The 108422-nt window shown below is 37.1% G+C and overlaps 4 protein-coding genes, 1 long non-coding RNA gene and 1 pseudogene across 10 annotated transcripts in view; 1 reads left to right on the top strand and 5 right to left on the bottom strand.

Moving 5' to 3' along the window:
* Positions 1–9292, bottom strand: part of LOC104605638 (uncharacterized) — a 12251-nt gene extending 2959 nt beyond the window's left edge. Inside the window, exons 1-2 of one of the 2 annotated variants that reach the window (XM_010270491.3) lie at positions 9085–9292; positions 6176–8220 (exon numbers count right to left, since the gene is read on the bottom strand). In XM_010270491.3, coding sequence (XP_010268793.1) covers positions 6176–7942 — 1767 coding nt within the window. In that variant the 5' untranslated portion in view covers positions 7943–8220; positions 9085–9292. The remainder of the gene's footprint in view (positions 1–6175; positions 8221–9084) is intronic. The other variant, XM_010270485.3, reaches the window with a different exon arrangement.
* Positions 9293–43162: 33870 nt separating this feature from the next.
* Positions 43163–45100, top strand: LOC104605660 (uncharacterized). The gene is made up of 2 exons (XR_016075926.1): positions 43163–44239; positions 44337–45100. It is a non-coding gene; the product is annotated as an uncharacterized LOC104605660 (long non-coding RNA).
* LOC104605653 (wax ester synthase/diacylglycerol acyltransferase 4-like) lies at positions 44769–48570 on the bottom strand. 2 transcript variants are annotated; one of them, XM_010270501.3, is made up of 4 exons: positions 47597–48570; positions 47028–47372; positions 46760–46897; positions 44769–45173 (listed from the first exon to the last, which is right to left on the bottom strand). In XM_010270501.3, exons 1-4 carry the CDS (start codon positions 48383–48385, stop codon positions 44994–44996), a joined length of 1452 nt encoding a protein of 483 aa, XP_010268803.1. In that variant the 5' UTR covers positions 48386–48570; the 3' UTR covers positions 44769–44993. The 2 variants fall into 2 exon arrangements, with proteins under 2 accessions (XP_010268803.1, XP_088743186.1); XM_088887060.1 differs by lacking the exon at positions 44769–45173 and adding an exon at positions 45606–46005.
* A 12517-nt stretch (positions 48571–61087) lies between these two features.
* On the bottom strand, positions 61088–81925 carry HEMD (uroporphyrinogen-III synthase family protein). Of its 3 annotated transcripts, XR_016076186.1 has the most exons (11): positions 81646–81925; positions 80769–80856; positions 80280–80346; positions 77285–77403; positions 75158–75253; positions 68910–68965; positions 67060–67145; positions 66616–66750; positions 62209–62260; positions 61849–62105; positions 61088–61408 (listed from the first exon to the last, which is right to left on the bottom strand). XR_016076186.1 is itself a non-coding variant. In XM_010270518.3 (10 exons), the coding sequence occupies exons 1-10, from the start codon at positions 81814–81816 to the stop codon at positions 62091–62093; spliced, it is 885 nt and encodes a 294-aa protein (XP_010268820.1). In that variant the 5' UTR covers positions 81817–81925; the 3' UTR covers positions 61572–62090. The 3 variants fall into 3 exon arrangements, 1 of the variants encoding a protein (XP_010268820.1); XR_736673.3 differs by lacking the exon at positions 61088–61408 and having other exon boundaries at positions 61572–61999; positions 62133–62260; positions 81646–81924; XM_010270518.3 differs by lacking the exon at positions 61088–61408 and having other exon boundaries at positions 61572–62105.
* A 2116-nt stretch (positions 81926–84041) lies between these two features.
* LOC104605678 (presenilin-like protein At1g08700) lies at positions 84042–85859 on the bottom strand (annotated as a pseudogene).
* A 670-nt stretch (positions 85860–86529) lies between these two features.
* On the bottom strand, positions 86530–95897 carry LOC104605688 (polyadenylate-binding protein RBP47). 2 transcript variants are annotated; one of them, XM_010270551.3, is made up of 6 exons: positions 95187–95897; positions 92317–92797; positions 87566–87633; positions 87358–87488; positions 87183–87276; positions 86530–86914 (listed from the first exon to the last, which is right to left on the bottom strand). In XM_010270551.3, exons 1-6 carry the CDS (start codon positions 95469–95471, stop codon positions 86747–86749), a joined length of 1227 nt encoding a protein of 408 aa, XP_010268853.1. In that variant the 5' UTR covers positions 95472–95897; the 3' UTR covers positions 86530–86746. The 2 variants fall into 2 exon arrangements, with proteins under 2 accessions (XP_010268853.1, XP_010268845.1); XM_010270543.3 differs by having other exon boundaries at positions 87566–87648; positions 95187–95724.
* Between the last annotated feature and the right edge of the window lie 12525 nt (positions 95898–108422).

Below are 108422 nucleotides of genomic sequence, written 5' to 3'. Positions count from 1 at the left end.
CTCTCTTTTCTCTCTTCTTCTTTCCTCTCCTACTTCTTGCTGTTTACTTTACTTTACAGTCAACGAACAAGACAGAATTCTAGGGCAGGTCAAACTTCAACACTACTAATGGAAAAGCATCCCCCTAAAATTTAAGTAGTTGAACCATTTTACTTTTATAAATCCTCTCATTCTGTTTGCAAGTTATACCTCTCTGTTACCCATCCTCTAGAATCAGCATCTCAATTTCCCTTTTTTTCTATCAGCAAGAAAATCTTATTAATTGTATTAATATGTGAAAACAAAAATTACACCTGAGTGGTTATCCAGCCAATCGAAGATACAACAGAGTGGTTATCCAAATTAAAAGTCAATTTCGAGAAGAGTTGCATTGCAGGTGTAAACATTGAGGATAGAGAGTTAGAAGTTTGTGCTGAAATCTTGGGTTGCAATGTCTCTCAATGGCCTTTAAGTTACCTAGGTTTACCCTTAGGAGCCAACTCGAAGGACTCAAGCTTTTGGAATCCAATTGTAGAAAAGGTGACGAAGAAACTGGCGTGTTGGAAAAATGGCTACATTTCCCTATGAGGTAGGATAACCCTAATAAAGTCGAACCTAGCAAACCTCCCTGTGTACTATATGTCAGTCTTCAAAATGCCGGCAGGAGTAAGCAAGAGCATTGAGAAATTAATAAGGGACTTCTTATGGGAGCCAGGAGAAGAGAAAAGAGATCACAAGGTGTGCTGGGAGTTAGTCAGTAGAGATAAAAAGTATGGAGGTCTTGGAATAGAAAATATCCAAAAAAGAAATTTATCTCTACTAGGGAAGTGGCTATGGAGAATGCCAAAAGAAAGAGAGAAACTATTGGCAAGGGTGGTGGTGAGCACACAGGCTATTGGACAACGGACGGGACGCTGGATTACTGCAACGGGCTACCAAAGCTTCACCTTGGAAGGCCATACAAGTAATTCTTCCTTGTTTCTTGCCTCTTGTAAGGTATGAACTCAATTCTGGCAACTTAATCAAATTTTGGGATCAAACCCGGTATGAGAACTCCCCTTTGAAAGACTTATACCCCTCTTTGTATTCCTTATCATGTTTCAAGAGTGAGCCCATTTCAACCTTCTTAGTCCCTTCAAACTCAATCAATGGTTTTGATTAGAACTTTGGCTTTAGAAGGGGATTAAGGGATTCAGAAATTGATTGTGTACTCTCTTTAATCCAAAACCTTGAAGGAACTTTCCTTGATCCTGATAAGTCTGATGAAAGAATTTGGACACCTTCCTCTTCGGGCTTGTTTTCCTGTAACTCCTTCAAAGTGTTAACCCAACCTCCCCTTAGTCCCCCTCAATCTTTTCCTATTAAGAAGGTATGGTGCAAGCCTATCCCACCTAGGATTGCGGCTTTTTGTTGGGAAGTTGTACATGAAAGAATAAATACTTTTGACTAGCTACAAGGGAAGAGGAAAAAGTGGTGCCTTTCCCCACACTGGTGTCTTCTTTGTAAGGCTAATAGTGAGACTTGTTTTCATTTGTTTATTACTTGTTCGTTTGCTGCTGGTATTTGGGAATGGCTTTTTTCCTTATTTGAATGCAAGTGGACACCTCCAGCTGACATCAAAAGTCTCTTTGATCCAACTTCCTGTCTATGGCCAAAGAAGATAGGTAACATCATGTGGAAGCGTGCTAGGGCGGCAATAATCTGGGTAGTGTGGGAAGAAAGAAATGCAAGAATTTTTAGAGAAAAGGAGAGAACAAAAGAGGCCATGATTGAATCAATACTGATTAGAGTGGCTCATTGGCTGAAATCCTTAGGAAACTTCTCACATATATCCATTGATGATATCATTACAAACTGGAAGATAGTGGCAGACTCAAATGTCAATAAACAGCCTGTTATTCCTATCTGGACCCCTCCTGAAAGAGGATTTATAAAGCTTAACTTTGACGGAAGTAGCATGGGAAACCCAGGAAGGTCAGGAATTGGAGGTGTATTCAGGGATGAGGAGGGTAAAGTGTGTGCATTATTCTCAGGCCCAGCAGGTGAAGGAGACTCACTAAGAGCGGAAGTAATGGCAGTTATGGAAGGGGTGCAAAGGGCTACAACCATGAATGCTAGAAAGCTAATCATTGAAGGGGATTCCAAACTAGCAGTGGCTTGGCTACTGGATGAGGAAAGTAGGATGTGGAAGTACAATAATGATAAGAAAAAATTCAGATGGATCACAAAGGACATGGAATTGAGAATACAGTGGGTGAAAAGAATAGCTAATTCAATGGTGGATGCGCTAGCCAAGCAAGGGGTTGGAAGAATTCAAACATTTTGGGCACAAATGTAATTGTAATTATAACTAAAGTTAAAGGGGAGAGATAAGAGAGCTTGTCTCTCTCTCACTTTCCTTTAAATGCAATGAAGTAATCAGTTATTCATCAAAAAAAAAAAAGATACAGTAGACAATGGTTCGCATCTCACTTTCCCAATTAATTTTTGGAAAATAAAATATATAGAAGTACCACCGTACAAGACAACATTACAACAAAAGGGGTATTAGAACCTTTCTGAAAGAGAAGAGCTAGCCCTCAGTTACTTTTCCCTCACATACAACAGTGTCAGTATTAAACACACACACACACGACAGTATCCAGGATATTACCTCAGGGGATACACACCCTAATACACAGTGTCTATGTCATTGAGGTTATTTGCTGATCTAGGAACCAAGCAAATACTGCCCTCCAGACTTGAAACCAAAGATTTAGATCCCTGATCTGGTGCCAGTAGACCAAGAGCCAGCATCTCCACTATTAAGGGGTGCATAGGCAGCTAATGGGATAGCTGACTACTTAGCTAAGCAAGGGGTGCATGGGCAGCATATGTTCTGGGTTCAATTGTAATCTGATTAGAAACTAAGGTCGCAAACTCGCATCTTGCACCTATCATCAGGAAGACTCATTCTATTATTTTATCATTTGACTATTAATAAATTTCTCTTCATCTATCCCAAAAAAAAAAAAAAAAAAAAACAGTTAGTGACTATCTGCAAGTCTCCTTCCACTGTAATTTTCACACAACTCAAGGACCTGCTTAGTCTTAGACATGAAAGATGGGTAACATTCCTGCCTACATTGAATCTTCAACCCAAATGGAGCCTGAATACACCATCAGTACAACCACCCCCTTTGCAATCTCGCAATGAACCACTAATGCCTAAATTGCCTGCTTTTACAAGACTGGAACCATCAAAATTTGGCTTCATTTGATTCAAAGGTGGAGTGACAATTCATTAAACAATACAGCCCCATCTGGTTGATGACAACCCCACTACTTGTCACCACCTAAGAATATCATCCGTGGAGAGCTTACCTAATGGCTAATTCTCAATGAGATAAGCTTTTCAATAGAAAGCTCACACAGAGATAAGCTCAATCAAGGCCTCAGCAGTTTGGAACTTGGAATCTTGTCAGAAAAGATCCTGGCAGCCAAAACCAACCAAAGAATGGCTGCCCACATACATTTCTATAATATCTTTTCTCTTGTTCTTGGGGAGAAGAGAAATGATTGGAATAAGATCTCAACCTCTTGCAGGAGAGTCCACCCGACACCAAATAGAGAAAAGATATTCCAAATCACAGTCACAAATGAGCAGGATATTAACAAGTGGTGAGTGGTTCCAAAACTTGCCTTGCACAAAAAGCAAGTATGGGTGTGACACTTTCCAAGCAGGCCCTTCTCCTTTGAAGGACCTCACAATTATTTATCTTTAGGGGTATCACTCCCAAGTCCCAACAGAAATACCTTTAAGGAGTAGGATCCAACCATACTGCTTCTACCAAAAACACCACAGAGGATGAGGTGTGAAAAATACCATTGAAAAAAAAAAGCGTGACAGAACTTGGCATGAAATTTTGCACCTCAAATTTTGCAGTCAACCCTAATGGGTCTAAGAAAACACCCTCAAGAATCTCTGTACAAGGACCAAAATGGCAACAGCTTCATGGTCCCTCAAGCCCTCCTAGAACCCAAGTCCCAAAACAAACCACTGAAACCAGCCACGGAAAGAGAAACACAACAATATAGGAAGTTTTGCAGAAGGAAACCGCATGCCTACTTCCCTTTTTTATGAGTTGCATGACTACGATACCTCACTTCTAAATGGTTCAAAACCATACAACAATTTCTTGCTGAAAAAAGTTTAGTTCACAATTGAGAATTGATAGGTAATATGGAGGATACGTTAGTCAATAAATTACCTTTCTTTTTAATTATAGTTTGTACACCAGTAGCAAGACTAGAAATTTAAAACGTAGGGAGGTTTTCTTTTCCTTGTTTATTAGCATTCAAAAGATGTAGCATGTAGAAGCACCAAGCATCTACAATGGAGTTATATTTGTCCCCGATCAAAAGGCCAAGGTGCCAAAATGAACTCAACCATTTTGCATGGATAACGAGTACAAAAAGAAGTCAGAGGTCTGTCCGTTATGAAGCTGCTTATTCTCCTTTGGTGTTCTTTTTTTTTTTTCTTTTTACATGTGACTCCAAGCTAGAAATTCCTATAGCTGCATCTGCCAAGAGTCAATAAAAGCCTAAAAGGAGTCCTGTATAATTCAGGTGGAAATATGTCAAGGCATATGGTGCTACATAGTTACTCAACAGGAACAACAAAACAAACCACAAAGTTCAAGCAAGTAACTTCAAGACGTACAAGGACCAATAAGCAAAGAAGACCCTACAAGGGCTAAATTGCATGCTGTCCTCCAGGGGATAAAGGATATGAAAAAGGCTAAACCTGCACAACATAGTGGTAGGAAACTCTAGAACAGTGGTGGGATGGCTTAAGAATGATACTAAAGGAACCTGGCAGCATTGTCATACTCTGGAACAAGCTACACAACCTGCTAGGAGCTATGAGTAACATGGCTATGAACTCACAGAGAAGCAAATGGCATGGCTAATTCAATAGTTAGGCAAAGGGTCAATATGCACCAGTTGTACTGGGGGGGGGGGGGGTACTACCCTACCTAGCATTCACTCGTTAATAAAAGGAGTTAGGTAGCAGCTGCTAGCATAACAATACAGTCCTTTCACCATTGCAAACAATACTCTTCCCATAACAAAACTTTCAACATTGCCAATCTTTTTAATGCAATTCTTGCAGAACTTATCAATTCTTAGAGTTGTTTGAATGGTGTGGGTACTACCCTACCTAGCATTCACTCGTTAATAAAAGGGGTTAGGTAGCAGCTGCTAGCATAACAATACAGTCCTTTCACCATTGCAAATAATACTCTTCCCATAACAAAACTCTCAAAATTGCCAATCTTTTTAATGCAATTCTTGCAGAACTTATCAATTCTTAGAGTTGTTTGAATGGTGTGGGTACTACCCTACCTAGCATTCACTCGTTAATAAAAGGGGTTAGGTAGCAGCTGCTAGCATAACAATACAGTCCTTTCACCATTGCAAATAATACTCTTCCCATAATAAAACTCTCAACATTGCCAATCTTTTTAATGCAATTCTTGCAGAACTCATCAATTCTTAGAGTTGTTTGAATGGTGTAGAAAAAGAATTTGCACAGGATAGTCATTTTGCACATAAAGTTTCAGCCTTTTGAGTACTGCTGTTTGTCTGGGACATGTTAAATTGTTACTGAAATTCATCGTGGCATCTAAAATAAGGCCTTAAACATCAAGTGGAGCATTAAAATGCCTTCCATTTGTCACTCAACAACTACCCTTGAACTTTGGTCGTGTCCTTCAATGTGAAAAGTTTTTCTTATTGTGAGTTCTGAAAAAATAAATAAATATAACCATCTGGTTTGGAAACAAATTGTTTCTTAAAACAAAAACATGGAAAACATGTTCTTGGTTGTTAATGTGTCTGTTTCTAAAGATGAACTCAAAGACATGTTCTTGAATTTCTAGTTTGACAAACATAATATATCCCATCATCTTTCATAAATCATACAATAACTGTACTCCAATATTCTTTTTGTTTTAAAAACACCATTTTGATGGTTTCAAAAACATGAATTGTTCTTTGAAACAAAACCAACTTGTTTTTGCTTCTTCAAACAAAAACACAGTTCAAGAACATGTTTTCTTTTTTCCTTTTTTTCACTGATGTAGCAATTTCAAAACTAAATGGAAACAAAAACATTTATGTTGCAGAATTCAATCAAATCCGCATAATCTACCTGTGATGGAGATGGAATGCTGCCTCCTAAATCCCCCGCTCTTTCATAGGCAGGTTGTTCCTTCTCGGGATAAAGTTCACACTCAGTGTATGAAACTGACTGATGTCTCAAACATGTGTGAACTACATCTTGGCAGGGAATCTCAATCTGTGGACTAACTGAACTGTTTGTAACTATAAGTAATTTACAATCCAAATACATATTGGATATATCAGGAGGAGGATCAGTAGGTGGATTATAAGTGACCACTGCAATTTTTGTAACAGTGCCAGGGAAGAGTATTAATCCCTCCATGTATTTGATCTTAAAAAGATTCACACTTTCTGAAACCTCACTAATACCGACAATCCTTAACATATCTGGAGCCCCATTTCTGAAAGAGAGAGCAACATCAATTGCTTCTGAGGAATCACATGGCACAAGAGCCTCAAGAAACATTGAAACCAAACCTGTAAGTCCACTATATGCAGCTTTCCCATGCACTTCGGATTCAATAGGAACAATCAGTGTATCAATCCTATCCATTGAAGAACCCTGCAGCTGCAAACAAAGAGCACCAAAAATTTTTCCTTCTATGGTGGATGAGAAATCTATCTCCATGATAGCTTCAGTGCTTTGAGGATCAATCTCCCATTTGTCACGAGGCCTAATTCCCACCTGTAGCAGACCAGCTTGACCATTCTTAATCTCCAACAATTCCTTAACATTCAGAAAAGAATTCAACTCATCAGAAGCCCCAGAACTCTCCAGTTTACAAGAAGCCTCTGCAGAGTAGGATGTATTCCCTGATGAGACTGAAATCCATGCAACCACTTCCTCCACATTTAGGGTATTATCAAAAGGATTATACAAAGACAAGTTCTGTCTATATTTTTCACCAGAAGAAATATCTAGGCCTACCAGATGTTGTATGTTGTAGGGAGACTCAACAGCAAAACCTTTAGCATGAACCAAGAAACCCCCAAAGCTTGTCTGTATTACTAAGTGAGCTGAAGTCAAACCCAACCATCTTGGTAAGAAAACAAAACAAATTGTAGCAGCTTCTCCAGGTCCAAGCAACAATTCATCAAAATCACAAGGATAGAATTGTGTGTCAGTACTGAATGGTTCGTAGACATGTAAGACACCGTCGTTGAATGTATTGGCAACTGTCAAAAAAGCTAATGAAGGAAAATATAAATACTTTTGTCCCCAATCTAGTGAAGGAGGATTTATTTCCACTCGAGGTGATGAAGAACGAACAAAAGCATCCGATCTTTTAATTGCCTCCAAGCTCTTGTCTGTGCTAGAGATTAACCTATGGCCCTTACAGGAAGCAAGATGGTTCCGATCAACATTATTATTTTGAGGGTATGATATGTCAGAATGTTCCTTTCCAGAGTTCAAAGAACAGGAAACAATTCTACCATTTAATAACTTAAATCTTCCATTGTCTAAATTATGGCTTGCGCTACTGTCCAACATTCCACTTGAAAATGTTCTGCCATGTAATGAAACATCACCCTGGATCTTTGAGAATTCCAAGTTGTCTTCTTCAGACAAAAAACCAGGCAATGTAGAAGGAAAACAAAAGAACTCAGCATTGGCACAAGCGGTCTTAAGACCCATGTAGGTTGGTGTAATTCTCTGAGCATGGGTTGAGCTAACATCAGTAATAAATATATCTTGTAGACGGACATCATGATCATCTTCACAAGGTTCACATGATTTGTACTCCAAAGCCACACTCACTGGTGACATTATATGGTCCCTTGTAGGACATGGCATACAAATGACCAGGTCAAAAATGATACAAGAAAGAATCAGAATAAGATGGAATCCTCTGAATGGACGAAGTAACCTCCTGGATTAACAAAAAAAGGACAAGAATCGCATTAGTGAAATCATTTCTAAGAGAAGTGGATAAGTTTCAAATAACTTGTTCCTTCTACCAAGGGACAAATAGAAATGCTAATAACTGCAAAGAACCTCCCTGAAATGACAAAAGATGATCTAGAAGAATGTAGGTGATCCTAACAAGCCTGAGTCGTCAGTGCATCTACATGCTACACATTAGAGTAATATTAGAAAATTGCAATAGATGGGAAAATAAACAGTGTATAAAAACTAACAAGTGATGGTAGGAAATGTCAAGAAAAGAAAAAGTAAACCCCCTCGTTGCATTGAATGACTATGTCCAAGCCTTTTTTTTTTCATTTTCTTTGAAAAAACTATTCTCCTGTGCCCGAAAAGAGGTGGGGGGAGAACTCTATGCGTAAATCATCTTAAATTTCCCCATCACCAACACAGTAATCCCAATCTCTAATTAGTAATTTAAGTTGCGTTAATTATAACGTCCATTCCGCTTTCATAATATAAGATGAAATTTATGGAAATTGAGAAAATAAACGAGATAACGCCCGCTGGTCCTAAAAATGGATGCTTTTAATGCCCTTATTAACTACTAATGTGCAGTCTCAAGTTACTGGAGCCAGAACACAAATGATCAAGTTCCCCCAGCAATAACTGAAAAAAAAAATAATACTAGGCATTTCTTCAAGTGAGACGAGTAGAGCTACTCGATAAAATCCCGGTACGAAGTCCAAATATGCTCAAGGCAAAGCATTTCATCAGCAGTTAGTCATAAATGCTCATTAATATCCAAAAAGCTAGAATCCCCAATCAGAACTACAAACCAAGACAAACGAAGTTAAAAAGAGAGAGAGAGAGAGAGAGAGAGAGAACCAACACAGCATGTACAGTAACAGACATGAATAAAACATGGGAAAAGAAACCACCGACGATTGTAAAATAGAGGCAAAAGTGATAACCAAAAATGGCAACATGCAACTAGAATCGGGAGAGACTGAGCTGGAAAAAAAGAACGAATAAAAAGAGAAGATTGCAAATAAAGGAAAGTGGAGGTTTACCGATAGAACAAGGACAGCTGTTCTTCAGCTGTGGAGGTCGTTAGGGTTTCATTTTCCATCTCCATCCACTCCAAAACCAACCATCTGGTTTGTCGATTAGGGTTTTTTCCGTTTTCGGCCCAAAGCAAAGCGGGCCAAAAAGTTTCTATCAGAAATCACACGAGGTACCTAGGAAAACGGAAGGCTGTGGAGAGAGAACACAGAGAGCGAGAGACCGAAGACAGTATGCTCTTTTATGCTCTCTCTCTCTCTATCTCTCTCTCTCTGTCCTTGCCATTTAACTTCTACGTTGACCAAACTGCCCACCCCGTTTTCTTCTAATGAATACCAACTCCCCTACTCGTTTATTTAAAAGGAAATTTTTTTCCCGAAAAACAACATGGATGACGATTGACGAAGAATATATAAGTAGAAGAAAAAGAAGAAAAAGAACCATGACCGGCATCTCGCGTCCAACGGTTCGACCATTCACTTCCAACTTCCAATGGCATATCCTAAAATTAAAATAAAAATATAATTTTAAATTATCTTATACATTTATTTTACATTAAAAAACTTGAAATAATAATTAATATTGCATTTAGTGTTAAAGCCATTACTAAAATAATTGATGAAATAGATCCACAGTAACGACCATTCTCCTGCTGTTTATCTAAATTGACAATTTTACCATTTCACTCTTGTGCATACACCCCGGTTCCTATCTGGCACTAAGTTGTGGGGGGTTTGATGGGGTTTTAACCAAGGTTCAAAGTATCGATATGTATCGGTCGATATATCATTCCGGGACTCCTCTGATATGCTTCTATAATAGGTGTATCGGGGGTCTGAATGATTCAGGGTGTAGAGGAGACTTAAACCAGTTCCTCTGAACTAATTACAAAAAATAAAAATAAAAAAACCACTTAAAAACTGTACCGATTCACTCGATGATTGAACGTATCAATATTTTGAACCTTTTTTCTAACTTCTACGTATTTCATCATTTCAAAATAACTTTATCCTATAATAGACAAATTCATGATAATATCGTAATTACAAAAGAATCGTTGCACTTTATTAAAAATAAATGATTTGGTGGGGGCTATATGATACCTAAACTATATATTTTAATTTTTAAAAGCCCATAACACTTCAAAATGGGATTGTTTATTTTGGGCGTTGAAGGAATTAGGTTTTAGCCAAAACTGATGTGAAATGATTAAAAGTTGTATTAGGTCAATGAATTTTTCGGTATTTTTTAACGGGGCTCTTAAAGGTCAGTTTGGAGACTCTAAGGATGGGATTCTTTTTTTCTGTATCTCTTTGTAATTGCAATGAAATGTTTAATAAAATTAATCCAAATGTGCTTGTCACATGTGCGTCTTTTATGCTTATCATTGGGAGATATTCCTAATACACAGTTGAGATGTGAATTAGGAATATCTCCTGCTAAAGGACAATAACCGTTAAGGCATCAAATGAAGATGTCCCCTCCTCACCTGGATTGTAAATATCTCTGGGAGTCCCGCTCTTATAAAGGAAAAGAAAGCATGAATCTTTAGAGTTTGTCATATGAAAGTTGAAGGGTAGATTAGCTTAGTGGAAGGCTTCCTACCTAGAATTTTGGGTGGAGGGGATCATGTAATAAGTTAGGAATGAGGTGGGCCAGTTGAGACAAATTAACTACTCCAGGATTAGAAAAACTGGGAATCAGTTATGTGATCGGTTTCATCTTCTTCTAAAATTGGATATTTGCAGAAAAAACATTGATTTGGTCAGTAAACCATTGACTCGGGCGATTGAACCGTTTAATGGTTTTGACCATTTTTCTTTTTTTTTTTTTTGTCAAAACGGGCCAACCGTTTGACCCAGGAACTGGACCCCTGATCGGTTCATTCTCCAATCGGTTTTAAAAACCTTGATTAAGAGCTGTTACTATCAACTTTGGATGAATTCTAGTTTGAGGTTTGAGGAGAGAAAGTTACAGCTCATCAAGAAAAAAAAAAGGAATTTGAAGGTCCCCCCTACCCCAAGTACAAACTATTACTTTGGGTCAGAAATTTTGCCTATACTACGGTCAGATTGGCAAATTTTGGTTTTGATGTGGGCCGTTCTCGTTGTTGTTTAATATGCAAGAGGAAACATTACTTCATCTCTTATGCTTTTGTTCTTTTTTTTTTTTCTTCTTTTCTATGGGGCATCAGAATTCATGATTCTAACTTTTTCTTTTGTTGATTTTTTGTTGTTCTATTTTGAGTGTTACTCGTTTGTATAGAGAGTGTGATGCTGAAAGGAATTGTGCAAGTCTGTTCATTGGGTTGTAGAATCTATTAAGAGAATCTTTTGTTGAGATTAATATATTAAATTATGATTTACAATATTGGCAAATGACAGAGGATTTGATGAACATTTCTAACTGTTGCAATTTGCCTTCAAAAACTTGTTTTACGTTATTATAAAATGTGATGGAAGGGTTATTACTTATTAGTGGAGGTGCACTATCTTATGGTATTTGTATCTATAATACCTCCAAGTCCTATTTTGCTGTTTTTGGGTAGGTAGTAGACAGTTTTTTTGGTTAGAAATGATGTGAATGTTGAATTGTTGGCGGTGCTCAAAGCTCTAGAATCAGCATAGATGAAAGAGTTAGAAGAAAGTTTTAATTTTGTTTGATGCTAAGAACATTATGGACTTTTTGGATTTTGTTGTTAATTTTGTTTGAATTAAGTTAAAATTTAGGGTCCGTTTGGTTTATAGTTAGAATCGGAATCAAAATTGGAATGGTTCATTCTCATAATCTGTTTGTTTCAGACAAGAATGGGAATGAGAATTAAAATCAGTAGGAATGGGATTTCATTCCCAAGGAAGGGGTAGAGAATGACCATTCCCTCAAATGGGAGAGTGTCATTCCAGTAGGAATGGGAATGGAATTCCGATTCCGCCCAACCAAACAGATGGAATCAAAATAACCCATTCCAATTCCGATTCTAGACCCCTTTTCCCATTAACCAAACGGGGCCTTAATTTAATTAACAAAGTCCTGTGATGTGGACATGGTTAAGTGGGACAACCTCTTGCTTGTATTCAATTCTTTGGCTCATCTTTTTGTTAAGGGGATCCACCTATAATTTCAAGTGAGACTCATCTATTATTTTTCTCTTAAAAAATAAAATTTTAAGTGAAACTTATATATTATTTTTCTTTTAAAAGAGGAAATTTCAAGTGTCTCACATATAATTTTAAGTAGAATCCACCTATTATTTTCTCTTAAAAGATTATTTTTTAAGTGGGACCTACCTATATGTTATTTTCAACATTTATTGATTTATACATTAAATAGTTTTTATTTTATTCAATGGGACCCACTTGTAATTTTTCAATTTCTTGAATTTAACAGTGTCACCAACACCATGTGTTTTTGGATAATGTAGGCATTTTTAAGTGAGTTTGAGATCTAAAATGGCCTTTTAAATTCTTTAGGCTATGTTTGGTTGTAGTAGAAATTTATTTGCACTAGTACAAATGCATAGGAGTGGAAATGAAAAAATGTAAATTCTCATTTAATTTTATTCTGGGTTTTACTTTATTCTACTCTATGTGTTAATTTACTTCATTTGTACTGTAATCAAACAAAAATAAATTAAATTTTGAAACAAAAATAGGTCAAGATTTACACTCAAATCATTTGCATTGCAACCGAACACAGCCTTAGAGTCGAAATTGACCTATTCGCAAAGTTCAAGGGTTGTTAGACCCAAAAATCCCTTTTGTTAGTAGATTCTTATCGGATTATGCAAAAAAAAAAACTAATGCAAACAGGATTTGACCCAAATCTCCGCTATAACCAACAAAAAACCTTACCAACTAACCATTTAGCACTTTTCATACCCTTACCTCTTATCCAAATTAAGCAACTTCTATTAGATTTTGGTGAACAAAAATTGAATTTAGTGTGTGACATACATTTGGTTGTATGAATAATAATTAATTTATTCAGAAGGCAATGACATTCTTTTTGTTTTCCTAAGTCAACTTTTAAATAGACACCTCTTTTGCCACACACACATGGGGATGGCAATTTTTGCATTTCCCCGACTCTTGTGGGGACTCACCCCGAATGGGGCAGGGGATGGGAATGGGGAGAGTATTCCTCAACCCATAGGGCCCCCAATCCCTCCCTTGTGGAAATTTCCACTTATGTATGTATGTATTTGAATATATTTGGATAATTTTTAATAGGATTATAAATTTTAACTATTTTATTTTTATTTTTTAAATGAAATATAAAACAAAAATAAAATGATTGACATTATAAAAAAATCACGAAGAACAGGAATCCTCACAAAGATGGTCCTCGGAATGGGAATGGGGATAGGGATTTTTGCGGGGACGAGGATGGGGAATGGCTCTCCATCCCTACCCCACCCCATTTCCATTTAAAATACTGATATGATATGTTCAATATATAATCACAGTTTCAAATGGGAATGGTGGAATGGGATTGGTGTCAACCCATTATATACACATACCGAGTCCATATCTCTTGCACTCGAAATGTCACGGGTGGGGGTGCATTTCTAGTCAGAAATGAATATGTCATGTGTTCACATGGGCACCATATTCACATGTGTGGAAGAGAACAAATGGTAAGTTATAGTATTTTTATTTTTTAAACTTAGGCTCAGTTTGAAAAAAGTACAAATACAAATATGTACATGAAAATACATACAAAATATAAGGTTTTCCACTCTATAAATTTGTATTTGTACTCTTTCCAAACTGAGCCTTAATGTCACAAGTGTTCTCTTCATCGTGCCACCAAGTATCATCCATCGTGCCTATAGCCGCTACTCCAGTGTCCAAGTATATGTTATGGGTGGGCTATGCATGTACTTTTGTATGGAAGAATTGCTAATAGCATTCTTGTAATTATTGAGTATCATTTTTCATCATTTTGACGTATCTTTATGTCAGTTTCTCAAAAGCTTAATGTACTATTTGAGGGGATTTACACTCAAATCTGGGTTCATACTTAACCATTATTATCTTCCATGTCACATTGTGTTCAAACTATTACTAAGATTATTCATTTTTGCTAACATTTGATTTTTTTAATAAATTTCCTCATATCCAAAAGTTTCATTTTCATCCTAGGTGCGTAGTAAGATTATTTTTGTATAAAAAAAGATATTTTAGTCATTGCATTAAGGGGAACAAAGAAGGTGGGATGAGGAAGAAAAAGTATCTTTTTATTTAGTGCTTCAATATCCATTAGGTCTACATATTGATGTTTGAAGTGCATTGATATATGGATCGTCGTTGGATATGATACTTTTGTTTGCATTCGTAGAAATAATCTATCAAATTCATTGACCCGCATAAAAATAATGAATTATAAAATTTCCAATAACCCGTGTAAATAAAAATAATAAAATGGATTAGTGATTTTAGAAATTAAAATATATGAATTGCACATGACATCTAACTTAGAAATTTTAAATTAAAAAATTATTGGCAAATTTACTTAATTCATATTAGTAATTTTCAAAAAAGTTATGCAGTCATTAGCTACTATATTAAGATTTTAGCAAGGTTTTTAAAACTGAATTGGACAACAAACCAGTCATAGGTTCGGTTCTTGGGTTGAACGGTCTAACTACTCGAACCGAATGAACAACCCATTCTGACAAAAGTTTTAAAAAATAAAAAACAACCAAACTGTTGGATGGTTCGAACGGTTTGAATGGTTCGACCGCCTGGATCAACGGTTTACCAAATCAACAGTTTTTGACAAAATAACAGTTCTAGAGTAAAACAGAATCGATCACCTAATCGGTTCCTGATTTTTCTGGTCCAATCCAGTTTTGAAAACCATGGATTTTAGTACGTATTTTACCTATCCATTATTAAGTTTACTTGTTTTTTAATAAAACAAAAAGTAAAATTAATAAAATATAGAATAATTGATTTGGAAACTAAAATATAATAGTTGTATATGATTTATGTATTAGACTAACGGATTTATGGATCTTCTACATTCTTGTTGATGGTACATGTCTTAGACTCTTGGTTGATGCATTATCAATGAAGTTATTGTATTATACTTACATGTCTTGTATGGTGATTGCAATGAATCATTCATATAAACTATTTAGTATCTTTATTTATTTTTTACCTTTTTCCGTAATTATTTTAACTTTAATTTCGGTGACATTCATGGTTTAAAGTAGAAGTAAGCAAATAAGTAGGTTCTACCTAAATCAAATAGAAATGACCTTGAATCAGCCTTGAATTGACCCTACATAATCTGTTAATGGGTAGGGTCTAGTTCCAAATTATTGGAATCCACCCCACCCATACTGGTTCTAGTGTCTAGAGGTTTACTTTACCCCAACTGACCCGGAGAATTAGCCTTGGTGGAACTGGCCTTAAAACCAAACTTGCCTTCAAATAAAAAAAAAAAAGATCAAGACATAAATATTTGAACCCAAACATTCATAGTTACAAATACCATGGCCTCACTTGACCAATGAGTCACTATTTAAGTGATATAGTCTTTTTTTTTTCAAGTTAATATTTGAATGTGTATAATAAGTAATGTAAAAGATTATTTACAAAATTTAAATTATAATGATAAGTTTCAAATTATATTACTATTAAAAATTAAGTTTTTAATTTTTTTTTTCGGGGGAGGGGGAAGGGGAGGGGGCAAACAAAGAACAACTTCTACGAATAGCTTGGAACCGCTAAGGCCAAAACCATCTTTAGAACCAATCTTGATAAGATAGCTAGGTTTGGCTTCCAAAACCCTAGAACCAGACTCCTATAGGTTAATCAACCAATGCTCAACAGTCAAACCTACTTTAAAGTATCGGTATATTAACCAATAAGTATCAGTTTTGGAAGCTATTGATGTGTGGAATGACATAAACTTTGCTCCATTCCCCTCATGCATATCCATCGTATCAGTCAATACACTCTTGGTTCTCTGTGACTTTCCAAATTCAAAATTTGTCTCATAAGTCTCTCATTAGCTTCTATATTTAATTCAACAATTCAAATTCAAATTTACTTCTTTAATTATCTATCATCATTATCAACTCCTCGAGTCATTAATTTAAATTCAAGTTAATTTGTTTCTTACCTCTCCTCATTAACTCATGTCATTGTTTATTTCCTCTCAATAGCACATGCCACTAATTCGTTCCCTCATCAATAATTCCTTTAAATTGCCTCTAATTAACTTAAAAAGTGTTAAACAAAGAAATTTAGATCTAGGTGTCTAAGTTCAGAGTAGGAGTGCAAGTCAAGTTGGCTTGAATTAGCATTTTACACTGCTTCATGTTTGGGCTTTTGGGTTGGGTCCATTCAAAAATTGTCAAAAGCTGAACTTGAGCTGGCCTACGTTGCACCCTTAATTGAGACACAATAATTTTACCACCATTGTTTCAACAGCTACTTCTAACTTTCTAAGTTATCTATATCTATATACTAAATTGCAATGCGTTGACATGACACATTGCTGCAATTTACTAAATCTGGGAGGGCACCTTCATGCGCTCACGTTGCTCTCATTACAACAGAATCGGTCCATAGCAGCCGAAATATTTGCCACCATGATTTTTAAAATCGACCCAGTGACTGAACTAGTCAGAGGTTCGGTTATCAATTTGAATGGTTCATTATTTGATTCAAACGGTCAGTCCATTTTGACAAAAAATAAAAAAATGGTTAAAACTATTTGAATGGTTTGAACGATTAACCGGCTGATTCAGCATCAATGGTTTTAAAGAAAAAACATAACCAATCAAATGACCGATTCCTGGTTTTTCCGATCCAACCGTCCGGCCAGTCCGGTTTTGAAAACATGTTTACTACTATAGAATTACAAAACCAACGATATAAACCTATAGTGGCGTACTGCCTCTTAAGTCGCGTCAATACAGATTTTAGGTTTTTAGCGGCAACGCAATAGCATAATCAAGCATAATGAATAACGGTAGTCATATCTGCCACTAAAGACTATTTGTGAGACATAGTGGCAGATATTTCCGATGCAATAAATAATTTCTAATGGTTATTTTCAATTATGGTTACACATATAGCGGCAAATATATACGCCACCATATGTCCAAAAGTTAAGGCACAGAACTTTCTCACTCACAACGTTCAACTCTCACACCCTCTCAGTTTCAGACCAGAACACCTTTATGACCTTCAGGAGACCGCTAACACCTTCTCAGACTCAGACGTACACCCTTTCAATCTCAGACCGTGAACATCTTCAAGATACCAAAAGGTTGAATCGTCTCAGCCTCTGTTTTTCACGCATGTTTCCTTTCCTTCCATTCGTATGCAACCTCTCACTTATTTTTTTACGCAGGTTTTCTTCCAACCTCCTTTTGCATTGAGTAGAAGTCTCAGTTCCCGGATTGCAGAAGTTTCAGCTATACCAAGTGAGGTTTCATTTGTTGCACACGTTGCAGGCGTTTCAACCTTTTTTTTATCAAGTAGACGTTTTAGCTATTTTTTTGGGTTGAGTAGACAGTTCAGAGGTTGCATACGTTTCAACTCTTTACAACGTTTCCAAAACAGTAGGTAGGAGGTCTAACCTATACTTATTTGAGAAACGATGCATAAATTATTGGAAGAACGAAGATTTAACAAAAAAACAAGTAAAATACACCAAAAAATTACCTAGAAACCAATCGGGTCGATGCATGACACGTATAACAATTCGGGCGAAGAAGACGATAAAAACGGGTCTGCGGCTTTTTAAAAAATTCCGAATTTGAAAAGATGGGTCCAGTTGATCTGGATCGTACAGAGTACGGGTCAACTGGACGCATGCACAATACAACTAAACCCATACATTTTACGGGTCTAATTAAATTTCTTAAACTATTCTTATGATTTAACTAATTGATTTCGTGTATCCTTACTATTAGAAAATTGACTTAACACTACCTCTATTGATTTTCGCAATTTACATCACATAACTGATATATTTATTAAAATTTACTAAAACACCCTTTTCACCATCTTTGGGTCTCCTCTCAGTCTCGTCTGAAGGTTTTCTTCATTATTCCGACATTCTAAAACTCAAAGGCTTCCGATGTAGCTAGTGTGCGGAATAGATCTCAGTTCTAGTGAAGAGATCTCAGTTCCAACATCCCTCAAAGGCTTTCTTCTTCATTACTTCTTTATCTATTTCAAACAAAAACCTTGGAGCAGAGATTTCGATATCAATTCCGGCGATCATAACCAGCATGCTGGTTATGTAGTACCCCCTCCCTCGTTTTAAAAGATTTACTGGGTTCCGGTGAATTGTTGAGAGGTACAGTCTGCCCAATATTAAATCTTTTAATGGGTTTTAAAAGATCTAATGGGTTATGAGGAAAATGTACTACATAACCAGCACTCTTTATTATTTCTTTATCTGTGCTCTCTCTGGTTTCGGTTGCAAAGGAATCAAATCAGATTCCTTTTACCACCAAATATTGTCTAACAAGCGCCAGAGGGAAGAGAACGAGAGGAGAGGGAAAAATCTATAGAGATGTCCATCTCAGTTTCTGATGAAGCACAATCTGGCCGGCCCTAGCTGTCGATGATCTTGCCTCTGAACTGAGTAACAGGGACCTGAAACGGAAGGAGAAGAGAAGCTCCGGGGAGAACCCGGCGTAAGGGCTCCGAAGCTCAAGTTAGAATCCTTCAAAGGCAAGATAAACCAGATAGCGCGAAAGTTAGTATACCTCGTTCCTGGGGGGTAGAAGCCTTTTATAACCACCTCGCGCACTCACTTCCAGGCCTCCGTCAAGTCGGGCATGATTACTTCTGAACTCCTACTAGTTCGGGTGTCATTTCCTCTGGCCGGACAGAACCGCCACTGTTCCTTTTGTCGGAGCCGTCTCTGCGGCTAGTGACGACGGTTGCAGGTGGCGGTGGCAGGAAGCCGTTTGAAATGCGGCTGTTAAGCGTCAGATCCCAAATCAGTCAGGTGTGTCACCCTTGGATACGGACGTCCTTGGTGTCGGGTACGTTTGGCTGGCCTGGTGCTTTAGAAGTGAAGTGTTGGAGTGGCGAGCGAGGTGTCTTGAGTTCGGTTTGGAGTGTTCCGAGCTGCCATGGGCCAGCTCGGGTCAGCTTCGTGAGGCATGGGGCCCAGTATAGTTCGGGCTCCTTGCAGGGAGCTCGGGTTCTCAGTAGGGAGCTCGCTCTTAATAGGGAGCTCGGGCTCCCAGTAGGGAGCTTGTTCTTAATAGGGAGCTCGGATTTTAGGGAGCTCGGGTTCTTAGGGAGCTCGCTCTTAACAGGGAGCTCGGGCTCCTAGTAGGGAGCTCGGACTTAGGGAGCTCGGGTTCTTACTTAGGGAGCTCGGATCCTTAACAGGGAGCTCGCTCTTAACAGGGAGCTCGGGCTCCCAGTAGGGAGCTCGGACTTAGGGAGCTCGGGTTCTTAGGGAGCTCGGACCTTTAACAGGGAGCTCGCTCTTAACAAGGAGCTCGGACTAAGTACAGCGGTCTGGAGTTCGGGCTCGGTAGTGAGCTTGGACTTGCTTCTGATGTTCGCTTTGGGCGCTCTATTGTCCCGAGCTGCTTGCCTCTGCCACGTGTCGGGCGATCGCGAGGTCGGGCCAAATTTCCCTTCATCAGTTTCATTGAACAAAACGAGAGTGTAGATCTTAGTTCAGGCGGGTTCTAAAGAAGATAACGAGAGGGAGAAGGAGAGATCAATAGAGATGTCAATCTCAGTTCCAACGAAGAGAACGAGTGTAGATCTCAATTCCGATGGGTTCCAGAGAAGAGAACGAGAGGGAGAGGGAGAAATCTATAGTTCTAGCCGTAACTAGAGTCTTATTGTTTCCTAATCTACAGTTCCGACAATTCTAGTGATTCTGAGAAGAAAACGAGAGGGAGAGGGAGAAATCTGAGAGATCTACAGTTCTAGCAGTTCCGGCGGTTCTAGAGAAAAGAACGGGAGGGAAAGATTTGAGAGATCTATAGTTCTGGTGGTTCTAGAGAAGAGAATGAGAGGGAGAGGGAGAGGAAGAGAGCTAGGAGATCTATAGATTTGGCAATTCCTATGGTTCCAAGGCGAGAACGATAGGGAGATGGAGAGATTTGAAAAATCTATATTTCTGGCGGTTCTAACGGTTCCAGAGAAGAAAACGAGAGGGAGAGGGAGAGATCTATAGTTCTGGTGCTTTTGGTGGTTTCGAAGAAGAGAATAGACGGGAAAGGGAGAGATACAATTTTTGAAAATTTAAAGAAAAGTGGAGGGTAAAATAGTCTTTTTATAATTTCCATTGACAAACATTAATTTTCAAACAGAAAGGGTACACTTAGTCAATTAACTAAACCATAAGGGTAGTTTAAGAAATTAATAATAATAATAATAATAATAATAATTATTATTATTATTATTATTATTATTATTATTATTAAATGATAGTAATAAATATATTAATAATAAAAATATTAATTTAAGTAATAATAAATGATTTTAAATAATAAATTGGCTTTGTTTTGGCCATTCTTATTATAGTTTATTTTAGTTTTTGGCAAAGTGATTAGACCATTCTTTTGATTCTTTCAATTTGTTTATAAGTCTTGATTTTTTCTTTTGTGATTAACAAAACCCATGCATCGACGGGTCCCCGCTGGTAACCAAAAAGTTCAAAAGTTTAACTTCCATTTTCCATTCTTAGTGCAAACCTATTAATAAATTTTAAGAAAACAATTGATTATTAGAATTTATATGATTTATAAAAATTAACATACATATGCATATATTGGCTATTCTATCATTTTCAACATTTCCCAACTATTTCCTTGCAAGTCCATACTTGACATAAACTATTAAAGTTTGTGCTTATTTTTAATTATATATATAACTCATTTTCATGTAGCAATTGTTTTTGTTTTCACGAACCATCCATGTTGTTGAAAACTTGAACATCCCCCTAGTATATTTTTTTTTCCTTACAAAGAAAGGAACCACTAAAAACATTAGCATGCTTTTGGAAATGATGCAAATAATTGTGAATGCAAATATGTAGAGTGCAAAACAATCCATATAATGTGCAAAGTTGGGTTAGTTTTGCATTGACAAATTTACCTTCTTACCAAATAGAATTTTTTTTGTAATGGATGCAAATACGAATTCTAATAAAGCATATGCCTTTTTTTTATCAGAATCCCACTTGGATGCATATTTACTTCTTTTATATTGATGTACGTTTACATCTTATTATCAATGTAAATATGCATTAGAAAATGTGTTTTTTGTCATTTATCAATGCATAAATGTAATATTGCCAAACACATGCAAAAGTGAACCAGAGTACAAATTTACCTTGAACCAGGATTTACACTCCATTTGCACTATTTCCAAATGCAGCCTTAAGGATGTAAAATAATCGAGTCCGGCTTCATTCAGGGCAAATCCCATTCCAACAACCTTTACAGCCTTACATTGGGAATATTTCTGTAATTATGTGATTTATTTCATGGGAGATATTCCCATTGCAAGGTTCCTTTTTCTCTAGGGCAAAAGAGTAAGCATGAAAACAAAGCAAAAACAATTTGAGTAAGAAAGCGCGTGAACATGAATCCTCAACCGTCTGACCAGAATCCACGTAAAGAATCCCCAGATTCTTATCTGACGACTGTGAACTCCTGTATACGTAACCAAGTGCTTTCAGATTCAGAGTCTAGAAAAGATATGCTGCCGTGTGAAACTTTCTAACTCTAAGCGCAACAGGGTGTTGCAGTCGTCACACTCATCAGTCGCGATTCAACAAAGCTTGTAGACTTTTTTTGAAATTTGAGTTCTGACAATACCGAGAAAAAGGGTTCCGGATGAGCTGAAGACAACAATTTACAACGCGGGCTGGTCATCCAACCGCGTTGTAACACGTAAGCGCCCCATTTTAATGCATTGAAGTTAACGGAAGAGAAGCTCCCCTCTCCGTTACTTTTAGTATCTATTTTAAATTAATTAAAAATAAATAATTAAGTAACCCCACTTCCTCTTCTTCCCTGTTCCCCGTTATTTTTTTAAAGAAACAAAACCTAATGTGAGAAATGAAGAGTTGAAGCTGGTGCCGACGATTGACGATTGACGATTGACGACTGACGATTGATTTCCAACAACCGACATCCAACATTGAACATAAAGCAACACCGACGACTGAATCCAACCCGGTTTGTTAACACCAAACCCTCTCATTTTTTTTGCCATAAATCTTTCTAAGGGGGAACTTAAAAACGAAGAGTTGAAGCCAGCACCGGCGGTTGATATGATAATTAAAAATTGAGATTTCAAGTTGGCACCATCACCCGGACTACATGCCAAAAGAAGGTCCTTTTAGGGACTTTTTTGAAATTAAAATGGAGAAAATCCTGATAAATGCTTAAGTGGTAATCATAAAAAAAAAAAATAATAATAATAACATTAGGTGACTGACATAACTTAGATATGATTAACTTTTATATACATCGAATGGAATGTTAAGATGCAACTTGCAATGAAATGATCTTATTGTGCATTTTCTATTGAATATAAGGATAAATTGAAACGAGATCATTTTAGATTTTAAGAAGAAAAGTCTGCATTTTTCAGATTCTAAAATGATGTAATTTTTTCTGTAACTCAACTTATATCAATTAAGTCCTCTTTGTATTCAAATTCTACATAGCTATGTCTGAAAAGGTTTTAGAAATTCAATGGCCAATAACTCTATCAAAAATGAGGTGATTTGTTTTTGTTTTTGTTTTTGTACTTTTATATAAAGCCAAATTTTCAAAGTACATTTCTGTTTTCTAGCCTAGACTAGACTAACAAAAAAACATGTGCATAATTTATTAAATATTTATAGATATGAGAAATATATAATAATAATATTTCAATAAACAGAATACCAATACAAAGAAACTTTGAAATTTTTATTTGTAAAGCATAACAAATTTGTATATTAAATAAAATCTGTTCATATATCATATATGTATATATTATTTTAATCAACAATAAAAAAATCAAAGAGGGTTTATTTGTTGGCTTTAATCTTGACCCTACCTATGAGTAAAAAAAAAGAATATTATCGATCAGCCTTTTCTCTATGTCCATGATAGGAAAAAATGATGTTTACAATAAAAGATAAAAAACCAAATTCCTTATAACTTTTACAGAAAATCAATCCTAAACTTTTATTCATTTCTTGCATCAACAAGAACATTCATGTGGCTATAAAATAGTAGAAAATCCATCGTATAAAATCAAATATTGCAAATTCTTATTACAGCTATGAAGTGTGAACAGCAACAAAAAAATGAAAGAAAAAAGAGAAGGCAGGGAGAGAGTGAAAAGGGAATTAGGGATCAATAACTAGATATGACTCGGTTTCTAATTTTTTGAGCATGGTTTTCTATTTAGGTTGGACCTCTCTAAGACAATAGTTACATTGTTCTCTCTGTAGCGACTTGCTCTTGGAATCAGAATTAGTTTTTAGGTCTCTTGTAATGGTTTGCTCAACCAGATTTTATTTTCTAAGACAATAGTTGGATTTGTTGTTTCCAGGCCTATGTTTTTGCAAAAACGCTGTACTAGAAGAACTGTGAATAACTTAGCTTCAGAAAGATTTGTGACAAAATGAGAGGGCTTGGTGTGCATGTTGACAAATCCGGTTGGATTCAGACGTTTGTGCTGCTTTTTGTTTGATGTTGGATATCGATCATCGGTTGTTGGAAATTGATAGTCAACCATCGGTGCCGACTTCAATTCTTCGTTTTTAAGCTCCCCTCATAAAGATTTACAGCCAAAAAAATGAGAGGGTTGGTGTTGGCAAACCATGTTCGATTCAGTCGTTGGTGTTGTTGCTTTACATCCGATGTCAGATGTCGGTTGTCGGAAATCTATCGTCGGTCGTCAGCACCAGCTTCAACTCTTAGTTTGTCACATTAAGTTTAAAAAGGGTTTTGTCTCTTTAGAAAAATAACGAGGAATAAGGAAGAAGAGGAAGTTGGGTTATTTATTTTAATTAATTTAAAACAGATACTAAAAGTAGTAACGGAGGGGGGAGCTTCTCTTCCGTTAACTTCAAACATTAAAGTGGGGTGCTTACTTGTTACAACGCGGTCGGACGATCGGCCCCTGTTGTAAATTGTTATCTTCAGCTCATCCGGACCCGAGAAAAAGGGGAGTGGCCGAATGGGTGTAATTTAAATTCCAATCTGACGACTTTTCCAATCTTCTTACGTAGGGTAGCTTGTTGTCTTGATCACCTGTCCATTTCCTGCCGGCTTAACATTCTTTAAATAGAATTTCCTGGTCAGAGCGAGGATCCACTGTCCAGGTACGTAGGGAGTGAGATTCCGCCGTTCCAGTCATAGTCACAAAAGCGACGAGAAGAAAGAGAGTAGATTCAGATGCAGACCGGACCACGTCTACGCTAACGGTAACGGAAGATCTACCGAGAGAACGACTCAACGACCATCTTAATGGAACTGAGGAGTTAACACTAGGGAGCAAGCCCATGTCTATGCTTATGGTTAAAAAGTAAAAGGGAGCAATTACTATTTTGGTCCACTCTACGGTGATGTGGCATTCCAAAAAAAGCTCTATACCATTTAGAAAAAAAAGAAAAAAAAAAAGGAATTTCCTGGGATGATACTGTTAAACACTTATTGGTGTTTGGAATTTATTTTTAAAATAAAGGCTTATTTTTTCTTCCAAATTTATCCATAGTTGAATAAAATATTACTTATAAAATTATCCCTAGTTGAATTTTATAAAAGTACTTTTGTAAAATTACTTTTATAAAAACGCTTTCATAAAAGTGCATTCGTGTAAAAGTACTTTTCATAAAATTACTTTTATATAAGTACTTTTGAAAAAGTGATTTCATCAAAAATACTTTCATAAAAGTGTTTTTATAAAAGAAATTTAATAAAAGTACTTTCATAAGGATATATTTTGAAAATTTGAAAGCAAATGAAGGACAAAATAGTCACAAATGCTTATTTAAATGCTTATTGGAGAAAAAGACTACCAAACACCCAATATGAAATAAGTGCTTATTTGTTTAAAATAATCACTTAAAAAGTCGTTGCCGAATGAAAATAAGTGCTTATTGGAATAAGCACTTTTTTAAGCATATATTCAAGAACCACTTATTTTTAACATTAGCACTCCCAAACATGGCCTAAGTCGGGCTGGTCGGCAGGCACATCTCTCTTTGCTTTTCTATTTGGAAAATTACTAAAAAACATCATGTTAATTCCCTATGGCAATTAAGGATAGTTCAAAATTTTTTACATTATAATTATCATTTTAATTTCTAATGTTTTGTCCACAGAGTCCTAAATTTAGCATACACCCAATTTTATGTTATTTAAATGTTTTATTAGTTAATAATAAATATAAAGGTTGTTTTAATTTTTTTATATTATCACTATCTATCACTACAAATTAAACTCAATTTTAAAACCATATTGTTTAAAATCCAAAATAATAAATAAATTGATTAAATGCAACACAAATAAAAATTGAAAATAAAGAAAAATAGAAAATGTATTTTGGTTTTATAAAAAATGCAAAAAAAAAGCAAAAACCCACTTTATATTCGGTTTTATATTTGGTAGATTTCAATTGGTTGGGTCCATCATGGTTTTCAAAACCAGACCGAACTGGACGGTCAGACTGGAAAAACCAGGAATCGATCACCTGACCAGTTCCGTTTTCCCCAAAACCGTTGATTTTGGTCAGCAAATTGCTGAATCGGCTGATTAATCATTCGAACGGTTTTAACCATTTTTCAATTTTTTTTATTTTTTAATTTTTGTCAGAACGGGCCGATCGTTCGAGTTGAACGATCGAACCACTCAAACCGATAACCGGACCCCTAACCGGTTCAATTTTAAAAACCATAGGGTCCAGTTAATCATATTTTGGGTGAATGGTGGCACTATTTCATGAGATGGGTAAATTTGGTTTATTTTGTTATACGTTTTGTGTGTTTTGATTTTTTTAATTATTATTATTATTTAATAAAAAAAGTTGAATTGTTGACTCACCACTAAATAGAAAAACAACTACATTTTTTCAAGTTGGTTTTAAAGTTGTATTTTATTTCTTTTGACGATAAAAATAATTATTTTTTTGTCACATTTATCTTTTCTTTAATATAGTTAATCAATATTGGATTTAATGAAATAATGAATTGTTACCCTAAATATAAGACTTAATGAGAGGGAATTAAATGAGGATAACTATAGTAGTTCAAATTACATTTTGTGACCTCATAATTAGAGATTGACCAAATTCATAAATAGGGTATTTAAGTCAAGAATTTGATTCAATGAATATTAGGGGAATTAATACTTTAAATATAAAATTTAATGAGGGGATTTGAATGAAGAAAAAAGTGGTTGTTAAAATTACATTTTTACTCCAATATTTAGAAAGACCAAATTCAAAAATTGGGATGTTTTAATCAAACAAAAGTTTCACATTTTCAATCACACTTTTAATAGTAGTATAGATTACTAATAATGGTTCATTGACTACCCTTAGTCATTTCAAGAAAACAAGGAACATCTCTCTCTCTGTCTCTCCCCTTTTCCAACTCTCCGTTTTTGCAACTAACCCAATCAAACCCCCACTAAACATTGAAATAGGGCAGAGTTGAGACATCATTTCCTTCCTCCATATGAAAAGCAATGGAGAAAGTCATTCCAATTTTTGATATTGCACCGCACATTAATCATCATTAAATAATCAATAAGACCAACATGATATGAAACTTATCCAATAATTTAATTAGCTACAGTCAAAGATGGAGGGTTGGATTTTATAGCAAAACAAAAATGTAGAAATGATAAACAGGAATAGGGAGAAAAACAAGGTCATGTTTGGCAACGTTCCACGAGAGTGTTTCTTTCATTCCCGGTGATCTCTTGAAACAAAAACATGTTTGACAAAAAAAAAATGTAAGAAACAAGCCATTCCTGAGTGACAACAATAACTAAAAAATGTGTTCTTTGAGAGTGAAAAATCGACATTCCCAAAGAATACGTTCTCATGGAATGCGTGGTTTCAACAATGTCCTATACATTTTACAAACACGTGTGCAATGCTCCCACGTGAGAAAATGGGCAATTTTGTCATTCGCACAAACTCATAACCTCTAGCTCCAAGCCCTAATCCCAAACTTCATTTGGTCGAACTTCTACTAGGGAGCCATGAGTTGAAGCTGCGCAAGTAGACGGTTGTCTCCGACGATTCTAATCTCTGGCAAGAATCACGTACTCAGGTAAGGTACAACTATGTTGCTTCCATTTCTGGCAAGAAAAACTGTTTCTGTTAATGGTTTGGCGATCTGTTAGTGTTTCCGAACCATGTTTCTAGAATAACCATGTTCATTTCTTTGTAAAATGGAATGGAATCAGATTTTACAACAACTTTGTAATTTCTCGTCTAATTTTTTTGAAGAACCATGTCTATGGCTGGTTTGGCGATCTGGTAGTATTTCCAAACCATATTTTCTAGAATAACCATGTTCATTTCTATGTAAAATGAGAGGCATCAGATTTGACCTCTCTATAATTTCTCTTGTATAATTTTTTAGAAGAACCATGTTCATTTCTCTATAAAACAAGAGGGATCAAATTTGACATCGTTATGACATGACACTTGTTTAATTTTAGACTTAGTGGGACGGATTTGCAGAATTGATGTTAAGAAATAACTTTTGTATCCAAACATCATTTCTATTTTTGTAGAACAAAAATCTGTTCTCGAAGGACAATTTGCGAACCGCCTATGTTATTCCTGGAGAGAAAGAAATAAAATTCTTGTTCTATCATAGGAATTTCTAAAAGAACGAAAACAAGTGGGAACGTTGCCAAAAAGGGCCCAAATGACTCGAGAAAAAGAGAATAGTTGAGGTTGTGATTAATTTCTTGTTTGTATAAAAATTAATGGCATATAGGCCTATAATCGGATCAGACTCGGATCGGATTCATCTAAATCCAAGTTCGATTTGACATGCTGTTGGTTGCATCCAACTCTGATCCAGAATTTGATCGGATTATGTGTAGGGAATCCGAGTTCGAACCCGATTGGATTTTTTAGATTTTGGATTTTAATCTGACTCCGGCTGAAGCTACCTGCTATTTCAGCAGTTGAATGGTCACAATTGCTGAATATAATACTATTAAAACAAAATCTATAATCAGTAATTTTTACTCAAAAGTTTTGAAACAATTTTGTAATCAATAAAATTTAAAATTTTATTTTAAAAAATTTAAAATAATCTATAATTTATTTAGAACAAGTAAAAACCTATGGTCAAGAAGAAAATGGTACACAAGAACTCTATGGTCAAGAATAAAATCTAGGCGAGAAAAGAACGACTACGGGAAAAGAATGATGATGACAACTTGGTTGTTGCAGAGAGTGAGAGTTGAAAGAGGAGAGAATGACAAAAACTTGGCAAATGACAAGGTGAGTTAGGCAACGACAAGGTAGGAGAAGTGAGAAGAAAATGTTGATTGTTGAAGTGTCGAGTGAGGGTTTAGGATTTTAGGCTGGCCAACTAGGTGTTTGAGGAACAGATTTCCTCATTTACCCCTAATAAAATTTATCTATCCCATTAATATAGAAAAGTATATAATATAAAATATATTGGACTCAAATTATTATCTGATTGGATGGGATGAATCCGAGTTCGATCCGATTTTAATCGGGTTCTACTTCTGCCATCCGAACCTGATCCAATATGACATTTACCTTATCTGAATATGAAATTATTAGATTGGATATCGGATCGGGTCACAGATTTATGGGTATCGTTGATAAGCATAACGGCATAGTCAGAGTCTTGTAAGGAAGATAAAGAGCAATTGCTTCATCTTCCGAATTCCTAATTACTAATTCCAGTCTCTATTAACCTTTGCATTAGGAGAACTTCTCATAGAAGAGTCTTTGACATCTTGATCGATTGTACGCTGGAGGTTTGAAGAAGCAAAGCTCCATGTTGTTTATTTTTTAACAAATTATTTGAACAAGGTAAATTAAAATTAAAATTTCTTCATTCAAACCCCCAAGTTCTAAAAATAATAGTTATGAAACCAAGATACAAATATGCACAAGATGGGCAATGGGCAGCTTTTGACGAGTTCACATCTGTGCCCCACAATGTCCCACAACACATCTTCGCCGTGTATTGTGAACATCTCCCAATGATATACTAGAAATGATGATATCATCATCGGGAGATGTTCCTAATACACAACGGGAATGTAATGTGGGACGTTGTGGGGCACCCCATTGTGGGGCACACATCTGAACTCGCTCTTGACTGCCCATGTGTTCATTATTTGATTATTTCATTCATCTCAGCTTTCTCATGTCTATTTAGATTTTTCGTCTTAGTTGGTATAAAGCATATTTTTGGCATGAAAATGTTGTATTTGCTCCATCAAGGTTTGTAAGTGGCCAATGTCATCGTGATAAAAATCTGGTGAATGTATTATAAAGGATGGAAATAGAAACTAGCTCACTAAGTCAAAGATGCGCGTTCAGGAAGGAGCCCATGTGGTGGAAGTTATTCAAAGATATGAAAAGGCCCCTGATCAACAGGTGAATTTCACCAAGTCTGAAATCTTTTTTAGTTCCAGAACTCATCCCAGATTCATGACCATCATTGCTAAGAGTCTCAAAGTTAAGTTGGTAAGGAGTCCATCTAAATATTTTGGACTACCTACTTCCTTTAGCAGAACCAAAGCCAATATTTTTTCTCAGCTGATAGAGAGAGCTCAATGCAAAATGAATGCTTGGAATGAGAAGCACCTAAGCCAAGCAGGGAAGGCAACTCTGTTGAAACCCGTGGTAGTAGCTATCCCAATTTATGCTATGTCATGCTTTCTAATCCAAAAAATAAAAATAAAATAAAAAAAAATAGTGGAGAGTTAAGTAAACTTCAAATAACCTTTTAGTGGGGAAAGAATGAAAGAAATAGAAACAAAATTCATTGGGTGGATTGGGACACAATTACAAGAAACAAACATGATAGGGGTTTAGGATTTAGGGATCCCTACTGTTTTAACCTTGCTCTCCTAGCAAATTTTGCATGGAGAATTGCGTCAAGTGAAAATAGCTTGTGGGCCCAAATAATAAGAGGGAAATACATCAAAAATAAAAAAAAATCCTAAGGGATGGTCTACCCTCATTTGGCTCCTGGGGTTGGAAAAGCATTCTAGTGGAAAGGAAGATTATACAAAAAGGAGCTATATGGTTAGTCAACAAAGGCAGTAACCTCTCAATTTGGAGTGATAGTTGGCTTCCATAGGTAGATTGGCTTCAAATCAATGGGCCCTAACCCAAGGCCAAGACTCTCCTACCTTGGTAAGTGAACTAATTGACAATAATACCAGAGCATGGAAAGAAGATTTAGTAAAGGAGTTGGTGGGGGATTTTTATGCAAGCAAAATTTTGAATCTGAATTTGGCGAGAGGGGAGTAGGAGGATGTGCTAGCCTGGACTCCAGACTCAAAAAGAAGGTTTACAGTTAGGTCAGCCTACTATGTAGCAAAACATCTTATTGAGTTTGAGAATGCTGGGAGTGATCAGCCCTCCAATTGTACCCTTTGGAAAATCCCCGTGGAGCCCAAAGTCAAAACTTTCCTATGGAAATGTAGTAGAGGTGCAATTCCTATTAGAGCCTTCCTAGCAAAGAAGAAGATAGTAAATAATGACACTTTTGAAATTTGTGGTGCAACATTAGAAACTATTTTCCATGCCCTTTGTTGGCTAAGAGAACATGGTTAGGTAGTATTTTCAATGCTCGAATGGACTTCTACCCTCTTAATATAACTTTTAAAGAATGACTCCAAAGTTGGCTTTAATCCTGTGCCCAAGTGAAGGAGGATGCTCTCTCTCTCCTTCAAAATACATCATATATATTGTGGTTCTTATGGAAAGCATGAAACTCTTATCTGTTTGATAACACTAACAACTCTCCACATGTGGTTTTGATGAATGTACATAGGCAATTGCAGCCCATGATAGGGACTTCGAAGAACTACTCAGAAGGTACAAATGTATCTAAAGATATAGAAGCACTAGTACTATTTTGGCAACATCCTCCAATAGGACAAGTAAAGTAAATGTTGATGGAGGTTTCAAGCACAACAATAAGGGGAGTTTTGGAGCGTTGATTAATGATTCAAATGGTTTTGTTTTGGCAACATGTTTTGGCCCTACTATTGTAGCTTCAACCATCTAAGTAGAAGCAATCGCAATGAGACAAGGCTTGGATCTAGTTAGACTTGCAGGTTTCAACAACTGTATGGTGGAATCAGACTGTAAAGAACTTATATCAGCAGTCAGTAAAAAAGTTCTCCCCAGACCAGCAGAGATTTCTTCTCTCCTAAAAGAAATTGATAGTGCTATGGTTTTCTTGATTGTTTTCTTTTTCCTCTATTAGTAGGAATAGCAATGGGTTGGTTCATATCCTAGCACAGAGAAACATGCAGGATCATTGTTTATTTCTGTTTGACTGCTCGGAATGGCTCTCAATTTTGGTTGGATCTAAACCTGCTTAGTCCTTTGTTTCTTTTTCTTTCTTTTTCTTTTTTTTTCTGTTGGTTGTGTTTTTTTCCGTTCTATTTGTTTGCTTATTGCTCCTTGTTTCTGCTTCCTGATAGGTATCTGAACTTTAAAATGCGACAATCTAGTACCCGAACTTTCATTTTTGCAACAATCTAGTACCTGGCGCTAACTCACCATTAGGTGTCATGGAAAAAGACACAAATGCCCCTTAAGTTTCATCCAATTTTTTATTGTTCATCGTCTCTTTGGTTGAACACCGCAATTCCGTTCCAAATTCTTGATGGTAGCCGTCAGAGTTGCATTCTTGTGGGAGGTATGGTTGGATGTGGCGGGGCAACTTAGCGAGGTAATCTAATGGAGCCGAATGCCAAAGAAATAGAGAATGGCGTTGCATCTGGAGTTGGGCTGTGGAATGTTTATGTTACGACTCTGCAGTGAGCTCTGAAGTGAGTTGGGCACAGCTGACGGTACTTGCAGTGCTGACCTAGCATGCACATCGAAGAACCAGGTGGCGAGCACCGGACAGTAGCGATTACGGTTGAGGTTGCGACCGCATGCCTCACTGACGGCGGGGTTCCCCTACTTCCAGTTCACCGGGGTCGCCACCTTATGCTTCGCTGCCTTCTGTAGGGAGTCCACCACCCTCACTATCTCCTCGATGTTACGCCCAGTGCTGGCTGGGTATAGGAAGCTTAGCTTTACTTTCTTATCTCCACCCACAATGTGCAGCGTTCGGGATGGCACAGGGTTTCCTGTGGATTTGTGGGGTGTTTGATGGGCATGAAAAGACTGGCCACGTAATAAGCAAACTAGTCAAGAATCGACTATCATCGCTTGTACTAGATCAGAAGAATGCTCTCTTAGCGCTGAAAATGCCTGGACTGACGATCGACAACATTGTTCTAAACTTGGAAGTCGAAACCACAAAAGGAAAATTCAAGCTTCATGACTATGTAGGAGATGGCTAGGCCATTATCTTCTCTCACCCAGGGGACTTCACTCCGGTATGCACGGCGGAGTTGGGTAAGATGGCAACCAACGAAGAGGAATTTAGCAAGCGAGGAGTGAAGCTACTGGGCCTCTCTTGGGATGACATTCAGTCCCACAATGACTGGATCAAGGACATTGAAGCCTACACTGTGAGCTACAGCTTTTTTACTTTATAATAAAGAGAGGGGAGGGAGAAGCTATAGCGCCTAAAAGTCTCGCATTCTTCGAAGAACCACAACAAGGCGAGGGAGTTTACGACACCATTTAGACCAGGCAGAATGGTGGTGGAGGTGGAGCAGAGTGAGAGCGATCTCGAAATTGCGACAACACACCACTTCCTGTAAGGGGTTCCATCCAGAGGCATTTTGAAGGGAGACATCGGCGCTGACAGTAGCAAGGGTACGAGTAGTGAAAGAGTCGTTGAGACAGACGTTGAGGTGGAGAGGGGTTTCAAGATGAGGAACGTCGTGGCGGTCAAGGATGGAAGAGATATGGTCGGCTACTCTTTCCTGGGCAAGCAAGTCCAACTCGGTGTGAATTTGGGAGGGATTGGCCAGTGATGGAAGGGAAGAGAGGAGTCGGGAGAGGGTGGTATGGTCTCCAAGTGCAACAACATAGTGGACGGGACTGTGCTTGTAGTCTTCTATTCTAATTGCCACCAACGATGATGACAACATCGAAGAGTGTATTTTAAAGTTATAGTCTCCATGATGAATAGAATAGTGTATTTTGTAAGGGTAATTTTGACATTTTCAAAATTTTTAAATCACATGTGAGGTCACGTGATGTACATAATTGGCAATAGGTATTAGATTGTCACAAAATAAAATTTCGGGTACTAAATTGTCGCATTTTAAAATTCGGGTACTAAATTAGCTCTCGGCCTAAAGTACAAGGTACCTATCGGGAATTTTCCCTTTTTTTATGTTTCTCAGATTTTTTTTTTTCTGTATTGATTGGAATGAATTATTTCTATTTTCCTAGAAAAAAAAAAGTAAGTCAAAGACCACTTAAACTAAAGGCAAACTATCCAACCAAAATACCCTTTTACTTGTGATATTTTCTTTCTTTGATTAAGTTTTAGGTTTTGACTTTTATATTGGCATAAATTATCTTTCACAACATTGTTAAATCCATTTTCCAAATTCAGCCTTCTCCGCTGATTTATATATTTTATCTATACATGCAAAGCACGTGCCCTTCCGTTTGTGATATTGAAATTAATTAGATTGGTTTGGGTTGTGAAAAGCATGTACATAACCTGATCTTTTTGTAAGGCTTAAAAAAGGCAAATTTCTGTCCAAAGAATGTAATACCAAACAAGCTGCAACGTGTAAATACATATTAAATACAAGGCCTTGTACTCTAAATTTGTATTTGTATTCCTTCAAACTGAGCCTTAAGCTGTGTTTGATTGCAGTGCAATTTTAATTTTATTTGCACTAGTATAAATGCATGGAAGTGCAAGTGAAAAAAAAATACAAATTGTGGTTTAACTTTGTTTTGGGTTTTACTTTATTCTGATTCATGTTTTTATTTACTTCATTTGTACTATAATCAAACAAAATAAATTAAAATTTGAAACAAAAATAAATCCAAATTTACACTCAAATCATAATTTGCACTGCCATAATTTTACATCAGTACAAATTTATTTTCATTGCAACCAAACACAGTCTTAATAAAAAAGGTTAAGACAAAATGACAAGTAAACAGAGAGAAAACCCATCACAATCAATGGATGAAGCAAAAATGACTGCAAAAGCAAAACATAAGCTACTCCAAGATAGAAAAAGGCAAAACGCTCAACGAGAGAATCTCCCATTCTCCCTCAACAACTGAACCCGACCATCATAAGCTACTCCCAAGAGAATACAAAGTTTGACCGTGAATTCTGGCCTTCCGTAGTAACTGGTCACAGACTCACAGTGACATTGCTGAAAACCCAAAACATGCGCTTGCGCAGCCATCCTGAGCAGTGCTGTGATGCCCAACACTTCCCGCCATTCTATAACAATCTTACTAAGAATTTCTATCCACAAACTCTTTCCACATCTCTAATCACACGACACTACAGGCATATATTAGGAATATCTCTCTTGTTGTCATTCATAAGAAGATGTTTCTAATACACAGTGATAATGTTTTGTGGGTAGGGTAAAGATGTGAGGAAGTTTTGTAGGTAAGAGTCTAGAGTGGTGAATAAAAAACAAACCCTCAGTCAAGGTTAGAGCGGGAAATAAGATTAGGTTGGACTCCAAATTTGAGAGGTACCTTGCTACCTTTGGAGAGTTTGGATCTAATCCCAACAACTGGTCCCAACATCTATTGCAGCCATGCATTGAAAACATCTCTCTTGTCTTTCATGGCGAGATGTTCTTGATGTGCAGCTATAGTGGATGTTGGAACAGACTAAACTTATTCATGAATTGGGCATGGGCTTTGATTTAGCCAAAATTTAAATGAATCCGATCCAAAGTCTGAATCCAAAACAGTGTAAAGTTAGGTCCGAAGCCCGGCCCGTGACCAGGTCTAAGATTAATTGGGACCAGATCTGGACTCACCTTTGGACTCATTCAGCACCAAGAATGCTATTTGGGCTGGGCTGCGGCCATCCGTAGCCCAACTCAAAGTTTTAAACTAGTGCAAATCGGGCTTGGACTAGGATTTGGACCCATTCAAAATTTAACTTCCAAAACTCATCATACACTCAGCCGAACCCAACTATCTTGGTATTAGATAACAACCCTAACCTCACTAGATATTCAACGCAAAATTACCAACCTTGACCCAACCCGGTCTTCTTTTGTTACTATTCCAACCATGACAATCCGATTTGTAAAATATATATTCACATTTTTTTTTTGTGAAAGTAATTTCATTTGTAAATTTTATTCTACGTTTTCTATTAAAATGAACATTTAATCTTGGTAAATAAAAGTCACAATTGTCTGTTGTGAAGAAAAGGTGAAGAGTAGAAGAAACCACGCGGGAATTTTATAAAAGAATAACCCACTTAATAACATCCATGGATAGGTAAATTGCTCTAAGTTTTTAGTTTAAGAAAATCGACCACTAAAATGCTGTTTTTGTGAAATTACATCGGCAAAGTAGGTGAGAGCAACCTGCATATTTTGCCACGTTTATGTCAGTGTCTTACAACCCAGCCTGAAGATTGAATCGCTTTTTCAACTGGGTTAATGGGTTCACGGTTCAACCATTCGGGTTAGTGGTCATTATTGTAAAAATAAAAAAAAAATACATTAACAAAAATAAAACAAAACATTAACCTATTCAGCGGGTCAGATGGGTCAATGGTTCAGCCGTGAAGAAAGGAGACCAGCTTCAGTCAGAGGAAGGCCCGTTCGAACAGCCTTTACAGCCTTGCATCGGGATATCTCTGTACTTCTGTGCTTTATTTTATGAAGAGATATCTCCAATACAAGGCTATGATGGCTGTTCGGATGGACTTTGCTCTGACTGAATTCGGTCTCTTAAACAAAATCAATGTTTTTAATGTAACAGGTTAGAGGTTGACCCGATGATAGAATGTCATTGAGCTGCAGATTGGGGGATTGGATTTGAGTATTTGTTAAAATTTGAATGGGCCGAGGCCCAATACTATTTATGAATTATGATTCTCAAGTCGGACACTCCACTTGGATCATTATGGTTGCACCCATGACCCATACGCTTACGTACGACAACCACAGCCTGCCAATGTTGAAGCTATCACACTAAAGCAGAGAAACAATGCAGATTGAACCAGTTCCATCTTCCAGCAATGGAAATGTGAAGCCTCCTCCACGAGAGACAATCGTGGAGGAAGTACAAGTTTGGCACTAAGGGCTTTCTAGGAGGCTCGTTTGAGAGGGCTGAAGCTGAAGCTTTGGTTGAACTGCTTCCACTGAGCTGTTTTGGAGAAGCCACTTAAAATAAACTAACATTTAGCCTTTTAGAAACATCAAAACAAACCATTCGACCTAGCTCATAAAACTTTCTATTGATTGCCTATACGAGGGGGAGACAGTTAGATGAGTGGCTATGGGCTTGCGAAGAACTTTGCCATCCATCATGGAAAGTACTCAATTTCTCCTTCCACATCCTGTAAATCACAGCAAGGCAAACTCTTGGGTTTGGATTAGAATTTTCAAACAATTTCTTATTTCTACTTTTCCAAATATTCCATAGAGTTCAAAAGTAAAAATCCAATAACTGATTCAGACCGATTGGGGAGGATCACACTAGAACATGCAATGCATCACTGATTCAGACTCTGTTGCAGATTGGACAGAGAACATCAGTATCTAAACCTCTTCTACACAAGTTTTCTTTAACCATGACTGAAGTAAAATGACATTTCTAGACAAAATTTTTAGGGTCATTTACTAGAACACCCCTATAGTTTCACAGATTTACTTAAACTTACCTTATAGCTTGCAATCTATTTACTTAATCAACCTTTTATCAAGACCTATTTCTTTTGCCATATAAAATAGTAACATGATCACCTAAATTAAGTGGAAAATGTTTAATGGCATGAACCCATGGTTGTTTATTCCAAAGGTACCCCTAAACTGAGTGGAAAATGTTCAAGGGTATGAATCTATGGTTATTTATTCCAAAAGAACCCATAACACTTTTTTGTATAGTAAACAAAATTGATCAAATAGAGAAAAACATAGTGGTTGTCCATGTTTTACTAGGGGCAAAAATGACATTTTTGTTTTTAGTTTGTTTTAATTAAATTTATTTGAATAGATGTCAGCATTAATACTGTCATTTTCAACTTTCATCTAATGGAAGGTCGATTAAGTCAATCGATTGTAAACTATAGGGGATGTTTTAGTAAAACACAAACTATAAGGTAGGGTTTAATAAATTCATGAAACTATAGGAGGTATTTTAATAAATGACCCAATTTTTTATTTTAGAGTTATTTTTACCTTCCAAATCTCATCCCAATGGGACTTTCTCAACATGTGTGAATTCATACCATTCAAGTTATTACTTGGCCAAACATTGTACAAATTGGTGGCCACAATTAGTCTAAGCTTATCCTCCCACTGGTCATTTGCGAGATTTATTTTTTTGCTTGAAAAAGTTTCCCCAAAAATTTTCTCAATGAATCAGTTATTTCACCTTCTTTCCCCTTCCACCATGAGATCCTTTACCCAAGTTAGGTGTGGGTTATTTGGCTCCGACTCCAAAATCCTAAAATTTGGGAGTAGTTGAGGGAGCCAAGGTCTTCCCACCTATTTTAAGCTTAGTGCCTGAGTTAATTGCCCAGCAAGCTCCCTTCTATAAGATCTCTCTAGCAGCCAAGAGGCTTTGCCAGTTCCATGAACCATGTTTTGGGAGGTTTGAGATCAAGAAACTGCAGACTTTTAAAGTATCTGCTTCAATGATTTTAACCCATAGGTTATCCTTATCCATGCAAAGCCTCCAAGCTTGCTTGGCTAACAGAGCCAAATTAAAATAATAAGGATCCCTAAAACTCAAACCCCTTGCTAATTGATCTTTACTCAAACATTACTTCCAATAAATGTAATGAATTTTCTAGGGCTGCAAACATATTGGATTGAATCGGATCAAGGCATAAACAAATTTGATTTGTTTACTTAGAACCGGATCGTATTCATCGAATATCTAGTGGATTCTAATCGAATTTTGATTATAATTGGATATTAAATAGTATAAGTAAATTAGATGAAAAATGATCAGAATATTATATATTATTAATAAACTGAGCTAAAAATGACTTTAATATTATATTTTATGAAAAAATGAATTAAAAATTACTTCTTGAACATATGGCATTTTAGTGAAAATACAACATTTGGACCAACATCAATAATAGATATGGTATACCTTTTAAGTACACATAAGCATATATGTTTAAATCGAATCGAATCGGATTATATCGGGTTGGATAGAGGTAGATCCATGATCCGATTATAACCGGATTGAATTCGGACCACCCTTAATGGGATCGAATTCAAATTTAAATTTGGTAATCAGATATCGCTTGTACCACTAGAGTTTTCCTAGTGCTACTTGTGTCACCCCACCAAAACCTTGATTGAAGCTTCTCTTCAATTCATTAAAAACACTCTTAGGGAGAAAAAGAAAAAAAAGAAACACAACATGGTATATGTTAGAATGGTACTAACAATTGGTTTTAGCAACACTTCTTTTGATAACAACAAATCATGCCATTTAGAGAGTAGTTTCTCTACTCTTTCAATTATAAGGGGTTTTTTGATCTCTCAATGTTAGTACGAAGCCCCAAATAAATAGATGGTTGGTCAAAATTTTTTTCATTTTAAAGAACCTGACCAACAACATTTGAAGTTTAGGATGTTTTAATAAGGCTTAGTTTGGAAAAAGTACAAGTACAAATGTTTAGTGTAAAACCTTATACTTTGTATTAATTTGTATGTATTTGTATTGTACATATTTGTATTTGTATTCTTTCCAAATTAAGCCTAAAGAAAATCTTTGATTTTGAGAAGAAGTTTACCTATTTTACGAAGGCCCTTTTATAGAGCTTGAGAGCATCCAATAGGACTTGCCCTTTCCCAAGGTCACATATAAAAATATAACTATAACCTACAAAAACAAATGAGAGACAATTAGGCAGTTTCTGGTAATTTTTAAGCTAAATATATAACCCAATTATCTCCAAACCCCAACTTTTGTAGCACCTTTTCAAGAAAACTCCATTTGATCTTATCATAGGCTTGCTCATGTCCAATTTTAGAATCATCCATTGATTTATTTTGTTTTTCTCTTTCATAAAATCAATGATTTCGTCAACCACTAATATATTATCTTGGACTTGGAGTGAAAGCACTCTAACTTTGACAGACTATTTTTCCTAGCACAAGCGTATGCATAACTCTACTAATAATGGTTTTACAATTATTTTATAAACAATAACACAAAGGCTTATGAATTTGTAGTGAATAGTTGATTTAAGATTTTTAACCTTAGGAATTAAAGCAATGTAAATTACATTAAATTCGTTAGCTATATTTTTAATTGATTGAGCACAACGTTGGGTCATGGGTGTATCTTTTTTAGTGCACCTCATACATCTATTTTTTTTAATGAATTCATCCATTAAGTGGAATTAAGGTTCCTGTTTCTCTTTTCGTTAGTCTCGTTCAGAATTAATCATGTCATGTGGTACACCTTTCAATTTGTTTAGAATTTATACTTTATTATAAAATGCAGTTGTCCTCGTTAGACTTCTTATATTGCTTCCCAACTTTTTTAAATTTTGTGTTTTTCTTTTGAATTTTAAAAATAAAAAACAAAGTATAAAGACTTTCTAAGTTCACCCACGACCAATTCAATTAAAAACATGGCCATGTTTTTAACAGCAACGCATGAAATACATGTTTCTTGGTAGCCTATGCAGTCGGACTGGTTGACCCAAGAACCTGTCATGGCTTCAGGCCCGGTTTTGGACCCCAAAATCACCTGACCAGTTGGATCAGATCAGACCGTTTGACCTAGAAACTGGTGGCAAAACCTCTTCTCTCTCTTGTGTTCCACAATGCCCACTTTCATGTAATATTTGTATTATTCACTTATATGGTCAAAATCTCAAAAACTTATAAATTCACATCAACGCCCCACAGTACATCCCAATTGTGTATTGGGATTTGGGAATATCTCCCAATGATAAGTACGGAAAATGTTTTCAATGCATGCTAAGATGTATATCTAAGACATTTTTGAGGTGCTTTTTGTGGGGCGCAGATGTATTGAATTCAAAATTTATGGTAATTTTAGTCCGAGAAAATATGTTTTTAAATTAGGAAATTAGAGCAAACCTTATTATTTTATTAATATATTTATATTTATATCAATTATATTGATATAAATATAATTGATATTTATATTTATATGATTTTCTTTTGGAAATAGAATTATAATACAAAATTTAATGAGGAAAATAATAGAAAATGATACTAGTAAGAAGAATCAAATATTAAATGGGATGGGGCCAAAAAGTAAAACCAACAAGAAACATACATACACACAATTTGATTTAACATAAAAAAGAAAACATACATACACACAATGCGCACACGATCGAGCATATACTTTTCCTATAAATGGGTAGAAAGCGAGAAGGCAAGCCAATTTAATGTGACAAACCTCTTCTCCTACCTGAAATATTTCAACAAAAATATAATGTTCTTTTCATCAGAAACGTGGTGGAAAGCTAATAGCCAATTTAGCATGAAAAAAGCTCTTTTTCATTAGAGACGTGCCTAAATGATGGCAATTTCTTTTGTAAAACTGGGGCCCTGCCCCACCCCATCCCGAACAGGGTGGGTTTTTTCCGATCCTAAATAAGGATGGAGCGGGGATGGGGAAAATAATTTTTCTTCGAACCGGATATGGGGTGGGGGCGGGTTTTGTATATAATTCCCCGAATCCGCCCTGAACTTGAAGGTAAATTAGTAAAATATATCCAGGTTTAATATTGATATTTAAAATATCTCTAAGTTTTTCCTAAAATTTTTAAAATCTTAAGATCCCATAATTTTATTTTTGAATTATTCCTAAAGTATTATAATTCAATTCTACAATACCCTCAAATTCCTATATCTTATGTATAAATTGTCCATAAAATAAATATTTTTTAAGTAATTGCGTTAAAACAGAGAAAATTCAGGAATTCCCATCCCCGATGGTTGATGAAGAAATGAATGCCCCGCCCCACCACCGGGAACGGGGCAAGGTATCGTGACTTCAGGGCGGGGCCCCGTTGCCATTCCTAACATGCATAATCTGCGGATGCAAAGTGTTTGGTCATTTCAAGTAAATCTTAATTATATGCTAGTACAAATGTTTGTCCATTGCGACTTTAGATATTTACACACTCTCTCTCTTCACAGTTGAATTAGTTGCAGTTGAGAAACACAAATTATCCAGAATTGTAGTAGAGAGGTGAGAATTGCAATAGATTTGTATTTGTAGGTTGTTCGGACTTGCTGCTGGACTCGAGGTCCAGGCTTGCAAGTCATCTGGACTTGTAGTAGGTGAAACTCACAAATCCCAGAATCAGAATCACAGCACTTTGGACTTGCAAAATCCATTACTTATCAGTTTTGTGGGTCTGTCACAGTTTAGGGGTTTCTCAAGAGAAAAGAGAAGGGGAACTTTTCAGCCTTCAGGTATATTGGATTATTGGGAGATAGGGTTTTGGTGAAAATGTGAACACTATAACTTAGATCTCTATTGCTCGATACTCGATTTATCTTCTTTCTTGTTCTTGGGTTTGTTAACTGAAACCTCTATTTTAGATCATTAACCTACAACTTTTTATTGCCCAATAACTAGCTGAGATGATCATTTGACGTCACTTTGAATATAGAGAGAGGCATGGGATCAAACCCGTGTAACTGTGGATCCATTTGTGGTGTGGTAAGGTCGGTGAACGTTAATTACAATCATCCTATTGAGCCCCCGACCCTTAATACCCCAATAACATGTAATATGCACCGTTTTTCAACTGTTGTTAACCGTCCTAGGGACCATTTATTGATTCCGTTTTACCCCTAAGGCTGCAAATATGTAGAGTGTAAAATGGTTTATATAAATTATAAAGTTGGGTTAGTTTTGCGCGACAAATTTACTTTCTTATCAAATAGATTTTTAGCTGTAATGGATGCAAATAAGAATTCCAATAAAACATATGCCTTTTTTTTTATCAAAAATTCACTTGAATATAAATTTACTTCTTTTTTATTGATGTACTTTTACATCTTATTATCAATGTAAATATGCATCAAAAAACATGTTTTTTTTGTCATTTATCAATGCATAAATGTAATTAATGTTGCCAAACACAGACAAAAGTGAACCAGAGTGTAAATTTACCCTAACCGGGAATTATACTCCATTTGCATCGTTTCCAAACACAGCCTAAGGTCCTTTGTAAAAAAACTGTTGACTTAATCAATGATCCATTGACTCAAACTGTCGATCTATTTGACCTAGACAATGGTTTTGTCCATTTTTATTTATTTATTTTTTAAGTTGAAACAGACCATCCATTTGAACCGGTCAAACTATTAACCCGAAAATCGGTGGAAAAAAGCCTACTAACTTTATCCACCTATATACATGTTAAGGATTTTGGTTAAGAAAAACATAGAAATAAGATACACCATATCCGGCTTTGTGATGTATTCATTTGTGACATACTGTATCAGCAAGTGCAACACATCTTGTTTCCAAGCAGATCCCAACTCTGAATTGGGCCTGCTGCATTGGTTCCGTCCTTGAGGAGAGCTGTACTTGACAGCTGTTTTGTGGGCTGTGGGACGGTTCATTACATTCCACGCCAGCCATAAATTGCTCATGACCCACAAGACCACAACCACTCAATCTCTCACTTGCTTTTGTGCCCATTTGGAAGGGTTGAAGCTTCGCACCTTGAGACCTATATGTTGTAAACTTGTGAGTTGTCTATTTTATATCATGGTTTTTAAAACTGGATCGAATCAGACGGTCAGACCGAAAAAATTGGGAATTGATTATCTAATTGGTTTCGTTTTTCTTTAAACCCGTTTTTTCTTTCAAAACCGTTGATTTTGGTCAGTTAATCATTGAACCGACTGGTTAACCATTTGAACGGTTTTTACCGTTTTTCAAATTTTTTAATTTTATTTTTATTTTTTGTCAAAACGGACCAGCTTTTCAGATTGAACGGTCAAACTGTTCGAACCGGTAACCAGACCCTTGACCAATTCAATTTTAAAAATCATGCTTTATATTGCTTATCCGGAGCGCCTCAACAACTTTCGTCAAACCAAGTTAACCGAATGTTCAGCTAAAACCACCCAAACGCCTTTTGCTGAACCACTTTCAAGAAATTAAAACAAACTTCAAAATAAACCCAATTTTTTAGCTGAATGACAATCAGATTGGGCTTTGGTTGTTCACCAAACTTATTAACTTAAAGGTTTGAATTATCCTTCATCTTAAAGGAGGAGTAAGTTATCTTGTTGATTTGCCTTCACCATTTTGTTGAAGTTGAACTAAAATATTTTACGACTTTTCTTTTTCAGAAAACTGTTGCTGATGGTGCACCAGTCATTCCAATTTCTGCTCAGTTAAAATATAACACCTAGAGCATTATCACTAATGTTTGTTTATTTGGGTCAGTTGATAAAAATGTTATTTAACGTTTTGGAAGGCATGATCGGGTTCCAATCAGACTTAGAATCTGGAAAAGAGTGGTTCCAATCATCAAGTCATGCTCGGGTGCAGCAGCAAGTTGATTTGAGTGTCAGACAGGGTTTCCAAAACCAGCTATGCTAGCGGACTGCACAACCAATCTTCACTCTGATGCTGAAGTTTCGAACAACATGATTGTGGATAATAAGTTCATTGCTTTGCAAACTTGCCATTCTGGTGTTGCTAGTGATCAGGTTCCGAGTTTCACCTTGTAAAGCTACAGAAATTTGATCCTTGGCCAAGTTGTCCTTCATGAAAATTTATCAATTACCTTGCCAATCTATGAAATCATTTCAAGTCCGATCAGGTGTCATTATTTGTAATTGAAATTATTTTGTAAATTCTTTTATAAATCAAGAATTTTTCTTGTAGTGATACTTAAATGTCCTACTTTTTTATTGCAGACACTTGCTTGAAAATCTGTTCCATCTCATCATCTGTTTAAACAATAAATCCCATGCACATCAAATCTTATTGTAGAGGGTAAGAGCTCCAGTGGTGTTTTCTGTTAATTGTGTTTCGATCACCTGCACTATAACCGAGCGTCTTTTCAAACTTCGATTTGTTAAGCTTTTAAAAAGAGAAATCAATAGTTATTTCGGATTATTTTGGTTTTCTTTTTTCCTTCTGTTTCTATATTCTTTTTTCTGATGCAATATATTTGCTGTGGCCATCGAATTCGTTTTCTTGACAAAATGCTGATTGAATCTGCAATCGATAATCTTCTATTCTCAAAGCTATATAAACTGAGAGAAAGGATTACAGGAGTGCAGGAAAAAATGGGGTAGATGGAAAATCGATAGATGTTGAGGGATTATTGCACATGATCAGCAGAGTTTTGCAACAATCGGGATCTTCTATTAATTGATACAAGAAGTAGAGGAAGGAATGCAGGGTTGGAGTTATATAATTTATTGTTGATAAAGTGCAGTAGTATAAAGCTGCAATCTGGCAAATATAAGCCATAGACTAGATCAGAATATTTATCCTTAGTAAATCATATATTTTATCGGTATTTCCATGGCCCATGTGGTTTGCTCTTTGTAGCTTGAACAGGTTTTTCAATCAGATTTCTTGGAATTCTTCCCAGGAGCCGTTCGAATCGCTTCAGCCGCTTCAGAAATCTTTTCATAGGCTTCATTCATGCATGAAACGAACAGCTGAGAATCGATGAAATCCTTTTCTGTTCTCACGGCCACCCTCAGCTTTCCCATGTAACTCACTATGGTAAATACAAGGCTCTGTAATCCAACAACGTGAAGCCAAAATTAAGGCTAAGTGTTCCATTTTTACAGCTCACCCAGAACAAAATTAAAGAAATGGCTTATTGTGTTATTCTGTTTAGGAAAGCTCTAATATAATTAAACTAGCATGCTTGAGGCTTGATGCCAACATTCATGAATTGGGTTTGCAATGCCAAATCCAATGAAAAGCTTGGTAAGGATTTCAGAAATTAGATTTAAGCAAGGAATAATCACTTGTCTTCTATTTGATTTTGATCTAATCCAATAACTATATGAAATAAAAAAAAAAACTAAGGTCTATTTACTTCTAAAGTTGGTTCAGGCATCATTTGTTCTTTCTTCACTAAAGTATTGATATGTTAAGCTTAAAAAAAAAAAAAACTATGGATAAGTTAGAATGTATAAAGTTGATAAGTACCAGAGGACTTTTGTTGCATTTTTGTTTTTTCTTTATTTATTAATATTTTTTGTCAGCCTTTCTACACTCTTGTCTATGGATGTCTGTCAATGGGTTGGGCCCATAAACTGGACCCAGTGGTATGCATCAAGCCATCAATCCAGTGCTGTCCAGTCCAAAGTCCAAAAGACCAAAACTCTATGACGTGGCCAGTTTCTTGACCCAACAAAACAATGTGGGTATTGGTATATGAAAATTATTGCTTCTAACAAACACTAAAATCCAAGCTTGTACGCAATGTTCGTGACGAACGAAACGACAAAGTATTACTCTTATGTTGCCATGCGTTAGTTGTTGTGTGGCTTGAGGTTCAGGGAGGTTTAGTTCTTTCTCCTGGCAAGAAAAAGTAAATGCGCTATGTTTTGTATACATCTGCAATAATAGAATCCATGGGTAAATAGCAAACTAAGGCGGTGTTTTATGGCATGAATTTTTTTGGTTTCCATACCAACGTGAATTGCTTTTTTATAGTGTCGGTTCCATAAGGTTATGTTTGGTTTGAAGGAAAAAACAAACGAATTAAAATCATCCGAAAGACACAAAAATGGTTGTGTATGTTTTTCTAAAACTGAAACAAAAAAAAAAAAGTCCTTGGATTTCTGCTTTTAAAAATTTGTTTTTATTTTATGAATCATTATTTTGATGGTTTCAAAAACATGTGTTGGCTTAATATTCATGTTATAGAACGCCTCCTTAGTTTTTATTTTAAAAGGAAAAAACACTGGCCAGTTTTATTTCAAAGAACAATACATATTTTTAGAACCAACAAAATAATAATGGCTTTTAAAATAAAAAACAAAATTTTATTTGTAGTGTAAAAATTGTATGATTTATAGAGCATGCTATTAAATATAATCAGAAAAAGCATGCTCAAGTTTTAAACAAGTAATTAAAAAATATATTTATTTTTTGTTTGTTTCAGTTTTGAGTACAAAAAACACATATAAAACCAAGAATAAGTTTTTAAATGAAATGGTTTTGCTTCATTTTTAGAAATCGCCGATATCAAGAAAAACAATTGATCACGCGGTAGAGAAGAAAAACCTATTCAGGACCTCACCTTAATGGGGCTTAATTATATATAAGCTTTTAGCTAGGTTGAATGGTTCTTAATTTGAGAGCTCACCTGAGGAACACCGGCCAACGTGAAGTAGAAGCTGTTAATGGGAAGGTCTGCTATCACCATTTTCTGCGTAGGACCAACCAAGCTAGTCATTGTGATGCTGGCGTTCTTCCATGTTGAGTATATATATCGAGATGCAGCCTAGTAGATGATGACCACAACATACCAATTAATTAATTCATATAATTATCAGTTAGTGATAATTAATTAACAAGAAGGAGAAGATGATGAGTTGTTGTTGTTAAATCAAATAATCAATTAAATAACTAACCTCTGGGCCTCTGATGCTCCTCAAGACGTGAAGCAATCTATTGTTGAAGAAGAGAGCCATGGAGTTTCTCCTCCTCCTCATCTCTTTCTTTGCTTGGACTACGAAATCCATGGGATCCACTTTGTTCACGTCCACGTTGGATGGAACCGAAACGTGCAACAAGCTAAATCGGTTTCCCCATATGTTAGCCTTGAGCATGTCGCCTACTGTCTTAAACCCTTTCAACATCCTTGCGTTCAACACCACCAAAGATGTTATCCTCGCCTTCTTTGATACCTTCCCTACTCGTTTCATGTACAGTTGGATCGCGTATGATATGATTCCGGTCACCGCTTCGTTCACAGTCTGCTCTAAGTTCAATCAACAACAAACTTGTTAATTAATTAGTTAATTTCCAGTTTTCCTGGAACTCGATCGACTGGGGTTGGTCGAGTTTTCAATTGTGTTGATTAATTAGAAACATATATATATATATATATATATATATATAGAACTGTGCATGTGTTAAAATTAGAACTGAAGATCGAATTAAGCTCATGATTAATTAATTTTTAAGAAAGTTTGATTACCCCGCCAAACTTGGACTGGATTCGGCCTAGGTCGTCGAGGGAGAATGTAATGGATGAGATGGAAATCGGTTCGTACTCGACTTCGGGCAACCCAGAACGGATTGCGGTCTTATCATCTTCCAGAAACGTACCAAACAACACACTCCGAGCAGAGTCGGTAAGAGTGTTGACGCATACAGTTAGAAAGCTACACAATCTAGACCACTTACTTAACCCTCCTGTACCTTGCATCATTCTGGAGGACATGGAAGGGAAAGTAAGCGGAAGCGAAGGATCATCCGCCCTTTTCAGGCAGGAAAACAGTGCACCGATGAGTGAGTAGCCATCACCAATTGCATGGTTGATCTTAAACACCAGAGTGGCCTCGGCGTTGGTGGACGGGTAAGGGATGACATGGACGTTCCACAGAGGCCGGTTTTCTGGGAGAGGGTCCATTGTAATCTTGGACAAGTACTCGTTGGTGTAGTCGTCATAGTCTTCTCTGGATAAACCAGAAGGGAAGGTGGGGATGAGAATGTGTTCGTCGATATCAACCTCCACCTTCTTCCATCTCTGCATTCCCTTCTTGTCGGTGATGATGACAGAAGAGAAGCGATCATTGATGGGTATGAAGATATCTTGGAGAAACGTAGCAGTTTGGGATCTGTTGAGCGGGGCACCCAGCTCGTACACCCCGATTATGGGAATTGAGAGGCTAGAACTGTTAATGCACTGAGACAGTGGGCTCAGAGGGGGTAGTGTATGGACTTCTTCAAGTAGAAGAGCTTGCTTTTCCTTGAAAGAAACCATACTAGCTAGCTAGCTAAATCAATGACGATTAATTATCTTCTTTTTGCTGCTTGCTGCAATTCTGAGTTCTCTCTCAGCCTTCTTATAGGAAAATTAAACAGACCACCAAGCACCAACGCGACGATGATTATTGATGAACGTCGGCTCACTCTCATTGAAAAAAGTTATTTACTTCTCGAAAGCTGCTTGTATGGTCGTAATGTGAAGGTATTTTACTTAAATGCATTATTATGAACTTTTTTTGTCTGGTTGCTTAATATTTTCTTCTGTGGGGACTGCCAAATGCATTAATAATGGATTGATTCAACAACCACTAGATCAGATATCTAGTGCATTGCGTTATGTACAAAAGATTATATTCAAATCGAACGGCTATTATTGTCTGGAAGGAGTGTACTAGATCGCTTATCTTTTTTTTTTTTTGGGTAAAATCTTAATGAAGCAACCGTCTCCATGAAGACTGAAAAGATAAAACTCTAACCGCAGTATGGCGAGGGCCTATCGCACTGTTCCATTATGTCTCTTTCTATCTTTTTTAGCTGGCCTTTACTTTCTTTCCAGTTTCATTTGTCGTCGTCTTTGTGGCAAGCCGCCAAGTTTGGAAAAAATGAAATCGGACTCAGTCACGTCACTGGGTTAATTTACTCAGTAAATTCCATCAGTCTTTATTTAATTAGCTCTGCCAAGTATTTATATTTACAGATGCTAATATCAGAGTTGCTCATGCTTAATTTCCTTGTTTTAGGCGTAGCTTTGTCATTTAATTTGGTAGAGTACTTAGTTGTTCAAGTAATTAACTTCCACGATGGAGTATATATATATATATATATATATATATATATATATATATATGAGTAGAAAACAGAGGTATCATTCATGAAAATGCATGATAGCTAGAAAACAGCAACAAGATCAAACTTTTCGATAGCTGCGTACATTTATTGGATTATGACCAAAGATATTTGATATGTAAGAAAAAAAACTATTGATGACTTAATGAAATATTGAATATTCTGGCTCTTTGACAGTAAACAGATTTGTCTTTTTACCTTGTGAATTTCCTGTTTTTTTAATCCTTTGATGCATTGCATCCAGATCCCGCGTTCCTGAATAACAGGCTGTTACTTCGACATGGATGCAAGGAACCCGCCATTGAGACGTCTTATTCCTTGCTATCACGGGGAAACAAGAAAGCGAAATGTATCATGGGCAGTTCCAATCCAAATCCTTTATAGAAATGAATACCACTTGATTAATTAGCAATTAGATGATACTGGTTGAATGGTTATTATGATCTTTTTAGGTGCCATCTTTGAATGCCCTATGTAGGCTAAATTCTTTAAATAGAGTAGGCAGGGCAAACCTGATTTACACCCTCCATATCATAATCGAACCCATGATTTAATAATGGATATGATATTAAATAGAACAGAAGAGTGAAACATGACTTAGATGGTGATGATGATAATCAAGTTGGTTGGAACATCTAATAAGATCTGCTTTCCCAAATGTGCAAATAATATCATTTTTTGGAAATTTATATTGTGCCTGAAAACTTTAGCCCATCAGAAGACTAGGACGAATTTAAATGAATACCAGTTTATCTAGTAGCAAGTAGATGCTGGCTACCAGTTGATTGGTTGGTTACCTTTTACAAAAAATTTATACTATATTGAAATTTGAATGGCCGACTAACCCCTCTCCTTGAGGAAGAAAAAAGATATAACTCTTGAGTTTTTCCTGGATCAAGCAATCGGTTTTGTTTTATTTCAAATCTGGTCTTCGCCCAAAAATCATTGAATCCGTTAATGATTCATTGACTTGGGTGATCAAACCGTTGATCCATTAACCCATTTAACAGTTTTGATCATTTTTATTTTTAATTATTATTTTTTATTTTTGTTGTTAGGACGGGCCCATTCATTCGAACTAAACAATTGAACCGTTGACCTAGAAACCGGAGGTCATAACGATTCCGTTTCCGAATTGTTTATATATATATATATATATATATATATATAATAGATAAATAGATATTTGAATAATCCATGATTATCACACGTGAGAGTACCTGCACTACCGGTGACCAATGGATAATCCATGATTATCACACGATGCCAAAACCAATAATAGGGAACAGTTTTTTTTATATATATATATATATATATATATATATATATATTGTGTTAAGTTGCGTTGCGACTTATATTGCGAGTGTAGCCCCCACAAAATTGGGGTTTCACATGGCGGGCTGTTAAGTTGTAACATGAGAGAGAATAATTGAGAGAATGATAACAAAGAAGGACCACGATGACTCCTCACACATTTTTCAAGTGACTCTATTTTTTTTTAGAACAATGAGTAAGCAACGCGTTCACACATGGTGCAGACGAGGGAAAGGTTAAACGAATCGAGTTTGGATTTCGTGCACCCGGCTTTGTGTGTACTGGGGTGCACTCCCAATTCCCTATCAAATTGGGACGCGTTCCAATTTGCATAGTTCTCCAACTCAAATATGCGAACTATTTAGCGGTGTTGTTTGGCATTCATGCCGTTTTTTTTCAGAAAATGGTGTCATATTAGAGAAAACAGTGCTTCAAATCTCTTTTTATTTGGCATCATTTTTCAGGAAAAGAAAAAGCATTGCTCTAAACCATGTCTTGGAAATCGGAAGAGTGTGGTCCGGAGCAATGTCATATTCAATGTTTTATAAGAAAACAATGGCATTGCTGCCAACGCTGCAATGATGTGGCATTTTCTTGGATGTTCAATAATATAGACTATGTTAAAAATGTTGTTGCCGACACTAGTATCAAACAAAACCAATTTTGCCTTCTTAGAAAACAGCCTATGTGGCAACACCAGTTCCAGACAAAAAATAATCATTGTTTCTAAGGGGTAATAGCATATAAGGGTAACTTTTGGGGTTTAATATCAATAAAAGTAATATATTTAAAAAAAATTCAAAAATAGGTTAACTTTTTAAAAATAATATCAATAAAGGGCAAAAACACTGTTCATCTTCTTCTTCTTGCCATTTGTTCACCAGAGCCGTTACCCGCCACCGTTGTTCGCTACTGTCCGCCGCTTCCTCCGCCCACCCCCACCTCCGCCTCTGGCAACGCTGCCGGAGGTGGCCGGAGGCAGATGTGGCAGTGGCGATGCTGGTGGTTTCTCTGTCCAACGCCGTCACCTCCACCTCTAGCAACATTGTCAGAGGCAGAGGTGGCGGTGGCAGCATTGGTGGTCATTCCTCTACCCGTCGACGCTGCCACCTCTGTCTCCACCCATCTCCGACAACATTGCTGGAGGCGGAGGCAAAGGTGGGCGGAGGTGGCGGCATTGGACAAAGAAACCACCAGCGTCGTTGCCATCGTCGCCGCCACCTCTACCTCCAACCACCTCCGACAATGTTGCCAAAGGCGGAGGTGGGCTGTTAGACAGTTTTGTATGCCCTTAGCTTCAATTAGAATGATGTACTTTATGAGTTTATTGTAAATGAATAAAGATACATATTTGATTCATGTTCCCTTGGTATGTTTCTGTGTAATACCCTTAAACTGGACACTTAATGAGACTCGTGTTAGTTTAGAATGTTCACAGCCGGTGGGTCGGTCTGGGGAGACCTATCCTGACAAGGCTGACACTGTGGTGCCACCAAGTCGGTTGGGGTGGCCTGTCTCAGCTGCCAGGGTGAGACCCTAGGCACATACAGTGTAGGATTAATTGAATCTTTGAACTGGACCAGATTTCCAGTATTGCCCTGGACCTTGGAGATTGATGGGCAAAACTGGAAAGTTGCACCCGACCCCTAGACTCGATTATGATACTGCACTAGGTGTCGGATTGGGCTATCTTTGATGTACAATCAGTGAGATCCTTAGCGGGGGTCAAAACCTGGGTATGTTGGGACAGTCCGAGAATTCATCTGAGTGGATGATCATAGTGACAGGATCAGCCCCTTTGTCGGACAAAGGTAATGATCGGGGATGCACTCTCACTGATGCAAACCAAGACTGCCGGTAGCCGATTTCAACCGTTGAGATTTGTTTTGCAAAATATATTTTATATAAGATATAAAAGTATATATATGGTTTCTAAAATGTTTGCAAAAGGTTTTAATTCCCGGGATCCATATGAGTGGAGAGTGCAACACTGTTCCTTGCAGCCGAGGGAGAGGTCCTCTCTTGTCGGGCAATGTATGATCATTATGGGCTGAGAGGTTAAGTGTAAGACCATTGAGGATAATACCTGATGGGCTAATCTTGCATCTGCCCACAGTCCCTGGGTGTTACAAGGTGGCTTGGCCCAGGGACCTCTTAGGGTAAGTGTTGGGCCCGTAGAGCCCATTTGATGGGTTTCAGGGGGTGCACTGTCTTTAACAGTGTATTCGGCCAGGCCTTGTAACAAAGGCTGGGCCGAACCCATGTGGCTGATGTGTAGATCAATGCTTGGGTCTCACGCCATACAAGGAAGCCCAACTGGGCAGCAGTTAAGAGGGTTAAGTGAGCACATAAGCTTAATGGGCCTAAAGCCCAATTCGAACTGGGCTGTTTATTTAGTTAATAAAGGGGCGAATTCTGAAGTAGATCAGCTAATAGGATTGGGCTTAGACCCCATCCACTTAGAGAGTCCAAGATCTAAATAAGATTTAGATCTGGAAACCTCATAATCAGATTAGGAGATGGCTGATCTGATCTCCAGATAAGATAAGGATTATCCCTTATCACTTAAAGGGACTTCTAACCCAAATATGATTTGGATTAACAACTCCTAATCTGATTAGGAGCTGATCCCTTTAAGATTATAAAAGAAGAATGGGGCGGCAGCCTAAAAGATATACACACAGATCATCATATTTTCTTTAGTGCTGAAATCAAGAAGAGAGAATTCTGCTCCCTGCAAATACTCTCTTGCCGCCTCCCTGTTCTTGCCGCCCTGTTTGCCAGTTCGATCTCTAGTTGTGGGAGAAGTCAAGATTGGATTTTGACATCAGTCCTTTGAGAAAGGATTGAAAGGAAGCTGTGCTCACGTACCATCTTGTTGATTCTTGCGAAGGATAGAGTTCTTGGAGAAGAACACTGCTGATTCTGCTCCACCTGCACTGCGCCATCTTCAGTGGGAGCAGTCTTTGGATCCTTCCTTGGGCGTGAACACCTTCGTTGGGAGATATTACTTCTCCGTATCAGGTATAATCCTTTCCACTCCTTTTTGGTTCAGATCTGGTTCAGTTTATGGTTCAGAATTGATCCTTGAAAATATGATTTTCTAAATGGGGAATACGATTCCCAGTTGATGGGAGAGAAAAATTTTTGAAATTCGCCCCTTATTCCGCAATCTTTTGCGCGTCCATAGGATGGATCTCTCATCCCCTCAGGGCGGACAGCGGTGGCAGGTGACGGCTCTGATGAACAATATTGTTGCCCTTTATTGATATTATTTTTAAAAAGTTAACCTATTTTTGAAATTTTTTAATTATATTAATTTTATTCATATTAAACCACAAAAGTTGCCCTTATATGATAGAAACCCTTTTTTTAATGGTGTGGTGTTCCCAACACTAATGCCAAACACCTACTTAAATGACCAGTTTGCCTCTATTAGTTTTTTTTTTAATACTTAAAACCACAAGACTATTCCATGACAAACTTTAATGTTGTCTATAAAACCTTAATCCCTTTTTCTTCATTTAGCAAAGAATAAAGGAGAAATCAGAACTCCAAATAGAGAGCCATACACTATACTTCACATATCTCATGAAACATGGGATGAAGAAATTAGAAAAGTTTATTGTCAATTGGCACATATCTATCACTCCATAAATGCCGATCCTCACAAACGAAGACATTGCTGAAGCATATGAAATCTTGACCGATGAACATCGTAAAACGAAAACAAAGAAAATTGTTGAAAACCAAACAAGCTCTAACCTGGTGCAGATGCATTAGTAAATGATTTGTAAGAAATTGTTTCAGGTGTTCATTGTTTCTTCTTCACTTGATACTCTGTTTTCTTCACTTGATACTCCCTTTTAAAGTCAATTTTATAAAATGGAAACTTCATTTTATAATGATGTTATTGAGAAAAAAAAATCATGAACAAAAAGACAATGGAGACTGCACAAATTAGAAAGTATGTTACAGAGTAATTAATGTTTATTAACTTTGCTCTTGAACTTATCTCAACTTCAAGACTGTTGAATCTTTACCTCAATCAATTGGATATATCATACACTATAAAGTGTTGGAAAATGGGGTCATTGAAACTTAGAGGAGAAGTTCTGATGAGCATTTGAAGACACCGTCTTTAGAACGTTATTTGTCTCCACTTAGTTCCATTGAGTTTGTTGTTGGGTTATAGGCAAATCTGTTCTTAGAATGCAACAGAGCTTTGAGCGAGAGTTTGCAACTAGCAAAGTTGAAGAGTCTCTGAATAAACCTTCTACATGTGAGACAGTAGCAAATTGGACTGAGAGAGATAGGAGTAATTTCGAAAACTTGTGTGTGTAAATGCTTTATTCACGCTCCTTAAAGCATTTCTGAAGAGGTATGGAGTAAGGAAAAAAAAAGGCTCTTTGAACGACCAGTTAATGACTGTTAACTTTGAATTGTGTCTCTTGATTACACCTGATCGAATCGTGGCCATTGAAAACATCAACGGTCAACCTCGCACAAAAAGTCAAAGTTGCCTTTCGCGATGCACACACACACACACGTTGCATGATATCAAGCCTTCATACTCTCATCTTTATTTTTAAGGAATGTAAATGAGCTACTATTTAAATACTCAAAACAAGTTTTATAATTTTCCAATATGGGACAAGTTAAAAACTGATTTTAGTACAAGAAAAAACTATTTTTCAAAACATGTGTGTAGGTGTATTTTTCATGTAATTGATTAGTCAAACCCCCATTGGATTTAATCAACATATAGTCATCAAAACAACAAGATTTTCCGATTTATTGCTTCAATTCTCATTTGCAGAATAAGAAGCACTGAACCTTGACTTAGAGAAAGCAAGTTTACTATGAGGAGCTATGCTAGCACTTCAGTATAAACAATTCAATACCAGAATTTTTTCCCCCTGCAATTATTCATTAGTCTCAGTTTGAAAAGAGTATAAATGCAAATATATACAGTGTAAATACATACAAAATGTAAGATTTTGCACTTTATATATTTGATTTTGTACTCCTTCCAAACTCAGCCTTAATGGCATCCGCCCCATGAAAGGGTTAGGCCCGAACGGTTTTCTTTGATCAAAGTATCTATTTTTATTCTCTCTTTAAATTTTTAGTTTGAAAAAATTGAGCAGCCAGAAAAAGGTAAGGGGAGATTGAGTCCCCTGGTTGGTTTAATACGACCCCTCTGAGTCCCATTGATGTTAAAAGTGACCAATCCGATTTTCTTCCCATGAATAACAACAATGCAAGTCGGCATAACCTGCCAACAAGATACGTTCAAACACTCTCCCAATCATCACGGTGGGTTCCAGTCTCAGGTGCGGTGCAGATCATGTTTAAAGAGTGTTCCAACGTATTTTATTGGCATGTGATCCTTACTATTTCAATACACACCTTAAAGTTTTGTGAGGTTGGTGTGAAGTGTGCTCATAAGAAATAAATCCAAATTCCACAGCTGTGGAAATGATATTGGAGTTTGGATCAGTTACCATTGACAATGGTGTTAACAATGTCCCAACCGACCATTACAGCCATACATCATGAATGACGGGAGATGTTCCCCATATAAAGCTGCAGTGGCTTGTTGGAACTCGCACACACAACCCTTGTACTCGGTATGGATTTTCTTATGACCTAAAATCCCATCAGGTCCCACAAAACTAGTGGCTGAGATTTCTCACTTGTATTATGAAAAACAACGATTTTCACGACCCATGAAATATCAGTTTTGACCAATCAAAACCTTTGGTGAATTTTGCTAAATTGAACCTGATTGATTACCACTTTCATGACATCGATCGTTTGGTTGGTTATAATATTTTAGGTATCATAATCAAATCCTTTTATCCTAATATGTATTTTCGAATTTATCAAACTGAAAAAAAGAAAAAAAAAAACAAAATATATATTGTTAAAAACTCTGGATAAGTAGATAATACGATTATTCCATATAAGGGCATCGATATTTCGAACCTGAACCTCCTTCACCTGGGGGTTGATTGGTCACAGTTCTTCCTATGTCATGCCGTTCACCTTTCGGCATCTATGACATAACTACACAGACATAGACAATGAAAAAAGCAATAGAATGGAAAGTTGGACTCTACCCAATGATCGAGTTTAGGGTAGTCATATTAATTACATTTATCTGATTTTTTTTTTAATTTTTCAGAGAGATGATATTTCATTATTTTGGGCATGTTCTTTTTTTGAATTTTAAAAGGGGGAAAGTTGGTCAATGGGATTTTAGTATTATTGGCCAAGATACCTAAATTCTTTTTTCATATTTATGTAGGATTCACGGAAAATTTATTTTCTTTTTATAAGTGATGCCCATTTACTATGTGGGTTAATTTTTTCAAAACTGGACTGGATCAGGCGATGGGTCCATATCCATATCTATCTATATATCTATATTAGCTGGGCTATGATGCACAGTTGTAATAGTGGCAAGAGCCTTATAACAATATCAATTGGGGCAAGTGGTATCAAGTCCAATTTAAGATATATTTTCTAAAAATTTATATAACAGATTTAGCAGACCAAATTGGATCAATCAATATTTATTTGGATTAATAACCAAATATATTGGGGTGACCAATTTTTGAGTTATGTAATGATTCAATCTATTATAATCATCTTCTTGACACATCTTGTTATAGGGTGCAACTTTTGCAAGTTAGGGTTAAGATTTTGTTAAAATTTCAATGGACTCAACCCGAAACAGTGTAAACTGTTAGCTCAGGCCAACCCGACTTGCAGCCTTATCTTGTTATAGTGTTTGTTTGGCAAAGATAGCAGCACTTCAACATCAATACAAATAGTGATGTTTGGGCCCCACAATATCCCATGGAGAGAGAGAGAACTTTTATAACTAAAATATTAAAATTAAATTTTTAATTAATTATTAAACTTTGTTATTTTACTTTTATTATTTATCTAATTATATTACTTATTTTTTTTCTTGTTTTAGACATTTTTATTCATATTTTTCAATACTTAAGTTTTAACCTAAACATTAATATTTTAATACATTGATGAAAAATGAAGTACAGGCGAAGATAGTGATAGAAATAGAGAGATAAAGAGAGATAGGGAAAGGGAAAATGATGTTAAAAGTAGAAGGTTTAACCATTGAACATGCAAGATAAATCAAGATTTGTTTTAATAAGAAGGTTTAAGTGGGGGAAATCTTTTAATAAGAATGTGGGATCAAATTTATCAAACTGGGTGAATTGGTACTACCACCCCCACCCCCACCCAAATTCAACATGGCTTGTTTCCACTTTCCGGTCAATCAGCTTAACAAAGGGCCCTTCTGCCTTGTAGTCGGTGCTTGCAGCCGGTAGAGCTGCCAATGGGCTCCAAAAATCTGATCCCACATTCAATCAGATTATTGGGTTTAATGAATCACTGGATTGACGCAATAATTAGTTTAGATTATTTTAGATTTGGATGTTAAAATTTTATATTATTTAATAATTAGTTTGCATGAAAGAAACCCGGTACTGCATTTACAAACAACCACATCAATTTTGAGGGGGAATATAATAGCTTTTATCTTTTAAATTAAGTTTTTTTTTTTGTTGTATTATAGGGGAATGGGGATTAAGAGGCTGGGAGCAGACAAAGGCATACATGTGATCCATTAATCTTGGAGAACCAACAGCTACCAGTTATATATATATGCTGATTATAATACCCAGCGGCACATTGAGAACATACATGTGCCTCTGCAATATATATTGTGATTTGTGATAAACAATGGGTTTTATTTTATCATATGCCTTATTAATGTTTGGAGGAATTTCCAACAGTTTTTACAGTCTGGCATTGTCACCGGATGATGTCATTTTTCATGATTTATTAAAGATCGCCTCTCGTTTTCAAGAAAACCTTGGCTTGGCATGATCATTGCAACTCTTTATCGAAAAAAAGCAGTCTACCCAATGGGATGAAATACGCTTTTTTGTGTCTTCTGAGGTTATCCAAATATTCATGTCTCATTTGGAGTTGTGCAAGGATGTTATGTATGTCCACCGTAGGCCCAACAAATGTGGATTATGGAGAGTGGAGTCAATGAATTCTATACCATTCTTTTCGTATGGATTAGTGCAGCTGACAAGTCGGAGTGTAATATGTAGCAGATTGATGGAGCAATCTCTAGATTTTTTTTTTCTTTTTATTGTTCGGGTCATGGTTGATTTGGCCCTACGAGACATGTGGCCGCCCAATTATTGTCTGGCCATGTCAGCATAGCTCGGCCACATCAGTCTAGCTTGGTCACGTCAATATAGTTCGGTCGAGTTACGTTATTATTGTGGCCCCCCATCTTTCAACCACATCAACTACACGAGCGCAACTATAGGTAAAGAGGAATAAGGAAGACAACTCCGCTAGGGGATGGGACTATATTCCGAATACCTCGGCGGCTAACCTCATCCCGACAACCCTGGAAGCCCAATCCGACTAGAACATGAATCTTCGACTATAAAAATGTACTCCATGCTCGAGGTAAGGGACCCCCAACTTCTGAGACCTACACTACTATTTAGCTCGGACCAGATCCCTATAGCTTGGTCCGACCACCTACCACCTCCTATTGACTTGAGCATCGGAGTACTTACCCGGGGATAACTCCTCGGGCCTCTAACTACTCCTTCCTTGATCACAGGTCTTGAAGCGCGGTCTCGTCCTTGTAACTCGACCCTGCCCTACCAGCAAGAAACTGTCTGGTTGCTCTCCTCAGTTCATGCACCACTCGGCCCCGCCCCGACCTACACTATACAGAGTATAAATAGGACACATAATGTATTAAGATCACAAAGTAGCTGAAAAAAGCATGACAATTTGAAACGCAAAAACATCCCACCTAATTGGCCATGGGAATATGTGCCCGTTTGGAAGGGTTTATAGAAATCTCAAGTCACCAACATTATGGGTTATTTGGAGAGCTCAATTCTTTTGTAAAAATACGTTGAATTGATCAGCAAACTGCTGACCTAATGGTCCAACTACTGAACCGTTCAACCCTAAGAGAGAGAGAGAGAGAGAGCGTATCTCTGCAACGTTGGCGATGGTGAACAGAGCCACTGCTGCTTTCTCCATCACCATTGCTGCTGCATACTCCTCTCTTCTTCTTTCTTTCTTTTCTTTTTTTCTTCTTCTCAGCAAACACTGCTGTCTCACTCTCTCCTCTCTGAATCTCTAATAGCACATATATATTAATGATCTTCTTGCCTTAATATTCTAATGTAAGGACTGAGATATAATACATTGTATATTTTAATTCAACAGTTCAAACTGTTCGACCTCGATGATTGAACAATGACCCAAAAATCAGTAGCCAAAGCAGTTCCATTTATGGGTCAGCTTCTAAAACCTTGCAGATGTTCCCAATGCATAGGAAGGGATGGGCTGTGGACACATACGGGATGCGCTATGTGGAGAGACCAAGGTTTTTAAAACCGGACCGGACAGGAAACCATTTTGGTGTCTGGTTCCTGGGTCAGACAGTCCTACCATTCGGTCCAAATGGACAGCCCACTCTAACAGAAAATAAAAAAAAAAAAAAAAAGCAAAAGCAAAAAACGACCAAAAACCGTTGTCTAGGCCTACAGTTCGATGGTCCGACTGCCTGGGTCAACAGTTCGTTAACCAAATCAATGGCTTTTGACCAAAAACATAGGATTTATAAAACAGAATCCATCCTATGACAGAAATAAGCACTTGGGATATGCTATTCGCCAGTGCAGAACGGACTGCACAACCAATCATGGATGTGTGAACATTGGCGTATTCACTCGTGATTGGTTACATACACAATACACAGTATGGAAATCGGACAAGACCGTACTCACACTGTTCGCACAGTCCCTTGCAGTTAATATATAATATCACCAAGAAAAAAAATATCCAAGTACGGTTTTATTCCCAATGCAAAGTTGCAAGGTATTGTATAAATGGTGTAAGACTGTGAACAAGATTCAAAATATCATTATATATCGGCCCATATCAGTCAATATGTATCGTATCAAGGCCTTCCCAATATGCCTCTACAGTGGGGTGTATCAGGTCAGGCCATGGTTCAGAGGGTAATCGGGACTTAAACCAACCCCTCTAAACCTGTTTTGAAAAAAATAAATAAATAAAACATAAAAAGCAAAGCATAATACAGGCCAATACGCTCTACCGGCTTATCTGCCTGTATCCATAATTAAAACCTTGGCTGTGGGCATGGTTTTATGAGCACTAAAGCCGATCTCCACAGCATGGTAATCGATAGATCTCCCGCCTTCGAAATGAGCTAAAAAAAAGTTTTCCCATTATTATCAAGGCATGTTTTGAAAATTTAACAGTCAAGGAGTCCATCAAAGGGCAGATTTAAGATCCTAAAAGAACTTAATTGTCACAAGATATCACTTTCAGACATCCCAAAACGTTTCACTAACGGAGGTCATATTTAAGTAATTTTGTGTCAAGTGGAATCACCCAACAACATATATTTAAATACTGATAGAAACCACAGAGTGTATTCAAGTATTTATATATTTAAGTAATCCCCTTTCCCCTTCCTTCTAACTTAGTTTTGAGTAAAACATATGTACAAAGGATATATTTTGTTTTCTGCTGATGTGGTATATATTATATACACTTGAGAAAACAAAAACAAAATCACATTTTTTTGTACTCCCTTAATCGGCAACAAACTTCTAGTTCAACCACCGACTGGATATGAAGTTCATTACTGCTGGGGCCGCAGAAACCATGTGGAAGTTGGAGCATCGCCCAACTAATTGAGAATTGCGGAAATTAGTTCCTTCTTTGCTATGTGTAGTACCTTGTGTCATACAAGCAGGAATTTTAATCGGGTGGCCCACCCATAGCATTGTGAAATGTGAAGTATGAATGCTACTCATTGTACATGACCTATCTTCTCTGTAAAAGATGCTTTGTTTTGTTTCAAAAAGTAGAAACCGTGCGAAATTCATGCAGAAAAAATCAATTTTACCCAGATTGCCCACTAGAGCTTCTTTCTCCATGGCATCCATGCGCAGAATTGTGCAAATGAAATCTTATCAGATATTACATGCGGGAGGATTTTCACGTTCTTTTTACATTATCTGAACTTGTAAACAAAATGAATTGGACACTCGTAACTGACCTTGAGATATTAGGAAACATGATCCACCAGTCAACCAATTAGGGAACTATAAACATATAATGCCTTTGGTAATAAGCAAAATACTGGAATGGCGTATTTACAGTGTAGAAGATTACCAGGTCATCTGGCTAGTCATCCTTTTGCCCTAGATTGCCTTACCGACCACATTGTCTCCAAAAAAATGCACTTTCTTGTTTTGTACCAATAATGAGACAGATTAAATTGTTCAGCAACAGCAGACAAATTGACGTTATAGTTCTGCAACTCCTGCAAAGTTCCGTTGCTTGTCACCAGGAATATAAACAGACACAAGCCTTGGGAAGGCGAGTAATTTAGTTCTGCACCTGTTTGTCCCTCATCAAGAAATCAATGCCTAGGAAGAGAAAGGGAAAAAGAATACCTCAGTTTATGTTGAAGAAAACCAACACCAAGAAGGCACTAAAAAAGGAATGCTGTAGCAAGGGGAAAAGTCAAACTTTCCGGATTTGATCATGGACTCTCAAGGCTTCAAGAATACTGTCAACCCACCTGCCATGACAGACCAAGCAACAAGGAAAGGGCGTCTGTTAAGCACACAAGCCAGGCTACAAACAGTGCAACAGTGTTCAAGTGATTGAAAGTGATGATTTATAGGAAAGAAAGATGGCTAACAATTGTTACATTCTCAATCCCACAATGATATCCATTGTTTCAGGCTTTCAGCAAGAACTATCATCATTCACAATCCCATCGAGTAGAAATAGTCTTTTTTTTTTTTTGAAGAAAAAGTAAACTTTATTCGAAGAAAAGAAAGGTACGTGAGGAGATGTACACAGCAATTAAGCACTCAGAAAGTTACATAGGCAAAAAACTATCACTAAAAAGGGAATCCCTGTGAGCGTCAGATTTAGCTAGACTTTCGGCTTTAGAATTTAGCTCCCTTGGAATCCAGACTACATGAGCATTTAGAAAAGAGAGGATGTCTCTCGCTTCAGCCAGGTAGTGGGCTAAAGCCCAAGGCCCACTGTCAGTGTTAGAAAGCCAGTTAATGGTGTTGGCTGAATCTCCTTTAATGGTAAGGTTTAGTAAGCCCATGTCTTTTGCAATCCTGATGCCGGTTAGAGCTGCCATGACTTCTGCCTTTGTTGAGGAGGCTATCCCAATCGGCCCACTAAAAGCCCATCTGATATTGCCATTTCTGTTTTGAATTACCCCTCCAATACCCGCAGCACCTGGGTTTCCAAAAGCACTCCCGTCAAAGTACAAGATCGTCTCCCCTTCCACTTCAGATCTGAAACTGCAGGAAGTGATGAGCTGTTTATGATTAGAGTGGAGAAAATTTATGGCATTTCTTTGAAGGTCATCAAAAGTAACTCCTCTGAAGTAAATTGAGTTGGAGGTCCACAAGAAACATCTATAACAGATTATAGAAATCAGCTCCTCAAAGTTTTTTGTTCTGTTGGTAAACACCCAGTTGTTTCTCTCTTCCCAAATGCTCCAGAAGATAGCATGAGCAGCAGACAGCCATAAAGTTTTTCCTCTTTTGCTTAAACCTCTTCCGGACCATTTCCCTAAGCAATCAACCACATTTTCTGGGAATACCCAGCTATATTCAAAGAGTGATAGAAAGAGATTCCAAAATTTTCTAGTTTCCTCACAGTGAATCAGAATGTGGTTGGTAGATTCCCCAGCTTTAAGGCAGAAACAGCACACATGGGGAGATAGAGATAATACCTTCCATGTTTCTTTTTCTGAAGGAGGTCATCAGTATTGATTTTCTTTAAGCTGGCTTCCCACACAAAAAAGCATACCCTGGAAGGGATATGAGCACACCAAATTCTCTTGTAGGGGCACCGATCAGTAGCTTGATCTTCCCTAACTAAAGCCTTGAAGCAAGACTTGGTTGAAAACTTACCTGATGGGTGAAGGGTCCAAACACGGAGATCTGGGGAAATTTGGGAGAGGCATACCTCTCTCAGGGTATGCAAGAAGCTAGTGATTTCACTAAGTTCCAGGTCCCTTAAAGATCTCCTGGAATTTAGATTCCAGTTGAAGTAAGGGGGGGAGGGGGGTAAAACCTGGGATATGGAAGCTTCTTGGTTTATGGCAAGGCTGAATAGACGAGGGAAGGAGTTGGCTAAGGTAGAATTACCCCACCATAGATCAGTCCAAAACTTAATTCTATCGCCCTTTCCCACCTTATATCTGATAAAGGATATGAAAAAAGTGTGGTTTGAGATTATACCTTTCCAAGGGTGGGTGTCTTTGACCCGATTCAAGTGGAGCTTGCTATCCCAACCGTTGGCGTGCTTTCCGTATTTGCTAGTAATTACAGCAGTCCAAAGCGCATTTGGTTCGAGAGGGAATCACCACAACCATTTACTGAGAAGAACTTTCTTTCTTTCTTTCAAGTGGCCTACTCCCAATCCACCTCCCTCCTTTGGTTTGCTAACCTGAGACCACTTCACAAGGTGAGAGCCCCTTTCCCCACCTCCTTCCCAAAAGAAGTTTCTCTGAAGTTTTTCTATCTGAACTGCTATCTTGTTGGGCATGCGGAAGATAGAGAGGTAGTAGGTGGGAAGGTTTGCCAATTCTGCCCTAACTAGAGTGAGTCTCCCCCATTTTGACAAGTAGTTCCTTTTCCATGTGGCTAACTTCTCACATTTTTCTAGAATTGGTTCCCAAAAGTTTTGATTTCTCGGGTTTCCTCCAAGGGGCATCCCCAGATAGAGGAAGGGGAGGTTTTCTGCCTTACATCCCAAGATCTCTGTGAAAGTGTCCAAGGAGTGAGTACCAGCTAGATTTAGGCCAGCAATACTGCTCTTTGCAAAGTTTACTTGCAGTCCAGAAATCCATTCAAAACAGGTGATGACCCATTTCAAATTTGATACAAATTCTTCATCAGCCTCTAGGAAAAGGATGGTATCATTGGCAAACTGGAGATGAGATATCTGGGTGGCTTCCCGTTCGACTTCAAAACCTCTCAAAAGACCAAGAGAGATAGCCTTGTTCACCAGTTGGCTAAAGATTTTTGTGACTAGAGTAAAGAGCAATGGAGAGAGGGGGCAGCCTTGTCTTAATCCTCTGCTAGCATTAAAATATCCTTTTGGTTGCCCGTTTATTAGAACTGAGAACCAGGTGGAGCTTATACATCCCTCAACCCACTGAATCCACTTGTTTCCAAATCCCATTAATCTCACTATTTCTGTGAGACACTCCCAATCTACTTTGTCGTATGCTTTTTCCAAATCAAGTTTCACAATCACCCCTGGTTTTCCATTCATCTTCCTCTCTTCAACGCATTTGTTTGCTATTAGGATGCTGTCAATGATTTGTCGCCCTTTGACAAATGCAAACTGATTTGGGGAAATGATTTCCCCTAGGACTTTTTTTAGTCTTTCGGCTAGAACCTTTGCTAAAATTTTGTATACACTCCCAGTCAAGCTGATAGGTCTGAAATCTTTTGCTTCTAGAGTACCCTTTCTCTTGGGAATCAAGCATATGAAATTAGAATTGTTTCCTTTGTTGACAATGGCTGAATGATAGAAATCATTAAACACCTGCATCAAATCTGAACTAATTATGCTCCAACAAATCTGATAAAATAGAATTGGGAAACCATCAGGGCCCGGGGCTCTGTCTCCATCCATGCTAAAGACAGCATCCTTCACTTCTTGATCTTGAAATTCTCTTTCTAACCACAGACTATTCTCCTCCGACAGTTTAAACCCTTCCCAAAAGCTTATGGAGAGTTTTCTGTTTTCTTTCTTTGAGTAAAGATCTTTAAAGAAGTATAAGAAAGCTTCAGAAATTTCCTTAGGGTCCTCCACTTCTCGTTGCCCGATTTTTAATTTTGTTATAAGATTTCTTTTCCGCCTCCCAGATGCATATATGTGGAAGAACCTGGAGTTATTGTCCCCCTCCTTTAACCATCTGACCCTAGACCACTGTCTCCAGTAAACTTCTTCTCTTCTTACTACCTGTTCCCATTCTTTTCTTAGCTCAAATCTTCTCCTTCTTTTGTTCTCATTTAGGAGCCGACCCTGCTCCTTTTGGTCATTTATTCAGTGAAATTTTTACAGTAAGGTAGGTTTTTCAGTAACTTGCCTTGCCATACGAGTTATCTACAGAATGGATATATTGGTGTAGCTGAATGCAGCTTTTCTTTTCTTTTCTTTTTCTTTTTCATGTGTGTGTGTGTGTGTGTCAGTGTATGTACGCGTGGCAGTGTGGAGGCAGGGGGAAGGATGTCAGAACAGGTTCACAGGGACCAAAATTTTGGATGTTGAATTTTTGTTTCCTAGATAATTTCAAAAAGCAAAATGGAAAGCATGTCACTGTCAGTTGGAAATTCAGGAAAAGCCCATCAATGTATGGGGGGAAAAATAAAACCTTGGAGATGAAACCTGTTGAAAGACTAAATGGATGAAATGTCACTCTATTATAAACTAATGAATGGGAGGTTTGCAAATTTTTTCCTCCTCATCATTGCTTTTTTTTTTTTGCTCTAGGCTATCCATCTAGCAAGAAAGAATGATATATCTCGCCACCTAGGCAGTCTATAGAAGGTTATCAGATCAGCATGAGGCAAAGACTTAATTTCTCTAATGACATGGCAAAATCTGCAAGGATCCATTACTAGCCACCCTATGTCATTCTGTGAACCACCCTCCACTGCCAATCTACCGTGCATAATTGTCTAGCAAATGAATGCCCATGAAAAGAGGCATTTCAGTCTTATTTAACCCCTACCAGCCAAGACATAAGAAAATGTGGACTGCATATGCTTGTATAAGTGTGTATGATTAAATGCAAGCCAGCATGTTGCTCCAACATAAAAATTGAATGTAGTTAACTGCTACTGCACATTTCAGAGGACCAACAGCATAAGGAATGAGGAATACCCTTCAAGACCAGGATTTGTAGGATGGTACACATTCTTCAAGCCTAATTTTTTTGCAGCCAAAGCAGTTGTCTCACCAATGCAGGCAACAGAATTGTTCCACTGCCCTGATCTCGAAATTAGATTAACCCAAGCCCTGTAGCAATAGAAGAATGTGGTTCAATGAATGAAATAGGAGATACCCTACCAGTTAAAAATAGGAAAACAGAAAGAATTTTCTTTACTGGGAGACATTAAAGAACACCTTCAGTTTGAATAGCGTGTGCATTAATGAGTCCAACACCATGCAAATCTAGATGATTTAAAATGATGAGCAAAGAAGGAAGAGGATACTGAATTGTAACAATGATTCATTAATTATCAGAACAATATCACATACTCAAAGATCATCACAATAGTCTCTTGGAAGAAGCAGAGAATAATGAGCATGTAAGCAATCACTTACCGAATTGCCGAGGGGGAAGCTACTGCAACAACTGGAGCAGAAAGTGCTTGTACTAAAACCATTTGGTCTACTTCATGAACAGGTACCTGCACAGATGGAAAGAATTGTAAGGATAAACTAAGAAAAATCACTCATATCTTACAGAGCAGCCAACCAGTCCAACAAGTCTTCACATGTAGAGCAAACAAACAAGTTCTCACAAGTAACGGTAACAATAATCAAACTCGGCATATAAAGTCATCCTTTCAGAAAGTAGACAATTCTCACAAACTGCAACCATTAAATGTTCAAAGTATAGTTAGAAGACTGCAACCTTGTTAGACAGACTGATTTAAGCCTTCAAGTATTCCTTGAGTATGGTCATGTGCATAGAATGGATTGGCAAAACAGGATTCATGTAGCAGACCGCATATAGTTGGGATAAGGCATGGATAATGATGATGATGAAGCATTCTTTGAGTATGGAGAAATGGAAATAGAAATTCGAGGTGGTGATGTATTTAATCACTATGGACAACATGTTGTGAAGAGAAACTATCAGTATGTATTTAATCACTATAAAATCCATTACCAAATGTTGGTCCCAGTTCTCCAGGGCCTTGGGAAGGGTGGACTGAAAATACAGGGATAACTTTGGCATTATACAAAGAGTTATTTCATTCACATATACCACATGCATCCTTCTCCAGTTAAAAGAGAAAAGGCATCCCCTCCAAATTTACGTGTAAACCAAGATCTCTCAAAAGTTATCATACAAATAACTGTACAATGATTGTGGTGCTTCTGATTAAACTGGGACAAGTCAATCCAATTAAACCATGATCAATGCCTATCATCTCTGTTATATAGGTGTGCATGTGCCAGGTATGCATATGTGCCTAGGACTGCATCTGGTAAGATTTGCACTCCGGTTTAATTTTGCAGGCATTTGGTAAAAATACATTTTTTGTACTGAAAATGAAAGTTCGTCTTTTCTAATTCTAACATTTTTGCATTCAAAATGGGAGAAAAGTTGGAAAGTGTAAAAAAGATATATTCCAATATTGAAATTCAATGTAAAAAAGGCCAATTCCAAAGCACAAAGCAGGAAACCTATTTATATGCGTCATTTTTTTTTCAATTGGGGGAGGGGGGAGGGGGGAGGGGAAGGTAAACATACCAGATTACTGTATATGCTGATACCCTGGTTCCAAGGGTTACAGTTGATATTCATGCATACTTCCATCTCATTAAGAATAGAAAAGAACAAGAACATCATGACTAGAAAAAGGGTGCAATAATGAACTTGCAATCGGTAAGATGACAATAAACTTTGTCACATACTTATATTTATAGTTCATGGGGTTACATGGGCATAGCCATGTAGGACATTGTGAAATGTGAGTATTCAAGTTTCAGTTTCTAATTTCACTTCATAACAATATGAGGTGATAATTCATGCCAGGTGTGGATCCAAATTCTGTGAGTGAGTGCAGAATTTACCAAAACTCAGGATTAACCATATAAAAAAAGTGAGGTCCAACAGATCTCCCCTACCTGTACCCATGCCAGAAGCATGATTTGACATGGGTACTTAGGGGTAGAAGTGAAGGATCCGGGTATACCAACCTAACTGTCCATGTTTTCAGCAGGAACAGATTAATAAGATTGAGCACTTTCCAGCAAAAACAAGGGATAAAGAAAACTGCACTTATCCTTTCATGATACCAAGGAGAAAGCATATGCTGATTAGGAAAAAAAAAAGGAGAAAGCACATTTTCATTAAAATAAGTTCAGTATATCTGCACAAAAGATTTGGGGTAACAGACATATTGCACAGGAGAGAGAGAGAGAGAGAGAGATTCTTTTACCGTGGAGTATGTATTTAGCCTTGTCACCTTAAATCCGCGACCTGACAGTCCTTCCTCTGCAATTATACATACATAATATATATATATATATAACATGTCAAAACACAGACAATTCCTACTAACTCATGAATGCATCCACCAGCCAAAAAAAACTTTGCAACCATTGGTCCAGGAGAGTACAAATGTCAAGACATTTTAAGCTACAATTTTGCACTATAAAAGGATAAGAAAAGAAATGGAGTTATGCATGTAGATATGTATGCAAGCATGGTCAAGTGCAAATCTTGTGCAATTGTTGATTCTTTAATTATTCTAGTCTAGATCCTTTTGTTGAATGGAGATTTGTTGTTTTTCACACACACCCAGGTCTGAATCAGCCCCCCTTTTTTTTCTTGCTACCATCAAAGAGAAGTTCTTCTAAGATGGTGGTCAAGTTCAATCTTGAACTTCTTGACCTGGTTCAACTGCATATCAAGTTCCTCTATCCTTTTTTATTGGTTATTGGGTTCCCCTATCCTGAAAGACTTTTTTAGCATACTAAACTCAAGATTTTTTCATATTTTGCTTACTGAATTGGTTGGTTGTTGGGTTTAAGCAGATGGGTCCTGATGAAATATGTAATATATGCCACAGAAGGGCATTTTGGTCTTTTTCTTTTTATTTTTGTCTTGTTCGCCCTAACATTTAAATAACATTGCTGGGTGCCGCCAGCATTAAGATTTTTTGGCTCTCACATCATTCTTCCTCTTCTCCTTCTTCTTCCTCTTCTCTTCATCTTCTTCCTCTTGCTGAAAACATGGTACCAGAGCAGGTCAGTGCTCTGTAAAATCTCCTCAACTGCATCGGCTGAGTGTTCTGTGACTTCTGGACTGAGAACAAAGGAAGCACACTGATGCTCTGGACCTGAGAACTGTTCGACTGCATCTCCTTCGTCTGTTCTGGGATTAAACTCGACTGAAGCAATTCCAGGAGTCGTTGATGATTGGCTGAATCTTCCTAAAAGGTCGGCTGTTCTTTCTTTCTCTGTTGTTCCCTACTGTGTTACTGGAAAACCTAGAATTCTCTCGGACTGATCAGGGACACGTTGAATTTTTTTTTTGGTTCTTGGTGCTGATACCAAGAACAGGTTAAGGTTCTTTTACCTTGATCGAATGATATAAGGCGGGTTTAATCCCTTTGTGGGTCGGATGATCCAGAAAACCCTTTTTTCTTTGTGAGGAAATCTGTAGGTCATGAGTGACCTGGTTCGGCTGACTGGTACAGCAGCTGACTACTGATGTTTGTGGCTAATATTAGCCTTGGAGGACCTATTACACCTGTGAGAGTGTTCAGGTGGCCAGTATCGCAGCAGAAGTTGGTTCTTTTATTGTTATTTAATCAGAGTGAGGGCTATGTCTTCTCTTGTGGTGTGTATAGACTGAAAACACGAACACTGAAGAGTCTGCAACTTCAGGAACCACCATGAATCACAGTGGAATGAGTAGTGGTCATGACTCCATGAATTTCCCAATGACTATCACCCCGTTGGATGGTAGGAATTACCTGGCCTGGTCTAAGGAGATGAGGCTGTATATCACAGCCAGGGGTAAGGCAGGATATATTAATGGGAAAATAAAGGAACCTAGGGCTGGTACTGCAGAATACGATAAGTAGGACCAAGAAAATTGCATGATTATGTCCTGGCTTTTGACATCCATGCTACCATCTGTCAAACAGAATTTTATGTGGGCCAAGACTGCAAAAGAAATATGGGACCAAGCACAAGCAACTTACTCAGAGCAGAGACATTATGCTAGAATTTACCAGCTACAAGCGGAATCTTCGACATGTAAGCAGGGAGAAGGAACCTATCAACATATTATTCTGCCCTCACTCCAGTTTGCAAAGAACTTGACTATTATCAGAACATTGAGTGGGAAAGCGAAAAAGGATGCTAAAGCATATAAAAAGTTAGTTTCACAACAAAGGGTGTTCGCTTTCCTTCTAGGTTTGAATCCCGTATATGAACCTATTCCTATTCATGTTCAGATTCTGGGCAGCAAGGATCTTCCGTCTGTCCAAGAGGTTTATGCACTTGTTCATTCTAAAGAGAGTAGGAAGTCTGCCATGAATCCTCCTGAGGGGGTTGCCCTTGCTGTAAGGGGTAACAACGGGGCACCGAGAAAAGGGGAAAATCATAAAAAGACAGATGATAAAGACAAAATGTGGTGTACTCATTGTCAAAAACCTAGGCACACCCGTGAAACCTGTTGGGAATTGAATGGGAAACCGAAATGGGCACAGGAATTGGGTAAGAAGTCAGCACAAGAGACAAGCAAGAAGCCATATCAGAGGAAGTGTACTTCGGCTCACTTAGCATCTCATGAACATCAAAGTACTTCTCAGGGCTGCCCCCCTTGTTCTGACCCAAAGGAAGATATTATCAATTCCTTCCGTGACCACCTAGAGAAATATAGTAGGGCTCTCCGCAATGCTGATTCTGGACCCACACCTTCTACTTCTTTTGCCTCCTCCTCAGGTAATTCTGCCTCAGCTTTCTGTGTGTCTACTGATAACTCGGAATCCCCATGGATCATTGATTCCAATGCATCCAACCACATGACTGGTAAGTCAACCTTGTTTCAAACATATTTTCTTCTCTCTGGCAAAGATAAAGTGAAGCTAGCAGATTGATCCTTCTCCTCCATTGCTGGTCAAGGATCTATATCTTTGCCCCTTGGCCTCTCCTTATCTAATGTCCTACATAGTTCCAAAATTACCTATTAATTTGTTATCCATTAGTAGTATTACTCATGCTTTCAATTGCTTAGTAACCTTTCTTCCACATTCTTGTGTTTTTCGGGATTTGGATAGCGGGAGGATGATTGGTAGAGGGAACATGGTGGATGGTTTCTACGTGCTGGAGAACAAAGTTGGTCTTACAGTTTCAGAGTCTTTGAGTCTGTCAAATAAGAGTCAGATTATTTTGTGGCACCATCGTTTGGGCCATGTTTCTTTTGAGTCTTTGAAGTTTTTGTTTGCAAAGTTGTTTAAGTCTTTATCTGTTAGTGGCTTTCAGTGTCAAGTGTGCCAATTGAGTAAACATTGTAGAACCTCTTTCCCTTTACGTAATAAAAGATCGGAATTTTTTTTTCAAATTGTGTATTCAGATGTGTGGAGACCTGTTAATATTCCAATTGAGAATGGTTACAAGTATTTTATTTCTTTTATTGATGACTTCTCTCGCAACACTTGGATTTACCCTATGCATTCACGAGAGGAAGCTCCTAAAATTGTGAAAGACTTTCAGCGTATGGTTTACACCCAATTTCAATCCGAGATTTGAATCTTCCAATCAGATAATGCCAAGGAATATTTCCATGGAGACCTCACAGATTTCTTTGCCTCTTGTGGCTCTCAACACAGGAGCTCTTGTGCCAAAACCCCACAACAAAATGGGGTTGTAGAAAGGAAAAATCAACATCTCCTTGAAGTTGCTCGAGGATTAATGTTACAGATGAATGTTCCTAAAAGATTTTGGGTGGATGTTGTTCTAACTGCTGCCTATGTCATCAATGGAACACCATCTAGGGTATTGGAATATAGGCCTCCTCATCAGCTCCTTTTTCCCTAAAGCTCCTTTTTTTCCTATCCCTATGGAGGTCTTTGGATGTAAGTATTTTGTTCATGATCTCTCTCCTACTCGTGGTAAGCTTGATCCCAAATCTATTGTGTGTATTTTTCTTGGTTATCCCCTTGCTCAGAAAGCCTATCATTGTTTGAAACCTGTGTCAAGAAAATATTGTCTCTATGGATGTCTCTTTCTTTGAAGATGTTCCCAAAGTAGAGTTGAGGAGAAACAGAGTCAGACTCAAATTTTGTTGCCCTCATTCCTGAGCCTCCCCCATTTCGTGTCTTTCACCGGAAACCATGCCACCAATGCCATCAGAATCTCAGGGGTTGGATCCTTCACCCCACCCAGGTACTATTGTTCCAATTGATGTTCCTGAACCTATTGATATTGACACTTCAAGTTGTGATATGAACCTCCCTGTTGCAAAAAAAAGGGTGTCAGATCATGCACCACACACCACCCTATATCTCATTTTTTTATCTTATGAGAATGTATCATCTTCCTTTCGTGCTTTTCTATCCTCCATTGATAGTATTCCCCTTCCCAAGAGTGTTGTGGAGGCCTTACTTATTCCTGAGTGGAGAGATGCAATGAAAGAAGAGATCAATGCTCTCCACAAGAATGGCACGTGGGAACTGGTAGATCTTCCTAAGGGAAAGGAACCTGTAGGGTGCAAATGGGTCTTCTCTATAAAACATAAGGCAGATGAATCTGTGGAAAGGTACAAGGCTCGGCTAGTTGTGAAAGGTTTCACACAAGTGCATAGAGTTGATTATGCCGAGACTTTTGCTCCGGTTGCAAAAATGAACTCTATCCGGGTTCTCCTGTCTTTAGCTGCAAATCTTGAATGGGAGCTTCACCAACTTGACATAAAGAATGCCTTCCTGAATGGTGATTTGAAAGAGGAAGTGTATATGACTCAATCCCCTGGTTTATGTGCCAAGGGAAGTGAATAGAAAGTCTGCAAATTGAAGAAATCTTTGTACGGTCTAAAGCAATCTCCGAGAAATTGGTTTAGCAGGTTTCATCAAGCAGGTCAACAGATGGGTTTTAAGCAATGCCAATCTGATCACACACTTTTTGTAAACAGGGAACAAGGAAAAACAGCAGCCTTGATTGTCTATGTAGATGATATTGTCATCACTGGAGACTGGGTCTCAGAGATTCATAGGTTAAAAAAATTTCTCACTACACAATTTGAAGTAAAGGACCTAGAACACTTGCGTTACTTCCTTGGTATTGAAGTTGCTTGCTCTCAGCAAGGCATCTTCATTTCCCAAATGAAGTAAACCCTGGATCTCTTAAAGGATACAGGGAAGCTAGGAGCTAAACCAGCTGACACACCTATAGATGTTAATCACAAGCTTGGGGATTGCAATGGTGAATTCTTGAAAGATCCAAGGCAGTACCAAAGACTTGTAGGCAAGCTTCTCTACCTATCCATGACCAGGCCTAGCATAGCATATGTTGTGGGTGCCCTTAGTGAGTTCATGCATGCACCCAAGGAGGCACACCTAGAGGCAACATACAGAGTTCTTAGGTACCTGAAGAAATTTCTAGGGGCAGGATTACTCTTTAAGAAACATGGGCACATGGGAGTAGAGGTGTATATTGACGCAGATCGGGTCGGCTCAGTGGATGACAGAAAATCCACCTGCGGATATTGTACCTTTGTTGGTGAAAACCTTGTGACTTGAAGAAGCAAAAAACAAAGTGTGGTGGCCAGGTCAAGTGTAGAGGCGGAATACAGGGCTATGTCACATGGAGTTGCAGAGTTACTGTGGATCAAGAACCTATTGAGTGAGTTAGGATTTCCCTTTGATGATCCTATGTCACTCTATTGTGATAACAAAGCTGCCATCAACATCGCAGCCAACCCAGTTCTCCATGATAGAACCAAGCATATTGAAGTGGACAAACATTTCATTAGAGAGAAAATTGAGAAGGGGCAAGTGTGCACTCCCTAAATTAGGTCTGATGAACAACTTGCAGATGTTCTTACTAAAGGATTATGCTCACTACGACATTATGATCTTTGTGACAAGTTGGGGATGATTGACATCTATGCCCCAACTTGAGGAGTGATGAAATATGTAATATATGCCGCAGAAGGGCATTTTGGTCTTTTTATTTTTGTCTTGTTCGCCCTAACATTTAAATAGCATTGCTGGGTGCCGCCAGCATTAAGATTTTTTGGCTCTCACGTCATTCTTCCTCTTCTCCTTCTTCTTCTTGCTGAAAATAGGTCCTTCAGCTTAGTTATCTAGTCATTCATAATGTAGCACCTTGTGCACTTGGAAACTCAAATCACTTAAGAAGTGCAGTTTAGTGCTATGAGTTTGCCTTCAATTTATCTCAGTTACAAGTGGTCTAGCTTCTATGTAAAAACATAGATGACAGATCTGCTGTTTTTTTTTCCTTAACTTTATGCTTCAACTTTGATACCCATAATGGCTCATAGAAGAATATAACCATAATTTAAGGATACTTGAATGAACCTCTTTCAATCAAAAATCAGTTTTTGAATACCAAAAATATGCAGATCCAAGAAATAATGATCTGTCCAATGAATGTGCAACCATACATAAGATAACATTTGTGGGTAAATTAAAAAGAACTGAAATAGTACACCTACCAATCTCACTGCCAGCCTTTGCAGAAGCAGGATACAAGACGGTGCATGTTCTGCTCCCATACTTGGGAAGTTCTGAAGCCAAAACCTTGCCTGTGGCTGAAAAATATAGTAGTCCAGTCTTAGAATTGACTTTTAATTTTTTGGAATATGTGACAGAAAGCAGATGACTCATCAATGCAGTAGAATACCAAAATCATGGGATCAAGTTTCAGAGAAGTCATATCTTAGTTGTTTTATGTGCATACCCACATAGGAAATTAGTTATCTGAACAGATAATTTAGGATTCTTCTATAAATAACCGACCCTATGTTATCCACTTCAAGAGAACGTTCCCATGTGATATTATCTATTGAAAGCTTCAGTTTTTAATTATTAAACGTGATGTGTGTGCATGCTACACATTGTTTTTATTGCTTTATACATGGTTTTGATGATGATTCTTAATGGTTTTTACCCTAATTAAGCAGAATTTCAGGAAACTAGGAATTTGGGACAGTTTAGGGTTAAGAGAGCATAAAGGCATGTTGATATAGCGGCAAGGGGAGCACTTCGGCCCATCAAGAAGAGAGGCCCAGCCACAGCCTTATGGGAGGCTCCAAGAGGCGGCTGGCTTTAGCAGAGTTCGAAGGGGAGTAGGACTCATCAACCAAAAGCTGCAAGAAAGAGTATAAAAGAAAAAGGAAAAGAAGAAATTAGGGTTCGACCCCTTGACACAAGAACGAAAAAAAAAAAAAAAAAAGAGAAGTGCTAGAAGAAGGATCACAAGGCTGCCGAAGGAGAATTGGAAGGAGATCGAAGATTGATGCAGAACTTCTGAGTTGTCTTCTTCTTTAATTCAGCGATTTCGGTAACCTAGGTTCAACTAGGGTCTTTCTTTGTTTGAATCTTTCTTTCTTTCTACTATGCGAACCATGATTGATGTTAATTCAGATTGTAATTAATCTTTTAAGCTAATCCGATTGTTGGTGATTCAGTCTTGGGATTTCTTGACTAGGGTTTTCGACAATAAGAGTAATTTTGGCCGAACTGTTCTTGTTTCTTGGATTACTTAAATTGCTTGAAAAAGGGTTTAGGAAATCAGATCAACTGATCAAGAAGACGGATTGAATGTATTTTAGAGATAATTTGCATGATTTGTTTGGCATTCATTCATCAAGAATTGACTTCCTTCGATTTCCTTGTCTTTAACGCATCTATAGCAATTAAATTCTTGATAAGAATATAAGAGTTGTTGCTCGTAGATAGATGGGTATGTGCTCGAAAGAGGCTGCTCATGCAATTAGGAAATAGCCAACCCATGGCTAAAATCAACTTCGGTTGGATAGCTTAATGATATAATTGCTGAATCGGTTCTGCTAGCATTTTCGTGAAACACTTTCTCTAATTCCTTAAGGTGGTCTAATCCGAGAATACCTAGGATAGCTCGTTAATTAGGAAATCAGTCTTTAGATTTCGGACTGTCAAATAACATAAGGCAGATCTAGTACTAGTAGTTGTTGGATTAATCCTCGTGGGAACGATACTCTACTCATCAGTATATTACTTGATCGGCTAGTGCACTTGCTAGTGTAATCTAAACGCATCAAAACGCAAAAAAGAAGGGCTTAGAATGACTATAAAGGCAGTTTTGGCAATTGAATGAAACTTGCACCATGAATAAACAAACAAAGAAGGAAATTTCAGGACCCTCCCTCATTATGTTGGCACAAGTTCCCCTCTCTAAACAACTTGTCCTGCAACCTATCTCTATTACTACATACATATATAAAAATATTTAAATATAGTACACCTTTATAAATATATATGTATATATATATAAAAGTAAATCTACATAAAATTATAGGAACATGAACAAAAATGTGTTTGTAACTATGTATAACAAGACTAAATGGATAAAACACAGAAGTTATGGTTCTTCTAGAAATGGGATGTTCTGTGTCAAACAAAGTCAAGTAACATTAAGCGCACACAATACAAAACTATGTCTCTTTGGAGGAGTGAAAAGATGCTAAAATGAAAAAACTTCATAACCAGCAAGCTGCTAAAGATAGTGTCATGTAATTTTCCTCTCATGCATTTTTTTTTCTTCCTTTTTTTTTTGTGGGAACAGGAGGAGAAGAGCATACCTTTTGATGGTGAGAAGGCAACAGTGAGAGGTTGATCGTGTGACTGCATCACTTCCTTGAAGATGCTTGCTGTACCAGCTCCAACCACACCCACTTGAACTTTTGGGGTTCCAGCAGCCCTAGAAACCAAAATTTATTCCAACCAAGTCAATTTTAAATGAACATAATACCAATTGGTGGATGACATCATTCTCTTTTGTGAAGGGGAAATTGAGGAGATGGATAATTTGAGATTGGTGGTGATGCATTTTGAGAGAGTCTCCAATCTGAAAGTCAATTGGAACAAGAGTTGTGTAGCAGGGGTGAATTTACGGGAAGATGAGGTGCATTTGGTGGCTAGGGTTTTAGGTTGTGAGGTAAGTGGTTGGCCTCTGGTATATTTAGGTCTGCCCCTGGGGGGAAATCCTAGAACAAAAAGCTTTTGGTACAAAGTTTTGGAAAGATTCACTAAGAAGCTAGCAGGGTGGAAGAGAAATTATCTCACTAGGGGGTAGAATCACTTTAATCAAGTCCACTCTGGCCAACCTTCCGGTGTATTTTCTGTCTACCCTTAAGCTTCTTGCCAAGGTTGCCAACAGGTTAGAAAAGCTCATGAGAGACTTTCTGTGGGAACCGGGTGACTCAAAACAGGACCATTTAGTGAAGTGGGAAGTAGTTTATAGGAAAAAGGAAGGGGGTGTCTAGGCATTGGCAATATCAGATTAAGAAATGTAGCTTTGTTAGGAAAGTGGTTGTGGAGATTTCCTTTGGAGCAAGACAGTTTGTGGCACTTGGTGGTGGAAAGTATTCACAGGATGGCAGTTAATGGATGGGATGTTGGCATCGACCCTAGGGCTTCTCATTTCTCCCCTTGGAAAGCAATTGCTGGAGTCTTGCCTTCCTTTCAGCCTTTCATCAGATTTGATGTGTGCTCAGGTAATAGAATTCTATTTTGGGAGGACCTTTGGCTTGGGAACACCCCCCTTAAGGATAGATTCCCGGTAATGTATTCTCTTTCCCTAAATAAACTCAAAACCATCTCCTCACTTTGTGTGTCTGAGGGGACTTGGGATTTGGGTTTGAGAAGATGGTTGAGGGATTCAGAATTGGCTTCTACAGATGAGTTGCTCATTGTGTTGAGTTCAGTTTTCCTAGATCTTTCATGCCCAGACAATAGAATTTGGAAAGAGTCTTTTTCAGGGACTTTCTCTTGTTCATCTTTTTTCAATGCCTTGGCTCAATCTTCTATTGTGTTTGTCTCCTTTCTTGCTAAAGAAGTTTGGCATTTGCTGTGCCACCAAAGGTTAGGGCTTTTTGTTGGGAAGTGGCTCTTCAAAAGATCAATACTATGGATGTACTTCAAAGAAAAAGGCTAGATTGGTGCCTTTCCCCACATGTCTGTTACCTTTGCTTAAGAAATGATGAGACGGCGACTTATCTTTTGATTTCTAGTCTTTGCTTCTTATTTGTGGGATTGGTTCTCTTCTTTGTTTGGTTGCAGATGGAATCCCCCCTCGGGTGTGCTGAACCTTTTTTTGACTCTAGCTTCTTCCAACAACTAAGGAAAAGAGGCAGGGTAATGTGGAGAATAACAAGAACAGCCATCCTATGGTCAATTTGGGAAGAGAGAAACAATAGGATCTTCCTAGGGCAAGAAAAATCCAAGGAAGCACTTGTTGAGGTTATCACCATCAAGGTTATGCATGGCTGAAAGTACATCATCTCTTCAAGGACTTCTCCTCAGCTAACTTAATTAGAAATTGGAGTGCTACAGCTGTACCTCTCCTTCCTCCCCTATGGTACAAGAAAGTTGGGTACCACCGCCTCAGTTCAGGGTGAAGCTAAACTTTGATGGAAGCTCCTTGGGTAATCCAGGTCAGTCGGGAGTCGGGGGTGTATTCAGAAATGAGGAAGGAAAAGTCTTGGCCCTTTACTCGGGCCCAATTGGGGTGAGAGATTCATTAAGGGCAGAAGTAGTGGCCTTACTTTAAGGTTTGAGACTGGTGAAACAATGGGAGATTGGTCTCTTAGACAGCCTCTAAGAGAGATTAATAGCTTAGCAAGGGAGATTGGGGTGCATTTTAAATGGGTAAGAAGGTCAACAAATGGAATGCTTGACACTTTAGCTAAGCAAGGAGCTACTAGGGAGGCTTTGTTTTGGGCTTGTTTGTAAGTTTTTTTTTTTTTCATCCATTTTGTGGGTGGTAAGTCTGTAATCTTTTCAATTCTCTAATGAAAGTTACCGTTTCCTATCCAAAAAGAAAAAAAATCCTTAAATCCCTTTATGGTATAAAGCAGTGTAACATTGTTGCAACAATATATTGAATGGATAATCATGATACTTTGTGAAAGAATCATAAGAAAATCCAAGTGGTGCTGAACAAATAATAGACAAAGATGTCTTCACCGGTTCAAAGACAAACCAAACCAAAGCATTGGATCATTCTGTAGAGGATAACTTCCAATAGAAAGCCCAAAGAGAAAATTGGTGAAACCAAGGGTAGGTACATAGGGCTTCAGTTCCGCTTACAGCTATATTCACCTTCTAAGTGGGCTCAAAAAAATCTAGTGGTGGATAGCCTAGTGTAGGAGTGATCATGGGCCGGGCCAGGTTTCAGGCCTACAACTTATTTATAAAATATTAAAATATATAACGTTTTATATTATATGTCATAAAACGTATGTATAAAATTCATTTTGAATATATAATATGTATTATATGTGTCATATTATAATATTTATACAAAAAATATAAAACATAACACAAAATAACATATATACATATTATAAATAATATATACATGTGTGTGCAGAGTCTGCAGACCAGGCCAGGCTGAAAATGATCACCCCTAGCCTAATGCCCCCAGGATTGAGTTGCTCCTAGATCAGCAGCAATGTAATTTGGAGTTTTATATTTTCTACCCAATCTTTCCCATTCTATCAATTATTAAGAAGAAACTATAACTTCAATATTGCTATTGCAGTGTTTTTTTTTCAAATAAGTTGTAATGCTTACTTCCAAGCTTCAAGAAACACTGACCCTGCCTCAGGAGAAGTTATAACAATCCAGTCAAATTCAGTCACTGTTGGAAAGAAGAAATAGAAAAACATAGAAATCAATTACATATCTCGTTTATGCATGTCCTTAAGACATAATCTGTGATGAAAAATCATCATATCTCAACAACTAAAATAAGGCAAATGAGCCACCAAAATACTAAAAATAAATAAATCCTGATTTAGTAACATTATGCATAATTAAGTATGCCCAACAATCACATATACATTACTTAGTGCACACAAAAGAATAAGTAACAAAATTCTATACAATCAAGATTTTGTCTTGATCGATCAATCAAGATTATTGAAGACACAAAGAAACATGTTTTTTTTTGGAGAAAAGATACATATGAAGCTTCTGATTCTGAAATAAATATCAAGGTACACCTGAAGAGTTGTCATATATAAATGCAAAATCAAATATAAACAAGGTATTAGAAATTACCACTTAATACAGTTGCAAGTCTGTCAAAATCAGGCCCTTCTGTATGCTGAATGAGAGGAAGCTCCAAGCAATTAATTCCATGTTTGGTCTGTGAGTGAGAACGAGAAAAACAAAAATCAGCAGATGGCATCCAACTGTAAACTAATTTAGGCTACCTAAACTATTTCTTTATCATTAAAGTAATTATCTGGCATTGTATGAATATGACCATGAAACCATGAATCAAAGTGCTTTTATCTGCAACCAAGGTAATTTCTATCATAAACTAGACGACTTAGTAGTAAGAGTTGGTGTACTAAAGAGATGCATTACACTACAGAATGGAGGGCGTTACTCTAAAGACATGTTGTCATAGAGACAAAAACGTAAGAAAACAGGAAATGCTTGTTGAGATTAAAAACGACAAATTGGAGACCCTGACAATATGAAATTAGAATTTAGAACCGTTAGGAAAACAGGAAATGCAATTTCTTCTTCTAAACCGTTAGGAAAACATTTAGTTGTAGTTGCAATCATGAAATGGCATTAATTCCTTGGGTTTGACGCGAAGTTACAAATACCGTGAAAGTGCGACCAAATGAATTGAGTGTCTTAAATCTCTCCCTTGACACTAATATAAAGACGATCCACTGAAGAGTATCTTTTTTTTTTATAAATATCCACTCAAGAGTATCTTACCAAGTGCTAATTTCTTCTTCTAAACGTAAATTTTGACAATTGAACCGAAATAATTGAAAAATAATAACTTAGCAGTAGCAGCATTCCCAATTTTAAGAATTAGAGCTTCAAAAATCAAAACAACTACTCAGCCTAACAATAGAACAGACACAGAGGTGATGACATAAATAGACACGGAGAAGAGAAAAGGAGAGATTACCAGAGCGTCAATGAGCTTCCCATTCTTGCCTCGTTCTCTTGTAACGACGACCTTCGGCTTCTGAGAAAAAGAGGAAGAAGCACAGACTCTGAAAGAGGGAACGAGAAATCTCCTGTGAAGCAGCAGAGATGGAGGAGGACGAGACAGAGAGAGAATAGAGGATCCCGCCATTGAAACGTGTTGGAGAGAGAGAGATAGAGAGAGATTCCCTGCTTTCCTTTTTCTTTCCGTTTGTCCGTCGCCGCGTTCCACCACATTTCTTTCTCTTCCTTGTCATTATTTTACTCTCTCTCTCTCGTCTTGGTATGCTTGTGAGTCGACAGTCTAACACTGTTAATGAGAACCGTCCATTATGCATAACATCAGTTACCAGAAATAGTGATTATCACGAATCACGATAATAAAGTAGTTGTTTTAATTTTTAATATCATTTATTAGAATACTCCTTATAATTTTACATATTTAATTAAACTTATTCTATAATTTGAATTTTATTAAAACATTCCTTATATTCAAACTATAAAGATGTTTTAATAAAATATAAACTATAAGGTAGAATTTAATATATCCATGAAACGGTAGAAAAAATTTTTAATAAATAACTTTATTTTAATTTTAAACAACATCAATACATTTTCAGAGTCCCAATGTCCCACACGAGTCTGGGCTCTGCTCAACCATACATGGTACACCATAAAGAGAACCAGGCTTGGGCTTGCTCTAGCCTAGTTTGGTTGGGTGGTTGAGTCAAATCCATCTGCAGGGGTGCAAATGGATCGGATCATGATTCGATCCAATCCAATATCTGATCCTATTTGGTCTAATTCGGATCACCCCTGTTCGGACCCTTAGGATCGAATAATAGGATTTGATCAGATATCAAATCAGATTCGGATCACCCTCTATCTGGTTTGAGAAGATCTGATCCGATATTCCGTTATACATTATATACTTATAAATATAAACAAATATATAATACATATATATGTATATATATGATGAAAATAATTAAAAATACTAATATTTTTTGTTTTTACTTTATTTAAACTAATATATTTTAGTTTTCTTTTAATAATGTATTAATTTTTAAAGAAAACAATTTGGATTGGACAGATATGAAGATCCCACTTACTGATAGGATTTAAATTCAAATTGATTCCTATTAGATCTGATGGATAGAATTGAATAAAAAATGAATAGTGTCATATCATATCTAAATATACCTGATTCAAATAAGATCCGATTAATTTGCATCCATATCCATTTGTCCATATGCTTACCCATACCCAACCCTTTGTCCTTGTACAACATTGGGTTTAGTAGGTTCGACATCCAGATTTTGCACAACAGTTCCAACTTCCAAAACCTAATGTATGACTGTATGTACAATGTTACCTATATCAACATCATATTATCATTGTCATTCTGCTATTCTGTTGTTGGTAAATCCTTTAGCTACTAGACATGGGATCGAGTGTTGGCTCATGTAAGGTTCAAAGTATTGATACGTATCGACCCATATCAACCGATATGTATCGTATTGGGAGCTTCCCAATATGCCCCTACATAGGGTATATTGAGGTTTTGACCGGTTCAGGGGGTGGACGTTAAACCAACCCCTCTGAACCAGATTTAAAAAAAAAAACTCAAAAAACTACTGATACACCTCTACCGGCGTAACAATATTTTGAACCTTGGGCTCATGGCTGTGCTGCCTTCACCCCTCTAACTCTAAGGTTATGTTTGGTTTGAAGGAAATGGTAGAGAAAGGTAGGGAATCCTATAAAAGGTTTGTAAAAGATTTTTTTATCTTTCCCTTCCTCTCCCTACTTTTTCCTTCAAACCAAGCAGAGCATAAGGTTGGGGGAGAGGGCTACCCCCTCACTATTATTGCCATTCAATATATATTCTTTTACAAACAAAACAATTTATAGATATTTAGAAAAAATGAAATTCATACACCATATTTCCAGGTCAGGTTAAGGAGGCATTTGGCAACACGATTGGTTTTGTTTTTCAAAACAAAAACAATTGCTACATCAGTAAATTTATGGGCATGATGGGGCAAGCAACCTGACTACCTTGGATTTGGAATTTATTAAACTTTGAATGGGCCCAGCCCATAATCAAGAGCCCACTGCAATGTAAATTCTTCATAATCCCTAGTGTATTAACTAGTGCATAGATTACTTGAGTTAGAAAAAGGAGAGATGAACTAGGATCAACTTTCCAAGACCAATGCACTGTTTGATGATTAAGTACTTGTTAAAATAAGTACTTGTGAACAAGTACTTATTTTAACAACCCTTTAAGCTGTTTGGAAACCCACTTTTTCAAATCACTTATTATGTTTTTAAATGGTTATTAGGATGGAAATGTTTGGTAAGTTACTTTCCCCATAAGTGCTTATATTTATGCAAATGACAATTTTAACCCTCACTTCACTCATACGTATATACAATACTTTTCACATGTTATACCATACATTTCAATTGAAAGCCCACACGGGCTGCCATGTGGATCTATTTAATAATAATTAAAAGGAAACAAAGAGCTTTCTCCCTTTCCTCTCTCTCTTCTTCTTCGCCATTTGTTTATCTCTGCAACAACATTTCTCTTGGGCATTTAGTCGAACAGTACATCCTCACAGATTTCCAGCGAAGGTTCTCCGGGTTTGTCGCTGGAAAAAGCAATCGTTGATACTAGTTGAAGTGGAGATATAAGAGAGGGAGTAGAGTGAAGGGTGGTTTTGTTGGCTGTATTGTTTCGATGACTCATCTCGGTTCAAGGCCAGCTCAACCAACAGCTTCAGTGGTCCACCAAGAGCCAAAATAGCAACTAAGTCATACATGCCAATGCCACAAGCAACACCCACATCATCCATTCTGGTAACTTAATGAACCATGTGGCAACAATGATTCCCAAAAGAACCATATACCCTTGCCGCAAGACTATTGGAAAATCCACGAGAAAAAATTGACAGAACACCAACAATAGTAAAATTGAAAAGCAGAACAGAACAGGTTATCAAATCAATAGGTATGGAGAAATACTGAATTATCGACAGAAAGATTGATTCACCCATAGAACCCAGTACAAACAATGCCGAGAATCGCATGTAGTTCTTCATGAAATTGCTGAAATTATAATAATACAGAACCACAAGGAGAAAGGTAACCGCAGCGATGAGTATGACGAACACTGCAGCGTTGAGTAATGCACCTTCTAGTTTTTGGGTAGTCGAGTCAGAGGGGTTTTCGAGGTAGACCAGCGTTGCAGCAGTGCGAATGGCGTTGGGTCGGGGGAGGAAGGAGTCAGGGCGTATACCAAGAGAACGACTAGGAGCATGCAGATCGAAACTGGGGTCATTACGCCGATAATTTCGACGCCAATGGATTCAAGAATGCTAGATTCCATGGTTAGAGAATTTCGTCAACAATTTGTGGATTGGCTATAGAATTGAGGATTTCTGCATGGAGTCTTGGAGATAGGGAACTCGAAAGATTATCGAATCTCCTTTTATATCGTTAGGGAATAGAGGGGGATGATTAGGATGGGTTAGAGAGAATGAGAGACAAAGAATGAAAGTAAACTGTGTTGATGTCAAGGGAAGAAGATGATGAATAGTGCTTTCTGGGCATAGGAGTATTTTAGGCATTATAAAAATTTATCAGGGATTAGTTCGTCCTATTTTTTTGAAGAAGACTTAAAAAAAATCAACTTGAAATCACTTTTTCAATGAAATATTTTTTTAAAAAAAAAGTATTTATTCTCCAATTTTTTACCAAACACCCGTAAGCACTTAAAAACCACTTAATGTGTGGTCCCAAACAAATTCATTTTACATGCATATTCTCAAACAGGACCCAAGACAAGGCTCCATGCAAATTCATTTTGCTTTAGGCTCGGTTTAAAAAAAATACAGATGCAAATATATACGGTATAAATACATATAAAATTTTGCACTCTACATATTTGCATTTATACTCCTTCCAAACTAAGCCATAGGTCTTACCTTACTTTGTTACAGCCTTGCAGGCTTGGCTTTGCACTACAAACAAGCAAAACCGAGTAAAACGTGTGTGAAAACTAAACCAGTGTTTGCTCTTACAAATCCAATTGTCCTATCATTCTTACGAAATTAGAACCACCAGTTGAAACAAAACAGCACAGAACCCAAGGTCTTGGCTCACGCTAGACCTAAATCAGTAACTAGATTTGGCTCATAGAAGTTGGAGTGTGTACTGAATTTGAACGAGGTTGTGGCTTGTGGGTTGGAAACGTGGAGTCTTCGACTATGCGAGAGGCGAGAGGTTGTATGCGTAAAAATTAAGCTGAAATTCTTAAATACCGATACATCCTATTAAAAAAACTCAGAACCATACTGCATACTGTGAAGGGAGATTTTTAGTTCGTACCAACCACCTATTGATTTACGCAAATTAATATATTATTTTTTATACAAAACCCTAAACCCAAGGAGGTATCACAGCTGACGCGAGCTCCAGGCACAATCGCCTCTCCGAGAAGAGGAAGATTTGATTTTAAATACAGATTGCAATTCTCTTTTATGATAGAAGAAGATTGCAGTCCGCCTGAAGCCCAAAACGAAATATCATATCGCCACAACGACTTCTCCGGGCACAATCGCCTCTCCGAGAAGAGGAAGATTTGATTTTAGATACAGATTGCAATTCTCTGTTATGATAGAAGAAGATTGCAGTCCACCTGAAGCCCAAAACGAAATATCATATCGCCACAACGACTTCCTGCAGTTGCAGGCATTTCCAGACTCCAGTAACAGGGACCGTAGGAATAAGATGCAACAAGAGAATTTGATGGCATCCACCAACTTCAGCTCCCTGCCATGGTCAACAGAGCTCATACAGAAAATCTCAAAAATTTCCAAGACAAGTTCAATTGAATCCCAGAAAACAAATCGGGGTAGTCAAAATTCAACTTTTGTTCACCATGAAAGCTTCATGATGATTGATTAAAAATCCTGCAAACTACATAGCTACTGGAGCAGCTACATCCTACAGTAAATAGACTAATAGAGCAATAGTGTTCTGATGGCTACAGCTAAAAGTGATGATGCAATTCAGCTAACTTGCTGTTGGTGGTTTCCATATATGGGATAAGCTCCATATGCGGTTGCTGCTGCATACATGCTTGGGTCCTGAGGTGGTGGCACAGCATATCCATATCCATCGTATACTTGGCCCCCATAGTATGCTCCATTCCATTGGTTAACAGGATCGGCTCTCAACTGTCAAACACAACATATATTACAAACATCTTTGTCAGAATAAAAGTTGCCATCTGAATTGAATGAAAATGGCAACTCTAGATTCAATAAGTTCTCCAAATAGCATGAGTGGGTAACATTGAACTGAGAAATAAGTAGCATTCCCTTGTCATCTTTATTGCCTTACCCTTTAGCGTAGGTGCGTGCCTGTGTGTGTGTGCAAGAGAGAGAGAGAGAGAGAGAGACTTTATGGATCTTCAGAATTTGAATTGTTAACAACCCAGTTTACCTTGTTCGCTGGATTGCGACCCCAAGAAAGACGAACTGTCTGCTTTCCAATTACAGTCCCATTCAACTTCTGCAATGCCTCCTCAGCATTAGTCCTGCCAATAGGTGTTGATCATTCAGCTAATTGACTTTGATATCTCACTGCATGTGAAAATCAGGATCACTGCTAGGTGTACCTGTTAGCAAACTGCACAAAACCACACCCTTTACCGACTGGAATTTTTACTGAGACAATCTCGCCATACTGAGAAAAAGGTTGTCTGAGGTCTTCATCAGTGACACTGGGGTCAAGGCCTCCAACAAATATCTGCAAAGTAACTTGGGTTAATGAGGTAAAAGGGGAGAACAGCCTTTTTGGTAACAAGATGAGAGAGTTGCACTTACTGTTGTGTTAGTTGAATCACCATCAGACTGTCCACCCAGAGCAGAAGCTCCATTTGATGCATATCCACCTACCAACACCAAAGCTAATTAAAGAAAATGGGATAAGATTTCTGTATATGAATATGGATTAGAAGCAGTGGCTTTGAGAGAGAATGTCATAGCTTTCTACCTCATAATTAAGGCTTCAATCAGCAAGAACAAAGGATGAATAACTATAATACAAAATGGTTCTGATTTTATATCAAGTACATAAATACTTCATAACATGAACCTAAACCACACAACCAAGCATAGAGAAACAGAACAAGATTGAAACCTACCAAACAAAAAGACTGAAGAGGATATGAAGACAATTTCATTCAATTTCATTTCATGACAATGCTTCCATTAGTTTGAACAGTGTGGATATTTTGATCTTGAGAGGCAAGGTTCTGTAGCAAGAGAAAAAACTGTAATAGCATTGTTCAACATTGTCTATTATCTCTCATTGTACTTCCCCAATGTACACAAGTTTGAGGAAACATGTTCAATCTATAACAACTACAGCCAAAGAACTTACTTCTCAGAAAAGCTAGGGCAAACCAAAAAGGACATAAGGTAGTGAGGTATATTTTTCTATCATTATCATAGTGAGAAATGATTAAAAACTCAATTTAATATATAGGGGTGGAATGGTAAAAACCATATTTGACTAGCTGAACCCATATAGTTGGGGCAATGCTTCTTTGAGTTGAGTTGAATACCTCAACCAGGGCCAGCCCCAAGAGATTCTAAACATGATACATTCTCCATTAGATAATATGGAACAAGACCTTCCATTGCTTTTTGTTTCTTCAGATGTATAAGCTCAATGGTCAGTGGTCAGCAATCAGGATTGATAAAAGCAGGACTTGATCCCAGAACTTCAATTAAGCTGGCTGGAACCATCACCTTCCATTTATATCATTCTTTAAAACTTAGACACATACCAATGAAAAAGACAAAAAGAAAAAACACCCTAAAGCCACACCTGTCCTTTTCCAATAAATATACAACAAGCATTACATTACGATTAATGCACAAGCACTGGTAAGAAGTGATCTGTTACAAGTTGAAGGGGCTAAAAGAGGTAGAGGCAGACCAAAATCGAAACCGATATGGGTTGAAGTATTGAGAATGATTTAAGGGAACATAAATTAACAATCTATATGTCAAAGAACATAATGAAATGGCAGAACAGAATTCATTTAGCCAACCCATATAGTTAGGACAAGGCTTAGATGATGATGATACAAGTAATGCAAGTATTGAAGATATGTTCTGCACTTTCATCTTATAGTTTTTTAATAAATATTTTCATCTTATTGTCCTATTCAAGATTTAAGGTTTATGGATATTTGAAGCGTGGAGAATACCAGTACAAGAACTTTAAAGTTATCAGGATTCAGGATACAATAAAAACAATAAATCCCAAAAAGATGAGCTATGGACAAAGTAGTGAAAATGAATAATTTAGTTACAGATGCATTACTTGGTTGACAAACCTCAAAACCAATTTTTCACATCTAAAATTCAGAAAGCCCCAATATCTTTATCTCTACCTTGTTCCTTTTCCATGTCCAGCTTGCAGATGAACCTTCTTTGTAATGTTCTTTTTTTAGAAGCCCAAGTCCTTTCCCTCTAAGAACATGTTTCCAAATTCTCTTTTACGTTGCAGATTTCCAGAATGATCACAATTGATTTGATTAATACAAAGTGGGTATAATGGTCAGGTCTTCTCACAAAATAAAGACACAAGTGATACTAAACCAGTTAGAGTGAACTCTACTGAGCTAAACTCTGATGGATGTTCCCCATGTAACACTGAACGAGCTTTTAGAAAGGGTAATAATATAGCATATTCATGACCTGCCAATACAATTGATTCTGCACAAGTCAATTGTTACCCCTTTTTTATTGGTAAGGCAAATTATTACCTTGGCACACAAGAACGAGTTATCGGCATCCAAGGGCCATGATAGGATGTCTATGGAGGGAGACCCACAATTAGTTACAAGGTGGATGAGGAATGTTCCAAGGCCCCTGGAAAATACCTTACAAGGTTAGAGACTGGGTATGAAGAAGAAATGTTGAAAAGAATCAATATCATCTTAAAGTCTCTCTTTAATAACTAGATAAGCCTTAAGCCCTCTGTGTGCCCCATGTGCGAAGGCCCATGTAAAGCCTTTTTTTCCCTTAATTTGGGATAATTACTGTCAGATGACTTATTCGGAAGTTTGTTCCTATTCACTGCATAACATTTCAAAATAGCACAGAACAACCTCAATGACAAAAAGACAAAAATACCAGTACCAGCATTGCTAGTTCAGTGTTCCAAAATGGTAGAAGTCGATAAATTTTAATGGAGGCCTTGTAACTTCACAATCTTCTGTTGTACAAACTACCATCTTTTTTGCAGCCACCTAGCTTGGAAAAACTACCATTCTTGGTAGTCAGATGCACATAAGGCTGACACCAACTGTGAGATTTATACTGATTTAATGAAGGGCAGTTTTAACATTAAAGAAACAACCTACAATTCTTGTTCAGAAATTAAAAGAGAAAAGAATATTAATATTGATATTATTGTCCACACAAAATAAACTATCTTAGAATTGAAATTGAGAAATAAAAAACATGGCAGTTGTTTTGCATTTCCAACATTGGAACAATGAGTAGGAAGAGACTTCCAAATGAAGCAGTCCCAAGTAATTTTCTCTGTGACTTTTTGAAAATTAATACAAAAATTATAATATAAAAGGTGAAGCAAATTATTGAACCATAATTAGTAAATATATATAATGCATAAATTTATAAATACAGTATAGAATATATTTCTGTACAATTTGATATCAAGAACAAAAAAAATTAGGTGAACAATTTGATTTAGTAAAAGATTGGCTAGACAATTCATGTTTAATATGCTTCCATTAAAAAATTATGGAATATTTTATATGTAAATATATGTATAATACATTTTTGTACATATTTCTTGAATTTTTAAGATATATTTATCTCTTATATATAATATTTTTAAAATACAGATTATCTGTGTTTTATATGTTTATACTGAATAACTCCCATACTTTTACTGTATGCAGGTGCATTTTGTCTCATTTATGTATGTACTGAACATTGGCAGAATTTCAAGATATCCAAAGACAAAAGATTAGAGAATGTTGTATAAATTACACTTATGTACTATTTACTTTTAAGACAAATTTGTACGATACATTTATCAAGAAAATCAATCATTAATTATTAATATTGACTTATCTATCAAAAAATAATAATAATATTGACTTGGATGAGCAAAGTGGACGCACTAATCACCAAATGCTGCTTTTGTAGAATACCTTAAGTGTGGGGCAGGATATTCACATGCACCATATAACATTGTTTGAAAGTGTTTCATGGTTGCATTAATACTTGTAATTTGCTTCTAAGAAAAAGACCAAAGGGGCACTTGTCCCCCAACTGGTGCCTCTTATGTAAGTTGAATAGTGAGACTGCTTTTCATCTCTTAATCTTCTGACCCTTTGTTGGCTTTATTTGAGAATGGTTTCTTTCACTTTTTGGTTGCAGATGGAACCCTCCCGCGATCCTGCCAGCTTCGAAATGTTGGTTTGCCCTTCTATTTTTAGTCGCACTAAAAGAAGGGGCAGGATCTTATGGAAATGTACTAGGGCAGCGGTGGTTTGGACAGTATGGGAAGGAAAAAAAAAACTCAAGAATTTTTTGGGACAAGGAAATGGGTAAGGAGACTTTGAAAAAGATCATCACCATAAAATTGGTATGTTGGGTTAAGACCTTGAAACTCTTCTCAGACTTTAAGGTGGAAAAATTCATCAGATCTTGGGGAGCAATAGCTGGTTCATCCTCTAGAAGACAACAATTCAGTGTGGATTAGTCACCCCCATTTGGTGGCTGGATGAAACTGAATTTTAATGGTAGTAGTGTGGGCAATGCAGGTCCCTTAGGAATTGGAGGGGTAATTAGGGATTCATAATTCAGGTGATGACAAAAACAAAATACCCAATCAGGTTTTGGATTAGACCTAGTCATGGTTTTAGTAACAGAATGGAGAAAAAAAATAATGCAAGGGGCTCCTACAATTGAGTTTGTGTGAATAGAACACACTCTCTGCCAATAATCAAATGATGACCTCATAAACAAAACCACATTTGATGCTCCATATCAAGCATTATCAAGACAATGACTAAATGGAGCAAAGCAATTGAACACAGTTGATGATAATGATGTAACCACAGAAAAATCTCATTAACCAACAAGTCTACCTTTGTTCAGCCTTTAAAGTGCTTTTACAGACATCGAGGAGGCTTTTTGGTTTAAGCATCAACCCATGCTCAATTGATTGATATATGTTTAACGCTAAACAACCATTGGCTTGCAAACAATATAGAAAAGAAAAAACACGCTATCCTCAATAAAGACTTTTTCAGATACCAGCACAATAAGGTGTTTTATTCTGTTATCCCCATCCGACAATATGCACAGGCAAGTTTTCTGAAAGCCATTTAATTTTACATCTTTATTTTAATCTTTCAGCCAGAATAGTGTGAAAAGCCTCTCACCAGTCAATCAAAGATGTGTTGATGAAAGGAACAAAATAATCCTGATGCCACCACCAACTTATAGAAGAATTAACTGGCAAAACAATGTCAGCAAAGTTCTAGATGTTTTGAAGAGATAGGATAATTATTATTCCATACCTTGAGAGGAATACTGTTGTTGATATGCAGATGACTTCCTGGGGGTTGCAACACCTATACGCATAGGCCTACTAGAACAATAAACACCATTCATTTCTGTCATGGCCCGTGATTTCTCATTCTCATCACCAAACCTAACAAAACCATAGCCTTTTGAGCGCCCAGTATTTGCATCAATGACAACTTTTGCACCTTTTACAGATGGATATCTACTGGCAAATGTTTCATGCAGTAAAGTATCAGTAACATCTGCAGCCAAATCTCCTACAAATATAGAATGATCAGACCCAGCATCTGAGCGCCTCTCACCCATGCTAAACGATGCCCAATTCAGGCGAAACGGATGTTCTGTGTTAGGCATTGCAGTGCCATTGTAGTTATGGAGAACTTTTTCGGCTGCGGCATGTGAAAAGAATTCAACAAATCCATAACCCTCAGACTGGCCAGTCTGCTTATTGCGAATAACCTTTATAGAGACAACCTGTGTATATCAAAGGAGGTGCGAAGATGAACATCCAAGGCAATACAATATGAGGACATAATAGCTAGAAATGCCTAATAAAAGGATGAAAAAGGACAACATACAAATAAAGCATTGAAAATTGAGCAGCCATTTCTTGTTCACTTACAAAGCCAAAAAAAGCATAAAATGGAAAGAAATAAAAGAATAGATGCCCATAAATGGGCATGCATAAAAATGAACACATGGTTATCTGTGATTTGTTCTGAACTTTCTCAATTAATTCTTAAGGCTTAGTTTGGAAAGAGTACAAATAAAAATATGTGAAGTAAAAATAGATACAAAATAATACATAATACAAGGTTTTGCTCTCTACATATTTGTGTTTGTACTCCTTCCAAACTGAGCCTAAGGAGCAAAACATGACTGACATTGCAAATCCAAGCATGTTTGGACCTCAGAGCGGGTTGCCCAAGCACTGTGAAGAATGGCATTCACTTGGTTAGTTGGTTTTAGTTAGACCATTGCCTAGCTGCCCCAATGACAAATTCTGCAAAGTAACCACTATAATCTTTGAAAATTTTGTGCGAAATACCATATTATTTATTTATTCCAACAAGGTAATGACCATTTGTGCAAAATCATAGACAAATCAAGTTTCCTATGTATAAAGGCCCTTATCACAGATAGATTTAATATGTTTAAGAGTGAAATGCAAATGTCCCTGAAAAAATTTTACTTCATCTTTTTTCAGAATGGTAACATGAAAATTTATTGAAATGATGGAAATTTGGCCCAAACAACTTGCAAGCACATTAACCCTGGCTGGCTCAATCAACTCACAATCAGGATTTTGAGTCTCAGCCATCCATTCCATGATTCAAATTTGATTTCAGCAGCTTGATTGGTTCCCAATTGAGCTTATTAGAAAAGCTCACTGTCTTATTTAGGCTTTATTAACTGTCAAGGCCACAGATCTGTTTTTAATTTTTACCCTAAAGCTATATGGTTTAATAGAAAATAAGAGAGAAACATAAAGTTGAGGGAAAATTCTTAAGGAATTTGGTGAAAGTTCTAAGAACCTCCCCCTCGACTTTCTATTTCTTCTTTATTTTCTATCAAACCAAATATAAACTAATTGAGTTTTAAACAGCTTAGAAATGTTTTCCATGTTCATCCCTTTGTTAGATTCAATCATAAAGTCCTCCATAAATCACTTAGTAAAAGACATTCTAAAAGCTTGATCTTGGTTTGCAGATTCTAGTGGACTAGTTAGACAATATTTGGTTAACTTACTTGTGCTTATGCCAAGGATCAGTTAATTATAATAGATTATTCTAGAAAAGCAGCTCCCTTTCATTCAATTTCATTAGATCTTGGAATGTATCTAAACAAATACTAAAAGAAGACCACAACTGTCTAATCTCATCGAACCTCAAAAGTTCCATGAATTTTTCTCACAAACAATTACTAGCTATGAATGTCCTGAACGATGAGGCTCTCATAGTCCATATAAAGTATAAACAGATAAGTTTAGCCCCCAAAGAAGATAAAAACTCTTCCCCGAGTCTCCTTAAGCCCAATGACATGTGGCAAATACCCACTACCAATCAGTATAGGTTATAGGACTAGTGTTGCCCAACGGACACCCATGAAAACCAGTCTGACGGTGATCCCACTGCGAAGAAGAAGAATCCACTCTTAGACAACCTCAGCCAATGCAAGGAGCGCAGGAGTATTGGACATAAAAGAGTTCAAAGAATTGGTTCCACTTCCACATCCTAGCAACAGTAGAACAATTGTATTTTCCTTAAGTAGTACTCAGAAAGTCAGGATTTCTATTCCCACCACAACTTAATTCTTTTCAAAAGTACCCCATCACTCACTGTCTCCAAGCTTCCCAAGATACAAAAGAAAAGGAGATTCCCTTCCAAACAATGCTCCATTGCATTAAGAAAACTCTATATCATTCAAATTGTAATCCAACTGTATTCCAAATGTGACATTAATATGATTTGATCAAAAACTATCAGCTCATAGTAGAAACTTGTTTAACTAAAGAGCAATAACAGCCGCATATATGAGATTAAAAAGATGTTTCTCTCCAACAACAAGAACGAGCAGATCTCAGAGCAAATGCCATATGCAAATAAAGGAAGACCCTTTCATTGTAATGGACTTGTCAAACTCCATCAAAAATAACGTCTCTAGCTACTATCACATTTATATCCCAAGCAAATTAGTGGGGAAAACCCTTTAAAGGGCTCTACGTATACACACGTCACATCTTTTTCATATAATTGAAACAAGATAAGGTCAGCTAAGCAGTAAAGGAAAAAAAAAAAGAACAGTTTTTTTTTCCTTCTCGCAAACTATAAGGAAAAAAAAAGGAAAAGAATGAAGAACTAACCTCGCCGGTGTGAGCGAAGCAGTTATGAAGGTAACTCTCGTCCATCCAATAATGAAGGTCACCAACCCAAATCGTCTTATTCTCGTCGCTGGATCCCTGCTGTTGTGACTGCGGCTGCTGTTGGTGATGATGGTAAGGCATGTAGGGTTGAGGGTAGTGCTGAGGCATCATCTGATGCTGCATAACGAGTGTCGCCGCCGGGTACTGCATCGCCATCCACTGTTGCGGGTGGTGCTGGTGCTGCGGTTGTGGCTGCTGCGGATCAGCACCGTTCGTTGATTGCATCGTTTCTTTTCTTCAAAGCTTCCCCCTCCCTCTCTCTTGTCCTTCAAGTTTTAGTTTCGCAGTTTTCTTCAACAGAGAAAGTAGTGTTTGATCGAAAAATTAGGGCGAGATAGAGAGAGAGAGGGCCTGGTCTGGGGGAGCAGAACCAGGATTGGAGAGAGAGAGCCGAGGAAATTATTCACGAGAGGATTAATAGGAGAATATGGACGCTTGTGCCTCTCTCGACCTACGAGAGATTCATCTCGAGTCGTTAGATCTATCAAATGACTTTGGCTCTCGCCGTTGATTAAAGTGACTGTAGATCCACCGCTGCAGTTCCGGAATATCTCTCAAGGATCGGGCGCCAGCTAAATCTACTCTTTGCCCCCGCGTCCCTAGATTCTTTTTTTTTATTTTTTTCAGACTCTCCCTCAAAATTTTCTCCAATATTCGAAGAAATAGGGGAAATACATATACAACTTTATAATGTTTCTTCTTAATTTGTATGACACTATTGCCCTTCCTTAGTCATAAAAATGAAGCCTCACGATGTTATATCAATATAGTATCCTAACATTAGTGATTAGTGACATTGAACATCATGGTTTTCGAATTGCCATTGATCCGGACAGTCGGGTTGAACAGCATGGGAACCATATAAGCAATCAGTTCTGTTTTATCTCAAAGCTGATCTTTTATCAAAAACCATTGAATTAGTTAATGACTCATTGATCTGGGGGATTGAACCATCAACTTGTTAATTCATTCAACGATTTTTTATTATTTTTTATTTTGTTAACTTTTTTGTTAGAACAAGCCATTCATTCAATTCGGATGATCAAACCGTTCACCTAAAAACCGGTGGTCAAAACGATTTCATTTCTAGATCATTTTTTAAAACCACATTGAATATTCTATTGTACCAATTCCCGGGTCATGTAATTAATGTATCAAAACAACCTAAAGTTTTCATCTATCAAAGTCATATCTTATAGTGTACCTTATTCTAATTGATACAAGCCTTCTATATTAAAATGGTGTCCTAATAAATACATACCAGCATTTCAATTGATCATAACCATTCAATTAATGCAAATAAAATTTTAAAGGAAAATAGTATACGGATGGTCCCGGTTAAGTGATATCCAAGTAAATAAATTTTCCCTAATCCCCACATAAATCTGGAAAAAACAGAAAAGAGTTTATTGATCAATTGTAATCAAAAGGGAAAATTCTTGATTAGTACCATGTACTTTGGGCCTAGTGCCACTTTGGTCCCAAAACTTTAAAATGCAATTCAGTATCCAAACTTTCAAACCGTTAACAGTAGGTACTAGATTGTCACGTTATGAAAGTTCAGATATTAAATTATCGTATTTTAAAACTTGGGGACCAAAGTAGCACTAAGCCCAAAATACAGGATACTAATCGGAAATTTTCCATAAACAAAATCCATTCCCCTCTCAAAATCGAAAAAAAGGGCCCCTAAATAATGTATCAATCTAATTTTAGAGTATCGTGAATTGTAATTAAATATATATGCATGCATCACTTAAGCGAATGAGATTAATCTATTACATTTGGGAGACATCTGTAGTGGCTTAGATTTTTTTTTTTTTGGGTCTGGTCTAATACAAATAGTTTAATTGTAAAAATCTTGGCATATCTTAGTTGATTTGATACGTTATTTGAATCGGCTAAAATAGATGAAACTTTGGTATATCATTTCAGATTTTCAGATAACAGGGAGGAGGTCGCATTACTTGTGAGTTGTGACTATTGGGCTTGACACAGTGGATGGTTGACATTTTGGTTTCATGGGGGATGGCTTACACAAGCCGAGAGATGGGTAGCTCGTCCCCATATCCCCACCCTGTTATCAGCAAAGATAGATCCCAAGTCTTTGGAGTCTCTGTTATAGCTTATTAAAAAAAAAAAAATCCTATATAATGGTTGGAAATACAACACAACATGCATTTCGACCATTTATGTATTTTGGTTGAAAGCTAACAGGGCAAATTCAGTAATACTTTCCTCCATAAGATATATAAACTGTTATAAATATCTTATATGCATACTTAGGGGCTAGAATAATTTCATCCATTTCATAAATTTTTAAGTTTGTATTACTGGTAACAGTGACAGGTAAAAAAATATCATTAATACAAAGAAAATATGGTAACATAAATGGGGATTTGGAATAATATATTTAAAAAGATACTAAAAAGTTGTGAGGATAGTGTTTGGAGAATGGTATTCAAGTAATTTAAAAATACAAATGGACATTTCTATAAATCGGATTTAGTGCTTACAAAATTGTGTTTGCACCATTTAATAGTCTTTTTCAGCCGTGCAGTAAGGAACACCCTCGCATGAGTATAAAAATATTATCGATACACGGTTAAAAAAACTATAAAAATGATGCGAACACAATTTTGTGATGACTGAATCTGCACGTTATGTAAACCGTTTCGCATTTGCTAAAATTGAGTAGTGGTTTCTGGCGAGTGTTTTCTAGCCTTTTGTTGTTCAAATAAGAAGAAAGAATAAGAGAGGTTTTGTTTTGGGGTTCGACAGAATGAAAAACATTCATTTTTTTTGGGCTTGGACTGAGAGATAGAGTAAAAGGGCACTGCGGACTGGGCTGGGCCGGGCCGTTGGAGAGGGGAAAACATGTTAAAATAAAATAAAAATATATAATATATAAAAATCGGTTGATTCGATTAACCGTTGATTTTTTGATAGGTTAATAAAAAATCGAACTGATCATTCGATTTTTTTTTTAAATCCAAACTGAAACCAAATCGATCGATTCAATTAACCAAAATTTTTGGATTCATTTCTCAAATTTTCGGTTTCTTATGGACACCCCTAAAATTGAGACGTTTGCGGACCGTAGATATATGCTCCCATAACTTTTATTTTTTTATTTTTATACCATGATATCTACGGTAGACTGACTGAACGGGTAAACGAAAGGAAAGGGTAGAAAAGAAGGCGGGAGAGGAAAAAAGAGGGAATGTTCCAACTGCGGGATGATGCTGAGTGCTAACTTTATGTTGAATCGGGACGTTCATGTGCTTACATCCATGTAAAGTATAAACTTGTTTGTCAAAATCAAACCAGCCAGCACATTCCAATCAGGTTCGATCAAAAAAGTCTTTGTTCTGGAATCCCCTCTAGCTGCTTGCCATTTTTGAAAATTGTTCGCTCGCTCTTTCGTGGCTGCCAGGGTAGATGTGTGTATGGGTATTTCATATTTGATATCAGCACTACACTTAAAGTCCATTACAAATGTACCTGGTCCAATCCAGTCCAATGGATATTTTGGACCATTTTACACTGGTCCAGAGATTGTTCAAACTGTTAAAATTCCTGTTAATTTAGATTAGTTTCTATTCAAACTTGGTCCATTGACATTTATGTTCTTATCTTCTATCAATGGATTAGATATTGGCTCAATCCAATATAAATTTATTATAGACTGATCAGGACCAATTTAATATATCATATTGGTCCATCCAATCCGTTCAAATTCAATATATCTTATTGGTCTATCCAATTTGTCCATATGATTTTTGATTTGGATGAAGTCCAATCCAAAACCGGTCCATTGACATCCCTACAGCCCATTAGGCCTTTTCAATCTATATATATGGATTATGCCGTTTGGACGGATTTCATTCTTCAATCTGTCTGATCATTTTGGCCCAAATATGGACAAATCGACTGTTCTGTCCTTTCGAGTTGAGATCTCCTAATATGACTCCACTCATTTCACCTTGACACAGAAATCACCGTCATAAAAGTGGGAACCCTCATGAATGAGATGTGTGGTGCCGGATGAAATTGGGAGGGTGTTGGAATGTATTTTATTGACAGGTGGTCCCGACTCATTCCTTTCACACGCGCAACATGTGGCATTTCATTTTTTCCGGTATCAGGTATTTTCTTCGGCACCATAGATTTTAACCTGAATTAAAGTTAGAAACTGGACGTGGTCCACACAAAACACAAAATTGGGCATGTGTTGAGCCATTGACTCCTAGACCCGGTCCAAAGGGCATGGGCCAAGTAGGTTACCAAAACCACCACATTTTACCCAAAACTCTCCTTTGAACATGTGAATGTGGCATGCATGGAACTTTGCGTTTTGCTCGCCGGCTGCTGAGTGGATTCTTCGTTTCTTCCTTGCCGGTCGCCGGTCACATTCATATTGGACTCAGAACGGGGTCTTCGACCACAGCCCGGTCCAAACCTATTTAATTATTTCAAAATGGAACCGTGCACCTTTCCAAGTGGTCTTGACGCGAATACAAAATATATAATGCCACTTTTGCTAGGGATGGGCCTACATGTTCTAGGTCCAGCCCAACAGACGAGCTCCAAAATTGCTCGACCAAAATCTAAATCCAAATCCAAGTTATAAATCCCAATTCGGCAATTCCCAGTACCAGCAACGTCAGCGACTAATTTTCAAAGGGGTAACCGGGTAAATAAATAATCGAAAAATGGTGTCTTAAGTTTTTAATTTATCGTTTTTTTTGAAGGGGGTTTGAATATATGATCTCATGATTTTACCCAAGGGGGTTTGAATATATCGTATCGGGGCTTTCCCGATATGCCCAGGGGTGTTTCGGGTCAGCAGCTAGATCGGCCTTAAACCGACCCCTTTGAATTAGATTCAAACAAAAAGAATGAAAAAAACAGTACCAATACGTCCTACCGGCATATCGCCTTGTATCGATATTACTGTGATTTTACCATCTATCTATCTATCTATATATATATAGCAAGACGGTCCACGTCAACATGCTTCTCCTTGCTCCATTACCCCCATCCTGCATTCTCCTTGACTCTCTCTCTCTCTCTCTCTCCTCTCCCATTCCCACCACTCCCATTAAGCCATGTCACCATTACCAACCTAATTAAAATATACATATTAATTAATAAATAGTTAAATACGGTTAATATTTAATCCAACCCATATTCAATGAATATTAAATAGTATTATTACCAAAAGTTAATAAATACATTTAGTAAATTACCAAAAATTAATAAATATTGTTATTAATTAATTCATCATGATTTTTTAAAGTATTTTGGGTAAATACTGTTATATTCATGTTAATTAACAACATTTTGTAAAAATTGAAAACTCTTTAACCAATTTCTATAAAATTGAGAAATATATTTATTAATATTAAAAATATAAAATGTTAGTTATTTCTATTATTATAGTTAATAACCGAATGTAGATGGGGGAATAAAATATTATAATGTTGGAAAATAAAATTATTAATTAATTTATATTGGAAAATAAAAGATAAATTAGTATAATTTTATTAGTAAACTACCTAATAAAAATAAATATTTAGTAAAAATTTAAAATAATTTTCAATAAATCTCCATGATTAAACAAATGTAATAAAATTTTCAAAAATTTTCATAAAACTACATTTTCGTAAAATAAAATTTTGGAAATTAAAAGACATAAAATTATGAAAGTTCATTTAAAATGTATTAAATAATTATGGAAAATTACTGAAATATTTTGGAAAGTTTAAGAAATTTTATTACTTTGTTAGGTTTTGGAAAATTATTGAAAAATTATGTAACTTTCATTGTAAATGATTGAAAATTATTAAAGATAAATGAGTATGGGAAAGGGAAAACCACAATTTAAACCAATAATTACAAATTATTATAATAAATTAGTATGATATTGGAAAAAGGAAATAATTGATTGGTTTATAGTAAACATATCCTTTTGATCATGGTTTTCAAAACCGAACCGAGAAAACCGAGAACCAGTCACCTAACCGGTTCCATTTTCCCAAAAACTGTTGATTTTGGTTAGCAAACCGCTGAATCGGCCGGTTAACCATTTGAACGGTTTTGACTATTTTTCAAATTTTTAAATTTTAATTTTTTTTTATTTTTTGTTAGAACGGGCCAACTGTTTGGGTCGAATGAGCGAACCGTTCGACTCGGTAAACCGGACCCCTGACCGATTTGGTCACCGGGTTGGTTTTAAAAACCATGTTTTTGATCATGTTTGTCATCATAATTGAATATTGGGTTGATGAGGAGTGGATGCCTTGCCTTGAACTTGCCTGACATTGGGAATGGGGCAAGGAAATTTCGAGAATTCCCCATCCTTGATGTGGAGTGGGTGCCTTGCCCTAAACTCGCCCTACATTGAGGACAAGGCAAGAAAATTCGAGGATTTCCCGTCCCTAACGGGGAGTGGGTGCCTTGCCCTAAAACCCACTTGACATTGGGGACGGGGTGAGGATGTGGTACGTGTCTTGACTACAGGGTGGAGACAGGGATGGGGTGTCCCGCCTTGAACCTACTCCATTGCCATTCCTATATATTGTTAATTATTAATAAAATTAATAAAAAAATGTTAATTTATTTATTTTTATTTATTTAATTCAATCAAAATTTCATTTAAAAATAATAACAGATATTAAAATTACTATAAATTATTAATAAATTAAATTTATTAAAAAATATTTATTCATATTAAATAAACAATAATCATTTGCTTTAAGTTAACATTAAATAAAAATACAGTTATTAAATTTTTAAATATTAATAGTAACTTTGAATACTTTTAATTAATTAATAGCAAATTTTAATTATTAATTTATCAATTAATTAATAATAAATAAAATTATTGAATCTTTCAAATTTCCCGTGCAACGAACGGATCACCACTAGTATATATATATATATATATATATATGATCTGATGAGGGATGTTGAGTTGTTGACCAATATAAGGTGGGTCGACTCACTGGCCATTTCTCCAATTGGGGTCTGATCTCTCACCTTTAGAAAGTCTTATAAAGTGGCATAAAAAAATAATCAATAAAGTACGGAATACATTATATATATATATATCTTGAGTTGCTGACCAATTGTACATTTACCCACGTTTTTTGTTCGGCTGCTGATGTGTTCCCATCTGAGGTCAAAACTCTAATCTCCAAGCCCAACAGGCCAATAATCGTGGTCATGGAAACAGCCCAGTGCCCACCTACTCAGATTCTTTCCGTCCAAAAAAATATTAATGTAATGGGGGAATAGTAGGGTAGGAGAGTTCTAATTTCTAAATTCGAACTAAACATTGTTGGGCAGGAGTTGGTGGTAGTGTGTGTAAACACTAAGCTAAGCTGTTCTGGGTTCTGTCCAGGCGTAGGCCCATAGATAGCTCAAACCAACGTGCAAACCCCAGTCCAATTGAGGTGGTTTTGGACCGTTGGGCTCAGCCCTGGATCTTCCTAAGTTACAACCCTAGTCCTGGGTTCCAAATTTCACATGTTCAACACTTCATGTAAACCGTCTTTCTCTTTGCAAGTTCTTTTTAAATGCCCCTTGATGAATTGAGAGAAGCATGCTACGCCCTTAACTAAATCATGGATACAAATGCTCTTAAATCTTCTATCCACAATAAAATTAATTGATGAAGGGTGATTTGACCTCCAATGACATCGTGACACATGTTAGACAGGACTGCCACATGACACCTCAATGCTATATGAACAGCTGTGGATCTCACTAAATAAAGGAGGTGTACCTCGGAATCAGTTCGAGCACCTCCTATGCAGCTTGTGCACCTCAGGAGAGTGGCTAGCAGCACTTCATTCAGGAGCAACCTTTGGTACCTCGTTAGTACCAATCCAATGGACCTTGGCTTGAGGAGTGATCTCTCTTCGAAGGACTTATCGGCCTAACTGAGGTCCAGGTGGCGACTTACGAGACGTGATCGCTGACCTCCTTTGTGGGCGTCTAATCACTCTTGAATCCTTCGGAAGTCAGCTCCCACACTTATCGTTTCGAAGGCAACCGGATAAGGCACGGAAGCCTAGTTCGCGTGCGAAACTACCTCTGAGGACTTTGGAGTGGCAAGTCACATCTTCCCGGGGATCTCGGACGTGGTGCATGAACCTCATGCCAACTGACGCCTATATAAAGGCGCCCCCATTTTCTAAGAAGGGTACATGCGGTTTAGCTCTCACAGTTCAATAGCTTTCAAGTTCTCTCAAAGCTCTTCATTGACTTATGCAATTGAATACCCACCCTAGGTAAAACAATCCAAACACTCTGTTCATCACTTTCTTGCAACTTGACCAAACAACCTACTCAGTTTGACATCTGAACTGTCTACTAACAAAAAATATCAAATCACGCACCATCACTACCCATACCCACTCACATGACATAACAACCACACATCACATCGAAAACATATTCCAAAGTTGTATATTGCCATTCATGGGGAGATATGTTGTCGATTCACGGCACGACTGCAACTTCTTGTGGGTAGCGTTCCGAGTATCAGATTCTGGAGTCGATCCAAATGACCTGGGTTACTCCACAAACAATTTGGCTTAAATTTGGGTTGGGCTTTGTCCAACAAAGCTTGGGCCTACTAAGGGCAACCCTACAAAACTACAGCCTATGCCAATTGAATGAATTTATAAATGCCTAACACCAAATCAAACTTGATCATTTTGAGTCCACCATTAATTCCCATAAGTGCAATTTGTGGATTGATCTAGCTCTCTTTGCTGGCCAGTTCAAATGGTCCAAAAGAAAGCGGAGGGGATCTCTATATTAGCCATACAGTCACTTCTTTGGCCAGTAGCCATATAGCTATACTACCCTATATCGTATAGATAAATTCCAAGTATTTTTAAGTTAAAAAAAAAGGATTTATTTTGCCACCGACAACTTCTCTTTGGCCGAAGTTTGCCTCGTTATAAATTTATAATCAGATAAAATAGGGAGCACGTGGAGCCTATCAGGCCACCACATAAGATGCCATCTGGAAAAAAAAGATTCCTGCTTTGTTTATCTTTTGATCTTTGTCATGCCCAACAGGCCTGTCCCCATTTTCTAATTATTTATTTATTATTATTATTGTCATTATTTTTATTATTTGGAATAAATCACTGGGGAATCAAGAATCTATTTAGCCCATTATAATGAATCATCATTATTGTTAACCGTTTGATTTGTAGAAACAGGGGTCTGAAATCGAAATCGGAATGATATTCTAATTCTAACTGTTTGACTGAGTGGAATCGAAATTTCATTTTCAATGACATTCTCCCATTTGAGGGAATCATCATTTCCTTCCCTCCTTAGGGAGTGAAATCCCATTCCAGTTGATTTTAATTCTCATTTCGATTCATGTTTGAACCAAACAAATTAAGAGAATACACCATTCGGATTCTGATTTCAACAGATAATGATTCCGATATTATGACAAAGCAAACGGGGCCTAAGATGATGGAGATCCCCATTTAATAAATTTCCTAGGTGAATGGATAATTTTCTACCATCGGCTGTGCACAATAATTTTGGAGCCCTTTTTTTTGGGTAATAGAATCATTTTTCACATTTCCACGTCTATTTGTTTATGGGTACGTATGGGCTGGGCAGAGCAGGCTAATCGGCCCACTGTAAGGCAGGGATGGGTGATCTTCCTTTGGATATTCTGCCTCTTAATTTTGACAATCTATCAATTTATGGACTATGAAAATAATTAGAACAGTTTGCCAGCTGGATAAAAAAGCTTCAGGTTCAGAGAAATCACATTAAGCCAAATAGATGATGCCTTATCATGATCACAAGCAATTGAAAGACTGAAACATATAAAACCAAAAACAAGGAATACAACTAGAAACAAACACTCACACCAGAAGCAGATGCATACTAACTAGTAACTACTCTTTAGTCATGAACTCCAGAATGTCCTACACCTGGGCTGTGACCCGGGGCTGTAGGTCTTATATCAAGTGTTCCTATCTCCATATCATGATTGTAGTTATATTTCCTTGATGAATCTCTGCTAACCTTTCTATGTGGCCGAACATCTCTAGAACTGTGGACAGTAATCTGCATTGGCTCTACTTTCTCAGCTAGAGATGGAAACCCTTCTACCCCAACCAACCATTTGTCTGAAGGTCTTCCATTTGTCTTGTGATATTTCCCTGAGACAATTGCAGCTGGAAACATGATAACAGAGGAAAATATGACCAGAACCATTAGCACCTTCATTGTCATGTTTGCAATAACTATGAAACTTAATTAACTTGGTTCAGATGTCCAGTATATATATAGTGCTCATGCATGTATGAACGACCAACTTCAGCGGCTCTAATTTGGTTCAAAAGCTCCATTATTGTTGATTAATATTAAAATAAGATTTCAACGCTCAGTGAACCACAAACTACATTGACGCATGATTCAACTCGCAATTCTTTTAATAGAACCCACAAGCTATTGTCCCTGAACTCATCGAACTATCAACAGAAGAATGAACTTTTCTTTTAGAAGCCTGAAAACCTCCCAACAGATTCTGATCATTGGCATATATAGTGGCTATTCTTTTAATTAAAATACATGAAGAGTCTAAGTGGGATTGAATTTTTGCTAAACCTGGTGTCTTTAGTTTAACCCAATTCAACGACCATTATCTCCTGCACGTGGGTCCAGAAGGCAATAGTGCGTTCTAATTGCATTCTTAATTCTGTACTAGATCTGTAACTCTGTGTCTATTACAGCTTTTGATGATGCAATTAAGTGGTTCATGATGGGGTCTAACGCCTTCAAAAAGGTTCACCAATATAATAGTGGTGGACTGATCACTGACGAAGGTGTATCTGCTCATTTGCAAAATATCAATATATAATTCAATATTAATTCTTTCTCTCTATTCTGTGTATGTCTTATGTGCTTGTGTTTGACTCTTCCTCGAGACTGGCCAAATAAAACAAACAGTCCCCTCCATTAAGTCTTGCAAGTTCTCACAGGAGAAAAAATAGGATAAATTAGCATGAAAAATAAAGGTTGTAGGAATTAATACGGGTTCTCACTTGATCTTTCTTCTCATTGTCTTCATTTAGAAAATCTAAACAATAGACTAAAATTGAATTTTAATTTATTATTACAAAGATAAGGTCTAACGCTAGCTGTATATGAAGTTTGATTTAGAACTTTAATTTTGACTTTTGATATATCAGGGATATTAGAGTCTAACCTGGATCGATAGACACAGAAGGCATAAAAACATGACTAGTGTGAAACCCAAGCCCCAAAGGTTGAATTAGGGCTGCAAACGGAATCCTTAGTTTAATTTGAATGCAATTGGATTAAATATGGATTCAGCCGAATCTGATAATTAATGAATAAAAGAGGCACAAATTTAATAATAATTATTGAAAAAATTCAACTTTCATATTAGTTATTTTTAAGTTAGTTTATTCGTAACATATAATGTTGCAGAATAAAAACCTATTTGGGGATCTCATCTAACAACTTAAGCCTTAAGCTTTTAGGTTGACATATAATATCAAAGTTATTTCTGATTCATTTTTGTTAATATTAATACAATATATTGACTATTTTTAGTTTAATTTATTAATGCATATAATGTTCAAAACTGAGGGTTCGTTCGGTTCACAATCGCAATCGGAATCGGAATGGCCTATTCCCATAGTCTGTTTGGTTCAAACAGGAATGGGAATGAAAATTGGAATCAGCAGAAATGAGATTTCATTCCCAAGGGAGGGACAGGGAATGACCATTCCCTCAAATGGGGGAATTCCATTCCAGCAGGAATGTAAATGGGATTCCGATTCTATCCAACCAAACAGTTGGAATCAGAATAGCCTATTCCTATTTGAATTCCAGACCCCTATTCCTGTGAACCAAACAGGGCCTGATTTCACTAGAAACTGAACATTAACGGATCAACTAAATATCTAGATGTCTCAAATTTGAACCCAATCCATTTGCAGCCCTCAGTTGAGTTTAAGGATAATTATGGGCTAGGTTAGGCTTAGCATAGTGTATAGATCCAGCCCAGGGTAAACACCGGGCCAATGGACCCTAAGCAAATTGAACCATATACCTGAGTTTTTGTAAATTTATTTTTATATAAAAATGATATATTTTGGGGTCTTGTAAACATCCATGAAGTTAAGTAGGTTGGGACAGAGCAAGGTCCACTGACCTTACCACAGAGAGCTTAGGGTTTATTCAGAGTTTCCTACATTTTATGTAATTGTTCATGCATTCTATCCTATTTAGTTGTGGCTAAAACTTTGATTCTGTACAGTACTGTTACAGAATTAGACATATTTGAGTGACAAGTGGTGTAATGTTCGGTCCCTGTTTCATTATTATTAATTAAATTTCAGAACAATGTATTAGTGGGCCTTTCCTTCGTTTTTAATCCTGACTTTCATGTGAAGGGGCATGTTAGAGAATAAAACTTATTTGTGGACCTCACCTAATGGCTTAAGCTTTTGGGTTGAATGGTTCCCTAAGATGTACCATAGGTTACATTTGTTTGTAATGCAATTTCATTTGTACGAGCATGCATGAAAATATAAATTTTGGTTCGGTTTTGCGTTGGCCTTTACTCTGCCTTAAGTTCACTTAGGTTATATATGTTTGATTTGAAGAAAAAAGAAGGAAAAGAAAAGAAAAGGCTAGGTCCATATGCACAATGAGACATTTTTCATATTAATTGAGAGAGAGAGAGAGAATAGACTAGCTTTAAAGAACAAAATAAGAGTTTATAAGTTTATGTACATTGAATTAAGAAAGTTGAGATGTGATAGGGAATGACTTGTTAGATGAGTGTGCAACAAATTCAACGACAAAGAGAAGGCTCAGTTCTGAATGGAATGACCAATAACCCGAACTGTGACCAGGTTCTGTTGGCCGAAAATCATCAATTTATTCCGCCTTACTTGTACTAGATCTCATCGTGCAAGTCTGCAGGGTGCTGATCACCCCTCCTTATTTCTGCTCTCTTATCATGGCTCGACCATTTCTTACATTCCTTTCTCTTCCCAGTTTTCAAATGCCTTCCCTCAACAGAAACAACTTCATGGGAGATGATCAACACAAGTCAAAATAACCTTGCTGTGGGCCATTACGAGA

The sequence above is a fragment of the Nelumbo nucifera genome, chromosome 5 (assembly GCF_055504915.1).
Source record: "Nelumbo nucifera cultivar China Antique chromosome 5, China Antique-T2T, whole genome shotgun sequence".
NCBI lineage: Eukaryota > Viridiplantae > Streptophyta > Magnoliopsida > Proteales > Nelumbonaceae > Nelumbo > Nelumbo nucifera.
This window is presented reverse-complemented; position numbering and strand designations above follow the sequence as displayed.

Excerpts from the sequence above, each read along its gene's own strand:
- LOC104605653 (XM_088887060.1), bottom strand. The coding sequence starts at position 48,385 with ATGGTTTCTTTCAAGGAAAAGCAAGCTCTTCTACTTGAAGAAGTCCAT. Across the intron at positions 47,373-47,596 it reads TCCAGTCCAAGTTTGGCGGG|ACTGTGAACGAAGCGGTGAC; the intron begins GTAATCAAACTT and ends AACTTAGAGCAG. Across the intron at positions 46,006-46,759 it reads CGTTGGCCGGTGTTCCTCAG|ATGTATACAAAACATAGCGC; the intron begins GTGAGCTCTCAA and ends CTATTATTGCAG.
- HEMD (XM_010270518.3), bottom strand. The coding sequence starts at position 81,816 with ATGGCGGGATCCTCTATTCTCTCTCTGTCTCGTCCTCCTCCATCTCTG. Across the intron at positions 75,254-77,284 it reads TGCCTTCTCACCATCAAAAG|CCACAGGCAAGGTTTTGGCT; the intron begins GTATGCTCTTCT and ends TATATTTTTCAG. Across the intron at positions 68,966-75,157 it reads AAAGGCTGGCAGTGAGATTG|AGGAAGGACTGTCAGGTCGC; the intron begins GTAGGTGTACTA and ends GTATAATTGCAG.
- LOC104605688 (XM_010270543.3), bottom strand. The coding sequence starts at position 95,471 with ATGCAATCAACGAACGGTGCTGATCCGCAGCAGCCACAACCGCAGCAC. Across the intron at positions 87,277-87,357 it reads TTTGTGCAGTTTGCTAACAG|GACTAATGCTGAGGAGGCAT; the intron begins GTACACCTAGCA and ends ACCTATTGGCAG. Across the intron at positions 86,915-87,182 it reads GTCGCAATCCAGCGAACAAG|TTGAGAGCCGATCCTGTTAA; the intron begins GTAAACTGGGTT and ends TGTGTTTGACAG.